This window comes from Xenopus tropicalis, chromosome 6 (assembly GCF_000004195.4).
Source record: "Xenopus tropicalis strain Nigerian chromosome 6, UCB_Xtro_10.0, whole genome shotgun sequence".
NCBI classification, from domain to species: domain Eukaryota; kingdom Metazoa; phylum Chordata; class Amphibia; order Anura; family Pipidae; genus Xenopus; species Xenopus tropicalis.
The window spans coordinates 1132518-1276696 of NC_030682.2; the positions used below are offsets into that span (position 1 = coordinate 1132518).

The following is a 144179-nucleotide window of genomic DNA, read 5'->3' on the forward strand; positions in this document are numbered from 1 at the left end:
GGGGGGCCAGGCTGGGGATTGGGGGGTAATACAGTAGAATTGGGGGGCAGGCTGAGGATTGGGGGGTAATACAGTAGAATTGGGGGGGCAGGCTGAGGATTGGGGGGTAATACAGTAGAATTGGGGGCAGGCTGGGGATTGGGGGGTAATACAGTAGAATTGGGGGCAGGCTGGGGATTGGGGGGTAATACAGTAGAATTGGGGGGGCGGCTGGGATTGGGGGGTAATACAGTAGAATGGGGGCAGGGTGAGGATTGGGGGGTAATACAGTAGAATGGGGGGCAGGCTGGGGATTGGGGGGTAATAGAGTAGAATTGGGGGCAGGCTGGGGATTGGGGGGTAATACAGTAGAATTGGGGGGCAGGCTGAGGATTGGGGGTAATACAGTAGAATTGGGGGGCAGGCTGGGGAATTGGGGGTAATACAGTAGAATTGGGGGGCTATAGTGTAGGATTGGGGGGTAATACAGTAGAAATTGGGGGCTATAGTGTAGGATTGGGGGGTAATACAGTAGAATTGGGGGGCTATAGTGTAGGATTGGGGGGTAATACAGTAGAATTGGGGGGCAGGCTGGGGACTGGGGGGTAAATAGAGTAGAATTGGGGGGCAGGCTGGGGATTGGGGGGTAATACAGTAGAATTGGGGGCAGGCTGAGGATTGGGGGGTAATACAGTAGAATTGGGGGCAGGCTGAGGAGGGGGGTAATACAGTAGAATTGGGGGGCAGGCTGAGGATTGGGGGGTAATACAGTAGAATTGGGGGGCTATAGTGTAGGATTGGGGGGTAATACAGTAGAATTGGGGGCAGGCTGGGATTGGGGGTAATACAGTAGAATTGGGGGGCTATAGTGTAGGATTGGGGGGTAATACAGTAGAATTGGCGGGGCAGGCTGGGGTTGGGGGGTAATACAGTAGAATTGGGGGGCTATAGTGTAGGATTGGGGGGTAATACAGTAGAATTGGGGGCAGGCTGGGGACTGGGGGGTAATAGAGTAGAATTGGGGGGCAGGCTGGGGATTGGGGGGTAATACAGTAGAATTGGGGGGCAGGCTGAGGATGGGGTAATACAGTAGAATTGGGGGCAGGCTGAGGATGGGGGGTAATACAGTAGAATGGGGGCAGGCTGAGGATTGGGGGGTAATACAGTAGAATTGGGGGGCTATAGTGTAGGATTGGGGGGTAATACAGTAGAAATTTGGGGGGCAGGCTGGGGATTGGGGGGTAATACAGTAGAATTGGGGGGGCAGGGGCTATACAGTAGAATTGGGGGCAGGCTGAGGATTGCGGGGGTAATACAGTAGAATTGGGGGGCAGGCTGGATTGGGGGGGTAAAAGACAGTAGAATTGGGGGCAGGGCTGGGGATGGGGGTAATACAGTAGAATTGGGGGGCCAGGCTGAGGATTGGGGGGTAATACGAGTTAGAATTGAGGGGGCAGGCGAGGATTGGGGGCGGTATACAGTAGAATTGGGGGGCAGGCTGGGACTTGGGTGGGTAATACAGTAGATGGGGGCAGCTGGGGATTGGGGTAATACAGTAGAATTGGGCAGGCTGGGATTGGGGTAATACAGTAGAATTGGGGGGCAGGGTGAGGATTGGGGTAATACAGTTTAGAATTGGGGGCAGGCTGGGGATTGGGGGGTAATAGAGTAGAATTTGGGGGCAGGCTGGGGGATTGGGGGGGTAACTACAGTAGCATTGGGGGGGCAGGCTGAGGATTGGGGGGTAATACAGATAGAATTGGGGGGCAGGCTGGGGATTGGGGGGTAAACAGTTTAGGAATTTGGGGGCGTGTTTAGGATTTGGGGAATACGCTTAGAATTGGGGGCTATAGTGTGGATTGGGGGGTAATTCAGTAGAATTGCGGGGCTATAGTGTAGGATTGGGGGGTAATACAGTAGAATTGGGGGGCAGGCTGGGGACTGGGAGGGTTCAATAGAGTAGAAATTGGGGGGCAGGCTTGGGATTGGGGGTACAGTAGAATTGGGGGGCAGCGATGAGATTGGGGGGGTAATACAGTAGGAATTGGGCGGGCAGGTGAGGATTGGGGGGTTAAACAGTAGAATTGGGGGCAGGGGGATTGGGGGGTTAATACAGCTAGATTGGGGGGCTATAGCGTGTAGGGATTGGGGTCATATACAGTTAGAATTGGGGGCAGGCTGGCGGATGGGGCGAATTACAGTAGAATTGGGGGGCTATAGTGTAGGATTGGGGGGTAACACAGTTAATTTTTGGGGCAGGCTGGGGATTGGGGGGTAATCAGTAGAATTGCTGTGGGCTATAGTGTAGGATGGGGGTAATACCGAGTAGAATTGGGGGGCAGCGGCTGCGGATGGGGGGTAATAGAGTTAGAATTGGGGCAGGCTGGGATTGGGCAGGTAGATACAGGTAGAATTGGGGGGCAGGCTGAGGATTGGGGGGTAAGTACTAGTAGAATTGGGGGGCAGGCTGAGGGATGGGGGGTAATACAGTAAATTGGGGGGCAGGGCTGAGGATTGGGGGGTAATACAGTAGAATAGGGGGCTATAGTGTAGGATTGGGGGTAATATCAGTAGAATTGAGGGGCGGCTGGGGGATTGGGGTATACAGTTAGAATTGGGGGGCTTATAGTTGTAGGATTGGGGGTAATACAGTAGAAATTGGGTGGCAGGCTGGGAATTGGGTACTACAGTAAGGAATTGGGGGGGGCTATAGTGTTAGGATTTGGGGGGTAATACAGTAGAATTGGGGGCAGGCCTGGGGATTTGGGAGGTAATACCCAGTTAGAATGGGGGTAACAGCTAGAACTGGGGGGTAAATACAGTAGAATTGGGGGCTATAGTGTTAGGACTGGGGGTAATAGAGTAGAATTGGGGAGGCTATAGTGTAGGATTTGGGGGTAATACAATAGAATTGGGGCAGGCGTGGGGATGGGTGGTGGGGTAATTTACAGTAGAATTGGGGGGTAATACCAGTAGAATTGGGGGGGGCTATAGTGTAGGACTGCGGGGGAATACAGTGAATTGCGGGGCAGGCTGGGGGAATTTCGGGGGTAATACAGATGATTGGGGCGGCAGGCTGGGGGATTGGGGGGTAATACAGTAGATTGGGGAATACAGTAGGAATTGGGGTAAATACAGTAGAATTGAGGGGCTATAGTGTAGGACTGGGGGTAATAGAGTAGAATTTGGGGGGCAGGCTGAAGGATGGGGGTAATACAGTAGGAATTGGGGGACAGGCTGGGGGATTGGGGTAATTACAGTAGATGGGGGGCAGGCTGGGATTGGGGGGAATACAGTAGAATTGGGGGGGCAGGCTTGGGGATTGGGGGGTAATTACAGTAGATTTGGGGGGCTATAGTGTTAGGATTGGGGGGTAATACAGTAGAAATTGGGGGGAGGCTGGGGATTGGGGGGTAAACAGATAGAATTTGGGGGCTATGTGTAGGATTGTGGGTAATACAGTTAGAATTGGGGGGGCAGGGCTGGGGATTGGGGGTAATACAGGTAGAATGGGGACAGGCTGGGGAGGGGGTAACAGTAGAATTGGGGGGCAGGACTGGGATTGGGGGGTAAACAGTTAGGAATTGGGAGGCAGGCTGGGGATGGGGGGGTAATACAGTAGAATTTGGGGCTATAGTGTAGGATTGGGGGGGGTAATACAGTAGAATTGCGGGGCAGGCTGGGGATGGGCCAGTAATACAGTAGAATTGCGGGGGGCTATAGCTGTAGGATTGGGGACGGTAATACAGTAGAATTGTGGGGGCAGGGTGGATTGGGGTGGTAATACAGTAGGAATTGGGGCGGCTATAGTGTAGGTTGGCGGTAATCAGGTAGATTGGGGGGCAGGCTGGGACTTGGGGGGTAATTACAGTAGGAAATTGGGACCAGGGCTTGGGGATTGGGGGATTAATACAGTAGAAGTTGGGGGCAGGCTGGGGATTGGGGGGGTAATACTAGTTTAGAATTGGGGCAGGCTGGGGATTGGGGGGTAATACAGTAGAATTGGGGGCTATAGTGTTAGGATTTGGGGGTAGTAATACAGTAGGAAGTGGGTGCAGGCTGGGGATGGGGGGTCTAATACAGTAGAATTGGGGGCAGCTGGGGATTGGGGGTAATACAGTAGAATTGGGGGGCAGCTGGGGATTGGGTGGTTTTTAATACAGTGGAGAATTGGGGCAGGCTTGGGGGATTGGGGGTATACCAGTAGAATTGGGGGCGATAGTGTTAGCATTGGGGGGTAATACAGTAGAATTGGGGGCAAGGCTGGGGATTGGCGGGGTTATAATACCAGTAGAATTGGGGGGCAGGCGGGGATCTGGGGTAATACAGTAGGAATTGGGGGGCTATAGTGTAGGATTGGGTTAATACAGTAGAATTGGGGGCTATAGTGTAGGACTGGGGGTAATACAGTAGGGAATTGGGGGCTATAGTGTTAGGACTGGGGGGTAATACAGTAGAATTGGGGGGGCTATGTGTAGACTGGGGGGTAATACAGCTAGAAATTGGGGCTATAGTGTAGGACTGGGGCGTAATACAGCTAGAATTGGGGGGCAGCTGAGGATTTGGGGGGTAATACAGTAGAATTGGGGGCATAGCTGTAGGATTGGGGTAATACATAGGATGTTGGGGGCTATAGTGTAGGAACTGGGGGGTAAATACAGTAGAATTGGGGCGGCTATAGTGTAGGGACTGGGCGGGGTAATACAAGTAGAATTGGGGGCTATAGTGTAGGACTGGGGGTCAATTACAGTAGAATTGGGGGCTATAGTGTAGACTGGGGACGGGTTAATACAGTAGAATTGGGGGCAGGCTGGAGGATTGGGGGGTAATACAGAGATTGGGGCGGCGTATAGTGTAGGAACTTGGGGGGTCAATACAGTAGAAAGTTGGGGCAGGCTGGGATTTGGGGTAATACAGTAAATTGGGGGGCTATAGTGTAGACTGGGGTAATACAGTAGAATTGGGGGGCTATAGTGTCGGCACTGGGGTAATAGAGGAGAATTGGGGGGCCGTATAGTTGTCCAGGATTGGGGGTCAATGACGTAGAATTGGGGGCTATAGCTGGGATAGGAACTGGGGGTAATACAGTAGAATTGGGGGGCAGGCTGAGGATTGGGGGGTAATACAGTAGAATTGGGGGGCGTATAGTGGAGGATTGGGGGTAATACGTAGAATTGGGGGGCAGGCTGGGGATTTGGGGTAATACAGAGAATTGGGGGCAGGCTGGGATTGGGGGGTATTACAGTAGAATGGGGGCTATAGTGCTAGGATTGGGGGGTAATAAGTAGAATTTGGGGGCTATCAGGTTGCGGACTGGGGGTATACAGTAGAATTGGGGGCATATGTGTAGGATTGGGGGTAATAACAGTAGAATGGGCTTAGTGTGGATTGGGGGGTAATACAGAGAATGGGGGGCTATAGTGTAGGATGGGGGTTAATACAGTAGAATGGGAGGCTAATAGTTTAGGACTGGGGGTAATACAGTAGAATTGGGGGCTATAGTGTAGGATTGAGGGGGTATAACAGTAGATTGGGGGGCTATAGTGTAGGACTGGGGGAAGTACAGTAGATTGGGGGGCTTATAGTTGTAGGATTGGTGGGGTAAGACAGTTAGAATTGGGGGGCTATGTGTAGGATTGGGGGTAATACAGTAGAATTGGGGGGCTAGAGTGTAGGATTGGGCGGTGAATACAGTAGAAATGGGGGGGCTTAGTGTAGACTGGTAATACAGTAGAATTGGGGGGCTAGGTGTAGTGATGGGGGTATACAGTAGAATGGGGGGGCTTATAGTGTAGGTTTGGGGGGTAATCCAGTAGAATTGGGGCTATAGTGTGGATTTGGGGGTAATACAGTAGAATTTGGGGGCCTATAAGTGTAGGATGGGGGGTTATACAGTAGAATTTGGGGGGCTTTATTGTGTAGGATTGGGGGGTAATAAGTAGGAATTTGGGGGCTTAGTGTAGGAGCTGGGGGTTAATACAGTAGAGATTGGGGGCAGCTTGGGGAGTTGGGGGGTAAATACAGTAGGATTGGGGGCCAGGGCTGGGATTGTGGCGGTAATACAGATGGCATTGGGGGGTAATACAGTAGAATTGGGCGGGCTATAGTGTAGGACTGGGGGGTAATACAGTAGAATTGGGGGGTAATACAGTAGAATTGGGGGGCGTATAGTGTAGGACTGGGGGGTAATACAGTAGAATTGGGGGGCTATAGTGTAGGGCTGGGGGGGAACAGGCTGAGGCGGTTGCAGTAAGTACATAATAGCCCCCCCTCATCCCGTTTGCCATCAGACCGGAAGTGAGTGGGCGGGGCCGGAAGTGGGGGTGTGAGTGACGCAGGTGCCTGTGAGCGCGCATGGGAATGAGTGGGAGTGCGCGCTCCCGAGTCCCGCTCCGTTATTCTCCGGCTCAGCCTGACAGGAACCGGCGGAACCAGGCCCGGACCCCCGGTGTCTCCCCCGTCACTGGCACCGATACCTACCCCCATTACTTACCCCTATTGCCCCATTACCTACCCCCCATACTTACCCCTATTGCCCCCGATACTTACCCCCATTACTTACCCCTATTGCCCCATTCTCTCACTACATCAGCTGACTGACCCCCTGTTTCTGCCCCTCAGACACTGCCTGTTTGCCCCTATTGCCCCATTCTCTCGCTACATCAGCTGACTGACCCCCTGTTTCTGCCCCTCAGGCACTGCCTGTTTGCCCCTATTGCCCCACTCTCTCGCTACATCAGCTGACTGACCCCCTGTTTCTGCCCCTCAGGCACTGCCTAGTTTGCCCCTATTGCCCCACTCTCTCGCTACATCAGCTGACTGACCCACCTGTTTCTGCCCCTCAGGCACTGCCTGTTTGCCCCTATTGCCACTCTCTCGCTACATCAGCCTGACTGACCGCCTGTTTCCTGGCCCCTCAGACACTGCCTGTTTGCCCCTATTGCCCCACTCTCTCGCTACATCAGCTGACTGACCCCCTGTTTCTGCCCCTCAGACACTGCCTTTTGCCCCTATTGCCCCACTCTCTCACTACATCAGCTGACTGACCCCCTGTTTCTGCCCCTCAGACACTGCCTGTTTGCCCCTATTGCCCCACTCTCTCGCTACATCAGCTGACTGACCCCCTGTTTCTGCCCCTCAGACACTGCCTGTTTGCCCCTATTGCCCCACTCTCTCGCTACATCAGCTGACTGACCCCCTGTTTCTGCCCCTCAGACACTGCCTGTTTGCCCCTATTGCCCCACTCTCTCGCTACATCAAGCTGACTGACCCCCCTGTGCTTCTGCCCCTCAGACACCTGCCTGGTTGTGCCCCTATTGCCCCCACCTCTCTCACTCATCAGCTGACTGACCCCCTGTTGCGTGCCCCCCCTCAGACACTGCCTGTTTGCCCCTATTGCCCCACTTCTCGCTACATCAGCTGACTGACCCCCTGTTTCTGCCCCTCAGGCACTGCCTGTTTTGCCCCTATTGCCCCCACTCTCTCGCTACAGTTCAGCTGACTGACCCCCTGTTTCTGCCCCTCAGGCACTGCCTGTTTGCCCCTATTGCCCATTCTCTCGCTACATCCAGCTGACTGCACCCCCTGTTTCTCGCTCCCTCAGACACTGCCTGTTTGCCCCTATCTGCCCACTCTCTCACTACATCAGCTGACTGACCCCCTGTTTCTGCCCTCCTTCTCTCAGACACTGCCTGTTTGCCCCTATTGCCCCATTCTCTCGCTACATCAGCTGGACGACCCCCTGTTTCTGCCCCTCAGACACTGCCTGTTTGCCCCTATTGCCCCCACTCTCTTGCTACATCAGCTGACTGACCCCCTGTTTCTGCCCCTCAGGCACTGCCTGTTTGCCCCTATTGCCCCACTCTCTCACTACATCAGCTGACTGACCCCCTGTTTCTGCCCCTCAGACACTGCCTGTTTGCCCCTATTGCCCCACTCTCTCGCTACATCAGCTGACTGCCCCTGTTTCTGCCCCCTCAGACACTGCCTGTTTGCCCCTATTGCCCACTCTCTCACTACATCAGCGGACTGACCCCTGTTTTGCCCCCTCAGACACTGCCTGTTTGCCCCTATTGCCCCATTCTCTCGCTACATCAGCTGACTGACCCCCTGTTTCTGCCCCTCAGACACTGCCTGTTTGCCCTACTTGCCCCACTCTCTTGCTACATCAGCTGACTGACCCCCTGTTTCTGCCCCTATTGCCCCAGTCTCTCACTACATCAGCTGACTGACCCCCTGTTTCTGCCCCTCAGGCACTGCCTGTTTGCCCCTATTGCCCCATTCTCTCGCTACATCAGCTGACTGACCCCCGTTTTCTGCCCCTCAGCACTGCCTGTTTGCCCCTATTGCCCAGTCTCTCACTACATCAGGGCTGACTGACCCCCTGTTTCTGCCCCTCAGACACTGCCTGTTTGCCCCTATTGCCCCATTCTCTCGCTACATCAGCTGACTGACCCCCGTTTTCTGCCCCTCAGGCACTGCCTGTTTGCCCCTATTGCCCCATTCTCTCGCTACATCAGCTGACTGACCCCCTGTTTCTGCCCCTCAGGCACTGCCTTTTTGCCCCCCTCCCATTTAATGCCCCAGTCACCTTTATTGCCCCTGTATATTTTCTCCCCTATAGACTTACCCCTTATCCCTGTATATTTGCCCCCCCAGTAACTGACTCTTATTCGCCATTATCCCCATTTTCACCCCCACTTCCCTTTGCCCCAGCCCCCCCATTTCTATGTTAATTGCCCTTTCCCCCCTGTTTAGCGGCTCTGTCCCCCTTTAATGACCCCCCGTTGTTTGGAGCCATTTCTCGTGCCCCCCCAGTCGTTACAGAGCCCCCCGACCATGAATTTCCCCCCTCCCGGGCTGTCGGGGAGCCCCCAGTCGTCCCTCACCTCCCAGGTATCGGTCTCTGGCGCCTCGGTTTCCTCTCAGTTTGGTTCCCCCTCGGGGCCGGCCCCCCCGCCCTCTGCCGCCTCCCCCTATGTCCTGTCCAACTCGGTGGCCATTCGGGCAGAAATCCAGCGCTTCGAGTCGGTGCACCCCAATATCTACGCCATCTACGATCTGATAGAGCGGGTGGATGACCTGGCGCTGCAGAACCAGATCCGAGAGCATGTCATTGCCATTGAAGGTCAGTACTGGTTCTGCCCCGGTGGCACCGCGCAAAGGGGGCTTGTGGGGTAACTTGGGAGCACAATACTTACTGGGGGTAGTGCAATTAGCATTAGTACGGTAAGGATTATGGGACTGGGAGGTTGATACGTACTAGGCCATTCCTAATAAGGGGGTTTGGAGTACAGTAAGGATTACGGGACTGTATCTTGGCACTTTAGAGGTTGAGGTGCACTTACCAATTCTTTGTTGGGGGTATTTGGGTATGGTAAGGATTATGGGACTGTGTAGCCATAGAGAGGTTGGCCACTCTTAGTAGGGCTTTTAGAGTACAGTAAGGATTATGGAACTGTATTATAGTCCTAGGAAGGCAGACATGCACTAAGCAATTCCTAGTAGGGGGTTTTGGCATACAGTAAGGATTATGGGACTGTATCTTGGCCCTTGGGAGGTTGAAAATCACCAATCAATTCCTAGTAGGGGGTTTGGAGTACAGTAAGGATTATGGGACTGTATCTCGGTAGAGATGTACTAGACATTTGTGTATGTAAGACAAGCTTAGGCCCGGAAATTCCCTCTTTCCTAAAGATTCCGCTATCTCTCCTTCTAAACTAACTGGTGATTTGGCTCCATTATATATTTGGCCCAGAATATGCGGGAAAACCCAAGGTATTATGGGACCTTACAGTGCAGCAGGTACAAATAGACTGGGTATGAGGTGTGTGTGTGTGTGAATAAGTGTGTGGGCTGTGTGGTGTCGTTGAATAACGTGTGTGTGGTGTGAATAAGTGTGTGTGTGTGTGTGTGTGTGTGTGAATAGATGTGTGTGGTGTGTGAATAGTGTGTGTGTGAGTGTGTGAATAAGTGTTGTGGTGTGTGTATAAGTGGCGATGTGTGTGGTGTGAGTGTGTGAATAAGTGTGTGTGTTGGTGTGTGTGTGTGAATAAGTGTGTGTGCCCTGTGTGAATACAGTCGTGTGTGTGTGTGTGTGTGTGTGTGAATAAGTGTGTTGTGTGCTGAATAAGTGTGTGTGTGAATAAGTGTGTGTGTGTGTGAATAAGCTGTGTGTCTTGGTGAATAAGTGTGTGTGTCATGTGTGTGTGAATAAGTGTGTGTGTGTGTGTGTGTGTGTGTGGTGGAAATTAGTGTGTGTTGGTTGTGAATTAGTGGCTGTGTGTGTGTGAATAAGTGTGTGTGTGAATATGGTGTGTTGTGTGTGTGGATGAATCGTGTCACATCCTGTGTGTGTTGCTTGAATAAGTTGTGTGTTGTGAATTAGTGGGTGTGTGTGTGAATTAGTGTGTGTGTGTGAATTAGTGTGTGTGTGAATTAGTGTGTGTGTGAATTAGTGTGTGTGTGTGTGTGTGAATAAGTGTGTGTGTGTGAATAAGTGGTGTGTGTGGTGAATAAGTGTGTGTGTGTGTGAATAAGTGTGTGTGTGTGAATAAGTGTGTGTGTGTGTGTGTGAATAAGTGTGTGTGTGAATAAGTGTGTGTGTGAATAAGTGTGTGTGTGTGTGAATAAGTGTGTGTGTGGTGTGTGAATAAGTGTGTGTGGTGTGAATAAGTGTGTGTGTGTGAATAAGTGTGTGTGTGTGAATAAGTGTGTGTGTGAATAAGTGTGGTGTGTGTATAAGTGTTGTGTGTGAATAAGTGTATGTGTGTGTGTGAATTAGTGTGTGTGTGTGTGAATTAGTGTGTGTGTGTGAATTAGTGTGTGTGTGTGAATTAGTGTGTGTGTGTGAATTAGTGTGTGTGTGTGTGTGAATTAGTGTGTGTGTGTGAATAAGTGTGTGTGTGTGTGTGAATAAGTGTGTGTGTGTGTGTGTGAATAAGTTGTGTGTGTGTGTGAATAAGTGTGTGTGTGTGTGTGTGAATTAGTGTGTGTGTGTGTGAATTAGTGTGTGTGTGTGAATTAGTGTGTGTGTGTGAATTAGTGTGTGTGTGAATTAGTGTGTGTGTGAATAAGTGTGTGTGTGTGTGTGAATAAGTGTGTGTGTGTGAATAAGTGTGTGTGTGTGTGTGTGAATAAGTGTGTGTGTGTGTGTGAATAAGTGTGTGTGTGTGAATAAGTGTGTGTGTGTGTGAATTAGTGTGTGTGTGTGAATAAGTGTGTGTGAATGAGTGTGTGTGTGTGGGGGGGGGGGGGTTCTGTGTTGTTTCCAATACATCAGTCAATACAATGTCGCCTTTACACCTCTCCCCTGTCTGCCTCTCAGCTCTGCATGAACTTACTATGTGCCACTTGGGTTCAATGTTGAGATGCAGGGGCAGTTCCTTACTAGGGGTCTTCCGGGACCGTCAGGATTGGCAGTTCCTTACTAGGGGTCTTCCGGTACCGTCAGGATTGACTTGGCAGTTCCTTACTAGGGGTCTTCCGGTACCGTCAGGATTGACTTGGCAGTTCCTTACTAGGGGTCTTCCGGTACCGTCAGGATTGACTTGGCAGTTCCTTACTAGGGGTCTTCCGGTACCGTCAGGATTGACTTGGCAGTTCCTTACTAGGGGTCTTCCGGTACCGTAAAGATTGACTTGGCATGGAATTGGCACTGTATTTATCTGCTGTGGGTTCTGGGGTATTATACATGGAATTGGCACTGTATTTATCCTGCTGTGGGTTCTGGGGTATTATACATGGAATTGGCACTGTATTTATCCCACTGTGGGTTCTGGGGTATTATACATGGAATTGGCACTGTATTTATCTGCTGTGGTCTGGTATTATACATGGAATTGGCACTGTATTTATCTGCTGTGGGTTCCGGGGTATTATACATGGGAATTGGCACTGTATTTATCTGCTGTGTGTTCTGGGGTATTATACATGGAATTGGCACTGTATTTATCTGCTGTGTGTTCTGGGGTATTATACATGGAATTGGCACTGTATTTATCTGCTGTGTGTTCTGGGGTATTATACATGGAATTGGCACTGTATTTATCTCGCTGTGTGTTCTGGGGTATTATACATGGAATTGGCACTGTATTTATCCTGCTGTGGGTTCTGGGGTATTATACACGGAATTGGCACTGTATTTATCCTGCTGTGGGTTCTGGGGTATTATACATGGAATTGGCACTGTATTTATCCCGCTGTGGGTTCTGGGGTTATTATACATGGAATTGGCACTGGTATTTATCCTGCTGTGGGTTCTGGGTATTATACATGGAATTGGCACTGTATTTATCCCGCTGTGGGTTCTGGGGTATTATACATGGAATTGGCACTGTATTTATCCCGCTGTGGGTTCTGGGGTATTATACATGGATGGCACTGTATTTATCCTGCTGTGGGTTCTGGGGTATTATACATGGAATTGGCACTGTATTTATCCTGCTGTGGGTTCTGGGGTATTATACATGGAATTGGCACTGTATTTATCTGCTGTGGGTTCTGGGGTATATACATGGAATTGGCACTGTATTTATCCTGCTGTGGGTTCTGGGGTATTATACATGGAATTGGCACTGTATTTATCTGCTGTGGGTTCTGGGGTATTATACATGGAATTGGCACTGTATTTATCCTGCTGTGGGTTCTGGGGTATTATACATGGAATTGGCGCTGTATTTATCCCGCTGTGGGTTCTGGGGTATTATACATGGAATGGCACTGTATTATCCGCTGTGGGTTCTGGGGTATTATACATGGAATTGGCACTGTATTTATCCCGCTGTGGGTTCTGGGGTATTATACATGGAATTGGCACTGTATTTATCCCACTGTGGGTTCTGGGTATTATACATGGGAATTGGCACTGTATTTATCCCGCTTTGGGTTCTGGGGTATTATACATGGAATTGGCATTGTATTTATCCTGCTGTGGGTTCTGGGGTATTATACATGGAATGGCACTGTATTTATCCTGCTGTGGGTTCTGGGGTATTATACATGAATTGACACTGTATTTATCCCGCTGTGGGTTCTGGGGTATTATACATGGAATTGGCGCTGTATTATCCCGCTGTGGGTTCTGGGGTATATATACATGGAATTGGCACTGTATTTATCTGCTGTGGGTTCTGGGTATTATACATGGAATTGGCACTTGTATTTATCCTGCTGGGGTTCTGGGGTATTATACATGGAATTGGCACTGTATTTATCCCGCTGTGGGTTCTGGGGTATTATACATGGAATTGGCATTGTATTTATCCTGCTGTGGGTTCTGGGGTATTATACATGGAATTGGCACTGTATTTATCCTGCTGTGGGTTCTGGGGTATTATACATGGAATTGGCACTGTATTTATCTGCTGTGGGTTCTGGGGTATTATACATGGAATTGGCACTGTATTTATCCTGCTGTGGGTTCTGGGGTATTATACATGGAATTGGCACTGTATTTATCTGCTGTGGGTTCGGGGGTATTATACATGGAATTGGCACTGTATTTATGCCGATGTGGGTTCATTGGGTACAGTACCCCGGGGGTCTCACACTTACTGATATCATTGGGTACAGTACCCCGGGGGTCTCACACTTACTGATATCATTGGGTACAGTGCCCCGGGGGTCTCACACTTACTGATATCATTGGGTACAGTACCCCGGGGGTCTCACACTTACTGATATCATTGGGTACAGTACCCCGGGGGTCTCACACTTACTGATATCATTGGGTACAGTACCCAGGGGGTCTCACACTTATTGATATCATTGGGTACAGTACCCGGGGGTCTCACACTTACTGATATCATTGGTACAGTACCCCGGGGGTCTCACACTTACTGATATCATTGGGTACAGTACCCCGGGGGTCTCACACTTACTGATATCATTGGGTACAGTACCCCGGGGGTCTCACACTTACTGATATCATTGGGTACAGTACCCCGGGGGTCTCACACTTACTGATATCATTGGGTACAGTACCCCGGGGGTCTCACACTTACTGATATCATTGGGTACAGTACCCCGGGGGTCTCACACTTACTGATATCATTGGGTACAGTACCCCGGGGGGCTGCAGGTACAGATATGGGGATATAGTATTAATGGGGGGCAGTACTGCCAGTAGTACCCATGAGGGGGCAGTTATTACCATTTTTGTCGCTCGTGTCTTTGCTTTCTGGCACTAAACACGTTAATCCCCACAGCCTGTCATATTGTTCCTGTTTCAGTTTCCATGGTAACGGCTCCTTTGTGCTGATTCCTGTGATGTTGTTGACACAGTTATTTGGGGTCTTACTCAGCGTTTATGTTTGGCGCTGGGGGTCGGGGGGCTCTGTGTTTGTACTGCTCTGTATTTGCCTACGTTTCCCATGTTATAGAGAGGCCTGAGGGGCCATATATATATATACAGGGGTACATACGGGATATAATGCCCCCAGTTGGGCCCATTCTTTTGCTGTCTAATCTCTGTCACTTGCGGAGATTTCTACAGTAACTGCCCCTGTATATAAATCCCATTCATTTGCTCTGTAGCACACTCACTGGGGTATTTCCTTACAGTCCTGCCCTGCTTTATGGCTGAGATTCTAGCTATCTGTATAACAGAGCATTCTGTCACAGTGGCACAGATCCTATCTGATCCCCCCATTGTAAGCAGCAGTCCTGCCCTGCTTTATGGCTGAGATTCTAGCTATCTGTATAACAGAGCATTCTGTCACAGTGGCACAGATCCTATCTGATCCCCCCCATTGTAAGCAGCAGTCCTGCCCTGCTTTATGGCTGAGATTCTAGCTATCTGTATAACAGAGCATTCTGTCACAGTGGCACAGATCCTATCTGATCCCCCCATTGTAAGCAGCAGTCCTGCCCTGCTTTATGGCTGAGATTCTAGCTATCTGTATAACAGAGCATTCTGTCACAGTGGCACAGATCCTATCTGATCCCCCCATTGTAAGCAGCAGTCCTGCCCTGCTTTATGGCTGAGATTCTAGCTATCTGTATAACAGAGCATTCTGTCACAGTGGCACAGATCCTATCTGATCCCCCCATTGTAAGCAGCAGTCCTGCCCTGCCCTGACCTCCCCTCTCCTCCACGGCCCCTACTGACCTCCCCTCTCCTCCACGGCCCCTACTGACCTCCCCTCTCCTCCACGGCCCCTACTGACCTCCCCTCTCCTCCACGGCCCCTACTGACCTCTCCTCTCCTCCACGGCCCCTACTGACCTCTCCTCTCCTCCACGGCTCCTACTGACCTCTCCTCTCCTCCACGGCCCCTACTGACCTCTCCTCTCCATCTGATACCATCCTGGTAGCCCTTTTGCTCCATCTGATACAGCAAAAGTGCTATCAGCATGGTATGTGATCCCCATGATCCCCAGTAGAATGATCTGGTTTGTGGGGTCCCCTGTAGAGGAATGAGGCCGGGGGATAGAGCCATAGGGCAGGGGTGAGAGTTGGGCGGCCAGTCAGCACTTGTGGCTGAGCCTCCCTTCTCGCTGAACCTGTTGGTGCCACACGTGTCCCAACCTGCAGCCACGCGGGGAGTCAGGGAGAGGCTGCGAGTTTGTGCAAGAGCCAGAGGTGTTCCCTGCCTGTCTGCTTTGTGCTGGGTGCCCCTGCCGTCTCGCTGCCCTGCGCTCTCGTACCGAAAGGATTTGGCCCTGCGCTCTCGTACCGAAAGGATTTGCCCCTGCTCTCTCTTACCTAAAGGATTTGGCCTTGCTCTCTCTTACCTAGAGGATTTGGCCCTGCGCTCTCTTACCGAAAGGATTTGGCCATGCGCTCTCGTACCGAAAGGATTTGCCCCTGCTCTCTCTTACCTAAAGGATTTGCCCCTGCTCTCTCTTACCTAAAGGATTTGGCCTTGCTCTCTCTTACCTAGAGGATTTGGCCTTGCTCTCTCTTACCGAAAGGATTTGCCCCTGCGCTCTCTTACTTAAAGGATTTGGCCTTGCTCTCTCTTACCGAAAGGATTTGCCCCTGCTCTCTCTTACCTAAAGGATTTGCTCCTGCTCTCTCTTACCTAAAGGATTTGGCCCTGCGCTCTCGTACCGAAAGGATTTGCCCCTGCTCTCTCTTACCGAAAGGATTTGCCCCTGCTCTCTCTTACCTAAAGGATTTGCCCCTGCTCTCTCTTACCTAAAGGATTTGGCCCTGCGCTCCCTTACCTAAAGTATTTGGCCCTGCTCTCTCTTACCTAAAGGATTTGGCCCTGCTCTCTCTAACCTAAAGGATTTGGCCCTGCGCTCCCTTACCTAAAGTATTTGGCCCTGCTCTCTCGTACCTAAAGGATTTGGCCCTGCTCTCTCTTACCTAAAGGATTTGGCCTTGCTCTCTTACCTAAAGGATTTGGCCCTGCGCTCTCTTACCTAAAGGATTTGGCCCTGCGCTCTCTTACCTAAAGGATTTGGCCCTGCGCTCTCTTACCTAAAGGATTTGGCCCTGCGCTCTCTTACCTAAAGGATTTGGCCCTGCGCTCTCTTACCTAAAGGATTTGGCCCTGCGCTCTCTTACCTAAAGGATTTGGCCCTGCGCTCTCTTACCTAAAGGATTTGGCCCTGCGCTCTCTTACCTAAAGGATTTGGCCCTGCGCTCTCTTACCTAAAGGATTTGGCCCTGCGCTCTCTTACCTAAAGGATTTGGCCCTGCACTCTCTAACCTCGGGGATTTGGCCCTGCACTCTCTAACCTCGGGGATTTGGCCCTGCACTCTCTAACCTCGGGGATTTGCCCTTGCACTCTCTTACCTGTGGGACTGCCCTGCAGAGATGAGGTGAGTGCAGGCGGGGCCACCGCTGGGTGAGGACATATAAGAGCATGGAGCTGAGAAGCTTGGACTGCAGGCTGAGCCCAGAAACACCAGCTGCTGCCCAGTCGTCCAGCCATGCCATCCAGGCTGCTATCCATGCCTCCAAACATCAGAAACGGAGGCCCAAAAGCCTCTCTTCCCTTAGCAGTGCCCTCCCAGGGCATAAAGCTGAGCTCTACCCCGGGCCCTTTGGCGGCTTGTTGGATTTTCTGAAACAGCAGTCAGGGCGGAGGTGTGATTCCTCAGGGGGTGTCCATGTCCTCGATTCCTCTCCCTGGCAGAGTCCGGATATGGCGCCACACCGTCCACTTAGTATGAGTGTCTTGGAGATCCACCATGTTGATACAGGGCAGTTGGGCAGCTCTTGTGACCATGACGTGGGCACTGTGGGAGGGATGAGCCATGGCAGTAGCTCTGGGTTCCTGCGAGGAAGCTCCCTGTGGAGCAGCCAGCGTTGGACCATGTTTGGGAGAAGATCTCAGGAGGCTTCTAGGAGGACCTTCTCCTCCCTGCGCAAGAGTTTCAGTTTCCGCGCGCGCAGAGCGGCAGAATCGCGCAAAGTGGAAGAGCGAATAGAGAAGAGGATGCGGAGCCGCAGCGAAGGGGAAACCTGCTCCTTGCACACCACCTCGTCCCGACGGGATCTTCTGAAAGCAGAGCCCCCCATTGAGAGGAGTAAGGAGGACAGGACTGGCCTATGGAGGGCCATCACTGCCCCTTTCAGAAAGAAGGAATATGGCACCATGAACCCAAGCAGGACTGGCAGAACCACTGAGCCTGTGCTTATTGGCATGATGCGGGCAGAAAGCAGGGCACGCAGGGACCTCAAGGGTAAGTCTCGGGTATCTGTACCAATTGGAGTGGGGCACAGAGGGAGAGAGACCCTCCGGGCACCCTGGTACCCTGTGCCTATACCAGCCTGGGGCACAGAGGGAGAGAGACCCTCCGGGCACCCTGGTACCCTGTGCCTATACCAGCCTGGGGCACAGAGGGAGAGAGACCCTCCGGGCACCCTGGTACCCTGTGCCTATACCAGCCTGGGGCACAGAGGGAGAGAGACCCTCCGGGCACCCTGGTACCCTGTGCCTATACCAGCCTGGGGCACAGTCTGACAGATAGTGAGGGCACGCTGGTACCCTGTGCCTATACCAGCCTGGGGCACAGTCTGACAGATAGTGAGGGCACGCTGGTACCCTGTGCCTATACCAGCCTGGCGCACAGTGGGACAGATAGTGAGGGCACGCTGGTACCCTGTGCCTATACCAGCCTGGGGCACAGTGGTACAGATAGTTAGGGCACGCTGGTACCCTGTGCCTATACCAGCCTGGGGCACAGTGGGACAGATAGTGAGGGCACGCTGGTACCCTGTGCCTATACCAGCCTGGGGCACAGTGGGACAGATAGTGAGGGCACGCTGGTACCCTGTGCCTATACCAGCCTGGGGCACAGTGGGACAGATAGTGAGGGCACGCTGGTACCCTGTGCCTATACCAGCCTGGGGCACAGTGGGACAGATAGTGAGGGCACCCTGGTACCCTGTGCCTATACCAGCCTGGGGCACAGTGGGACAGATAGTGAGGGCACCCTGGTACCCTGTGCCTATACCAGCCTGGGGCACAGTGGGACAGATAGTGAGGGCACCCTGGTACCCTGTGCCTATACCAGCCTGGGGCACAGTGGGACAGATAGTGAGGGCACCCTGGTACCCTGTGCCTATACCAGCCTGGGGCACAGTGGGACAGATAGTGAGGGCACCCTGGTACCCTGTGCCTATACCAGCCTGGGGCACAGTGGGACAGATAGGGCACGCTGGTACCCTGTGCCTATACCAGCCTGGGGCACAGTGGGACAGATAGTGAGGGCACGCTGGTACCCTGTGCCTATACCAGCCTGGGGCACAGTGGGACAGATAGTGAGGGCACGCTGGTACCCTGTGCCTATACCAGCCTGGGGCACAGTGGGACAGATAGTGAGGGCACCCTGGTACCCTGTGCCTATACCAGCCTGGGGCACAGTGGGACAGATAGTGAGGGCACGCTGGTACCCTGTGCCTATACCAGCCTGGGGCACAGTGGGACAGATAGTGAGGGCACCCTGGTACCCTGTGCCTATACCAGCCTGGGGCACAGTGGGACAGATAGGGCACGCTGGTACCCTGTGCCTATACCAGCCTGGGGCACAGTGGGACAGATAGTGAGGGCACGCTGGTACCCTGTGCCTATACCAGCCTGGGGCACAGTGGGACAGAGAGTGAGGGCACCCTGGTACCCTGTGCCTATACCAGCCTGGGGCACAGTCTGACAGATAGTGAGGGCACGCTGGTACCCTGTGCCTATACCAGCCTGGGGCACAGTGGGACAGATAGTGAGGGCACGCTGGTACCTTGTGCCTATACCAGCCTGGGGCACAATGGGACAGATAGGGCACGCTGGTACCCTGTGCCTATACCAGCCTGGGGCACAGTGGGACAGATAGGGCACGCTGGTACCCTGTGCCTATACCAGCCTGGGGCACAGTGGGACAGAGAGTGAGGGCACGCTGGTACCTTGTGCCTATACCAGCCTGGGGCACAATGGGACAGATAGGGCACGCTGGTACCCTGTGCCTATACCAGCCTGGGGCACAGTGGGACAGATAGGGCACGCTGGTACCTTGTGCCTATACCAGCCTGGGGCACAGTGGGACAGATAGGGCACGCTGGTACCCTGTGCCTATACCAGCCTGGGGCACAGTGGGACAGATAGGGCACGCTGGTACCCTGTGTAGTGGGATGGGCACATGATTCACGTGCCCCTTTATACTAAGGTGTATGACAGGGGCACAGTTGGCACACAGTGCCAGGCCTGTAGTTAGATGAGATCTCCCCCTGGGATCCGGCTGCTCTGTGTCTGATTGGGTTGGATTATGTCCAGAGATAAATGTTGATCTTATGGTTCTGATCCATTTGCCTGGTGATTGCTGTATGGACTGGGCTTGTGGTGCCACGGCACGTAGGGAGGGGGCCCCTGAATTATTCAGTGATCTTGTGCTGGAAGTGTCAGGTTCCCTGTGTGGCTGTGGCCCCTAGGAGCGTGGGATTCTGGGTTCGTGGGACCTAGACAGAGTTAAAGAGATTAACCCTTACACCAACTGAACCCTCTGGGCACACAGACAAAAGGAACATCTCTCCTGGACAGGACCGAGACCCACGGGCACATAGTCATATTGATTTATACGTACGGCGCTGCTGGTTCCGCTCCAGCGCTCTGCGGCCATCTTGGCTGCTCGGTGTCTGCCGGTTAAAGGGAAAGTATTTGCTGTATTCACTATCCAGCAAGCTGGGCAGGAGCTTGAATGGGCCCCTCTGGGGGTTTAGGGGGGCCCTCGTTACTCTGGGAACCTTCATTTCATCTGGCTGCCCATCAACCTTAGCCAATGAAAAGCCACACAGAATGCGAGCTATAAATGCTACTATAGAACGTCAGGAGGGAGGAGCTTTCTGGGCAGGGTGTGGCCAAGGGAATCCTTTTCATTGGACAGGGAGAAAGTGGGGCGTGGCAATATTCTTATAATAAGGCAGGGATCCCCAACCGTTTATACCTGTGAGCCACATGAGCCACATTCAAATGGAAAAAGTGTTGGGGAGCAACACAAGCATGGAGAAAGTTCCTGGGGTGCAAATAAGAGCTATGATTGGCTATTTGGTAGCCCCTATGGGGACTGGCAGCCTATAGGAGGCTCTGTTTGGCTTTACACTGGGTTTTATGCCACCAAAACTTGCCCCCAAGCCAGGAATTCAAGAATGAGCCCCTACTTTGAGGCCCCTGGGAGCCACATCCAAGGGGTCCCTGTAATAGGGAATAAATAGGCATATTGGAGCTGGGGGGAGTGGGCATACGTGGCAATAGGCCGATGGTTCCATGGGGCAGGGGGGCTTATTGGGTGTGACTGGGGCAGATAGATATGGCAAAAAGCCCAGCCTAACGCTCACCCTAAGGTGCCCATACATTGGCCAACTCCGTGTGGCACCCAGCTCATCTGCTCACATAGTACATGGGTGCTGGGGGACCGACGGCCCCCGTACTGACTGCTGTGTATGGCCAGCACGAGACCCCAATAGTTCAGCTAATGGGGGGCCTCTTAGGGGCTTGATCAGATAAATGACTGACACCCATGGCATTGGGCTGTGCCACGTCTGAGAGTGGCTTCTCCCCTTGATCCGTGTTCTGATCCGTGTGAGTTTGTATCGGCCCTGGGGCCACTTTGTCACTGGGTTCAACTCGGCTGTTTGTTTCTTTCAGACTCATTTGTCAATAGCCAAGAATGGACCCTGAGCCGATCGGTACCAGAACTGAAAGTGGTAAGTAACTTCTACCCAATGTATGGGATACTGTGCCCAACCAACCTGCCTGGCATCCCAGTCCCCCAGCTGGCTCTGTGCCCCCTTGTGCCCACTCCTAACTCTCTATAAAGCAACATAGCCCAACCAACCTGCCCCTGCCTGGCATCCCAGTCCCCCAGCTGGCTCTGTGCCCCCTAGTTCCCACGCCTAACTCTCTATAAAGCAACATAGCCCAACCAACCTGCCCCTGCCTGGCATCCCAGTCCCCCCGCTGGCTCTGTGCCCCCTAGTGCCCACGCCTAACTCTCTATAAAGCAACATAGCCCAACCAACCTGCCCCTGCCTGGCATCCCAGTCCCCCCGCTGGCTCTGTGCCCCCTAGTGCCCACGCCTAACTCTCTATAAAGCAACATAGTCCAACCAACCTGCCCCTGCCTGGCATCCCAGTTCCCTCGCTGGCTCTGTGCCCCCTAGTGCCCATGCCTAACTCTCTATAAAGCAACATAGCCCAACCAACCTGCCCCTGCCTGGCATCCCAGTCCCCCCGCTGGCTCTGTGCCCCTAGTGCCCATGCCTAACTCTCTATAAAGCAACATAGCCCAACCAACCTGCCCCTGCCTGGCATCCCAGTCCCCCCGCTGGCTCTGTGCCCCCTAGTTCCCATGCCTAACTCTCTATAAAGCAACATAGCCCAACCAACCTGCCCCTGCCTGGCATCCCAGTCCCCCCGCTGGCTCTGTGCCCCCTAGTTCCCATGCCTAACTCTCTATAAAGCAACATAGCCCAACCTGCCCCTGCCTGGCATCCCAGCTCCCCCCGCTGGCTCTGTGCCCCCTAGTGCCCATGCCTAACTCTCTATAAAGCAACATAGCCCAACCTGCCCCTGCCTGGCATCCCAGTCCCCCCGCTGGCTCTGTGCCCCCTAGTGCCCATGCCTAACTCTCTATAAAGCAACATAGTCAAACCAACCTGCCCCTGCCTGGCATCCCAGTCCCCCGCTGGCTCTGTGCCCCCTAGTTCCCATGCCTAACTCTCTATAAAGCAACATAGTCCAACCACCTGCCCCTGCCTGGCATCCCAGTCCCCCCGCTGGCTCTGTGCCCCCTAGTGCCCATGCCTAACTCTCTATAAAGCAACATAGCCCACAACCTGCCCCTGCCTGGCATCCCAGTCCCCCCGCTGGCTCTGTGCCCCCTAGTGCCCATTGCCTAACTCTCTATAAAGCAACATAGCCCAACCAACCTGCCCCTGCCTGGCATTCCCAGTCCCCCCGCTGGCTCTGTGCCCCCTAGTGCCCATGCCTAACTCTCTATTAAAGCAACATAGTCCAACCAACCTGCCCCTGCCTGGCATCCCAGTCCCCCCGCTGGCTCTGTGCCCCCTAGTGCCCATGCCTAACTCTCTATAAAGCAACATAGCCCAACAACCTGCCCCCTGCCTGGCATCCCAGTCCCCCGCTGGCTCTGTGCCCCCTAGTGCCCATGCCTAACTCTCTATAAAGCAACATAGCCCAACCAACCTGCCCCTGCCTGGCATCCCAGTCCCCCCGCTGGCTCTGTGCCCCTAGTGCCCACGCCTAACTCTCTATAAAGCAACATAGCCCAACCAACCTGCCCCTGCCTTGCATCCCAGTCCCCCACGGCTCTGTGCCCCCTAGTGCCCACCACCTAACTCTCTATAAAGCAACATAGGCCCAACCAACCTGCCCCTGCCTGCATCCCAGTCCCCCCGCTGGCTCTGTGCCCTAATTCCCATGCCTAACTCTCTATAAGCAACATAGTCCAACCAACCTGCCCCTGCCTGGGCATCCCAGTCCCCCCGCTGGCTCTGTGCCCCCTAGTGCCCACGCCTAACTCTCTATAAAGCAACATAGCCCAACCAACCTGCCCCTGCCTGGCATCCCAGTCCCCCGCTGGCACTGTGCCCCCCTAGTTTCCCATGCCTAACTCTCTATAAAGCAACATAGCCCAACCAACCTGCCCTGCTGCGGCATCCCAGTCCCCCCGCTGGCTCTGTGCCCCCTAGCCCCATGCCTAACTCTCTATAAAGCAACATTAGCCCAACCAACCTGCCCCTGCCTGGCATCCCAGTCCCCCGGCTGGCTCTGCTGCCCCCTAGTGCCCATGCCTCAACTCTCTATACAAGCAGCATAGCCCTAACCCACCTGCCCCTGCCTGGCAATCCCAGATCCCCCCGCTGGCTCTGTGCCCCCTAGTGCCCATGCCTAACTCTCTATAAAGGCAACCATAGGCCCAACCAACCTGCCCTCGCCGTGGCATCCCAGTCCCCCTGCGCTCTGTGCCCCCTTAGTGCCCACGCCTAACTAACTATAAAGCAACCATAGTCCACCAACCTTGCCCCTGCCTGGGGCATCACCAGTCCCCCGCTGGCTCTGTGCCCCCTTAGTGCCCACGCCTAACTCTTCTATAAAAGCAACATAGCCCAACCCACCTGCCCTGCCTGGCATCCCAGTCCCCCCCGCTGGCTCTGTGCCCCCTAAGTGCCCATCGCCTAACTCTCTATAAAGCAACATAGCCCAACCAACCTGCCCCTGCCCTGGCATCCCAGTCCCCCCGCTGGCTCTGTGTCCCCCTTAGGCCCACAGCCTACTTCTAATAAGCAGAAAACCCAACACCTGCCCGCCTGGCATCCCAGTCCCCCCCGCGGCTCTTGCCCCCTAGTGCCCATGCCTAACTCTCTATAAAGCAACATAGCCCAACCAACCTGTCCCTGCCTGGCATCCCAGTCCCCCCGCTGGCACTGTGCCCCCTAGGTGCCCATGCCTAACTCTCTATAAAGCTAACATAGCCCAACCAACCTGCCCCTGCCTGGCATCCCAGTCCCCCCGCTGGCTCTGTGCCCCCTAGTGCCCATGCCTAACTCTCTATAAAGCAACATAGCCCAACCAACCTGCCCCTGCCTGGCATCCCAGTCCCCCGCTGGCTCTGTGCCCCTAGTGCCCACGCCTAACTCTCTATAAAGCAGCATAGCCCAACCAACCTGCCCCTGCCTGGCATCCCAGTCCCCCCGCTGGCACTGTGCCCCCCTAGTTCCCACGCCTAAACTCTCTATAAAGCAACATAGCCCAACCCACCTGCCCCTGCCTGCATTCCCAGTCCCCCCTGGCTCTGTGCCCCCTAGTGCCCACGCCTACTCTCTATAAAGCAACATAGCCCAACCAACCTGCCCTGCCTGGCATCCCAGTCCCCCCGCTGGCTTTGTGCCCCCTATGCCCACGCCTAACTTTCTATAAAGCTAGAAAACCCAACCAACCTGCCCCTGCCTGGCATCCCAGTCCCCCCGCGGCTCTGTGCCCCCTAGTGCCACGCCTAACTCTCTATAAAGCAACATAGCCCAACCAACCTGCCCCTGCTGGCATCCCAGTCCCCCCGCTGGCTCTGTGCCCCCTAGTGCCCACGCTAACTCTCTATAAAGCAACATAGCCCACCAACCTGCCCCTGCCTGGCATCCCAGTCCCCCCGCTGGCTCTGTGCCCCTAGTGCCCACGCCTAACTCTCTATAAAGCAACATAGCCCAACCAACCTGCCCCTGCCTGCATCCCAGTCCCCCCGCGGCTCTGTGCCCCCTAGTGCCACGCTTAACTCTCTATAAAGCAACATAGCCCAACCAACCTGCCCCTGCCTGGCATCCCAGTCCCCCCGCTGGCTTTGTGCCCCCTAGTGCCCACGCCTAACTTTCTATAAAGCTAGAAAACCCAACCAACCTGCCCCTGCCTGGCATTCCCAGTCCCCCCGCGGCTCTGTGCCCCCTAGTGCCCACGCCTAACTCTCTATAAAGCAACATAGCCCAACCAACCTGCCCCTGCCTGGCATCCAGTCCCCCCGCTGCTTTGTGCCCCCTAGTGCCCACGCCTAACTTTCTATAAAGCTAGAAAACCCAACCAACCTGCCCCTGCCTGGCATCCCAGTCCCCCCGCGGCTCTGTGCCCCCTAGTGCCCACGCCTAACTCTCTATAAAGCAACATAGCCCAACCAAACCTGCCCCTGCCTGGCATCCCAGTCCCCCCGCTGGCTCTGTGCCCCCTAGTGCCCACGCCTAACTCTCTATAAAGCAACATAGCCCAACCAACCTGCCCCTGCCTAGCATCCCAGTCCCCCCGCTGGCTCTGTGCCCCCTAGTTCCCACGCCTAACTCTCTATAAAGCAACATAGCCCAACCAACCTGCCCCTGCCTGGCATCCCAGTCCCCCCGCGGCTCTGTGCCCCCTAGTGCCCACGCCTAACTCTCTATTAAGCAACATAGCCCAACCAACCTGCCCCTGCCTGGCATCCCAGTCCCCCCGCTGGCTTTGTGCCCCCTAGTGCCCACGCCTAACTTTCTATAAAGCTAGAAAACCCAACCAACCTGCCCCCTGCCTGGCATCCCAGTCCCCCCGCGGCTCTGTGCCCCCTAGTGCCCACGCCTAACTCTCTATAAAGCAACATAGCCCAACCAACCTGCCCCTGCCTGGCATCCCAGTCCCCCCGCTGGCTTTGTGCCCCCTAGTGCCCACGCCTAACTTTCTATAAAGCTAGAAAACCCAACCAACCTGCCCCTGCCTGGCATCCCAGTCCCCCCGCGGCTCTGTGCCCCCTAGTGCCCACGCCTAACTCTCTATAAAGCAACATAGCCCAACCAACCTGCCCCTGCCTGGCATCCCAGTCCCCCCGCTGGCTCTGTGCCCCCTAGTGCCCATGCCTAACTCTCTATAAAGCAACATAGCCCAACCAACCTGCCCCTGCCTGGCATCCCAGTCCCCCCGCTGGCTCTGTGCCCCCTAGTGCCCATGCCTAACTCTCTATAAAGCAACATAGCCCAACCAACCTGCCCCTGCCTGGCATCCCAGTCCCCCCGCTGGCTCTGTGCCCCCTAGTGCCCATGCCTAACTCTCTATAAAGCAACATAGCCCAACCAACCTGTCCCTGCCTGGCATCCCAGTCCCCCCGCTGGCTCTGTGCCCCCTAGTGCCCACGCCTAACTCTCTATAAAGCAACATAGTCCAACCAACCTGCCCCTGCCTGGCATCCCAGTCCCCCCGCTGGCTCTGTGCCCCCTAGTGCCCATGCCTAACTCTCTATAAAGCAACATAGTCCAACCAACCTGCCCCTGCCTGGCATCCCAGTCCCCCCGCTGGCTCTGTGCCCCCTAGTTCCCACGCCTAACTCTCTATAAAGCAACATAGCCCAACCAACCTGTCCCTGCCTGGCATCCCAGTCCCCCCGCTGGCTCTGTGCCCCCTAGTGCCCACGCCTAACTCTCTATAAAGCTAGAAAACCCAACCAAACTGCCCCTGGCACCCTAGGCTGCTCTCCCCCCCCCCCCCCCCATGGGCATGCTGGGTGAGGGGGGGTTAATCTTTGGCCAATAAAGAGCAGGGCAATGGGGCAACTTATCCCTAAGTCTTGTGGGCAGGAGAAGGTGCAGTTGTCCTACTGGGGGCCCCATAAGGGGTATCTGGCCTGCCTGTAGGGGTAACAGGGTGCCATTATGTTCTGCTCTTTCCCCTGCAGGGCATTGTGGGAAATCTGTCGAGTGGGAAGTCGGCGCTGGTGCATCGGTACCTGACGGGCACTTACGTACAGGAGGAGTCCCCTGAAGGTGAGGGTGCCCCCCATACCTGTGTGCTTGGCTATTATGGGATGCAGGACCCCCCCCATACCTGTGTGCTTGGCTATTATGGGATGCAGGACCCCCCCATACCTGTGTGCTTGGCTATTATGGGATGCAGGACCCCCCCATACCTGTGTGCTTGGCTATTATGGGATGCAGGACCCCCCCATACCTGTGTGCTTGGCTATTATGGGATGCAGGACCCCCCATACCTGTGTGCTTGGCTATTATGGGATGCAGGACCCCCCCATTCCTGTGTGCTTGGCTATTATGGGATGCAGGACCCCCCCATTCCTGTGTGCTTGGCTATTATGGGATGCAGGACCCCCCCATACCTGTGTGCTTGGCTATTATGGGATGCAGGACCCCCCCATTCCTGTGTGCTTGGCTATTATGGGATGCAGGACCCCCCCCCATTCCTGTGTGCTTGGCTATTATGGGATGCAGGACCCCCCCATTCCTGTGTGCTTGGCTATTATGGGATGCAGGACCCCCCCATTCCTGTGTTCTTGGCTATTATGGGATACAGGACCCCCCCATTCCTGTGTGCTTGGCTATTATGGGATGCAGGACCCCCCCATTCCTGTGTGCTTGGCTATTATGGGATACAGGACCCCCCCCCCCCATTCCTGTGTGCTTGGCTATTATGGGATACAGGACCCCCCCATTCCTGTGTGCTTGTCTATTATGGGATGCAGGACCCCCCCATACTTGTGTGCTTGGCTATTATGGGGATACAGGACCCCCCATTCCTGTGTGCTTGGCTATTATGGGATGCAGGACCCCCCATTCCTGTGTGCTTGGCTATTATGGGATACAGGATCCCCCCATTCCTGTGTGCTTGGCTATTATGGGATACAGGACCCCCCCATTCCTGTGTGCTTGGCTATTATGGGATACAGGACCCCCCCATACCTGTGTGCTTGGCTATTATGGGATACAGGACCCCCCCATTCCTGTGTGCTTGGCTATTATGGGATGCAGGACCCCCCATTCCTGTGTGCTTGGCTATTATGGGATGCAGGACCCCCCCCATTCCTGTGTGCTTGGCTATTATGGGATGCAGGACCCCCCCATTCCTGTGTGCTTGGCTATTATGGGATGCAGGACCCCCCCATACCTGTGTGCTTGGCTATTATGGGATGCAGGACCCCCCCCCATTCCTGTGTGCTTGGCTATTATGGGATACAGGACCCCCCCATTCCTGTGTGCTTGGCTATTATGGGATGCAGGACCCCCCCCATTCCTGTGTGCTTGGCTATTATGGGATACAGGACCCCCCATTCCTGTGTGCTTGGCTATTATGGGATGCAGGACCCCCCCATACCTGTGTGCTTGGCTATTATGGGATGCAGGACCCCACTATTCCTGTGTGCTTGGCTATTATGGGATGCAGGACCCCACCATTCCTGTGTGCTTGGCTATTATGGGATGCAGGACCCCCCCCCATTCCTGTGTGCTTGGCTATTATGGGATACAGGACTCCCCCATTCCTGTGTGCTTGGCTATTATGGGATGCAGGACCCCCCCATACCTGTGTGCTTGGCTATTATGGGATGCAGGACCCCCCCATACCTGTGTGCTTGGCTATTATGGGATGCAAGACCCCCCATACTTGTGTGCTTGGCTATTATGGGATGCAGGACCCCCCCATTCCTGTGTGCTTGGCTATTATGGGATGCAGGACCCCCCCATACCTGTGTGTTTGGCTATTATGGGATGCAGGACCCCCCCATACCTGTGTGCTTGGCTATTATGGGATACAGGACCCCCCATACCTGTGTGTTTGGCTATTATGGGATGCAAGACCCCAGGGGTTTGATTGGCGGAACCCCCCCCTCACGGCTGTGTCTCTCTGCGCAGGGGGCAGGTTTAAGAAAGAGATTGTGGTTGACGGACAGAGCTATCTGCTGCTGATCAGAGATGAAGGAGGGCCCCCAGAGATGCAGGTAAGCAGTCACATGGCTGGGGTCCCCCTGGTGATAGTGTAGTGTGACTGTGGTAGAGAAAAGGGGCACAGTCTGACGCCCACATATTCACCCCACGGGCTGCGGGGCACAGTCTGACGCCCACATATTCACCCCACGGGCTGCGGGGCACAGTCTGACGCCCACATATTCACCCCATGGGCTGTGGGGCACAGTCTGACGCCCACATATTCACCCCATGGGCTGTGGGGCACAGTCTGACGCCCACATATTCACCCCACGGGCTGCGGGGCACAGTCTGACGCCCACATATTCACCCCACGGGCTGCGGGGCACAGTCTGGCGCCCACATATTCACCCCACGGGCTGCGGGGCACAGTCTGACGCCCACATATTCACCCCACGGGCTGCGGGGCACAGTCTGGCGCCCACATATTCACCCCACGGGCTGCGGGGCACAGTCTGGCGCCCACATATTCACCCCACGGGCTGCGGGGCACAGTCTGGCGCCCACATATTCACCCCACGGGCTGCGGGGCACAGTCTGACGCCCACATATTCACCCCACGGGCTGCGGGGCACAGTCTGACGCCCACATATTCACCCCACGGGCTGCGGGGCACAGTCTGGCGCCCACATATTCACCCCACGGGCTGCGGGGCACAGTCTAACGCCCACATATTCACCCCACGGGCTGCGGGGCACAGTCTGGCGCCCACAAATTCACCCCACGGGCTGCGGGGCACAGTCTGGCGCCCACATATTCACCCCACGGGCTGCGGGGCACAGTCTGGCACCCACATATTCACCCATGGGCTGCGGGGCACAGTCTGGCACCCACATATTCACCCCACGGGCTGCGGGGCACAGTCTAACGCCCACATATTCACCCCACGGGCTGCGGGGCACAGTCTGGCGCCCACAAATTCACCCCACGGGCTGCGGGGCACAGTCTGGCGCCCACATATTCACCCCACGGGCTGCGGGGCACAGTCTGGCACCCACATATTCACCCATGGGCTGTGGGGCACATATTCACCCCACGGGCTGCACACGCGGGCAGATAATCTGGGGATTGCCGGTGGCAGCAGCGCCGGCAGGAGGTACAACATATCAGTCTGTGCATAGCTACCCCTCTGCCCCACGTACAGAGTAGCAGCAGTTCCATGGGGGTGTCGGTTATAGGTGCCTCTGCCCCCACGTCTCGTATGCCCCCCATGTTTGGGATGGTATAAGGCTTGTACCCGGGAGCTTCATTTCATGCCCTGGGGAAGTGTTTTCTCTGTCTCTCTGTACCTAGTTACCTCTGCCCCTCTCTCGGTGCCTACTTAGCCCTGCCCCTCTCTCGGTGCCTACTTAGCCCTGCCCCTCTCTCGGTGCCTACTTAGCCCTGCCCCTCTCTCGGTGCCTACTTACCCCTGTACCTACTTACCCCTGCTCTGCTCCAGTTTGCAGCTTGGGTAGATGCCGTGGTGTTTGTGTTCAGTCTGGAGGATGAGATCAGCTTTCAGACAGTGTTTAATTACTACGCGCGCCTGTCCAGTTACCGCAATACGGCCGACGTACCGATGGTGCTGGTAGGAACCCAAGGTGACTCCATGTTCTGCCCCCTTTGTGTATGTGCTTCCCACCTACCCCCCCCCCATCATTCCTGAATCCTACTTCCAGCATCCCTTGGGCTCTCCCAACTCCCAGCATCCCTTGGGCTCTCCCAACTCCCAGCATCCCTTGTTCATCCAACTCCCAGCATCCCTTGTTCATCCAACTCCCAGCATCCCTTGTTCATCCAACTCCCAGCATCCCTTGTTCATCCAACTCCCAGCATCCCTTGTTCTACTGCCTATTAATTCCCTTATGTTCTACCATTTCCCATCATGCCATGTCCCTCTCTCTAACCCTTTATGTTCTACCATTTCCCATCATGCCATGTCCCTCTCACTCTCTAACCCTTTATGTTCTACCATTTCCCATCATGCCATGTCCCTCTCTCTAACCCTTTATGTTCTACCATTTCCCATCATGCCATGTCCCTCTCACTCTCTAACCCTTTATGTTCTACCATTTCCCATCATGCCATGTCCCTCTCTCTAACCCTTTATGTTCTACCATTTCCCATCATGCCATGTCCCTCTCACTCTCTAACCCTTTATGTTCTACCATTTCCCATCATGCCATGTCCCTCTCTCTAACCCTTTATGTTCTACCATTTCCCATCATGCCATGTCCCTCTCACTCTCTAACCCTTTATGTTTTACCATTTCCCATCATGCCATGTCCCTCTCACTCTCTAACCCTTTATGTTCTACCATTTCCCATCATGCCATGTCCCTCTCTCTAACCCTTTATGTTCTACCATTTCCCATCATGCCATGTCCCTCTCTCTAACCCTTTATGTTCTACCATTTCCCATCATGCCATGTCCCTCTCTCTAACCCTTTATGTTCTACCATTTCCCATCATGCCATGTCCCTCTCTCTAACCCTTTATGTTCTACAAACCGGATTCCAAAAAAGTTGGGACACTAAACAAATTGTGAATAAAAACTGAATGCAATGATGTGGAGGTGCCAACTTCTAATATTTTATTCAGAATAGAACATGAATCACAGAACAAAAGTTTAAACTGAGAAAATGTACCATTTTAAGGGAAAAATATGTTGATTCAGAATTTCATGGTGTCAACAAATCCCCAAAAAGTTGGGACAAGTAGCAATAAGAGGCTGGAAAAAGTAAATTTGAGCATAACGAAGAGCTGGAAGAGCAAATAACACTAATTAGGCCAATTGGCAACATGATTGGGTATAAAAAGAGCTTCTCAGAGTGGCTGTGTCTCTCAGAAGCCAAGATGGGGAGAGGATCCCCAATTCCCACAATGTTGCGCAGAAAGATAGTGGAGCAATATCAGAAAGGTGTTACCCAGCGAAAAATTGCAAAGATTTTGCATCTATCATCATCAACTGTGCATGACATCATCCGAAGATTCAGAGAATCTGGAACAATCTCTGTGCGTAAGGGTCAAGGCCGTAAAACCATACTGGATCCCCGGGATCTCCGGGCCCCGACACTGCACCACAAACAGGAATGTACTGTAAAGGGAATCACAGAATGGGCTCAGGAATACTTCCAGAAACCATTGTCAGTGAATCCACCGTGCCATCCGCCGCTGCCAGCTGAAACTCTACAGTGCAAAGAAGAAGCCATTTCTAAGCAAGATCCACAAGCTCAGGCGTTTTCACTGGGCCAGGGATCATTTAAAATGGAGTGTGGCAAAATGGAAGACTGTTCTGTGGTCAGACGAGTCACGATTCAAAGTTCTTTTTGGAAATCTGGGACGCCATGTCATCCGGACCAAAGAGGACAAGGACAAGCCAAGTTGTTATCAACGCTCAGTTCAGAAGCCTGCATCTCTGATGGTATGGGGTTGCATGAGTGCGTGTGGCATGGGCAGCTTGCATGTCTGGAAAGGCAGCATCAATGCAGAAAAATATATTCAGGTTCTAGAACAACATATGCTCCCATCCAGGCGTCATCTCTTTCAGGGAAGAGCCTGCATTTTTCAACAAGATAATGCCAGACCACATTCTGCACCAATCCCAACATCATGGCTGCGTAGGAGAAGGATCCGGGTACTGAAATGGCCAGTCTGCAGCCCAGATCTTTCCCCTATAGAGAACATTTGGCGCATCATAAAGAGGAAGGTGCCACACAGAAGGCCCAAGACGATGGAACAGTTAGAGGCCTGTATTAGACAAGAATGGGAGAGCATTCCTATTCCTAAACTTGAGAAATTGCTCTCCTCGCTCCCCAGATGGCTGTTGAGTGTTGTAAGAAGAAGGGGAGATGCCACACAGTGAGAGTTGTAAGAAGAAGGGGAGGTGCCACACAGTGAGTGTTGTAAGAAGAAGGGGAGATGCCACACAGTGAGAGTTGTAAGAAGAAGGGGAGGTGCCACACAGTGAGTGTTGTAAGAAGAAGGGGAGATGCCACACAGTGAGTGTTGTAAGAAGAAGGGGAGGTGCCACACAGTGAGTGTTGTAAGAAGAAGGGGAGGTGCCACACAGTGAGTGTTGTAAGAAGAAGGGGAGGTGCCACACAGTGAGAGTTGTAAGAAGAAGGGGAGGTGCCACACAGTGAGAGTTGTAAGAAGAAGGGGAGATGCCACACAGTGGCAGTTGTAAGAAGAAGGGGAGATGCCACACAGTGAGTGTTGTAAGAAGAAGGGGAGGTGCCACACAGTGAGAGTTGTAAGAAGAAGGGGAGGTGCCACACAGTGAGTGTTGTAAGAAGAAGGGGAGATGCCACACAGTGAGAGTTGTAAGAAGAAGGGGAGGTGCCACACAGTGAGTGTTGTAAGAAGAAGGGGAGGTGCCACACAGTGAGAGTTGTAAGAAGAAGGGGAGGTGCCACACAGTGAGTGTTGTAAGAAGAAGGGGAGATGCCACACAGTGAGAGTTGTAAGAAGAAGGGGAGGTGCCACACAGTGAGTGTTGTAAGAAGAAGGGGAGATGCCACACAGTGAGAGTTGTAAGAAGAAGGGGAGATGCCACACAGTGAGAGTTGTAAGAAGAAGGGGAGATGCCACACAGTGAGTGTTGTAAGAAGAAGGGGAGGTGCCACACAGTGAGTGTTGTAAGAAGAAGGGGAGATGCCACACAGTGAGTGTTGTAAGAAGAAGGGGAGGTGCCACACAGTGAGTGTTGTAAGAAGAAGGGGAGGTGCCACACAGTGAGTGTTGTAAGAAGAAGGGGAGGTGCCACACAGTGAGAGTTGTAAGAAGAAGGGGAGGTGCCACACAGTGAGAGTTGTAAGAAGAAGGGGAGATGCCACACAGTGGCAGTTGTAAGAAGAAGGGGAGATGCCACACAGTGAGTGTTGTAAGAAGAAGGGGAGGTGCCACACAGTGAGAGTTGTAAGAAGAAGGGGAGGTGCCACACAGTGAGTGTTGTAAGAAGAAGGGGAGATGCCACACAGTGAGAGTTGTAAGAAGAAGGGGAGATGCCACACAGTGAGAGTTGTAAGAAGAAGGGGAGATGCCACACAGTGAGAGTTGTAAGAAGAAGGGGAGATGCCACACAGTGAGTGTTGTAAGAAGAAGGGGAGGTGCCACACAGTGAGAGTTGTAAGAAGAAGGGGAGATGCCACACAGTGAGAGTTGTAAGAAGAAGGGGAGATGCCACACAGTGAGAGTTGTAAGAAGAAGGGGAGATGCCACACAGTGAGAGTTGGGAAGAAGAAGGGGAGATGCCACACAGTGAGTGTTGTAAGAAGAAGGGGAGATGCCACACAGTGAGAGTTGTAAGAAGAAGGGGAGATGCCACACAGTGAGAGTTGTAAGAAGAAGGGGAGATGCCACACAGTGAGAGTTGTAAGAAGAAGGGGAGATGCCACACAGTGAGAGTTGTAAGAAGAAGGGGAGGTGCCACACAGTGGCAGTTGTAAGAAGAAGGGGAGATGCCACACAGTGAGTGTTGTAAGAAGAAGGGGAGGTGCCACACAGTGAGAGTTGTAAGAAGAAGGGGAGATGCCACACAGTGAGAGTTGTAAGAAGAAGGGGAGGTGCCACACAGTGAGTGTTGTAAGAAGAAGGGGAGATGCCACACAGTGAGTGTTGTAAGAAGAAGGGGAGGTGCCACACAGTGAGTGTTGTAAGAAGAAGGGGAGATGCCACACAGTGAGTGTTGTAAGAAGAAGGGGAGATGCCACACAGTGAGAGTTGTAAGAAGAAGGGGAGGTGCCACACAGTGAGTGTTGTAAGAAGAAGGGGAGATGCCACACAGTGAGAGTTGTAAGAAGAAGGGGAGGTGCCACACAGTGAGTGTTGTAAGAAGAAGGGGAGATGCCACACAGTGAGAGTTGTAAGAAGAAGGGGAGGTGCCACACAGTGAGTGTTGTAAGAAGAAGGGGAGATGCCACACAGTGAGTGTTGTAAGAAGAAGGGGAGGTGCCACACAGTGAGTGTTGTAAGAAGAAGGGGAGATGCCACACAGTGAGAGTTGTAAGAAGAAGGGGAGATGCCACACAGTGAGAGTTGTAAGAAGAAGGGGAGATGCCACACAGTGAGAGTTGTAAGAAGAAGGGGAGATGCCACACAGTGAGAGTTGTAAGAAGAAGGGGAGGTGCCACACAGTGAGAGTTGTAAGAAGAAGGGGAGATGCCACACAGTGAGTGTTGTAAGAAGAAGGGGAGGTGCCACACAGTGAGAGTTGTAAGAAGAAGGGGAGATGCCACACAGTGAGTGTTGTAAGAAGAAGGGGAGGTGCCACACAGTGAGTGTTGTAAGAAGAAGGGGAGGTGCCACACAGTGAGTGTTGTAAGAAGAAGGGGAGGTGCCACACAGTGAGTGTTGTAAGAAGAAGGGGAGGTGCCACACAGTGAGTGTTGTAAGAAGAAGGGGAGATGCCACACAGTGAGTGTTGTAAGAAGAAGGGGAGGTGCCACACAGTGAGAGTTGTAAGAAGAAGGGGAGATGCCACACAGTGAGTGTTGTAAGAAGAAGGGGAGGTGCCACACAGTGAGTGTTGTAAGAAGAAGGGGAGGTGCCACACAGTGAGTGTTGTAAGAAGAAGGGGAGATGCCACACAGTGGCAGTTGTAAGAAGAAGGGGAGATGCCACACAGTGAGAGTTGTAAGAAGAAGGGGAGATGCCACACAGTGAGTGTTGTAAGAAGAAGGGGAGGTGCCACACAGTGAGAGTTGTAAGAAGAAGGGGAGATGCCACACAGTGAGTGTTGTAAGAAGAAGGGGAGGTGCCACACAGTGAGAGTTGTAAAGAAGAAGGGGAGATGCCACACAGTGAGTGTTGTAAGAAGAAGGGGAGGTGCCACACAGTGAGAGTTGTAAGAAGAAGGGGAGATGCCACACAGTGAGAGTTGTAAGAAGAAGGGGAGATGCCCACACAGTGAGAGTTGTAAGAAGAAGGGGAGGTGCCACACAGTGGCAGTTGTAAGAAGAAGGGGAGATGCCACACAGTGAGAGTTGTAAGAAGAAGGGGAGATGCCACACAGTGAGAGTTGTAAGAAGAAGGGGAGATGCCACACAGTGAGAGTTGTAAGAAGAAGGGGAGGTGCCACACAGTGAGTGTTGTAAGAAGAAGGGGAGGTGCCACACAGTGAGAGTTGTAAGAAGAAGGGGAGATGCCACACAGTGAGAGTTGTAAGAAGAAGGGGAGATGCCACACAGTGAGAGTTGTAAGAAGAAGGGGAGATGCCACACAGTGGCAGTTGTAAGAAGAAGGGGAGATGCCACACAGTGAGAGTTGTAAGAAGAAGGGGAGATGCCACACAGTGAGAGTTGTAAGAAGAAGGGGAGATGCCACACAGTGAGAGTTGTAAGAAGAAGGGGAGATGCCACACAGTGAGAGTTGTAAGAAGAAGGGGAGATGCCACACAGTGAGAGTTGTAAGAAGAAGGGGAGATGCCACACAGTGAGTGTTGTAAGAAGAAGGGGAGATGCCACACAGTGAGAGTTGTAAGAAGAAGGGGAGGTGCCACACAGTGGCAGTTGTAAGAAGAAGGGGAGGTGCCACACAGTGAGAGTTGTAAGAAGAAGGGGAGATGCCACACAGTGAGAGTTGTAAGAAGAAGGGGAGATGCCACACAGTGAGTGTTGTAAGAAGAAGGGGAGGTGCCACACAGTGAGTGTTGTAAGAAGAAGGGGAGGTGCCACACAGTGAGAGTTGTAAGAAGAAGGGGAGGTGCCACACAGTGAGAGTTGTAAGAAGAAGGGGAGATGCCACACAGTGAGAGTTGTAAGAAGAAGGGGAGATGCCACACAGTGAGAGTTGTAAGAAGAAGGGGAGGTGCCACACAGTGAGTGTTGTAAGAAGAAGGGGAGGTGCCACACAGTGAGAGTTGTAAGAAGAAGGGGAGGTGCCACACAGTGAGAGTTGTAAGAAGAAGGGGAGATGCCACACAGTGAGAGTTGTAAGAAGAAGGGGAGATGCCACACAGTGAGAGTTGTAAGAAGAAGGGGAGATGCCACACAGTGAGAGTTGTAAGAAGAAGGGGAGATGCCACACAGTGAGAGTTGTAAGAAGAAGGGGAGGTGCCACACAGTGAGAGTTGTAAGAAGAAGGGGAGATGCCACACAGGGGTGAAAATGGCCTTGTCCCAACTTTTTGGGGATTTGTTGACACCATGAAATTCTGAATCAACATATTTTTCCCTTAAAAAGGTACATTTTCTCAGTTTAAACTTTTGTTCCGTGATTTATGTTCTATTCTGAATAAAATATTAGAAGTTGGCGCCTCCACATCATTGCGTTCAGTTTTTATTCACAATTTGTTTAGTGTCCCAACTTTTTTGGAATCCGGTTTGTACCATTTCCCATCATGCCATGTCCCTCTCACTCTCTAACCCTTTATGTTCTACCATTTCCCATCATGCCATGTCCCTCTCACTCTCTAACCCTTTATGTTCTACCATTTCCCATCATGCCATGTCCCTCTCACTCTCTAACCCTTTATGTTCTACCATTTCCCATCATGCCATGTCCCTCTCACTCTCTAACCCTTTATGTTCTACCATTTCCCATCATGCCATGTTCTCCTCCCTCTCCCCTGCCTCAATGCCTCCTATTGTTATTGCCTTTTGTTCTTAAGCCCCTCATCCCCCGGCCCCCCCTGTAGTATGAGGGGTATGATTGTGACGGGCGCACAGGCTACTGCGTATTTGCCCTACCCTTACCCAGAGCTGTGTTTCTCTTTGCCCCCCAGATGCCATTAGTGCTACGAATCCTCGGGTGATAGACGACTCGCGGGCACGGAAGCTCTCTAATGACCTGAAGCGCTGCACTTACTATGAGACGTGCGCCACCTATGGGCTGAATGTGGAACGTGTCTTTCAGGATGGTGAGAGCGGCGCAGGGGTGTGGGCAGATGGGGGAGCTGTATTGTGGTGCCTACTGCTACGGGTTCCTCACTTCTCCCCTTACTCTCTGTCCCACAGTGGCGCAGAAGGTGGTGGCTATCCGCAAAAAGCAGCAGCTTTCCATTGGTCCATGCAAGTCTCTGCCCAACTCCCCCAGCCACTCATCTGTGTCAGCCGCCTCCATACCGTCCATGCACATAAACCAGGTACGTGCCAGTCTGTCTTCTGAGTGCCACACGTGTGCCATGTTTGGCTTGGTGCTGCTTGTGCCATGCCTTCTTGTGCCGTGCCACGCCTGCTTGTGCCATGGTAGTGCCACGCCTGCTTGTGCCATGCCAGTGCCACGCCTGCTTGTGCCATGCCAGTGCCACGCCTGCTTGTGCCATGCCAGTGCCACGCCTGCTTGTGCCATGCCAGTGCCACGCCTTCTTGTGCCATGAGCAGAGGGCATGATGGGGGAGTGTAACAGTGTATGAGCAGAGTGCATGATGGGAGAGTGTAGCAGTGTATGAGCAGAGTGCATGATGGGAGAGTGTAGCAGTGTATGAGCAGAGTGCATGATGGGAGAGTGTAACAGTGTATGAGCAGAGTGCATGATGGGAGAGTGTAACAGTGTATGAGCAGAGTGCATGATGGGAGAGTGTAGCAGTGTATGAGCAGAGTGCATGATGGGAGAGTGTAGCAGTGTATGAGCAGAGTGCATGATGGGAGAGTGTAGCAGTGTATGAGCAGAGTGCATGATGGGAGAGTGTAGCAGTGTATGAGCAGAGTGCATGATGGGAGAGTGTAACAGTGTATGAGCAGAGTGCATGATGGGAGAGTGTAACAGTGTATGAGCAGAGTGCATGATGGGAGAGTGTAACAGTGTATGAGCAGAGTGCATGATGGGAGAGTGTAACAGTGTATGAGCAGAGTGCATGATGGGAGAGTGTAACAGTGTATGAGCAGAGTGCATGATGGGAGAGTGTAGCAGTGTATGAGCAGAGTGCATGATGGGAGAGTGTAGCAGTGTATGAGCAGAGTGCATGATGGGAGAGTGTAGCAGTGTATGAGCAGAGTGCATGATGGGAGAGTGTAACAGTGTATGAGCAGAGTGCATGATGGGAGAGTGTAACAGTTGGCAGGTAGTGTTTGATCAGAGTGCATGATGGGAGAGTGTAACAGTTGGCAGGCAGTGTTTGATCAGAGTGTATGATGGGAGAGTGTAACAGTGTATGAGCAGAGTGCATGATGGGAGAGTGTAACAGTGTATGAGCAGAGTGCATGATGGGAGAGAGTGTACCCAGAATGCATTGTGCCTACAGGTACAGTAACCCGTGTGTATTCCCTAGGCCACCAATGGAGGCGGGACGTTCAGTGATTACTCCTCCTCCGTCCCATCCACCCCCAGTATCAGCCAACGGGAGCTGCGCATCGAAACCATTGCAGCGGCCAGCACCCCGACCCCCATCCGCAAGCAGAGCAAGCGCCGCTCCAACATCTTCACGGTGAGTGGCACGGGGGCACGGGGGCACCTTCTGGGGGTAGATATAATAGGCTTGCACACAGCAGCCAATGACATGATGCTTAGGAGGTAGAACTGGAGCCAGTAGGGTTCTGCGGGGAGGAACACATGAGCCAATGAGAGTTACTGCTGCTCATCAGCCAATCAGATGTAGCAGTGCAGAACATAGGAATATTGGCAGCTAATAAAGAGCCTGAATTTCCCAGCATTCAGTGGGCGAGACATGCAATAGCCACTTAGGGGTGGGGTCCCTCAGTGTGAGAGCTACAACCAACACTCACCCTTTCCCTTCACTCATACAGACATGTGCACTCACACTCCCTGACTCCTCCCACCTACACGCACCTTAACCCCACCCACTTATCCACTCCGCCCATCTCCTTCCTTCTCTGTATATTTCCTTTTCAGTTATATCCCCCGCTAACCCCTAGCAACCCTTCCCTGCTAACCCCTAGCAACCCTCCCCGCTAACCCTTCCTCCCCCGCTAACCCCTAGCAACCCTTCCTCCTCCGCTAACCCCTAGCAACTCTCCCTCCCCTGCTAACCCCTAGCAACCCTTCCTCCCCTGCTAACCCCTAGCAACCCTTCCTCCCCTGCTAACCCCTAGCAACCCTTCCTCCCCTGCTAACCCCTAGCAACCCTTCCTCCCCTGTTAACCCCTAGTAACCCTCCCTTCTCCTGCTAACCTCTAGCAACCCTCCCTCCCCCGCTTACCACTAGCAACCCTCCCTTCTCCTGCTAACCCCTAGCAACCCTCCCTCCCCCGCTAACCCCTAGCAACCCTCCCTCCCCCGCTAACCCCTAGCAACCCTCCCTCCCCCGCTAACCACTAGCAACCCTCCCTTCACCTGCTAACCCCTACCAACCCTCCCTCCCCCGCTAACCCCTAGCAACCCTCCCTTCTCCTGCTAACCACTAGCAACCCTTCCTCCCCCGCTAACCCCTAGCAACCCTCCCTTCTCCTGCTAACCACTTGCAACCCTCCCTTCTCCTGCTAACCACTAGCAACCATTCCTCCCCCGCTAACCCCTAGCAACCTTTCCTCCCCCGCTAACCCCTAGCAACCCTCCCTTCTCCTGCTAACCCCAAAACCTTTCTTTACCCCCAGTAGGCTTGCAGGAATCAGATATGGAATAAGAGGTAATACTTTCCCTTTAAGCTGCACTATCCCTGCTTTTACATCACAGAGGAGGGTGGTGCCGGCAGCACAGAGAGAAGCTGCTGGAGGCAGGATCCAAACTGAACAGATTCTATAAGGACTCACCCCGTGGAAGTGTTTGGGGTAGATGTGCCCTCTGACTGGCACAGAGACAATGGAGTGTAGTGATAGAAAGCTACCAGCAGGTGGCAGGGCAGGAGCACATAAGGGAAACACTGACTCCTACTCTCAGTGCAACAAGGTGTTAGTTCAGTTTGTAAGGGCCACACACTAATACCTGTACTGAGCTCCTCCCACTCGTGCCAGGGCCACACACACTAATACCTGTACTGAGCTCCTCCCACTCGTGCCAGGGCCACACACACTAATACCTGTACTGAGCTCCTCCCACTCGTGCCAGGGCCACACACTAATACCTGTACTGAGCTCCTCCCACTCGTGCCAGGGCCACACACGCTAATACCTGTACTGAGCTCCTCCCGCTCGTGCCAGGGCCACACACACTAATACCTGTACTGAGCTCCTCCCACTCGTGCCAGGGCCACACACTAATACCTGTACTGAGCTCCTCCCACTCGTGCCAGGGCCACACACTAATACCTGTACTGAGCTCCTCCCACTCGTGCCAGGGCCACACACTAATACCTGTACTGAGCTCCTCCCACTCGTGCCAGGGCCACACACACTAATACCTGTACTGAGCTCCTCCCACTCGTGCCAGGGCCACACACTAATACCTGTACTGAGCTCCTCCCACTCGTGCCAGGGCCACACACTAATACCTGTACTGAGCTCCTCCCACTCGTGCCAGGGCCACACACTAATACCTGTACTGAGCTCCTCCCACTCGTGCCAGGGCCACACACTAATACCTGTACTGAGCTCCTCCCACTTGTGCCAGGGCCACACACTAATACCTGTACTGAGCTCCTCCCACTCGTGCCAGGGCCACACACTAATACCTGTACTGAGCTCCTCCCACTCGTGCCAGGGCCACACACTAATACCTGTACTGAGCTCCTCCCACTCGTGCCAGGGCCACACACTAATACCTGTACTGAGCTCCTCCCACTCGTGCCAGGGCCACACACTAATACCTGTACTGAGCTCCTCCCACTCGTGCCAGGGCCACACACTAATACCTGTACTGAGCTCCTCCCACTCGTGCCAGGGCCACACACTAATACCTGTACTGAGCTCCTCCCACTCATGCCAGGGCATTACTGCCGCTCTGTTTGGGAATGGGGGGAAAACCAAGGTGAATTGCCCCGCGCCCGAACTGGCAGTGGGTGAGATATGATTGGTCAGTATAGGCTGTATGTATCCAATCTGGCACACAGTCTGCTAAGTTGGCAGCTCTTTGCCGGATATGGGGCCAATCAGATCAGTTGGGAATGCTGGGAAATCTTGGGGCAAAGGGGCTGCGTAAGGTGTTGCACTTGGACCTTTCAGACCCCATGTGACCAAGCCCTTGGCCCCGCGGCGACAGATCAGGTCACATTGGGGGTGTATGCGCAGCTCTACGTTGGGGCGTCAGTGGAGGGGAATGATGTCATTGTAAGTTCCGCCCAAACTGGGTAATTATTGGTCGCTTTAAGGATCCCCTTATGAGCCTTTTACTGGATCACTTCCATGCTAACCAATCAGAAAGAAAACGTTGGACCCAATCGCTGTGTGGGCATGGGGCATCTGACCTGGGCAACTGAGAGTCAGCTCTTGGGCCGGTGTAGTTTGACTGCCTCTGACTGGGGTATTTCCCCCACCCCCTCACATTATTGCCCTGTTCATTATATTGGTACATAGACTGGAAGTCTCTATCAGCCCATTGGCCATGATGGCTCAGCCGAGCCTACTCACCTGTCTCACTCACACTCACTGGGGCCACACTCACATCCGGCCCCCTCATTCCCATTCTCTCTCTGCTTGATTGGATTGGGCTGTCTGTGTACTGATTGGAGCAGGTCGTTGCTCAGTGTGTAAATGTCAGTTGGTCTGTCCGGCCCCTCAGGGGTGTGACCGTTTTTTTGCCGAGTCCCAGCTCCCATTGGCTGTGCCCCAAAATGGGGGAGGGGTTTGTTACTTGTCTCTCTGCCCCCCCTAATTCAGCAGGAGGGGGGTGGGTGCGGCAGGCAGTTGTTGGGCTGAGGGGTCACTTACCTGCCCCCACATGATAGAAGGCAGCAGAGACATCTGGGCCTGGGGTGCAGCAGTGGGTGGGGGTGCTAGGGCCCTAGGCGCTTTCTCTGCTGTCTCCCTTAATAGCACTGCACCATTGGGTGAGTGGGGGGGGTGACGGGTCAGGGTGCCTTGGGTGCCGGAAGCCTTACAATACACTGAGTAGGATCCCATGGGGTACCGGTACCCTCAGCCTTACACTGAGTAGGATCCCATGGGGTACCGGTACCCTCAGCCTTACACTGAGTAGGATCCCATGGGCTACCTTCAGCCTTACACTGAGTAGGATCCCATGGGGTACCGGTACCTTCAGCCTTACACTGAGTAGGATCCCATGGGGTACCGGTACCCTCAGCCTTACACTGAGTAGGATCCCATGGGGTACCGGTACCCTCAGCCTTACACTGAGTAGGATCCCATGGGCTACCTTCAGCCTTACACTGAGTAGGATCCCATGGGCTACCTTCAGCCTTACACTGAGTAGGATCCCATGGGCTACCTTCAGCCTTACACTGAGTAGAATCCCATGGGGTACCGGTACCTTCAGCCTCACACTGAGTAGGATCCCATGGGGTACCGGTACCTTCAGCCTTACACTGAGTAGAATCCCATGGGGTACCGGTACCTTCAGCCTCACACTGAGTAGGATCCCATGGGGTACCGGTACCTTCAGCCTTACACTGAGTAGGATCCCATGGGGTACCGGTACCCTCAGCCTTACACTGAGTAGGATGCCATGGGGTCCCGGTACCCTCGGCCTTACACTGAGTAGGATCCCATGGGGTACCGGTACCCTCAGCCTTACACTGAGTAGGATCCCATGGGGTACCGGTACCCTCGGCCTTACACTGAGTAGGATGCCATGGGGTCCCGGTACCTTCGGCCTTACACTGAGTAGGATCCCATGGGGTCCCGGTACCTTCAGCCTTACACTGAGTAGGATCCCATGGGGTCCCGGTACCCTCGGCCCTACACTGAGTAGGATCCCATGGGGTACCGGTACCCTCGGCCTTACACTGAGTAGGATCCCATGGGGTACCGGTACCCTCAGCCTTACACTGAGTAGGATCCCATGGGGTACCGGTACCCTCAGCCTTACACTGAGTAGGATCCCATGGGGTCCCGGTACCCTTTGCCCTACACTGAGTAGGATTCCATGGGGTACCGGTACCCTCGGCCTTACACTGAGTAGGATCCCATGGGGTACCGGTACCTTCAGCCTTACACTGAGTAGGATCCCATGGGGTCCCGGTACCCCTCAGCCTTACACTGAGTAGGATGCCATGGGGGTACCGGTACCCTCGGCCTTACACTGAGTAGGATCCCATGGGGTACCGGTACCCTCAGCCTTACACTGAGTAGGATCCCATGGGGTCCCGGTACCCTTTGCCCTACACTGAGTAGGATTCCATGGGGTACCGGTACCCTCGGCCTTACACTGAGTAGGATGCCATGGGGTCCCGGTACCTTCAGCCTTACACTGAGTAGGATCCCATGGGGTCCCGGTACCCTCGGCCCTACACTGAGTAGGATCCCATGGGGTACCGGTACCCTCGGCCTTACACTGAGTAGGATCCCATGGGGTACCGGTACCCTCAGCCTTACACTGAGTAGGATCCCATGGGGTCCCGGTACCCTCGGCCCTACACTGAGTAGGATCCCATGGGGTACCGGTACCCTCGGCCTTACACTGAGTAGGATCCCATGGGGTACCGGTACCCTCAGCCTTACACTGAGTAGGATCCCATGGGGTACCGGTACCCTCAGCCTTACACTGAGTAGGATCCCATGGGGTCCCGGTACCCTTTGCCCTACACTGAGTAGGATTCCATGGGGTACCGGTACCCTCAGCCTTACACTGAGTAGGATCCCATGGGGTCCCGGTACCCTTTGCCCTACACTGAGTAGGATTCCATGGGGTACCGGTACCCTCAGCCTTACACTGAGTAGGATCCCATGGGGTCCCGGTACCTTCAGCCTTACACTGAGTAGGATCCCATGGGGTCCCGGTACCTTCAGCCTTACACTGAGTAGGATCCCATGGGGTCCCGGTACCTTCAGCCTTACACTGAGTAGGATCCCATGGGGTCCCGGTATGTTCAGCCTTACACTGAGTAGGATCCCATGGGGTCCCGGTACCCTTGGCCCTACACTGAGTAGGATCCCATGGGGGTACCGGTACCTTCAGCCTTACACTGAGTAGGATCCCACGGGGTACCGGTACCTTCAGCCTTACACTGAGTAGGATCCCATGGGGTACCGGTACCTTCAGCCTTACACTGAGTAGGATCCCATGGGGTCCCGGTACGTTCAGCCTTACACTGAGTAGGATCCCATGGGGTACCGGTACCTTCAGCCTTACACTGAGTAGGATCCCATGGGGTCCCGGTACCCTCGGCCTTACACTGAGTAGGATCCCATGGGGTACCGGTACCCTCAGCCTTACACTGAGTAGGATCCCATGGGGTCCCGGTACGTTCAGCCTTACACTGAGTAGGATCCCATGGGGTACCGGTACCTTCAGCCTTACACTGAGTAGGATCCCATGGGGTACCGGTACCCTCAGCCTTACACTGAGTAGGATCCCATGGGGTCCCGGTACCCTCAGCCTTACACTGAGTAGGATCCCATGGGGTCCCGGTACCCTTTGCCCTACACTGAGTAGGATGCCATGGGGTCCCGGTACCTTCAGCCTTACACTGAGTAGGATCCCATGGGGTCCCGGTATGTTCAGCCTTACACTGAGTAGGATCCCATGGGGTCCCGGTACCCTCAGCCTTACACTGAGTAGGATCCCATGGGGTACCGGTACCCTCGGCCCTACACTGAGTAGGATCCCATGGGGGTACCGGGACCTTCAGCCTTACACTGAGTAGGATCCCATGGGGTACCGGTACCTTCAGCCTTACACTGAGTAGGATCCCATGGGGTCCCGGTACGTTCAGCCTTACACTGAGTAGGATCCCATGGGGTACCGGTACCTTCAGCCTTACACTGAGTAGGATCCCATGGGGTCCCGGTACGTTCAGCCTTACACTGAGTAGGATCCCATGGGGTACCGGTACCCTCGGCCCTACACTGAGTAGGATCCCATGGGGTACCGGTACCCTCGGCCTTACACTGAGTAGGATCCCATGGGGTACCGGTACCCCTCAGCCTTACACTGAGTAGGATCCCATGGGGTCCCGGTACGTTCAGCCTTACACTGAGTAGGATCCCATGGGGTACCGGTACCCTCGGCCCTACACTGAGTAGGATCCCATGGGGTCCCGGTACCCTCGGCCTTACACTGAGTAGGATCCCATGGGGTACCGGTACCCTCGGCCTTACATTGAGTAGGATCCCATGGGGTCCCGGTACGTTCAGCCTTACACTGAGTAGGATCCCATGGGGTACCGGTACCCTCGGCCCTACACTGAGTAGGATCCCATGGGGTACCGGTACCCTCGGGCTTACACTGAGTAGGATCCCATGGGGTACCGGTACCCCTCAGCCTTACACTGAGTAGGATCCCATGGGGTACCGGTACCCTCGGCCTTACACTGAGTAGGATCCCATGGGGTACCGGTACCCCTCAGCCTTACACTGAGTAGGATCCCATGGGGTCCCGGTACGTTCAGCCTTACACTGAGTAGGATCCCATGGGGTACCGGTACCCTCGGCCTTACACTGAGTAGGATCCCATGGGGTACCGGTACCCCTCAGCCTTACACTGAGTAGGATCCCATGGGGTACCGGTACCCCTCAGCCTTACACTGAGTAGGATCCCATGGGGTACCGGTACCCCTCAGCCTTACACTGAGTAGGATCCCATGGGGTCCCGGTACGTTCAGCCTTACACTGAGTAGGATCCCATGGGGTACCGGTACCCTCGGCCCTACACTGAGTAGGATCCCATGGGGTACCGGTACCCTCGGGCTTACACTGAGTAGGATCCCATGGGGTACCGGTACGTTCAGCCCTACACTGAGTAGAATCCCATGGGGTACCGGTACCCTCAGCCTTACACTGAGTAGGATCCCATGGGGTCCCGGTACGTTCAGCCTTACACTGAGTAGGATCCCATGGGGTACCGGTACCCTCGGCCCTACACTGAGTAGGATCCCATGGGGTACCGGTACGTTCAGCCTTACACTGAGTAGGATCCCATGGGGTCCCGGTACCTTCAGCCCTACACTGAGTAGAATCCCATGGGGTACCGGTACCCTCAGCCTTACACTGAGTAGGATCCCATGGGGTACCGGTACCCTCGGCCTTACACTGAGTAGGATCCCATGGGGTCCCGGTACGTTCAGCCTCACACTGAGTAGGATCCCATGGGGTCCCGGTACGTTCAGCCTCACACTGAGTAGGATCCCATGGGGTACCGGTACCCTCGGCCTTACACTGAGTAGGATCCCATGGGGTACCGGTACCCTCGGCCTTACACTGAGTAGGATCCCATGGGGTACCGGTACCCTCGGCCTTACACTGAGTAGGATCCCATGGGGTCCCGGTACCCTCGGCCTTACACTGAGTAGGATCCCATGGGGTCCCGGTACTCCCTCTCTATATGGATCCACACACTGAGCCCCACTATAGAGGGACACCCCAAACTTGCCCTCATATCCCACTTATCCATCTGTGAAGTCATCAGTGATGTATAAGAAAATGATTGGCTGTAACTTGTGCATTTCCCCTGTGTTGCCGGGCGGAATTACCATTCAGTCACTATGAGTTCTCTGTTCCCCTAAGCTGATTGGTTTGTATATAAAATATTAACCCATTCCTTTCATACCACTCCTAAATAATGGGTCCGGCTCACGTCCCCGGGTCAGATTGCTACCCCACAAGGGCAGTGGGCCCCCCAATTCCCCCCCCCCCCCCCACACACACACATGGGGTTACAGTGCAGGGAAGGGGCCGGCTCTTTGGGGTCCGGGTGGATGTAAAGGAATCAGTAGTTGGTGCAATAATGGGCCGATAGCCCCCCCTGCTGTTTGGGGTAGGCCGGGGTGCAATGGCGCTGGAGTTTGCTGCTGCTGTGGGGGCGGAGCCACAAGTCCCACTCACCTGAGTGCTCGCTCACAGCTGGGTGGGCTCATTCCCTCTCCTCCCTTGTCTCAGATTTGGGGTGCCCCAGCGGGTACAATAGGGGGTGTCATTTTGCCTCTCCCCTTTTCCAGACTGGGACCTTTCAGAGACTGCCGCTGGCCCCTCTGCCGCCTCCGCAGAGCCGTGTGTCTGTCCTGCGCAAGTACCTGACCGCTCACTCCACCAACTGCCCCTGAGAGGCGGCCATTGCTCCATCTGCCCCTACTGCCAGGAGAAAAAGTGACTGAACGGAATTATACGGGAACCCCCCCCCTCCCCCCAGTGACTATGGCCGCCCGTGCCCGGGCAGGGGGCGCCGAGTACTGCGCTCGGACAGATGCTCTACTCCCTGCAGCCTGCACGGACCTGACCCCGCCCCCGGCCGGCCCCCCATCTGTCTAACAGACATGCTGCTGTCTCTTCTTCCTGTCTGAATGTAATCCTTGTGCTCTCTATATGGTTACTGAGTATCTCCATTCGCAGCGTCTCGGAAGCACTTTTTGGATCAAGCCTTTGCAGATTGTACATTGAATATTGTATTTTCCTGCGCCCCCCCCCTCTCTATAAATATGCCTGTACATACAGAGAGAGCCCACTGATTCCTTGTCTAGCAAGCTGTTTTGTACCAGAAGTCTCCGCCCCCTCCCTACATGCTCCTCCCCCAGCCCTGCAACTCTGTAACTCAATAAAGTATTGGAATGGATCCTGATTGGCTCTCTGGGTCTCTTTGTGCTCTCGCTGTTGGCAGTGTCGCTGTGTCGCCCATTTCATGCCTCTCTCCATGTCCTCTATTGGATTCCCGCTGCCGCCCCAGACAGGGCAGGATAAGGGGGTGGTTGGGACTGGCTGGGGCATTCTGAGGCTTGGTGTGTGTGTAGTACCCCCCTCCTTTATACTTTGGGGGTATCCTTATAGTAACTGTGTCTGTGTAGTGGCCCCGCCCCCATTCTCCAGTACTGTGTGTGTGTGTGCCCCTTACCCCTCTCTGTAGTGGCCCCGCCCCCATTCTCCAGTACTGTGTGTTTGCCCCTTACCCCTCTCTGTAGTGGCCCCGCCCCCATTCTCCAGTACTGTGCGTGTGTGCCCCTTACCCCTCTCTATGTAGTGGCCCCGCCCCCATTCTCCAGTACTGTGTGTTTGCCCCTTACCCCTCTCTGTGTAGTGGCCCCGCCCCCATTCTCCAGTACTGTGTTTTTGCCCCTTACCCCTCTCTGTAGTGGCCCCGCCCCCATTCTCCAGTACTGTGTGTGTGTGCCCCTTACCCCTCTCTGTGTAGTGGCCCCGCCCCCATTCTCCAGTACTGTGTGTGTGTGCCCCTTACCCCTCTCTGTGTAGTGGCCCCGCCCCCATTCTCCAGTACTGTGTGTGCCCCTTACCCCTCTCTGTGTAGTGGCCCCGCCCCCATTCTCCAGTACTGTGTGTGCCCCTTACCCCTCTCTGTGTAGTGGCCCCGCCCCCATTCTCCAGTACTGTGTGTGTGTGTGTGCCCCTTACCCCTCTCTGTAGTGGCCCCGCCCCCATTCTCCAGTACTGTGTGTGTGTGCCCCTTACCCCTCTCTGTGTAGTGGCCCCGCCCCCATTCTCCAGTACTGTGCGTGTGTGCCCCTTACCCCTCTCTGTAGTGGCCCCGCCCCCATTCTCCAGTACTGTGCGTGTGTGCCCCTTACCCCTCTCTGTGTAGTGGCCCCGCCCCCATTCTTCAGTACTGTGCGTGTGTGCCCCTTACCCCTCTCTGTGTAGTGGCCCCGCCCCCATTCTTCAGTACTGTGTGTGTGTGCCCCTTACCCCTCTCTGTGTAGTGGCCCCGCCCCCATTCTCCAGTACTGTGTGTGTGTGTGTGCCCCTTACCCCTCTCTGTGTAGTGGCCCCGCCCCCATTCTCCAGTACTGTGCGTGTGTGTGTGCCCCTTACCCCTCTCTGTGTAGTGGCCCCGCCCCCATTCTCCAGTACTGTGTGTATGTGCCCCTTACCCCTCTCTGTAGTGGCCCCGCCCCCATTCTCCAGTACTGTGCGTGTGTGTGTGTGCCCTTTACCCCTCTCTGTGTAGTGGCCCCGCCCCCATTCTCCAGTACTGTGTGTGTGTGTGTGTGTGTGTGTGTGCCGCCCCTTACCCCTCTCTGTGTAGTGGCCCCGCCCCCATTCTCCAGTACTGTGCGTGTGTGTGCCCCTTACCCCTCTCTGTGTAGTGGCCCCGCCCCCATTCTTCAGTACTGTGTGTGTGTGCCCCTTACCCCTCTCTGTGTAGTGGCCCCGCCCCCATTCTCCAGTACTGTGTGTGTGCCCCTTACCCCTCTCTGTGTAGTGGCCCCGCCCCCATTCTCCAGTACTGTGTGTTTGTCCCTTACCCCTCTCTGTAGTGGCCCCGCCCCCATTCTCCAGTACTGTGTGTGTGCCCCTTACCCCTCTCTGTAGTGGCCCCGCCCCCATTCTCCAGTACTGTGCGTGCGTGCCCCTCCTGTACCCATGTAATGTGCGCCTGTATCTTGTTCTCTTCCAGTCTCGGAGGGGCGCAGAGATGGACAGAGAGAAGAGGGTCCCGGAGTGTAAAACTGAGAATGTTGGCAGTGGAAGAGCCATTCCTATCAAACAGGTGGGGTCCCCCCCTCCCCGAGTGGCGCGTGTGTGTCACACGTGTGTGTGTGTGTTACACGTATGTGCGGGGCTAGAGAGGCAGGGAAAGCAGTTCTTCCTATGAGACAATTGTGCGGCGCCAGCCGGAATCCCTGTGTTTGTGCCACCATCACTGTGTGTGATTGTGCCGCTGCTCCTGATTGGCTGCAAGGGGCTGTCTGTGCTGGTGTGTAACACTCTCCCCAACTGCTCACACTCGTCTGTCATTCATTGTGCAATGTGCAAATCTCTCTTCTGCTATTGTGTAAAGGTGTGTGTAACACTCTCTGTCTGGGACTCTAACACTGTGTGTGTAACACTCTCTGTCTGGGACTCTAACACTGTGTGTGTGTAACACTCTCTGTCTGGGACACTAACACTGTGTGTGTGTGTAACACTCTCTGGGACTCTAACACTGTGTGTGTGTAACACTCTCTGTCTGGGACTCTAACACTGTGTGTGTAACACTCTCTGTCTGGGACACTAACACTGTGTGTGTGTGTAACACTCTCTGTCTGGGACTCTAACACTGTGTGTGTGTGTGTGTGTGTGTGTGTAACACTCTCTGTCTGGGACACTAACACTGTGTGTGTGTGTGTGTGTAACACTCTCTATCTGGGACTCTAACACTGTGTGTGTGTAATACTCTCTGTCTGGGAGTCTAACACTGTGTGTGTGTGTGTAACACTCTCTGTCTGGGACACTAACACTGTGTGTGTGTGTAACACTCTCTGTCTGGGACTCTAACACTGTGTGTGTGTGTAACACTCTCTGTCTGGGACACTAACACTGTGTGTGTGTGTGTGTGTGTGTAACACTCTCTGTCTGGGACACTAACACTGTGTGTGTGTAACACTCTCTGTCTGGGACTCTAACACTGTGTGTGTGTGTAACACTCTCTGTCTGGGACTCTAACACTGTGTGTGTGTTTAACACTCTCTGTCTGGGACTCTAACACTGTGTGTGTGTGTAACACTCTCTGTCTGGGACACTAACACTGTGTGTGTGTGTAACACTCTCTGTCTGGGACTCTAACACTGTGTGTGTGTGTAACACTCTCTGTCTGGGACACTAACACTGTGTGTGTGTAACACTCTCTGTCTGGGACTCTAACACTGTGTGTGTGTGTGTAACACTCTCTGTCTGGGACTCTAACACTGTGTGTGTGTGTGTGTGTGTGTGTAACACTCTCTGTCTGGGACACTAACACTGTGTGTGTGTGTGTGTAACACTCTCTGTCTGGGACACTAACACTGTGTGTGTGTGTAACACTCTCTGTCTGGGACTCTAACACTGTGTGTGTGTGTAACACTCTCTGTCTGGGACACTAACACTGTGTGTGTGTGTAACACTCTCTGTCTGGGACTCTAACACTGTGTGTGTGTGTAACACTCTCTGTCTGGGACACTAACACTGTGTGTGTGTAACACTCTCTGTCTGGGACTCTAACACTGTGTGTGTGTGTAACACTCTCTGTCTGGGACTCTAACACTGTGTGTGTGTGTGTGTGTGTGTGTGTGTGTGTGTGTGTGTGTAACACTCTCTGTCTGGGACTCTAACACTGTGTGTGTGTGTGTGTGTGTGTGTGTAACACTCTCTATCTGGGACTCTAACACTGTGTGTGTGTAATACTCTCTCTCTGGGACTCTAACACTGTGTGTGTGTGTGTGTATGTGTAACACTCTCTGTCTGGGACACTAACACTGTGTGTGTGTAACACTCTCTGTCTGGGACTCTAACACTGTGTGTGTGTGTGTGTGTGTGTAACACTCTCTGTCTGGGACACTAACACTGTGTGTGTGTAACACTCTCTGTCTGGGACTCTAACACTGTGTGTGTGTGTAACACTCTCTGTCTGGGACTCTAACACTGTGTGTGTGTTTAACACTCTCTGTCTGGGACTCTAACACTGTGTGTGTGTGTGTGTGTAACACTCTCTGTCTGGGACTCTTACACTGTGTGTGTGTGTGTGTGTGTAACACTCTCTATCTGGGACTCTAACACTGTGTGTGTGTAATACTCTCTCTCTGGGACTCTAACACTGTGTGTGTGTGTGTGTATGTGTAACACTCTCTGTCTGGGACACTAACACTGTGTGTGTGTAACACTCTCTGTCTGGGACTCTAACACTGTGTGTGTGTGTGTGTGTGTGTAACACTCTCTGTCTGGGACACTAACACTGTGTGTGTGTAACACTCTCTGTCTGGGACTCTAACACTGTGTGTGTGTGTCTGTGTAACACTCTCTTTCCGGGACTCTTAACACTGTGTGCGTGTGTGTGTGTGTAACACTCTCTGTCTGGGACTCTAACACTGTGTGTGTGTGTGTGTGTGTGTAACACTCTCTGTCTGGGACACTAACACTGTGTGTGTGTGTGTGTAACACTCTCTGTCTGGGACACTAACACTGTGTGTGTGTGTAACACTCTCTGTCTGGGACTCTAACACTGTGTGTGTGTGTAACACTCTCTGTCTGGGACACTAACACTGTGTGTGTGTGTAACACTCTCTGTCTGGGACTCTAACACTGTGTGTGTGTGTAACACTCTCTGTCTGGGACACTAACACTGTGTGTGTGTAACACTCTCTGTCTGGGACTCTAACACTGTGTGTGTGTAACACTCTCTGTCTGGGACTCTAACACTGTGTGTGTGTAACACTCTCTTTCCGGGACTCTTAACACTGTGTGTGTGTGTGTGTCTGTGTAAGCAAGACACAAAAGTTGTTCCCTGAGCAGGTCAGTCATTGTCAGGCTATGGCCGGGGCCCCTCCTGTGGGGCTCAAATCGTGGAATGGGGCCCCAACATGCAGGTAAGTGATATCTCTGTCACTGTCTATTATAGTGGGGTGACTGTTACCCCAATGTTTCTATATATCTGTAACCTTGTTATGGGCTAAGGGGGCCCAGCCTGAAGGCCAGTTAGGGGGGGATTTGGGGTGAGTGCTTATTTGTGCCCTGGGTATCCCTGGAACTATAGCGGGGTGACTGTTACCCCAATGTTTCTATATATCTGTAACCTTGTTATGGGCTAAGGGGGCCCAGCCTGAAGGCCAGTTAGGGGGGGATTTGGGGTGAGTGCTTATTTGTGCCCTGGGTACCCTGGAACTATAGCGGGGTGACTGTTACCCCAATGTTTCTATATATCTGTAACCTTGTTATGGGCTAAGGGGGCCCAGCCTGAAGGCCAGTTAGGGGGGGATTTGGGGTGCTTATTTGTGCCCTGGGTACCCCTGGAACTATAGCGGGGTGACTGTTACCCCAATGTTTCTATATATCTGTAACCTTGTTATGGGCTAAGGGGGCCCAGCGTGAAGGCCAGTTAGGGGGGGATTTGGGGTGAGTGCTTGTGCCCTGGGTACCCCTGGAACTATAGCGGGGTGACTGTTACCCCAATGTTTCTATATATCTGTAACCTTGTTATGGGCTAAGTGGGCCCAGCCTGAAGGCCAGTTAGGGGGGGATTTGGGGTGAGTGCTTATTTGTGCCCTGGGTACCCCTGGAACTATAGCGGGGTGACTGTTACCCCAATGTTTCTATATATCTGTAACCTTGTTATGGGCTAAGGGGGCCCAGCCTGAAGGCCAGTTAGGGGGGATTTGGGGTGCTTATTTGTGCCCTGTGTACCCCTGGAACTATAGCGGGGTGACTGTTACCCCAATGTTTCTATATATCTGTAACCCTGTTATGGGCTAAGGGGGCCCAGCCTGAAGGCCAGTTTAGGGGGGGATTTGGGGTGAGTGCTTATTTGTGCCCTGGGTACCCCTGGAACTATAGCGGGGTGACTGTTACCCCAATGTTTCTATATATCTGTAACCCTGTTATGGGCTAAGGGGGCCCAGCCTGAAGGCCAGTTAGGGGGGGATTTGGGGTGAGTGCTTGTGCCCTGGGTACCCCTGGAACTATAGCGGGGTGACTGTTACCCCAATGTTTCTATATATCTGTAACCTTGTTATGGGCTAAGGGGGCCCAGCCTGAAAGCCAGTTAGGGGGGGATTTGGGGTGAGTGCTTGTGCCCTGGGTACCCCTGGAACTATAGCGGGGTGACTGTTACCCCAATGTTTCTATATATCTGTAACCTTGTTATGGGCTAAGGGGGCCCAGCCTGAAGGCCAGTTAGGGGGGGATTTGGGGTGAGTGCTTATTTGTGCCCTGGGTACCCCTGGAACTATAGCGGGGTGACTGTTACCCCAATGTTTCTATATATCTGTAACCTTGTTATGGGCTAAGGGGGCCCAGCCTGAAGGCCAGTTAGGGGGGGATTTGGGGTGAGTGCTTATTTGTGCCCTGGGTACCCCTGGAACTATAGCAGGGTGACTGTTACCCCAATGTTTCTATATATCTGTAACCTTGTTATGGGCTAAGGGGGCCCAGCCTGAAGGCCAGTTAGGGGGGGATTTGGGGTGCTTATTTGTGCCCTGGGTACCCCTAGCAGGGTGGCGGTTACCCCAATGTTTGGGCTAGGGGTGGCACAATAGTTCCCTTGTGCCTGGGGTCAGTCTGTGCCAGTGTAACCCACATTAGTTGCTGCTGTCTCGCACTCACTCTCGCACTCACTCCCGTACATGTCTCTTCCCTGCAGGGAGTTCTGTTAAAGAGAAGTGGAAAATCTCTAAACAAGGAGTGGAAGAAGAAATACGTCACTCTCTGCGACAATGGCATCCTGAATTACCACCCCAGTCTGCACGTAGGTAGCCTCCTCCTAATACCCCTCTGTGCCCCTCCTACTACTGTTCCTTCTTAATCCCTCCCCCTCTTCTTAATAATCCCTCCCTCTCTTTTTAATAATCCCTCCCTCTACTGAACATCTTTTCATTTCTGCCTTTAACCCCTCCCACTGCTGTCACTAACCCTTCAGCCCCTTCACTGTAACCCCTCCCACTGCTGTCACTAACCCTTCAGCCCCTTCACTGTAACCCCTCCCACTGCTATCACTAACCCTTCAGCCCCTTCTCTGTAACCCCTCCCACTGCTATCACTAACCCTTCAGCCCCTTCACTGTAACCCTCCCACTGCTATCACTAACCCTTCAGCCCCTTCTCTGTAACCCCTCCCACTGCATCACTAACCCTTCAGCCCCTTCACTGTAACCCCTCCCACTGCTATCACTAACCCTTCAGCCCCTTCACTGTAACCCCTCCCACTGCTATCACTAACCCTTCAGCCCTTCTCTGTAACCCCTCCCACTTCTGTCACTAACCCTTCAGCCCCTTCTCTGTAACACCTCCCACTGCTGTCACTAACCCTTCAGCCCCTTCACTGTAACCCCTCCCACTGCTATCACTAACCCTTCAGCCCCTTCACTGTAACCCCTCCCACTGCTATCACTAACCCTTCAGCCCCTTCACTGTAACCCCTCCCACTGCTATCACTAACCCTTCAGCCCCTTCTCTGTAACCCCTCCCACTGCTGTCACTAACCCTTCAGCCCCTTCTCTGTAACCCCTCCCACTGCTATCACTAACCCTTCAGCCCCTTCACTGTAACCCCTCCCACTGCTGTCACTAACCCTTCAGCCCCTTCACTGTAACCCCTCCCCACTGCTATCACTAACCCTTCAGCCCCTTCTCTGTAACCCCTCCCACTGCTATCACTAACCCTTCAGCCCCTTCACTGTAACCCCTCCCACTGCTATCACTAACCCTTCAGCCCCTTCACTGTAACCCCTCCCCACTGCTATCACTAACCCTTCAGCCCCTTCACTGTAACCCCTCCCACTGCTATCACTAACCCTTCAGCCCCTTCACTGTAACCCCTCCCACTGCTATCACTAACCCTTCAGCCCCTTCACTGTAACCCCTCCCACTGCTATCACTAACCCTTCAGCCCCTTCACTGTAACCCCTCCCACTGCTGTCACTAACCCTTCAGCCCTTCACTGTAACCCCTCCCACTGCTATCACTAACCCTTCAGCCCCTTCTCTGTAACCCCTCCCACTGCTGTCATTAACCCTTCAGCCCTTCACTGTAACCCCTCCCACTGCTATCACTAACCCTTCAGCCCTTCACTGTAACCCCTCCCACTGCTATCACTAACCCTTCAGCCCCTTCACTGTAACCCCTCCCACTGCTATCACTAACCCTTCAGCCCCTTCTCTGTAACCCCTCCCACTGCTATCACTAACCCTTCAGCCCCTTCTCTGTAACCCCTCCCACTGCTGTCACTAACCCTTCAGCCCCTTCTCTGTAACCCCTCCCACTGCTGTCACTAACCCTTCAGCCCCTTCTCTGTAACCCCTCCCACTGCTATCCCTAACCCTTCAGCCCCTTCTCTGTAACCCCTCCCACTGCTATCACTAACCCTTCAGCCCCTTCACTGTAACCCCTCCCACTGCTATCACTAACCCTTCAGCCCCTTCTCTGTAACCCCTCCCACTGCTATCACTAACCCTTCAGCCCCTTCACTGTAACCCCTCCCACTGCTATCACTAACCCTTCAGCCCCTTCTCTGTAACCCCTCCCACTGCTATCCCTAACCCTTCAGCCCCTTCTCTGTAACCCTCCACTGCTGTCACTAACCCTTCAGCCCTCACTGTAACCCTCCACTGCTATCCCTAACCCTTCAGCCCTTCTCTGTAACCCCCCCTGCTCCACCTCACCCTGCTTACCCTCCCACTCCTAACCCTTCAGCCCCTTCTCTGTAACCCCTCCCACTGCTATCACTAACCCTTCAGCCCCTTCTCTGTAACCCCTCCCACTGCTATCACTAACCCTTCAGCCCCTTCTCTGTAACCCCTCCCACTGCTGTCACTAACCCTTCAGCCCCTTCTCTGTAACCCCTCCCACTGCTATCCCTAACCCTTCAGCCCCTTCACTGTAACCCCTCCCAGTGCTATCACTAACCCTTCAGCCCCTTCACTGTAACCCCTCCCACTGCTGTCATTAACCCTTCAGCCCCTTCTCTGTAACCCCACCCACTGTCATTAACCGCTCCCTCTTTTCTCAATCATACACACTCTTCCTTGTGAGTGGGGATTTAGTACTTGGCCGGAGTGAGTGGGGATTTAGTACTTGGCCGGAGTGAGTGGGGATTTAGTACTTGGCCGGAGTGAGTGGGGATTTAGTACTTGGCCGGAGTGAGTGGGGATTTAGTACTTGGCCGGAGTGAGTGGGGATTTAGTACTTGGCCGGAGTGAGTGGGGATTTAGTACTTGGCCGGAGTGAGTGGGGATTTAGTACTTGGCCGGAGTGAGTGGGGATTTAGTACTTGGCCGGAGTGAGTGGGGATTTAGTACTTGGCCGGAGTGAGTGGGGATTGATCATTCATCCCAAATTATTATGTATTTATCACATGCAGAATTTTGGGAATTTATTACTCAGCCCAGTAATACTCTAACCCCTCCCCATACTAACTCTAACCCCTCCCCATACTAACTCTAACCCCTCCCCATACTAACTCTGACCCCTCCCCATACTCACTCTAACCCCTCCCCATACTCACTCTAACCCCTCCCCATACTCACTCTAACCCCTCCCCATACTCACTATAACCCCTCCCCATACTCACTCTAACCCCTCCCCATACTCACTCCAACCCCTCCCCATACTCACTCCAACCCCTCCCCATACTCACTCCAACCCCTCCCCATACTCACTCCAACCCCTCCCCATACTCACACTAACTCCAACCCCTCTCCATACTCACACTAACTCCAACCCCTCTCCATACTCACACTAACTCTAACCCCTCCCCATACTAACTCTAACCCCTCCCCATACTAACTCCAACCCCTCCCCATACTCACTCTAACCCCACCCCATACTCACTCTAACCCCTCCCCATACTCACTCTAACCCCTCCCCATACTCACTCTAACCCCTCCCCATACTCACTCTAACCCCTCCCCATACTCACTCTAACCCCTCCCCATACTCACTCTAACCCCTCCCCAAACTAACTCTAACCCCTCCCCATAGTAACTCTAACCCCTCCCCATAGTAACTCTAACCCCTCCCCATACTCACTCTAACCCCTCCCCATACTCACTCTAACCCCTTCCCATACTCACTCTAACCCTCCCCATACTCACTCTAACCCCTCCCCATACTCACTCTAACCCCTCCCCATACTCACTCTAACCCCTCCCCATACTCACTCTAACCCCTCCCCATACTCACTCCAACCCCTCCCCAACCCTCCCCCATACTCACTCCAACCCCTCCCCATACTCACTCTAACCCCTCCCCATACTCACATCTAACCCCTCCCAAACTAACTCTAACCCCTCCCCATAGTAACTCTACCCTCCCCATACTCACTCTAACCCCTCCCCATACTCACTCTAACCCCTCCCATACTCACTCTAACCCCTCCCCATACTCACTCCAACCCCTCCCCATACTCACTCCAACCCCTCCCCATACTCACTCCAACCCCTCTCCATACTCACACTAACTCTAACCCTCCCCATACTAACTCTAACCCCTCCCATACTAACTCTAACCCCTCCCATACTAACTCTAACCCTCCCCATACTAACTCTAACCCCTCCCCATACTAACTCTAACCCCTCCCCATACTAACTCTAACCCCTCCCCATACTAACTCTAACCCTCCCCATACTAACTCTGCCCTCCCCATACTAACTCCAGCCCCTCCCCATACTAACTCCAACCCCTCCCCATACTCACTCTAACCCCTCCCCATACTCACTCTAACCCCTCCCCATACTAACTCTAACCCCTCCCCATACTAACTCTAACCCCTCCCCATACTAACTCTAACCCTCCCCATACTAACTCTAACCCTCCCCATACTCACTCTAACCCCTCCCCATACTATCTCTAACCCCTCCCCATACTAACTCTAACCCCTCCCCATACTAACTCTAACCCCTCCCATACTCACTCTAACCCTCCCCATACTAACTCCAGCCCCTCCCCATACTCACTCCAACCCCTCCCCATACTAACTCTAACCCTCCCCATACTAACTCTAACCCTCCCCATACTAACTCCAGCCCCTCCCCATACTAACTCTAACCCCTCCCCATACTAACTCTAACCCCTCCCCATACTAACTCTAACCCCTCCCCATACTATCTCTAACCCCTCCCCATACTAACTCTAACCCCTCCCCATACTAACTCTAACCCCTCCCCATACTCACTCTAACCCTCCCCATACTAACTCCAGCCCCTCCCCATACTAACTCTAACCCCTCCCCATACTAACTCTAACCCCTCCCCATACTAACTCTAACCCTCCCCATACTAACTCTAACCCTCCCCATACTAACTCCAGCCCCTCCCCATACTAACTCTAACCCCTCCCCATACTAACTCTAACCCCTCCCCATACTAACTCTAACCCCTCCCCATACTAACTCTAACCCTCCCCATACTAACTCCAGCCCCTCCCCATACTAACCCTTTTTCTGGAGGATATACTATCCTTACTCAGCGCTACGATGCTGCAGAACCCAAATAACCAACATGGCTCTGTCCCCTGCGCAGGATTATATGCAGAACATTCATGGCAAACAAATTGATCTTCTCCGCACCACCGTTAAAATTCCTGGAAAGAGACCCCCAAGGGCCACAAGTGGGACCCCTGCAGTAGGAAGCCAGTCATCTGCACCAACAGGTACTGCCCCACCCCCTTGTATCTGCTTACTGTCTCCTACCTATGGGAGGGGCAATTAGGGGAAGATGGGGTTTATTTGTGCCCTGGTACCCCTGGAACTATAGCGGGGTGACTGTTACCCCAATGTTTCTATATATCTGTAACCTTGTTATGGGCTAAGGGGGCCCAGCCTGAAGGCCAGTTGGGGGGGATTTGGGGTGAGTGCTTATTTGTGCCCTGGGTACCCCTGGAACTATAGCGGGGTGACTGTTACCCCAATGTTTCTATATATCTGTAACCTTGTTATGGGCTAAGGGGGCCCAGCGTGAAGGCCAGTTAGGGGGGGATTTGGGGTGAGTGGGTATTAATGCCCTGGGTACCCCTGGAACGATAGCAGATAGAATGCTGGGTAAGTGCGCTCTCTCTAGTACTTTCCCCCAGTGTGTTGCCCCCCTGTCTCTTGCTGTTGCTGATGGGATCCTGACGGGAGGATGTCGCAGCTCGTTATGGATGTTTCAGTAATTACATTACCCGCTGCTTTATGCAGAATTATTCTCCTAGGACTAATTGATGGCACATGTTTAATTCATTAATCATTAGCATCAAATTCGACAATTACACAGGCACTGATTGTACAATCTCAGAGATAATGAGGCCTATTACCTGCCATCTCCCCCCACAGCGAGTGTCTAATGTCGAGTGATCTCTGCTCCTTGTACTCTCCCCTTCCCCCTGCCAAGCAGTCTCTCTGTATAACTGCGCTCTCTCTGTGTAACCCCCCGTATAACTGTCTGTACCGCTGTGTAACCCCCCGTATAACTGTCTGTACCGCTGTGTAACCCCCCGTATAACTGTACCGCTATGTAACCCCCCCCCGTATAACTGTCCTGTACCGCTGTGTAACCCCCCGTATAACTGTCTGTACCGCTGTGTAACCCCCCGTATAACTGTCTGTACCGCTGTGTAACCCCCCGTATAACTGTCTGTACCGCTGTGTAACCCCCCGTATAACTGTCTGTACTGCCATGTAACCCCCCGTATAACTGTACCGCTATGTACCCCGTAAACTTCCCTTACCCCCGTAATAACTGTACCCTGTTACCCCCGCTGTGTAACCCCCGTATAACTGTACCGCTGTGTAACCCCCCGTATAACTGTCTGTACCGCTGTGTAACCCCCCTTATAACTGTAACCCCCCGTATAACTGTCTGTACCGCTGTGTAACCCCCCGTATAACTGTCTGTACCGCTGTGTAACCCCCCCGTATAACTGTCTGTACCGCTGTGTAACCCCCCGTATAACTGTACCGCTGTGTAACCCCCCGTATAACTGTCTGTACCGCTGTGTAACCCCCCGTATAACTGCCTGTACCGCTGTGTAACCCCCGTATAACTGTACCGCTATGTAACCCCCCGTATAACTGTCTGTACCGCTGTGTAACCCCCTGTATAACTGTACCGCTGTGTAACCCCCGTATAACTGTCTGTACCGCTGTGTAACCCCCCGTATAACTGTCTGTGTAACCCCCGTATAACTGTCTGTACCGCTGTGTAACCCGTATAACTGTCTGTACCGCTGTGTAACCCCCCGTATAACTGCCTGTACCGCTGTGTACCCCCGTATAACTGTACCGCTGTGTAACCCCTGTATAACTGTCTGTGCTGTGTAACCCCCCATATAACTGTCTGTACCGCTATGTAACCCGTCCGTATAACTGCCTGTACCGTGTGTAACCCCCCGTATAACTGTCTGTACCGCTGTGTAACCCGCGTATAACTGTACCGCTATGTAACCCCCGTATAACTGTCTGTACCGCTGTGTAACCCCCCGTATAACTGTCTGTACCGCTGTGTAACCCCGTATAACTGTCTGTAACGCTGTGTAACCCCGTATAACTGTCTGTACCGCTGTGTAACCCCCCGTATAAACTGTACCGCTGTGTAACCCCCGTATAACTGTCTGTACTGCTGTGTAACCCCCGTATAACTGTCTGTACTGCTGTGTAACCCCCCGTATAACTGTCTGTACTGCCATGAACCCCCGTATAACTGTCTGTACTGCTGTGTAACTCCCCGTATAACTGTCTGTACGCGCTGTGTAACCCCCCGTATAACTGTCTGTACTGCCATGTAACCCCCGTATAACTGTCTGTACTGCCATGTAACCCCCCGTATAACTGTCTGTACCGCTGTATAACCCCCCGTATAACTGTCTGTACCGCTGTATAACCCCCGTATAACTGTACCGCTATGTAACCCCCCGTATAACTGTACCGCTATGTAACGCCCCGTATAACTGTCTGTACCGCTGTGTAACCCCCCGTACTATGTAACCCCCCGTATAACTGCCTGTACCGCTGTGTAACCCCCCGTATAACTGTACCGCTATGTAACCCCCCGTATAACTGCCTGTACCGCTGTGTAACCCCCGTATAACTGTACCGCTATGTAACCCCCCGTATAACTGTCTGTACCGCTGTGTAACCCCCGTATAACTGTACCGCTATGTAACCCCCCGTATAACTGTCTGTACCGCTGTGTAACCCCGTTGTAACTGTCTGTACGCTGTGTAACCCCCGTATAACTGTACCGCTGTGTAACCCCCCGTATAACTGTCTGTACTGCCATGTAACCCGTATAACTGTCTGTACTGCCATGTAACCCCGTGTAACTGTCTGTACCGCTGTATAACCCCCCGTATAACTGTCTGTACCGCTGTGTAACCCCCCGGTATAACTGTCTGTACCGCTGTGTAACCCCCCGTATAACTGTCTGTACCGCTGTGTAACCCCCCGTATAACTGTCTGTACCGCTGTGTACCCCCCCGTATAACTGTCTGTACTGCCATGTAACCCCCGTATAACTGTCTGTACTGCCATGTAACCCCCCGTATAACTGTCTGTACCGCTGTATAACCCCCCGTATAACTGTACCGCTATGTAACCCCGTATAACTGTACCGCTGTGTAACCCCCCGTATAACTGTACCGCTATGTAACCCCCCGTATAACTGCCTGTACCGCTGTGTAACCCCCCGTATAACTGTACCGCTATGTAACCCCCGTGTAACTGTCTGTACCGCTGTATAACCCCCCGTATAACTGTCTGTACCGCTGTGTAACCCCCTGGGTATAACTGTCTGTACCGCTGTGTAACCCCCGTATAACTGTCTGTACCGCTGTGTAACCCCCGTATAACTGTCTGTACCGCTGTGTAACCCCCCGTATAACTGTCTGTACTGCCATGTAACCCCCCGTATAACTGTCTGTACTGCCATGTAACCCCCCGTATAACTGTCTGTACCGCTGTATAACCCCCCGTATAACTGTACCGCTATGTAACCCCCCGTATAACTGTACCGCTATGTAACCCCCCGTATAACTGCCTGTACCGCTGTGTAACCCCCCGTATAACTGTACCGCTATGTAACCCCGTATAACTGCCTGTACCGCTGTGTAACCCCCGTATAACTGTCTGTACCGCTGTATAACCCCCGTATAACTGTACCGCTATGTAACCACCCGTATAACTGTACCGCTATGTAACCCCCCGTATAACTGTCTGTACCGCTGTGTACCCCCGTATAACTGTACCGCTATGTAACCCCCCGTATAACTGCCTGTACCGCTGTTAAACCCCCGTATAACTGTACCGCTATGTAACCCCCCGTATAACTGCCTGTACCGCTGTGTAACCCCCGTATAACTGTACCGCTATGTAACCCCCGTATAACTGTCTGTACCGCTGTGTACCCCGTGTAACTGTCTGTACCGCTGTGTAACCCCCCGTATAACTGTCTGTACCGCTGTGTAACCCCGTGTAACTGTCTGTACCGCTGTGTAACCCCCCGTATAACTGTACGGCTGTGTAACCCCCCGTATAACTGTCTGTACTGCCATGTACCCCGTATAACTGTCTGTACTGCCATGTAACCCCCCGTGTAACTGTCTGTACCGCTGTATAACCCCCGTATAACTGTCTGTACCGCTGTGTAACCCGTATAACTGTCTGTACCGCTGTGTAACCCCCCGTATAACTGTCTGTACCGCTGTGTAACCCCCCGTATAACTGTCTGTACCGCTGTGTAACCCCACCGTATAACTGTCTGTACCGCTGTGTAACCCCCGTATAACTGTCTGTACCGCTGTGTAACCCCCCGTATAACTGTACCGCTATGTAACCCCGTATAACTGTCTGTACCGCTGTGTACCCGTATAACTGTCTGTACCGCTGTGTAACCCCCCGTATAACTGTCTGTACCGCTATGTAACCCCCGTATAACTGTACCGCTGTGTAACCCCCCATATAACTGTCTGTACCGCTGTGTAACCCCCCGTATAACTGTCTGTACCGCTGTGTAACCCCCCTATAACTGTCTGTACCGCTATGTAACTCCTATAACTGTCTGTACCGCTGTGTAACCCCCCGTATAACTGTCTGTACCGCTGTGTAAACCCCGTATAACTGTCCGTACCGCTGTGTAACCCCCCGTATAACTGTCTGTACCGCTGTGTAACCCCCCGTATAACTGTCTGTACCGCTGTGTAACCCCCCGTATAACTGTCTGTACCGCTGTGTAACCCCCCGTATAACTGTGTAACCCCCAATGCCCTACTGGGGCAGTTTCTCTCATTGTATAAAGCTCTCTGTTTCATTGTGTGCAGGTTCTGCTCTTCCCTCGGAGCGCTCTCTCAGCGGGCTTAGCCTATCGGCATTCAGCGGGAAAGGAGATGGGGGAGTCCTGACGCAGCGCTCCTTCTCTGTGTGCAGTGGGGAGCAGTGGGGAGACGGCGCTACCAGTAAGTGTCTCTACTCACCGCCCAATTGGTTGAATTAGTGGGAGTCCCTGTAAGGGAGATTTTAGCCTAAAAGAGACATGAGACAGAGTTGATAGACGTCTCTACTCCTGTCCCCAAGGCTGTGCAACATCCCAGGCACTTTATATGGACATAGAACTCCTCGTGACTTATATCCTTATATTTTACAATAGGGGGTATATATACTGTGTATATATATATATATATTTTCATGCCGCAGCTCCAGTCCATTTCGCTTCTCATATTTGGAGCAAATAACACCTAGTAAGGATATTTAGTAGGGTGGAACCCAAAATACCTGTCTCCCCCTCTAGTGCCTGTCCCTAAGCTTGTCTGTAGCCGCGCTGTTACCCCAGTAACATTACTTTAATATCATGAGCTGTTTACGTTAGTACCTCCATGATCCACGTGTACCTTCAGGAGCCATGTTAGTACCTCCATGATCCACGTGTACCTTCAGGAGCCATGTTAGTACCTCCATGATCCACGTGTACCTTCAGGAGTCATGTTAGTACCTCCATGATCCACGTGTACCTTCAGGAGTCATGTTAGTACCTCCATGATCCACGTGTACCTTCAGGAGCCATGTTAGTACCTCCATGATCCACGTGTACCTTCAGGAGCCATGTTAGTACCTCCATGATCCACGTGTACCTTCAGGAGTCATGTTAGTACCTCCATGATCCACGTGTACCTTCAGGAGCCATGTTAGTACCTCCATGATCCACCTGTACCTTCAGGAGCCATGTTAGTACCTCCATGATCCACGTGTACCTTCAGGAGCCATGTTAGTACCTCCATGATCCACCTGTACCTTCAGGAGCCATGTTAGTACCTCCATGATCCACCTGTACCTTCAGGAGCCATGTTAGTACCTCCATGATCCACGTGTACCTTCAGGAGTCATGTTAGTACCTCCATGATCCACCTGTACCTTCAGGAGCCATGTTAGTACCTCCATGATCCACGTGTACCTTCAGGAGCCATGTTAGTACCTCCATGATCCACGTGTACCTTCAGGAGTCATGTTAGTACCTCCATGATCCACGTGTACCTTCAGGAGTCATGTTAGTACCTCCATGATCCACGTGTACCTTCAGGAGTCATGTTAGTACCTCCATGATCCACGTATACTTCCAGGAGCCATGTTAGTACCTCCATGATCCACGTATACCTTCAGGAGCCATGTTAGTACCTCCATGATCCACGTGTACCTTCAGGAGTCATGTTAGTACCTCCATGATCCACGTATACCTTTAGGAGCCATGTTAGTACCTCCATGATCCACGTATACCTTCAGGAGCCATGTTAGTACCTCCATGATCCACGTATACCTTCAGGAGCCATGATAGTACCTCCACTAGCCAAATAAGTACCTTTAAGAGCCATGTTAGTACCTTCAGGAGCAATGTTTGTACCTTCATGACCCACTTGTACCTTCAGGAGTCATGTTAGTACCTTCATGATCCACTTGTACCTTCAGGAGCCATGTTAGTACCTCCACTAGCCATATAAGTACCATTAGGAGCCATATAAGTACCATTAGGAGCCATGTTAGTACCTCCACTAGCCATGTTAGTACCTTCAGGAGCCATGTCAGTACCTCCACTAGCCATATAAGTACCTTTAGGAGCCATGTTAGTACCTTCAGGAGCCATGTTAGTACCTTTAGGAGCCATGTTAGTACCTTTAGGAGCCATGTTAGTACCTTTAGGAGCCATGTTAGTACCTTTAGGAGCCATGTTAGTACCTTTAGGAGCCATGTTAGTACCTTTAGGAGCCATGTTAGTACCTTTAGGAGCCATGTTAGTAGGAACTATGTGAGTGCCCAAGAGAATTGCTGCTTTGGTCCAAGCCAATTACAAAGAGCATTAGATTGCAGTATTTTACCTTCTGTATGAGTCGATATGTAACTATGTATTGTACCCGCTGTACAGCGCTGCAGAATATGTTGGTGCTTTATAAATGCATATTAGTCAGAAATAGTGACATTTATGGGCATTAAAATTGATAAATGGATACATGCTTTATAATAGGGACTGTTATGATGTTAAAATGCCAAAGGCATCTTCCCCTGTTCCTCAGGTTCCACCAGCACCTTCCCCTGTCCCACAGGTTCCACCAGCATCTTCTCCTGTTCCTCAGGTTCCACCAACACCTTCCCCTGTCCCTCAGGTTCCACCAACACCTTCCCCTGTCCCTCAGGTTCCACCAACACCTTCCCCTGTCCCTCAGGTTCCACCAACACCTTCCCCTGTCTTACAGGTTCCACCAGCATCATCCCTTGTCTGTCAAGTTCCCACAACATCTTCCCCTGTCCCTCAGGTTCCACCAACACCTTCCCCTGTCCTACAGGTTCCACCAGCATCATCCCTTGTCCATCAAGTTCCCACAACATCTTCCCCTGTCCCACAGGTTCCACCAGCATCTTCTCCTGTTCCTCAGGTTCCACCAACACCTTCCCCTGTCCCTCAGGTTCCCCCAACACCTTCCCCTGTCCCTCAGGTTCCACCAGCATCTTCCCCTGTCCCACAGGTTCCACCAACACCTTCCCCTGTCCCACAGGTTCCACCAACACCTTCCCCTGTCCCACAGGTTCCACCAGCATCTTCCCCTGTTCCTCAGGTTCCACCAACATTGTCCCCTGTCCCTCAGGTTCCACCAACACCTTCCCCTGTCCCTCAGGTTCCCCCAACACCTTCCCCTGTCCCTCAGGTTCCCAACACCTTCCCCTGTCCCTCAGGTTCCACCAACACCTTCCCCTGTCCCACAGGTTCCACCAACACCTTCCCCTGTCCCACAGGTTCCACCAACACCTTCCCCTGTCCCACAGGTTCCACCAGCATCTTCCCCTGTCCCTCAGGTTCCACCAACACCTTCCCCTGTCCCACAGGTTCCACCAGCATCATCCCTTGTCCGTCAAGTTCCCACAACATCTTCCCCTGTCCCTCAGGTTCCACCAGCATCTTCTTCTGTTCCTCAGGTTCCCCCACATCATCCCCTGTCCCTCAGGTTCCACCAACATTGTCCCCTATCCCTCAGGTTCCCCCAACACCTTCCCCTGTTCCTCAGGTTCCCCCAACACCTTCCCCTGTTCCTCAGGTTCCACCAACACCTTCCCCTGTTCCTCAGGTTCCACCAACACCTTCCCCTGTCCCACAGGTTCCACCAACACCTTCCCCTGTCCCACAGGTTCCACCAGCATCTTCACCTGTTCCTCAGGTTCCACCAGCATCTTCTTCTGTTCCTCAGGTTCCACCAACATCACCCCCTGTCCCACAGGTTCCACCAGCATCTTCCCCTGTTCCTCAGGTTCCACCAACATTGTCCCCTGTCCCTCAGGTTCCACCAACACCTTCCCCTGTCCCACAGGTTCCACCAGCATCTTCCCCTGTTCCTCAGGTTCCACCAACATTGTCCCCTGTCCCTCAGGTTCCACCAACACCTTCCCCTGTCCCACAGGTTCCACCAACATCTTCACCTGTTCCTCAGGTTCCACCAGCATCTTCTTCTGTTCCTCAGGTTCCACCAACATCACCCCCTGTCCCACAGGTTCCACCAGCATCTTCCCCTGTTCCTCAGGTTCCACCAACATTGTCCCCTGTCCCTCAGGTTCCACCAACACCTTCCCCTGTCCCACAGGTTCCACCAACACCTTCCCCTGTCCCTCAGGTTCCACCAACACCTTCCCGTCCCTCATGTTTCATCAACACCTTCCCCTGTCCCTCAGGTTCCACCAACACCTTCCCCTGTCCCTCAGGTTCCACCAACACCTTCCCCTGTCCCTCAGGTTCCACCAACACCTTCCCCTGTCCCTCAGGTTTCACCAACACCTTCCCCTGTCCCTCAGGTTTCATCAACACCTTCCCCTGTCCCTCAGGTTCCACCAACACATTCCCCTGTCCCTCAGGTTCTACCACGAATGTCCCCTGTGAATTTACTGTGGGGCCCTTCTCACATTTAGTTACACCACTGTGTGTCTCCTCCCATTTAGGTGTCTCTCCCAATGACTCTGTCAGTCTGGCTCCCAACCTGGGAGGAACCACCAGTCCTAGACTGGATCCACCACCGTCCCCTCATGCCAATCGAAAGAAGCACCGCAGGAAAAAGAGCAGTGTCCCCCCCCGCTCAGAAGGCAACCCTGGCCCAGGAGATGGTACGACCTGGCTAATCCCACATCTACTCATACCTGTACTGTGGGAATGGCAGGGATCTACTCATACCTGTACTGTGGGAATGGCAGGGATCTACTCATACCTGTACTGTGGGAATGGCAGGGATCTACTCATACCTGTACTGTGGGAATGGCAGGGATCTACTCATACCTGTACTGTGGGAAAGGCAGGGATCTACTCATACCTGTACTGTGGGAATGGCGGGGATCTACTCATACCTGTACTGTGGGAATGGCGGGGATCTACTCATACCTGTACTGTGGGAATGGCGGGGATCTACTCATACCTGTACTGTGGGAATGGCGGGGATCTACTCATACCTGTACTGTGGGAATGGCGGGACTTACTCATACCTGTACTGTGGGAATGGCGGGGATCTACTCATACCTGTACTGTGGGAATGGCGGGGATCTACTCATACCTGTACTGTGGAATGGCGGGGATCTACTCATACCTGTACTGTGGGAAATGGCGGGGATCTACTCATACCTGTACTGTGGGAATGGCGGGGATCTACTCATACCTGTACTGTTGGGAATGGCGGGGATCTACTCATACCTGTACTGTGGGAAATGGCGGGGAAATCTACTCATACCTGTACTGTGGGAATGGGGGGGATCTACTCATACCTGTACTGTGGGAATGGGGGGGATCTACTCATACCTGTACTGTGGGAATGGGGGGGATTACTCATACCTGTACTGTGGGAATGGCGGGGATCTACTCATACCTGTACTGTGGGAAATGGCGGGGATCTACTCATACCTGTACTGTGGGAATGGCGGGGATCTACTCATACCTGTACTGTGGGAATGGCGGGGATCTACTCATACCTGTACTGTGGGAATGGCGGGGATCTACTCATACCTGTACTGTGGGAATGGCGGGGATCTACTCATACCTGTACTGTGGGAATGGCGGGGATCTACTCATACCTGTACTGTGGGAATGGCGGGGATCTACTCATACCTGTACTGTGGGAATGGCGGGGATCTACTCATACCTGTACTGTGGGAATGGCGGGGATCTACTCATACCTGTACTGTGGGAATGGCGGGGATCTACTCATACCTGTACTGTGGGAATGGCGGGGATCTACTCATACCTGTACTGTGGGAATGGCGGGGATCTACTCATACCTGTACTGTGGGAATGGCGGGGATCTACTCATACCTGTACTGTGGGAATGGCGGGGATCTACTCATACCTGTACTGTGGGAATGGCGGGGATCTACTCATACCTGTACTGTGGGAATGGCGGGGATCTACTCATACCTGTACTGTGGGAATGGGGGGATCTACTCATACCTGTACTGTGGGAATGGCGGGGATCTACTCATACCTGTACTGTGGGAATGGCGGGGATCTACTCATACCTGTACTGTGGGAATGGCGGGGATCTACTCATACCTGTACTGTGGGAATGGCGGGGATCTACTCATACCTGTACTGTGGGAATGTGGGGGATCTACTCATACCTGTACTGTGGGAATGGCGGGGATCTACTCATACCTGTACTGTGGGAATGGCGGGGATCTACTCATACTGTACTGTGGGATGGCGGGGATCTACTCATACCTGTACTGTGGGAATGGCGGGGATCTACTCATACCTGTACTGTGGAATGGCGGGGATCTACTCATACCTGTACTGTGGGAATGGCGGGGATCTACTCATACCTGTACTGTGGGAATGGGGGGGATCTACTCATACCTGTACTGTGGGAATGGCGGGGATCTACTCATACCTGTACTGTGGGATGGCGGGGATCTACTCATACCTGTACTGTGGGAATGGCGGGGATCTACTCATACCTGTATGTTGGAATGGCGGGGATCTACTCATACCTGTACTGTGGGAATGGCGGGGATCTACTCATCGCTGTACTGTGGGAATGGCGGGGGATTACTCATACCTGTACTGTGGGAATGGCGGGGATCTACTCATACCTGTACTGTGGGAATGGCGGGGATCTACTCATACCTGTACTGTGGGAATGGCGGGGATCTACTCATACCTGTACTGTGGGAATGGCGGGGATCTACTCATACCTGTACTGTGGGAATGGCGGGGATCTACTCATACCTGTACTGTGGGAATGGCGGGGATCTACTCATACCTGTACTGTGGGAATGGCGGGGATCTACTCATACCTGTACTGTGGGAATGGCGGGATCTACTCATACCTGTACTGTGGGAATGGGCGGGGATCTACTCTACCTGTACTGTGGGAATGGCGGGGATCTACTCATACCTGTACTGTGGGAATGGCGGGGATCTACTCATACCTGTACTGTGGGAATGGCGGGGATCTACTCATACCTGTACTGAGGGAAATGGCAGGGATCTGCTTGTGTCCGTGCCCTGGGAACTGAAAGGATCAGTGAATTGCCATGTTTCTGAGTTACAGAATGTGGGATCTGTTCCCTGACTGGGGATCTTGTCGGGCTGCTCCCATAGACACAAGTGCCTGTTGTACCGAGTATGAGGCAGTTTGTAGGGAATCCCGTGTAGCAGTCAGAATGTCCTGCACTTAGTAAATTATTCATGAGGGGCGGGCCCTATCCCAGCCGCTAACAAGAGGTCAGGATGGTAACCTCCCTTACTGCAAGCCCAGTGCCAGAACGTGCACCAACCACAGCTGTAACCCGTCAGATCCAGAGCAATGCACAGACTTGCCCCTGAGTTCAGGGTAAATGAGCCCTGAGGGGTGTGACTTATCTATAGGGCTTTGGCTTTTGGTAGTTGCCCCTATTTAGCTGAAGGGGGCAGTTGGCATTGGCCAACGTACATGAATCCATAATGGCCGGGGGTCCCGCTCCTGATGTTTGATTTGCTTTCAGAGCCGGAGGAGTCCTATGGCTTCGTCATTGTCTCTCTAACTGGCAAGAGCTGGCACTTTGAGGCGTCTTTGTATGAGGACCGGGAGCTGTGGGTTCAGGCCATCGAGAGTCAGATCCTGGCCAGCCTGCAGGGATGCGAAAGCACCAAGAATAAGGTATGTGCCTCGCCCGCGAGGGGTTAACAGCAGTAAGTGTGGTGTTGTGGGGGGGGGGGGTTATTGGCTCTTATGATCCCCCCCCCCTAATTGCTTGTCTCTTACTGTAGGCACGCCTCGGCAGCCAGAGCGACGCGGTCGCCATTCAGTCCATTCGGAGCGTCCGAGGGAACAGCCTGTGTGTGGACTGTGATACTCCCAGTGTGTGCCAGATGCCCTCCTATTGCCCTCACTTGCCCCCCAGTCACCCTGTGTGCATGCCATTTCCTCTGGGGGTGTCACCCGCTGCGCTTACATCTACATTCACTTTGGACTCCTCCCTCTACTTGTCTCTTGTGCCCCTCCCCCTGCTCTCCTCTTGTGCCCCTCCCCCTACTCTCCTCTTGTGCCCCTCCTCTCCTCTTGTGCCCCTCCTTCTACTCTCCTCTTGTGCTTCTCCCCCTACTCTCCTCTTGTGCCCCTCCCCTACTCTCTCTTGTGCTTCTCCCTACTCTCCTCTTGTGCTTCTCCTGCTCTCCTCTTGTGCCCCTCCCCCAACGTACTCTTGTGCCCCTCCCCCTACTCTCCTCTTGTGCCCCTCCCGCTACTCTCCTCTTGTGCTTCTCCCCCTGCTCTCCTCTTGTGCCCCTCCCCCAACTGTACTCTTGTGCCCCTCCCCCTGCTCTCCTCTTGTGCCCCTCCCCTACTCTCCTCTTGTGCCCCTCCCCCTACTCTCCTCTTGTGCCCTCCCCTACTCTCCTCTTGTGCTTCTCCCCCTACTCTCCTCCTTGTGCCCTCCCCCTGCTCTCCTCTTGTGCCCCTCCCTACTCTCCTCTTGTGCCCCTCCCCCTACTCTCCTCTTGTGCCCCTCCCCCAACTGTACTCTTGTGCCCCTCCCCCTGCTCTCCTCTTGTGCCCCTCCCCCTACTCTCCTCTTGTGCCCCTCCCCCTGCTCTCCTCTTGTGCCCCTCCCCCAAACTGTACTCTTGTGCTCCTCCCCCTGCTCTCCTCTTGTGCTCCTCCCCTACTCTCCTCTTGTGCTCCACCCCCTGCTCTCCTCTTGTGCCCCTCCCCCAACTGTACTCTTGTGCTCCTCCCTCTGCTCTCTTCTCTTGTGCCCTCCCCCTACTCTCCTTTGTGCCCCTCCCCCTACTCTCCTCTTGTGCCCCTCCCCCTACTCTCCTCTTGTGCTTCTCCCCATGCTCTCCTCTTGTGCTCCTCCCCCAACTGTACTCTTGTGCTCCTCCCCTTGCTCTCCTCTTGTGCTCCCCCTACTCTCCTCTTGTGTTCCCCCGCCTGCTCTCCTTTCTGCCCCTCCCACTGTACTCTTGTGTTCCCGCCCTGCTCTCCCTTGTGCCCCTCCCAACTGTACTCTTGTGCTCCACCCCCTGCTCTCCTCTTGTGCCCCTCCCCCAACTGTACTCTTGTGCTCCTCCCTCTGCTCTCCTCTTGTGCCCTCCCCTGCTCTCCTCTTGTCCTCCCTCTGCTTTCCTCTTGTGCCCCTCCCCCTGCTCTCCTCTTGTGCCCCTCCCCCACTGTACTCTTGTGCTCCTCCCTCTGCTCTCCTCTTGTGCCCTCCCCCTACTCTCCTCTGTGCCCTCCCCTACTCTCCTCTTGTGCCCCTCCCCCTACTCTCCTCTTGTGCTTCTCCCCTGCTCTCGCTCTTGTGCTTCTCCCCGCCTCTCCTCTTGTGCCCCTCCCCACGTACTCTTGTCTGCCACCCCCCTGCTCTCGCTCTTGTTGCTACCCCCTAATCTCCTCTTTTTGTTTTTCCATCCCCGCTGCTGCTCTCTCTTGAGCCCCTCCCCCAACTGTACTCTGTGCTCGCACCACCCCTGTTCTCTCTTGTCCCTCCCTCCACCTGTACTCTTGTCTCACTCCCATTGCTCTAGCTCTGGCCCCTCCCAACGTACTCTTGTGCTCCACCCCCTGCCCTCCTCTTGTGCCCCTCCCACTGTACTCTGGTGCTCTCCCCTGCTCGTTCTCTTGCCTCCGTCTGCCTCTCTCTTGTGCCCCTTCCCCTTGCTTCGCTCGTTGCGCTTGCCAACTGTACTCTTGTGCCCCTCCCCATATTCCTTTCTTGGCCCCTCCGCATACCTTTCCTTGTGCCCCCCTGTGCCTTTCTGTGCCCTGCCCATACACTTTTCCTTGTGCCCCTCCGATAATCTTTTCCTGTGCCCTTTGCCTTGTGCCTCCTCCGTGCCTTTCCTTGTGCCCCTCGCCGTGCCCTTCCTTGGCGCCTTCCATATTCCCATTTCTGTGCCCTTTCCTTGTTGCCCTTCCGTGCCGTTGTCTTGTGCCCCTCCCTACACCCTTTTCCTTGTGCTCCATACACCTTTCCCTTGTGCCCCTTCCCCTAATTCTGTCTTGTGCACTCCCCATAAGCGCCCTTTTTTCCCTTTTTTTTGGTTGGGCCCCCCCTCCACCGTGCCGCTTATCCTTGTGCCCTCCTCATACCTTCTTGTGCCCTTCCCAATCTTTCCTTGTTCCCTCCCATATGCCTTTCCGTTGTGCCCCTTCCCATTTCTTTCCTTGTGCCGCTCCTGTGCCTTTCCTTGTGCCTCTCCCCGTGCCTTCTTGTGCCCCTCCCAATAGCCCTTCCATTGTGCCCCTCCATATTCCTTTTCCATTGTGCACCTCCTCCATACCTTGCCCCTGGCTCCCCGTACACCTTTCCTTGTGCCCCTGCCCCGTACTTCTTTCCTGTGCCCCTCCCCGTGCGTTTCCTTGTGCCCCTCCCCGTGCTCCTTTCCGTTGTCCCTCCCCCGTGCCCTTTCCTTGGTGCCCTCCCTACCCTCTCCCTTGGCCCCTATCCCATGGTCTTATCCTTGTTCCCCTCCCCCATACCCTTTCCCTGTGCCCCTCCCCGTACCCTTTCCTTGTGCCCCTCCCCGTACCTTTCCTTGTGCCCTCCCGTAGCCCTTTCTGTGCCCCTCCCCGTACTCTTTCTTGTGCTCCCTCCACCGTTACCCTTTCCCTTGCCTCCCTGTTACAACCTTTCCCTGTGCCCCTCCCCGTACGCCTTTTTCCCTTGCCCTCCCGTCCCTTTCCCTTGTCCCTCCCCGTACTCTGGTCCTGTGCCCCTCTCCCGTCTCTTGTTTCTTCTTTCCCCTCCCCGTGACTTCCCTGTGCCCCTCCCGGTACTTTCCCTGTGTCCCCCGTACCCTGTCTGGCCTCCGCGTACCGCCTTCCCGTTTGACCTTTCCTGTGCGCTCGCCCTTTCCTGTGCCCCTCCCGTACCGCTTTCCCTGTGCCCGCTCCCCTTTCCTGTGCCGTCCCCTACCCTTTCTTGTGCCCCCTCTTACTCTTTCCTGTGCCCTCCCGTACCCTTTCCTGTGCCATACCACTTTATCCCTGTGCCCCTCCCCGTAACCGTTTCCCTGTGCCCTCCCTTGTCTGTGCCGCCCCCGTATCTTGTCCCTGTTGCCGCCTCCCATAGCCTTTCCCTGTGCGCCTCCCGTATCCTTTCCCTGTGCCTCCCGTGACCTTTCCTGTGCCCTCCATTACCTGTTCCCTTGCCACGTCTAATTAGTGCCTGGCGTATCGGATTCGATTTAACCGGTATATATACGTTTTTATTAAAAAACGATTGAAAATTTTAAACATACCCCAATACCGGTGTGCGCGCCTCCTGCAGTTTTTTCCCGCGTATATCCGGGTTGCGCCCCGTGCGTATGTGAGGTCAGCGAGAATGTTGTGGGCACCCTAAGGCCTTCCTGCTGTGTGTGGCTATATCTAATCCTGTTCTATAGCTTCGGGTATATACTCCAGGGAATGTCTTTCCGTTTGGTAAAACTGCCATAGCTGGAAACGTGCTCCAAGATTCGAGTGGATGAGCCCCCCCCCGCAGCACTGCCCCTTATAGCACCCTGGTCATGGCAGAATAGTGCAACGGGATTGGTGGGATCTAGGGTAGCCATCTGTTCAGTTTTGACCCATTTTGGGGGGGGGGGGGTTGGGGGGGCCACCAATATTTATTATTTATTTATATACCGTCAAATACCGTGATACCGATATAATTTTGAAAAATACCGTGATATAAATAAAAAAATCCATGCCTTTTTTCTCTCGTACAATTGGCCGGAGCTTTCCCTACACGCCCCCCCTGGCTCCGCCTTCTCGCTTGCTTCCCTCCATTGATCTTCCCCTCTCTCTCATGCCCTGGACTCTTTGCTCTGTTGCCCCCCTCTTGCTGCTTTTATTCACCCCCTTTCCTGCCCATAGTCTCACTGTGTTGCTCTAATCACTAATCTTCCTGCCCAATCACAGATCCGGACTGGGCCAGCCTGAACCTGGGCACCATTATGTGTATCGAGTGTTCGGGCATTCACCGGAACCTTGGCACCCACCTGTCCCGCGTGCGGTCCCTCGACCTGGATGATTGGCCGGTGGAACTGACTATGGTTATGATGGCGATTGGGAACAGCCTGGCCAATATGGTGTGGGAGCACTCAACTGAGGGGTACAGCAAGCCGGGCCCCGAGAGCTCCAGGTAATGAGTGATCAGCAACATGGCCGCCTCCATTCCTGGGGGCTGAACAGGGCCAGAAAGGGCTGATATTGTCTGTGTCTCCTACCCCCCCCCCCCCCCCAGTGATCATTGGTGCCACGGGGAGGGTCAGTCAGAGAGTGATGCCAGTGAGAGTGCTTCTATAGGGCACCTGTGCCAGTGAGAGTGCTTCTATGGGGCATCTGTGCCAGTGAGAGTGCTTCTATGGGGCATCTGTGCCAGTGAGAGTGCTTCTATAGGGCACCTGTGCCAGTGAGAGTGCTTCTGTGGGGCATCTGTGAATGCAATAGGGTGCTTTAGTTGCAAGCTCACTGGAGCAGGGGCTGATGGGAATGATGTGTGGGCAGTCGTACTGTTTAGGGTGGGGAGGAGCAGGAGGAAGGGGGCCAGTGGAAACCCCTTACTTACCCCCCCCCCTGACACTGAATGCATGCTCTTCTGTGTGACTGAGAGATGAGACGGGGGGCTGGGGGGTCCCAGGGGGGCTGCTGTCAGTCACTGCCGCACTATGGAATGAGCCCCCAGTGTGGGCCCTGTCCTGCCAGAGGGTCACGCGGAAAGGGCCACAAGCCCACAATGCACCTTCAGTTGGCGGAACAGATAAGTGATGAAGCGATTGGGGGCCATTGTTCCTCTGCTGGGGGGGCGGGGGACATGTCATTCTGGGCTGCACAGTAGGATTCTGGGATACGATGGGAGATACAGAGATCTGGATTTTCTGTAGAAGAATAGAGACGAGTGTCAGTTCTGATAACCCTCCCCAGTGCCCCCTCCCCCGGCCTCGTGGGACCCCCTGTCAGTCTGTGTGTGTCAGATCTCCCAGATATCCCTTTCCCACAATGCATCCTGCCCTGTGACCCCACACATGGTCGTGTATAAGCGCTCAGCGACACTGCTGTGCTACTTATTACCCATAAGTCTCAGCGCACCTCCCCAATATGCAGGGTTTGTGTGAGGGGAAATAATGGTACTGAAGTGCTGTTTCTGTGTCAGCTGTTCTGCCCCGGTGGGGTCCCACCCTGCCCTATGTGCACTACCTGTAAGCCTTCCCCTTTAACCTGCATGCAGTATAAATGTCATGCCTACTGTCTCCCATGATGCTCAGTAAGTGCCCACTACCCACAATCCCTGTTCTGCCCCGGTGGGGTCCCACCCTGCCCTATGTGCACTACCTGTAAGCCTTCCCCTTTAACCTGCATGCAGTATAAATGTCATGCCTACTGTCTCCCATGATGCTCAGTAAGTGCCCACTACCCACAATCCCTGTTCCGCCCCGGTGGGGTCCCACCCTGCCCTATGTGCTCTACCTGTAAGCCTTCCCCTTTAACCATGCCTACTGTCTCCCATGATGCTCAGTAAGTGCCCACTACCCACAATCCCTGTGCCGCCCCGGTGGGGTCCCACCCTGCCCTATGTGCTCTACCTGTAAGCCTTCCCCTTTAACCATGCCTACTGTCTCCCATGATGCTCAGTAAGTGCCCACTACCCACAATCCCTGTGCCACTCACGGTAGCCATTGGCTTGTGCCCTGCAGGGAGGAGAAAGAGCGTTGGATTCGGGCTAAATATGAGCAGAAGCTGTTTCTGTGCCCTCTGCCAGCCTCGGATGTGCCCCTTGGGCAGCAGCTGCTCCGGGCGGTGGTGGAGGACGACTTACGCCTGGTGGTGACTCTTCTGGCGCATGGATCCAAGGAGGAGGTGAACGAGACGTACGGAGACGGCGATGGGCGCTCGGCGCTGCACCTCGCTGCCGCCATGGCCAATGTGGTGTGCACCCAACTCCTCATCTGGGTGAGGAACGAGCAGCGGGAGGGACTGGGGGCTCCTCATCTGGGTGAGGAATGGGCAGCGGGAGGGACTGGGGGCTCCTCATCTGGGTGAGGAACAGGCAGCGGGAGGGACTGGGGGCTCCTCATCTGGGTGAGGAATGGGCAGCGGAGGGACTGGGGGCTCCTCATCTGGGTGAGGAACAGGCAGCGGGAGGGACTGCGGCGCTTCCCATCGGTGAGAATGGGCAGCGGAGGGACTGGGGGCTCCTCATCTGGAAGTGAGGAACGGGCAGCGGGAGGACTGGGGGCTCCTCATCTGGGTGAGGAAAGGGCAGCGGAGACTGGGGCTCCTCATCTGGGTGAGAATGGGCAGCGGAGGACTGCGGCTCCTCATCTGAGTGCAGGAATGGCAGCGGACGGGACTGGGCGCTCCTCATCTGGGGAGAAGCGGGCATGCCGAGACTGGGGGCCCTCCTATCTATGCGTGAGATTATGCGCAGTGAAGCACTGGCTCCTCATCTGGTGAGATATGGCAGCGGAGGACTGGGGCTCCTCATCTGTGCTGAGAACGGCAGCGAGGACTGGGGCTCTCATCTGGCTGAGAACCAGGGGGGACTGCGGGCTCCTCATCTGGGGAGAACGCGCAGCGGAGGCGACTGGCGCTCCTCATCTGAGTGAGGAATTGGCAGCGGAGGACTGGGCCTCCTCATCTGGGGGAGGAACGGGCAGCGGGAGGGACTGGGGGCTCCTCATCTGGGTGAGGAATGGGCAGCGGGAGACTGGGCAGGAACGGCGGCAGCGGGATATAGGACTGCGAGGAAACGGGCAGCGAGGGACTGGGAAGGAACGGGCAGCGGAGGACTGGGGAGGAATGGGCAGCGGGAGACTGGGGAGGAATGCGGCAGCAGAGCGACTGGGAGGGAACGGGCAGCGGGAGGGACTGGGGGAGGAACGGGCAGCGGGAGGGACTGGGGGAGGAACGGGCAGACCAGGACCTAGACCTAGAAGTCTCCCCGTTTCACCCAATGCCATTGGTCTCTCCCCACAGTACGGCGTGGATGTGAAGTCTTGTGATGCCCACGGTCTCACCCCAATGGCCTACGCCCGCAGGGCAGGAAGCTCCGAGTGCTCCGATATCCTCCTTCAGTACGGCTGCCCAAATGATGGATGTAGCCCAACCCCTGCCCTCAGTGCCCTGTGACCGTTGGACTTGTCGTATGGTGGTCTCTTGCCCTTAGAACTCTGCCCTTTGGGGGTCAGTGCTGTTTGACCCCTGAACTCACCCCCTGATACAGTGGAACCTCCATTCCCTGGGATGCACATCATGGTCTCCTGTTTGCCCCTTTGTGTACATGGCGGCCATTTCCCAGGATATAATGAAACTCTAATGTCTCCCGTTAGCCTGGAAATTGCACAAGCGCCACCGACGGGGGCATTTCATTCACTCTGGGCAGAATCAATATGGAGACGAGAGCGTTGCACCATTACCTGCCGTGTAACACTAATCTGGAGATGAGAGCGTTGCACCATTACCTGCCGTGTAACACTAATCTGGAGATGAGAGTGTTGCACCATTACCTGCCGTGTAACACTAATCTGGAGATGAGAGCGTTGCACCATTCCCTGCCGTGTAACACTAATCTGGAGATGAGAGCGTTGCACCATTCCCTGCCGTGTAACACTAATCTGGAGATGAGAGGTTGCACCATTTACCTGCCGTGTAACACTAATCTGGAGATGAGAGCGTTGCACCATTCCCTGCCGTGTAACACTAATCTGGAGATGAGAGCGTTGCACCATTCCCTGCCGTGTAACACTAATCTGGAGATGAGAGCGTTGCACCATTCCCTGCCGTGTAACACTAATCTGGAGATGAGAGCGTTGCACCATTACCTGCCGTGTAACACTAATCTGGAGATGAGAGCGTTGCACCATTCCCTGCCGTGTAACACTAATCTGGAGATGAGAGCGTTGCACCATTCCCTGCCGTGTAACACTAATCTGGAGATGAGAGTGTTTGCACCATTCCCTTGCCGTGTAACACTAATCTGGAGATGAGAGCGTTGCACCATTACCTGCCGTGTAACACTAATCTGGATGTATGATGAGAGTGTTGCACCATTCCCTTGCCGTGTAACACTAATCTGGAGATTGAGAGCGTTGCACCATACCTGCCGTGTAACACTAATCTGGAGATGAGAGCGTTGCACATACCTGCCGTGTAACACTAAATCGGAGATGAGAGCGTTGCACCATTACCTGCCGTGTAACACTAATCGGAGATGAGAGCGTTGCACCATTCCCTGCCGTGTAATACACTAATCTGCAGATGAGAGTGTTGCACCATTCCCTGCCGTGTAACACTAATCTGGAGATGAGAGCGTTGCACCATTACCTGCCGTGTAACACTAATCTGGAGATGAGAGCGTTGCACCATTACCTGCCGTGTAACACTAATCTGGAGATGAGAGCGTTGCACCATTACCTGCCGTGTAACACTAATCTGGAGATGAGAGCGTTGCACCATTACCTGCCGTGTAACACTAATCTGGAGATGAGAGCGTTGCACCATTACCTCCGTTTTACACTAATCTGGAGATGAGAGCGTTGCACCATTACCTGCCTGTTACACTAAATCTGGAGATGAGAGCGTTGCACCATTACCTGCGTGTTACACTAATCTGGAGATGAGAGCGTTGCACCATTACCTGCCGTGTAACACTAATCTGGAGGATGAGAGCGTTGCACCATAACATGCCGTGTAACACTAATCTGGAGATGAGAGCGTTGCACCATTCCCTGCCGTGTAACACTAATCTGGAATGAGAGCGTTGCACCATACCTGCCGTGTTACACTAATCTGGAGATGCAGAGCGTTGCACCATTACCTGCCGTGTAACACTAATCTGGAGATGAGAGCGTTGCACCATTACCTGCCGTGTAACACTAATCTGGAGATGAGAGCGTTGCACCATTACCTGCCGTGTAACACTAATCTGGAGATGAGAGCGTTGCACCATTACCTGCCGTGTAACACTAATCTGGAGATGAGAGCGTTGCACCATTACCTGCCGTGTTACACTAATCTGGAGATGAGAGCGTTGCACCATTACCTGCCGTGTTACACTAATCTGGAGATGAGAGCGTTGCACCATTACCTGCCGTGTTACACTAATCTGGAGATGAGAGCGTTGCACCATTACCTGCCGTGTAACACTAATCTGGAGATGAGAGCGTTGCACCATTACCTGCCGTGTAACACTAATCTGGAGATGAGAGCGTTGCACCATTACATGCCGTGTAACACTAATCTGGAGATGAGAGCGTTGCACCATTACCTGCCGTGTTACACTAATCTGGAGATGAGAGCGTTGCACCATTACCTGCCGTGTAACACTAATCTGGAGATGAGAGCGTTGCACCATTACATGCCGTGTAACACTAATCTGGAGATGAGAGCGTTGCACCATTACCTGCCGTGTAACACTAATCTGGAGATGAGAGCGTTGCACCATTACATGCCGTGTAACACTAATCTGGAGATGAGAGCGTTGCACCATTACCTGCCGTGTAACACTAATCTGGAGATGAGAGCGTTGCACCATTACATGCCGTGTAACACTAATCTGGAGATGAGAGCGTTGCACCATTACCTCTCGTGTAACACTAATTTACTTTCCTGGATAAATGCTGGTCATTGTGGGCTTTGGGATTCCCATGTGGATATTATGGTACACATATATTATATATATAGCCACGGTTGTGAGTAACACTCACTCTCACACACACTCACTGTCACACACTCACACACACACTCACACACAGTATTATACTTGGTACCAATATACAAACAACTGTAGATATGGATATAAATATATATATAATCTCACACACAGGGGACTATAAATGTGCTGGATATAAAGCTGGATCTTTCCTCCTGTGGGTGCATCTCCTGGTACCGAGCAGAACTGAACCCATTTGTGTATATATTTCTGTATTTATCTTGCACTGAGCTGCATTACAGGCCAACTGATACACTGTGCTATGTAACATACCCCTCCCTGACTGACGGGCAGGCAGCACAGCGCTGAGCAACATATCCCTCCCTGACTGACGGGCAGGCAGCACAGCGCTGAGCAACATATCCCTCCCTGATTGACGGGCAGGCAGCACAGCGCTGAGCAACATACCCCTCCCTGACTGACGGGCAGGCAGCACAGCACTGAGCAACATATCCCTCCCTGATTGACGGGCAGGCAGCACAGCGCTGAGCAACGTATCCCTCCCAACTGACAGGCAGGCAGCACAGCGCTGAGCAACGTATCCCTCCCTGATTGACGGGCAGGCAGCACAGCGCTGAGCAACGTATCACTCCCAACTGACGGGCAGGCAGCACATCGCTGAGCAACGTATCACTCCCAACTGACGGGCAGGCAGCACAGCGCTGAGCAACGTACAGCACAGCGCTGAGCAACGTACCCCTCCCAACTGACAGGCAGGCAGCACAGTGCTGAGCAAAGTATCCCTCCCTGATTGACGGGCAGGCAGCACAGTGCAGAGCAACGTATCCCTCCCAACTGACGGGCAGGCAGCACAGCGCTGAGCACCGTATCACTCCCAACTGACGGGCAGGCAGCACAGCGCTGAGCAACGTATCACTCCCAACTGACGGGCAGGCAGCACAGCCCTGAGCAAAGTATCCCTCCCAACTTGACAGGCAGGCAGCACAGCGCTGAGCAACGTACCCCTCCCAATTGACGGGCAGGCACCATAATTTGCTGTGTAACTTATCCCTCCCTTAGTGATGGGCAGGCAGCACACTTTGCTGTGTAACGTATCCCTCCCTTAGTGACGGCAGGCCAGCACATTTGCTGGTAATGTTATCCCTCCCTGGACTACGGCAGCCCAGCACATGCACTAGGCAATGATCCCTTCCCTGACTGACTAGGCAGGGCAGTACAGTTTTGGCTAGAAAAAACAAAAAAACCCGTTTACCCTCCCTGACTGACTGACGGGCAGGCAGCACAGCACTGTGTAACTTATCCCTCCCTGACTGACAGGCAGGCAGCACAGTGCTAGACAACGTATCCCTCCCTGACTGACCGGCAGGCAGCACAGCGCTAGACAATGTATCCCTCCCTGACTGACGGGCAGGCAGCACAGCGCTGAGCAACGTATCCCTCCCAATTGACGGGCAGGCAGCGTAATTTCCTGTGTAACTTATCCCTCCCTTAGTGACGGGCAGGCAGCACACTTTGCTGTGTAACATACCCCTCCCAATTGACGGGTAGGCAGCATAAGCGCTAGGCAACATATTCCTCCCTGACTGATGGGCAGGCAGCACAGCGCTTAGCAACGTACCCCTCCCCATTGACAGGCAGGCCAGCCTAACTCTGCTGTTCTAAAAGATATAATACCCCTCCCTTAAGTGAGCAGGCAGCACACTTGGCTGTGTAATGGTAGCCCTGCCTTATGTGACCGGCAGGCAGCACATCTTTGCTTGAAGTAATCCCTGCCTTATGACGGCAGCAGCACACTTTGCTGCTGTAAGCTATCCCTGTGCCTTCATCTGACGGCAGCAGCACACTTTGCGTGTAACGCTATTCCTCCCTTAGTGACCGGCAGGCAGCCACCACTTTGCATGTGTAACGAATCCTCCCTTAGGGACGGGCAGGCAGCACACTTTGCTGTGTAAGGTATCCCTGCCTTAGTGACGGGCAGGCAGCACACTTTGCTGTGTAAGGTATCCCTCCCTTAGTGACGGGCAGGCAGCACACTTTGCTGTGTAACGTATCCCTCCCTTAGTGACGGGCAGGCAGCACACTTTGCTGTGTAACGTATCCCTCCCTTAGTGACGGGCAGGCAGCACACTTTGCTGTGTAACTTATCCCTCCCTTAGTGACGGGCAGGCAGCACACGTGTAGGGAAGAACAAGATTACGGCCAAAGTTTAGGCAGAGACAGGACTGGAATTGTATCTGAGAAGAAGACCTGGGGGCCCATGAGGAGCAGAGGGTGGTGAGTACAACCCCAGAGCCTAACGTTTTGCCCCAGGAAGGACAAATATGGCTGGGGCTGCGGTACAAGTGTATAATATGTACAGTGTGTCTTAATTTATAATTTTTGGCTTGTTTTTTTGGTTTAATTATGGCTTTTTGTGGCCTTGCTGTTGTGTCGTTAATAAAGATAACTCACAGCCCGGGCCCGTCTGCCCGCTTTACTCCATGTTCCAACTTTATGTACCCCAGAGGTAAAAGATACTCACACCCGGTGCCCCCCCCCTCGTCTGCCCACTTTACTCCATGTTCCCTTTATGTACCCAGAGGTAAAATATACTTCACAGCCCGGGGCCACCGTCTGCCCCTTTTACTCCTGTTCCCACTTTATTTACCCCAGCAGGTACAAGATACTCACAGCCCGGGCCCCGTCTGCCCCTTTACTCCATGTTCCACTTTATGTACCCCAGAGGTAAAGATACTCACAGCCCGGGCCCCCGTCTGCCCCTTTACTCCATGTTCCACTTTATGTACCCCAGAGGTAAAGATACTCACAGCCCGGGCCCCGTCTGCCCTTTACTCCATTCCCCACTTTATGTACCCCCAGAGGGTAAAGATACACACCAGCCCGGCCCCCGTCTTGCCCTTTACTTCCATGTCCACTTTATTGCTACCCAGAGTAAAAAGATACTCACATCCGGCCCCCGTCTGCCCCTTTACTCCATGTCCACTTATTACCCAGAGGTAAAATATACTCACAGCCCGGCCCCCGTCTGCCCCTTTACTCCATGTTCCACTTTATGTACCCCAAACTAAAAATACTCACAGCCCGGCCCCCCGTCTGCCCTTTACTCCATGTTCCACTTTATGTACCCCCAGAGCGTTAAAGATACTCCACAGCCCGGCCCCCGTCTGCCCCTTACTCCATTTCCACTTTATTGTTACCCCAGAGGTAAGAATACAATCACAGCCCGCGCCCCCTGTCTGCCCCTTTACTCCATGTTCCACTTTATTTACCCCAGAGGGTAAAATACTGCACAGCCCGGGCCCCCCGTTCTGCCCCTTTTACTCCATGTTCCAACTTTATGTACCCCAGAGTAAAAGATACTCACAGCCCGGCCCCCCCGTCTGTCCCCTACTCCATGTCCCACCCCTAGGTTCCCACTTTATTACCCCAGAGTAAAAAATTACTCACAGCCCGGCCCCCCGTCTTGCCCCTTTACTCCATGTCCCACCCCTTAGTTCCCCACTTTATGTACCCCAGATGTATAAATACTCACAGCCCGGCCCCGCCGTTCTGCCCTTCTACTCCCATGTTCCCACCCCTAGGTCCCACTTTATGTACCCCAGAGGTAAAGATACTCACAGCCGGCCCCCCCGTCTGCCCCTTTACTCCATGTCCCACCCCAAGTTCCACTTTATGTACCCCAGAGGTAAAGATACTCACAGCCCGGCCCCCCGTCTGCCCCTTTACTCCATGTCCCACCCCTAGGTTCCCACTTTATGTACCCCAGAGTAAAGATACCACAGCCCGTGCCCCCCGTCTCCCCTTTTACTCCAGTCCCCACCCCTAGCTTCCACTTTATTGCTTACCCCAGAGGTAAAATTCACCTGCACAGCCCGGCCCCCCCGTCTGCCCCTGTTCTCCATGCTCCCACCCCAATCCCACTTTATGTACCCCAGAGTAAAAAGATACTCACCAGCCCGCGCCCCCGTTCTGCCCCTTTTACTCCATGTTCCACTTTATGTACCCCAGAGTTGTTAAAGATAACTCACAGACCCTTCCAGGCCCGTCTCCCCTTTACTCCATGTCCCACCCCTTATTTCCACCTTTACCGCAAACTGGCCGACGAACCCTGCATATACCTTCAGTTGTAATATAAAGCAGAAGGAAACACTGCCTGACCTGCCCAATATAAATATAAAAACATATATTTACCCCACAAATAGCATTATATTGATGATCATGGAGTATTTATCACTTGGTGCAAGCATAGTTATAGAAGCTCTTGAATGGCAGTGAGATGAGAAGAATATCTCATATGAAGGTTACTAGATAACCCTTAGGCCTAGGATACGAACCCCCCACACACACATTACGTTAGATCATAACTGCCCCCCCCCCACCCCCGTCATATGGAGAAAGTCCCTGGTGCGCAGTATAATCACCCTTGCTCGGGATGCCTATTACAAGAATTCATTAGCACTTAACCTGACAAATCCATCCCACCCCTCTTCCCTGCACCTTCCTGCCCCCACACACCCTCCCCATTCCTTGTGCCATCCCCCACCCCCTCGTTCCCTGCACCTCCACTCCCCCCACATCATCCTCCCCCACTTCCCTTGTGCCATCCCCACCCCCTCTCCCCTTCACCTCCACTTGCCCCCCAACACATCCTCCCCACTTCCCTTTGCCATCCCACCCCCTCGTTCCCTCATTGCAACCTCCACTGCCCCCACACATCTCCCCAAGTCCCCTGTCCCAATCCCCCACCCCCTCTTCCCTGGCCACCTCCACTTCCCACAGCACCCTCCCCACCGTCCCTTGCCATCCCACCCCCTCTCCCCTGCATTGCACCCTCCACTCCCCACAGCATCCTCCCAACTTCCCCTCCCGCCATTCCCCCACCCCCCTTCTCCCTCGCACCTCCACTCCCCACAGCATCTCCCCACTCCCCTTTGCCACCCCACCCCCTCTTCCCTTCACCTCCACGCCCCCCACAGCATCCCCCCACTTCCCTTTGCCATCCCCACCCCCCCTTCGCCTGCACCTCCACTGCCCCCACAGCCATCCTCCCCACTTCCCTGTTTGCCATCCCCACCCCCTCGTTCCCTGCCACCTCCACTGCCCCCACACATCCTCCCCACTCCCTTGTGCCTCCCCACCCCCTCCTTCCCTGCAACCTCCACTGCCCCCCACAGCATCCTCCCCATCTTCCTTGTTGTGCCCATCCCCACCCCTCTTCCCTCACTCACCTCCACGCCCCCCACAGGCATCCCTCCCACTTCCTTGTCCATCCACCCCCTCGTCCGCACCTCCACGCCCCACAGATCCTCCCACTTCCCGTTTCCATCCCCACCCCCTTCGTCCCTGCACCTCCAATGCCCCCCACAGCCATCTCCCCACTCCCTTTCCATTCCCCACCCCCTCGTTCCCGCACCCCAGCCGCCCCACAGCATCCTCCCCACTTCCCCTTGTCCATTCCCCACCCCCCGTTTCCCTGCACTGCACCTCACTGCCCCCCACAGCATCCTCCCCACTTCCCTTGTGCCATCCCCACCCCCTCCTCCCTGCACCTCCACTGGCCCCCACAGCATCCTCCCCAACTTCCCGTTGCCACCCCACCCCTCTTCCCTGGGCACCTCCACTGCGCCCCACAGCATCCTCCCCACTTCCCTTCTGCATCCGCACCCCCCTCGTTTCCCCGGCATGCACCTCCACTCCCCCCACAGGCATCCTCCCCACTTCCTTGTGTCCATCCCAAACCCCCCTTCCTTCCCTTGGACACTGCACCTCCCGCGCCCCCACCAAGCATCCTCCCACCTTCCCTGTGGCCATCCCCCCCCCTCTTCCCCTGACACCTCCACTGCCCCCACAGGCATCCTCCCCACTTCCCTGTTCCATCCCCACCCCCCTCGTTTCCCCGCATGCACCTCCACTGCCCCCCACAGCATTCCTCCCCACTTCCCTGTTGTGCCATCCCCAACCCCCTCTTTCCCTGGGCACTGCACTCACTGCCCCCCACAGATCCTCCCCCACTTCCCCCCTTGCCATCCCCACCCCGCTCCTTCCCGACCTCCACTGCGCCACAAGCATTCCTCCCACTTCCCTTGTTTCATCCCCACCCCCTCGTTCCCCTGCACCTCCACTGCCCCCCACAGCATCCTCCCCACTTCCCTTGTGCCATCCCCACCCCCTCTTCACTGCACCTCACTGCCCCACACATCCTCCCCACTTCCCTTGTGCCATCCCCACCCCCTCTTCCCGCACTGCACTCCACTCCCCCACACATCCTCGCCCACTTCCCTGTGCCATCCCCACCCCTCTCACTGCATCCTCCCCACTGCCCCCCACCCCTCTCCTGGCACCTCCCCACCCCCTTCGTTCCCGGCCACCTCCACTGCCCCCCACAGCATCCTCCCCACTTCCCTGTGTTCCCCACTCCTCCACTGCCCCACAGCATCCTCCCCACTTTCCCTGCCATCCCCACATGGCCCCCACTGCGCCCCACAGCATCCTCCCCACTTTCCCTTGTGCCATCCCCACCCCCTTCCCCCTGCACCTCCACTGCATCCTCCCCACTTCCCTTGTGCCATCCCCACCCCCCTTCGCACCCCACTTCCCCGCCATCCCCATTGCCACCCCCCCGCACCTGCCCTCCCCACACATCCTCACCACACTTCCCCTTTTGTGCCATCCCCACCCCCTCCCCGCTTCCCTGGCCATCCCCATGGCACCTCCCACTGCCCCCCACACTGCCTCCCCACCTCTCCCCTTGCGCCACTCCCCCACCCCCCCTTCCCTTGCACCTCCACTGCCCCCACAGCCACCCCCTCCCCACTTTCCCCACTTCCCTGCCATCCCCACCCCCCTCTTGCGCCCCCCCTGCACCCCCTGCGCCCCACCACTGCCCCCCACAGCACTCACTCCCCACTCCTCCCCTTGGTTTCCTGCCAGTTTCATCTTGTTCTCTATTACTGGAAACCAGAGAACGGTGCACCTGGGGTCCTGCTGCAGGGCTAGCACAGCGAGACAAGGAAGGAAATGCCTTTGGATATTATTCACATCAGTGCATTTATTGGTTTGTAAAATTCCTGGGATTGACAAATTGGGTTTGTCCGTAATGTCCTGTGATTGTCAGCTCTGTGGCCCATATAATCCATATATATTGAAATGATGTACAGCTGGGCCAACCCCAGTTGGCTAAAGTCTCCCAAAGCATCGAGCCTTAGTTCAAGGGTGCCCCCCATCCATTTGTTGTGTCCTGACAGCAAAGCGGTTGACATGCACTGGGATGGGCACCACGATCTTGGGGTTCCGGATGGGCTCCCCGGCCCGACTGCTGACGTTTCCAGCTTTGATACGTTTCCACTTGGCCCTGCGGTTCTGGAACCAGATCTTGACTTGCACCTCGCTGAGCTTGAGAGTGTGGGCGATCTGGGACCTCTCGGTGAGGGACAGGTACTTCTTGCAGTGGAACTCCTTCTCCAGTTCCAGGAGCTGCTCGCTGGTGAACGCCGTCCTCCTCCTTCGACTCTTCCCTGGGGTTCCAGCTGCTTCCACCGCTGAAGCTTGGCCGGCGCTCTTCCCCTTGTTCCTGGGCCGGGGGGGGCTCCCTACCCCATCAGGAATGCTCTCGTCAGCGCTCTCCCCCAGGCTCTCCTCCTCGCGCTCACTGCAGCCGGCCTCCGACGTTTTGCCCTCCGCCTTGTCCTCATCAGAGCTCTCCAGCTTCTCATCTCCTGAGGGCAGAAAACCAGATGGTGAGGTGGCACAGAAGGGGCAAAGCTTTATAATCACCATAGCGAGGGCCTTCAAGGTCTTATAGAAGGGTAACTATGGCCAGATCATTTCACATTAATACAGAACCGCAGGTCCATAGAACCCTCTCCCTACCCTCCCTGAGCCTCTATAAGTGATTCGAGCACATTGTGTTGATTTGAGACTGGGCAAAGTCTACTTTGGCCTCCCTATTGGATCTGGGTTTCGGATGCCATGCTTTGCCTCGGTTATGGTGGTACTTGGCCATGGTGGGGGTTCCGTAACCAGAACATGTGGTGGAAAGAGGTGGAAGTGGTAATGCAGCCCCCTGTATAACTCTGCTGAACTATCTGTCTTTCCAACACCACCAAGAACATGGCAGGACTATGGCTTTTTCCAACAGAGGTGACTCACGTGGCTTAAATCTACCACGGTGACTCCATTGGTCGATTTCATACTTTCCTTCCTTGTACCTATCTAATGTATCTGCCAGTACCACTGATTCAGGGGGGGGGATCCCACAACTTCCCAGCCCCCCCTGTAACTCCCCTTCCTTGTACCTATCTAATGTATCTGCCAGTACCCTGATCAGGGGGGGGTCCCACAAACTTCCCAGCCCCCCCTGTAAACTCCCCCCTTCCTTGTACCTATCTAATGTAATCTTGCCAGTACCACTGATTCCGGGGGGGATCCCACAACTTCCCAGCCCCCCTGTAAACTCCCCTTCCTTGTACCTATCCTAATGTATTGCCAGTACCATGATTCAGGGGGGGGTCCCACAAACTTCCCAGCCCCCCCTCTTAACTCCCTTCCTTGTACCTATCTAATGTATCTGCAGTACCACTGATTCAGGGGGGGGGATCCACAAACTTCCAGCCCCCCTGTAACTCCCCTTCCTTGTACCTATCTAATGTATCTGCCAGTACCACTGATTCAGGGGGGGGGATCCCACAACTTCCCAGCCCTCCCTGTAACTCCCCTTTCCTTGTACCTATCTAATGTATCTGCCAGTACACTGATTCAGGGGGGGGGGATCCCACAACTTCCCAGCCCCCCTGTAACTCCCCTTCCTTGTAACCTATCTAATGTATCTGCCAGTACCACTGATTCAGGGGGGGGATCCACAACTTTCCAGCCCCCCTGTAACTCCCTTCCTTTGTACCTATCTAATGTATTCTGCCAGGTACCACTGATTCAGGGGGGGGGGGATCCCACAACTTCCCCAGCCCCCCCTGTAACTCCCCTTCCTTGTACCTAAATCTAATGTATCTGCCAGTACCACTGATTCAGGGGGGGGGTATCCCACACTTCCCAGCCCCCCCTGTAACTCCCCTTCCTTGTAACTATCTAATGTATCTGCCAGTACCACTGATTCAGGGGGGGGGGTCCCACAACTTCCCAGCCCCCCTGTAACTCCCCTTCCTTGTACCTATCTAAATGTATCTGCCAGTACCACTGATTCAGGGGGGGGGGGATCCCACAACTTCCCAGCCCCCCTGTAACTCCCTTCCTTGTACCTATCTAATGTATCTGCAGTACACTGATTCAGGGGGGGATCCCCACAACTTTCCCGCCCCCTGTAACTCCCCTTCCTTGTACCTATCTAATGTTATCTGCCAGTACCACTGATTCAGGGGGGGATCCCACAACTTCCCAGCCCCCCCTGTAACTCCCCTTCCTTGTAACCTATCTAATGTATCTGCCCAGTAACCACTGATTCAGGGGGGGGATCCCACAACTTCCCAGCCCCCCCTGTAAACTCCCCTTCCTTGTACCTATCTAATGTATCTGCCAGTACCACTGATTCAGGGGGGGGATCCCACAACTTCCCAGCCCCCCCTGTAACTCCCCTTCCTTGTACCTATCTAAATGTATCTGCCAGTACCACTGATTCAGGGGGGGGGGGTCCCACAACTTCCCAGCCCCCCTGTACCCCCCTTCCTTGTACCTATCTAATGTATCTGCCAGTACCACTGATTTCAGGGGGGGTCCACAACTTCCCAGCCCCCCCTGTTAACCCCCTTCCTTGTACCTATCTAATGTATCTGCCATACCACTTGATTCAGGGAGGGGGATCCCACAACTTCCCAGCCCCCCTGTAACTCCCCTTCCTTTACCTATCTAATGTATCTGCCAAGTACCACTGATTCAGGGGGGGGGGGGGATCCCACAACTTCCCAGCCCCCCTGTAAACCCCCTTCCTTGTACCTATCTACTGTATTGCCAGTACCCACTGATTCAGGGGGGGTCCCACAACTTCCAGCCCCCCCCCTGTAACCCCCCTTCCTTGTACCTATCTAATGTATGCTGCCATACCACTGATTCAGGGGGGAATCCCACAACTTCCCCAGCCCCCTGTAACTCCCCTTCCTTGTACCTATCTGAATGTATCTGCAGTACCACTGATTCAGGGGGGGGTCCCACAACTTCCCAGCCCCCCTGTAACTCCCCTTCCTTTGTACCTAATCTAATGTTATCTGCCAGTCCACTATTCAGGGGGGGTCCCACAACTTCCCAGCCCCCCTGTAACTCCCTTCCTTGTACCTATCTAATGTATCTGCCAGTACCACTGATTCAGGGGACTTCCAGCCCCCTGTAAACTACATACCCACTGATTCAGGGGGGGATCCCACTTCCCAGCCCCCCTGTAACTCCCCTTCCTTGTACCTATCTAATGTATCTGCCATACCACTGATTCAGGGGGGGATCCCACAACTTCCCACCCCCCTGTAACTCCACTTTCCCTCCTTAACATGGAACCTCATTTCCTCTTATCTGATTGGTTCCCTCCTGGGAGTGGCTACTGCTGCGCCCACAGCATCCGCCCACTTCCCTCTGTGCCATCCCCACCCCCTCGTTCCCCGGGGGGACTTGGCACTCCACTGCCCCACAGCGCTCCCCCACTTCCCTTGTTGTTGCCATCCCACCCCCGTTCCTCTGGCTGACTCCACTGCCCCCCACAGCATCTCCATTCCCTTGGTGCCTCCCACCCCCTCGTTTCCCTGGCCCTCCACTGCGCCCCACAGCATCCTCCCCACTTCCCGCTGTGCCATCCCCACCCCCTTTTCCCCCGGACTGGCGACCTCCTGCCCCCCACAGCATTCTCCCCACTTCCCTGTTGTGCATTCCCCAGCCCCCCTCGTTCCCCGGCCACGGCAACCCACTGCGCCCCACGCATTCCTCCCACTTCCCTGTGCCATCCCACCCCTCAGTTCCCCGGCACTGGCAAACCCCACTGCGCCCCACAGCACCTCCCCGCTTCCCTTGTGCCATCCCACACCCCCTCGTTCCCTGGCACCTCCACTGCGCCCACAGCACCCTCCCCACTTCCCTCTGTGCCCATCCCCCACCCTCGTTCCTCATGCAACCCACTGCGCCCCACAGCACCCTCCCCCTTCCTGGTAGCATCCCACCCCTCGCTCCTGGCACATCCACTGCGCCCCACCAGACTCCCCACTTCCCTGGTGGCCATCCCCACCCCTCGTTTCCCGGCACTGCAACCCCACTGCGCCCCACAGCACCCTCCCACTTCCTTTGTGCCATCCCACCCCTCGCTTCCCTGGCACCTCCACTCACCCACAGCATCCTCCCCCACATTCCCTCTGTGCCATCCCCACCCCCCTTGTTCCCAGGCCCACTGCACCTCCACTGCCCCCCACAGCATTCTCCCACTTCCCTTGTTGTGCCCATCCCCACCCCCCTCGTTCCCGCACTGCAACCCCATGCGCCCACAGCATTCTCCCCACTTCCCTTGTGCCATCCCCAACCCCCCTCGTCCTGGCACTGCAACCCCACTGCGCCCACGCACCCTCCCGCCTTCCTTGCTTGCCATCCCCACCCCCTCGTTCCCTGCACCTCACTGCGCCCCACAGCCGCCTCCCCACTTCCCTTGGTTTCCTGCCAGTTCATCTTGTTCTCTTTACCTGGAAACCAGAGACGTGCACCTGGGGCCTCTGCGAGGGCCTAGCCACATGCGGACAGCGAAGGAAATGCCTTTGGCATATATTCCACATCAGTGCATTTATTGTTTGTTAAAAATTCCCTGGGACTGACAATTGGGTTTGTCCCGTAATGTCCTGGATTGTCAGCTCGGGCCCACTTTAATCCAATATAGTGAAATGATGTACAGCTGGGCCAACCCGAGTTGCAAGTCTCCCAAAGCATCGCCCAGCCTTAGTTCTAGCGCGTGCCCCCCATCCCATTGTTGTGTCACTGACAGCAAAGCGTTACATTAGCAACTGGGATGGGACCCACGATCTTGGGGTTCCGGATGGGCCTCCCCGCCCGACTGCTGACGTTTCCAGACTTTGCACTCACCGTTTCCACTGGCCCCCTCGCGGTTCTGAACCAGATCTTGAACTTGGCACCTCGCTGAAGCTTGAGAGTGTTGGGCGATCTGGGACCTCTCCTGAGGCGAAGGTACTTTCTGGCAGTGAACTCCTTCTCCAGTTCCAGGAGCTGCTCGCTGGTGAACGCCGCCTTCCTCCTTCGACCTCTTCCTGGTGGTCCAGCTGCTCTCCACCGCTGAAGCATTGGCCGGCGCTCTTCCCTTGTTTCCTGGCCGGGGGGGGCGCCTCCCTCATCAGGAATGCTCCGTCAGCCGCTCTCCCCCAGGCTCTCTCCTCGCGCTCACTGCAGCCGGCCTCCGACGTTTTGCCCTCCGCCTTGTCCTGATCAGAGCTCTCGCTTTCTATTTGAGGCAGAACAGATGTGAGGTGGCACAGAAGGGGCAAGCTGAATAGAGCCCATAGCGAGGGCTTCAGGCTGTAGAGAAGGCGTAACTATGGCCAGATCATCTTCACATTAATTACAGAACGCAGGTCATAGAACCCTCTCCCTACCCTCCCTAAGCCTCGTATAAGTGATTCGAGCCATTGTGCTTGATTTGAGACTGGCAGTCTTCTTGCCTCCCTATTGGATCTGGGTTGGATGCCTGCTTGCTCGGTTCACTATGTGGACTTGGCCATGGTGGGTGTTCACGTACCAGAATGTGTGCGAAAAGACGGTCGGAAGTAGTTAAGTAATATAAAGGGCAGAAGGAAACCACTGCCGACCTTGCAATATAAATATAAACAGTATTATGTTACCCCACAAAGTGCATGTATTATTGATGACATGGAGGGTATTTATCACTTGGTGCCAAGCATAGTTATAGAAGCTCTTCGAAGTGGCAGTGAGATGAGGAAAATTATTCTCATATGAAGGGTTATAGATAACCCTTAGGGCCTGGAGACGAGGACCCCCCCACACACAGCATATACGTTAGATCAGTAATGCCCCCCCCCCACCCCCGTCATATGAGAGAAGTCCCTGGGTGGCTCATAATCACCCTGCCGCGGATGCCTATTACAGTAATTCATTAGCCTACCTGACAGTCCACACTCTCCTACCGCCCCACATCAATCTTTGCCATCCCACCCCTCTTCCCTGCACCTCACTGCCCCCACAGCATCCTCCCATTCCCCTTGTGCCATCCCCCACCCCCTCGTTCCCTGCACCTCCACTGCCCCCCACAGCATCTCCCCCACTTCCCTGTGCCATCCCCACCCCCTCTTCCGCTTCACCTCCACTTGCCCCCAAGCAGCATCCTCCCCATTCCCTTGTGCCATCCCACCCCCTCGTCCCTATGATCCACTGCAACGCCTGCACCACCCTCCCTGCCACCTCACCCCACAGCACCCTCCCCACGTTCCCTTGTCCATCCCCCACCCCCCTCGTCCCTGCATTGGCTACCTCCACTTCCCCCACAGCATCCTCCCACTTCCTGGCCATTCCCCACCCCCCTTCTTCCCTGCGCACTCCACTGCCCCACGCATCCTCCCCCACTCTCCTTGTGCCATCCCCACCCCCTCTTCCTGGCACCTCCATGCCCCCCACAGCATCCTCCCCATCCCTTGTGCCAGTCCCCACCCCCCTTCGTCCTGCACCTCCACCCCCCACAGCCATCCTCCCCACTTCCCTGTTTTGCCATCCCACCCCCTCGTTCCCTGCCACCTCCACTGCCCCCACAGCATCCTCCCCACTTCCCCTTGTGCCCCCCACCCCCTCCTTCCCTGCAACCTCCACTGCCCCCACAGCATCCTCCCCACTTCCTTGTTGTGCCATCCCCACCCCTCTTCTCCTCCACTGCACCTCCACGCCCCCCACAGCATCCTCCCACTTCCCTTGTCCATCCACACCCCTCGTCCTGCACCTCCACGTCCCCACAGATCCTCCCACTTCCGGTTTGCCATCCCCACCCCCTTCGTCCCCTGCACCTCCACTGCCCCCCACAGCATCTCCCACTTCCCTTGTCCATCCCCACCCCCTCGTTCCCGACCTCCAGCCTGCCCACAGCATCCTCCCCACTTCCCATTGTCCATTCCCCACCCCCCGTGTTCCCTGCACTGGCACCTCCACTGCCCCCCACACATCCTCCCCACTTCCCTTGTGCCATCCCCACCCCCTCCTCCTGGCACCTCCACTGGCCCCCACAGCATCCTCCCCACTCCCATTGTGCCACCCCACCCCTCTTCCTGGGCACCTCACTGCGCCCCACAGCATCGCTCCCACTTCCCTTGTGCCATCCGCACACCCCCTCGTTCCCCGGCATTGCACCTCCACTCCGCCCCACAGGCATCCTCCCCACTTCCCTTGTTTGCCATCCCACCACCCCTCCTCCCTCTGGCACTGGCACCTCGCTGCCCCCACCAAGCATCCTCCCCACTTCCCTGTGTGCCATCCCCACCCCCTCGGTTCCCTGCACTCCACTGCGCCCACAGGCATCCTCCCACTTCCCTGTTCCACCCCACCCCCCTCGTTCCCCGGCATGCACCTCACTGCCCCCCACAGCATCCTCCCACTGTCCCTTGTTGTGCCATCCCCACCCCTCTTCCCTGGCACTGCGACTCCAACTCCCCCACAGCATCTCCCCCACTTCCCCCCTGTGCCATCCCCACCCCCTCCGTTCCCTGGACCTCCACTGCGCCCAAGCATTCCTCCCACTTCCTTGTTTCCATCCCCACCCCCTCGTTCCCTGCACCTCCACTGCCCCCCAAGCATCCTGCCCCACTTCCTTGTGCCATCCCCACCCCCTCGTTCCTGGCACCTCACTGCGCCCCACACATCCTCCCCCTTCCCTTGTGCAGTCCCACCCCCTCTTCTCCTGGCACTGGCACCCACCTGCCCCCACACATCCTCCCCCACTCCCTGTGCCATCCCCACCCCTCTCCTGGCACCTCCACTGCCCCCACAGCATCCTCCCCCACTTCCTTGTGCCATCCCCACCCCCTCTCCCTCACCTCCACTCCCAGCGCACACGCTCCCCACTTCCCTTCTGTCCATCCCCCACCCCCTTCGCTTCCCCGGATTGGCACCTCCACTGCCCCCCACAGCATCCTCCCCACTTCCATTTTTAGCCATCCCCACCCCCTCGTTCCCTGGCATGGCACCTCCACTGCCCCCACACATCCTCCCCACTCCCTTGTGCCATCCCCACCGCCCTCGTTCCCTGCACCTCCACGCCCCCACAGCATCCCCCACTTCCTCTGTGCCATCCCCACCCCCTCGTTCCCCGGCGACTTGCACTCCCACTGCCCCCACAGCACGCTCCCCACTTCTCTTGTTGTTGCCATCCCCACCCCCCTTCCCTGGCATGACTCCACTCCCCCCACAGCATCCTCCACTTCCCTTGTGCCTCCCCACCCCCTCGTTTCCCTGGCACCTCCACTGCGCCCCACAGCATCCTCCCCACTTCCCTTGCCATCCCCACCCCTTTTCCCGCCGACTGGCACCTCCTGCCCCCCACAGCATTCTCCCCACTTCCTTGTTGGCATCCCCACCCCCCTCGTTCCCCGCCACGCAACCCACTCGCCCCACCGCATCCTCCCACTTCCTGTGCCATCCCCACCCCCCCTCGTTCCCCGCACTTGGCAACCCCATGCGCCCCACAGCACCTCCCCGCTTCCTTGTGCCATCCCCACCCCCTCGTTCCCGTGCACCTCCACTCGCCCACAGCACCCTCCCCACTTCCCTCTGTGCCCATCCCCCCACCCTCGTTCCTGCACTGCAACCCCACTGCGCCCCACAGCACCCTCCCCTTCCTGGTAGCCATCCCACCCCCTCCCCTGCACATCCACTGCGCCCACAGCACTCCCCACTTCCCTTTGGTGCCATCCCCACCCCCTCGTTTCCCCGGCACTGCACCCACTGCCCCCACACACCCTCCCCACTCCCTTTGTGCCATCCCCACCCCCTGCTTCCCTGGCACCTCCACCACCCACAACATCCTCCCCACTTCCCTCTGTGCCATCCCCACCCCCCTTGTTCCAGGCCCACTGCACCTCCACTGCCCCCACAGCATTCTCCCCACTTCCCTTGTTGTGCTCCATCCCCACCCCCCTCGTTCCCGCACTGCCACCCCATGCGCCCACAGCATTCTCCCCACTTCCCTTGTCCATTCCCCAACCCCCTTCTGTCCCTGCACTGCAACCCCACTGCGCCCCACGCACTCCTCCCCCGCCTTCCTTGCTTGCCATCCCCACCCCCTCGTTCCCTGCACTCACTCGCCACCAAGCGCCTCCCACTTCCCGTTTCCTGCCAGTTCATCTTGTTCTCTATTACCTGAAACCAGAGACTCACCTGGCGCTCTGCAGGCCTAGCCACAGCGGACAAGCGAAGGAAATGCCTTTGCATATATGTCACATCAGGCATTATTGTTTGAAAAATCCTGGATTGACAATTGGGTTTGTCCCGTAATTCCTTATTGTCAGCTCGGGGCCCATTATAATCCATATATATTGAAATGATGGTACACTGCGGCCAACCCGAGTTCAAAGTCTCCAAAGCATCGCAGCCTTAGTTCAGCCCCCCCCATCCATTGTGTGTCCTGACACAGCAAACGTTACATTAGCACTGGGATGCGGACCACGATCTTGGGTTCCGGATGGGCTCCCCGCCCGACTGCTGACGTTTCCACTTTCATCACTTTCCACTTGCCCCCTCGCGTTCTGAACCAGATCTGAATTGCACCTCGCTGAAGCTTGAGCAGTGTTGCGATCTGGACCTCTCTGAGCGAAGTACTTTCTGGCAGGAACTCCTTCTCCAGTTCCAGAGCTGCTCGCTGCGTGAACGCCGTCCTCCTCCTTCGACCTCTTCCTGTGGTCAGCTGCTCTCCACCGCTGAAGCATTGGCCGCGCTCTTCCCTTGTTTCCTGGCCGGGGCGCCTACCCTCATCAGGGAATGCCTCTCGTCAGCCGCTCTCCCCCAGCTCTCCCTCCTCCCCACTGCAGCCGGCCTCCACGTTTTGCCCTCCGCCTTGTCCTCGATCAGAGCTCTCAGCTTCTCTTTGCAGGGCAAACAGATTTGAGGTGACACAAAGGAGCAAGCTTTGAATAGATGCCCATAGCGAGGCTTCAGCTTATAGAAGGCGTAACTGCCAGATCATTTCACATTAATACAGACCGCAGCGTCATAGAACCCTCTCCCTACCCTCCCTGAGCCTCGATAATATTCGACGCACATTGTGCTTTATTGCCAGACTGGGCAAGTCTCTCTTGCCTCCCTATTGGATCTGGGTCGGATGCCTGCTTGCCTCGTTCATTGTGGACTTGGCCATGGTGGGTGTTCCGTAACCAAGACATGTGGTGGAAAAGAGGTGGAAGTAGTTAATGCAGCCCCCTGTATAAACTCTGCTGAACTATCTGTCTTTCCACACCACCAAGACATGGCAGGACTATGCGTCTTTTTCCAACAGAGGTGACTCACGTGGCTTAATCTACCACTGGACTACCCAATGTGTCGATTCATACTTTCCTTTCCTTGGTACCTATCTTAATGTATCTGCCAGTACCACTGATTCAGGGGGCGGGTCCCACAACTTCCCAGCCCCCCTGTAACTCCCCTTCCCTTGTACCTATCTAATGTATCTGCCAGTACCACTGTTCAGGGGGGGTCCACAACTTCCCAGCCCCCCCTGTAACTCCCCTTCCTTGTACCTATCTAATGTATCTGCCAGTACCACTGATTCAGGGGGGGATCCCACAACTTCCCAGCCCCCCTGTAAACTCCCCTTCCTTGTACCTATCTAATGTATCTGCCAGTACCATGATTCAGGGGGGGGTCCACAAAACTTCCCAGCCCCCCTGTAACTCCCCTTCCTTGTACCTATCTAATGTATCTGCCAGTACCACTGATTCAGGGGGGGGGATCCCACAACTTCCCAGCCCCCCTGTAATCCCCTTCCTTGTACCTATCTAATGTATCTGCCAGTACCACTGATTCAGGGGGGGGGATCCCACAACTTCCCAGCCCCCCTGTAACTCCCCTTCCTTTGTACCTATCTAATGTATCTGCCAGTACCACTGATTCAGGGGGGGGGATCCCACAACTTCCCAGCCCCCCTGTAACTCCCCTTCCCTTTTACCTATCTAATGTATCTGCCAGTACCACTGATTCAGGGGGGATCCCACAACTTCCCAGCCCCCCTGTACTCCCCTTCCTTGTACCTATCTAATGTATCTGCCAGTACCACTGATTCAGGGGGGTATCCCACAACTTCCAGCCCCCCCTGTAACTCCCCTTCCTTTGTACCTATCTAATGTATCTGCCAGTACCACTGATTCAGGGGGGGGGTATTCCACAACTTCCCAGCCCCCCCTGTAACTCCCCTTCCTTGTACCTATCTAATGTATCTGCCAGTACACTGATTCAGGGGGGGGTCCCACAACTTCCCACCCCCCCTGTAACTCCCCTTCCTTGTACCTATCTAATGTATCTGCCCAGTACCACTGATTCAGGGGGGGGGGGATCCCACAACTTCCCAGCCCCCCTGTAACTCCCCTTCCTTGTACCTATCTAATGTATCTGCCAGTACCACTGATTCAGGGGGGGATCCCCACAACTTCCCAGCCCCCCCTGTTAACTCCCCTTCCTTGTACCTATCTAATTATCTGCCAGTACCACTGATTCGGGGGGATCCCACAACTTCCCAGCCCCCCCTGTAACTCCCTTCCTTGTACCTATCTAATGTATCTGCCCAGTACCACTTGATTCGGGGGGGGATCCCACACTACTTCCCAGCCCCCCTGTAACTCCCCTTCCTTGTACCTATCTAATGTATCTGCCAGTACACTGATTCAGGGGGGGATCCCACAACTTCCCAGCCCCCCCTGTAACTCCCCTTCCTTGTACCTATCTAATGTATCTGCCAGTACCACTGATTCAGGGGGGGGGGGTCCCACAACTTCCCAGCCCCCCTGTAACCCCCTTCCTTGTACCTATCTAATGTATCTGCCAGTACCACTGATTCAGGGGGGGTCCCACAACTTCCCAGCCCCCCCTGTAACCCCCCTTCCTTGTACCTAAATATCTAATTATCTGCCAGTACCACTGATTCAGGGGGGGATCCCACAACTTCCCAGCCCCCTGTTAACTCCCTTCCTTTACCTATCTAATGTTCTGCCCAGTTACCACTGATAGGGGGGGGGGGGGATCCCACACTTCCCAGCCCCCCCTTTAACCCCCCTTCCTTGTACCTATCTAATGTATCTGCCAGTACCACTGATTCAGGGGGGGCCCACAACTTCCCAGCCCCCCCCTGTAAACCCCCCTTCCTTGTACCTATCTATGTAATCTGCCCAGTACCACTGATTCAGGGGGGGGGATCCCAACCAACTTGATTCCCCAGCCCCCCTGTAACTCCCCTCTCCTTGTACCTACTCTAATGTATCTGCCCAAGTACCATTGATTCAGGGGGGGTCCCACAACTTCCCAGCCCCTGTAACTCCCCTTCCCGTGTACCTATCTAATGTATCTGCCAGTACCCACTATTCAGGGGGGGGTTCCCAACAACTTCCCAGCCCCCCTGTAACTCCCCTTCCTTTGTACCTATCTAATGTATCTGCCAGTACCCCACTGGATTCAGGGGGGACCCACAACTTCCCAGCCCCCCTGTAACTCCCCTTCCTTGTACCTATCTAATGTATCTTGCCAGTAACCACTGATTCCAGGGGGATCCCACAACTTCCCAGGCCCCCCTTGTAACTCCCCCTTCCTTGTACCTATCTAATGTATCTGCCAGTACCACTGATTCAGGGGGGGATCCCACAACTTCCCAGCCCCCCTGTAACTCCACTTTCCCTCCTTAACATGGAACCTCATTTCCTCTTATCTGATTGGTTCCCTCCTGGGAGTGGCTACTGGTGAATAAAGCATTAGAGAGATTATTGAAAGGTTCCCTTATATATTTATATATAGTGACCCCCCCTTAACTGCCCCCCCCCCCAGTGTAACCAATCCCAACTGGGCCAGCCTTTCCCCATAACTGAGCCCATTCCCTTTATCAGCTTAGTCGCTCTTCCCTGTACTTTCTCTATTTCATTACTGCCCCCCCTTATATATTTATATATAGTGACCCCCCCTTAACTGCCCCCCCCCCCCCAGTGGTAACCAATCCCAACTGGGCCAGCCTTTCCCATAACTGAGCCCATTCCCTTTATCAGCTTAGTCGCTCTTCCCTGTACTTTCTCTATTTCATTACTGCCCCCCCCTTATATATTTATATATAGTGACCCCCCCCTTAACTGCCCCCCCCCCCCCCCCAGTGTAACCAATCCCAACTGGGCCAAGCCTTTCCCCATAACTGAGCCCATTCCCTTTATCAGCTTAGTCGCTCTTCCCTGTACTTTCTCTATTTCATTACTGCCCCCCCCTTATATATTTATATATAGTGACCCCCCCCTTAACTGCCCCCCCCCCAGTGTAACCAATCCCAACTGGGCCAGCCTTTCCCCATAACTGAGCCCATACCCTTTACCAGCTTAGTTGCCCTTCTCTGGACCCTCTCTAACTCAGTAATATCCCGTTTGAGCACTGGAGACCAAAACTGAACAGCATATTCTAGATGGGGCCTTACCAGTGCTCTGTAAAGGGGAAGAATAACCCCCTCCTCCCGTGAATCTATACCCCATTTAATACAGCTCAATACCCTGTTTGCCCCTGCTGCCTGGCATTGCTTGCTACAGCCAAGTTTATTATCTAAAAGTCCCCCAGGCTCCTCCCCCATTATGGCTTTGCCCAGTGCAGTCCCATTAAGGGTATAAGTGGGGGCAGATAGTTACCCCCCAGGTGCATGACCTTAAATTTATCCACATTAAATCCCATCTGCCACTTAGCCGCCCAGATTGCCAGTTGCCCAGACCCTGCTGCAAGGTGCCCCACCCTGGGTAGAACTGACTGGGCTGCAGAGTTCTGTGCCATCTGCAAACACTGATACATTACTTACAGTGCCCCCCCATAAGTCATTTATGAACAAGCTAAACAAAAGTGGCCCCAGTACAGAACCCTGAGGGACCCCACTAAGCACCTGACTCCCAGTAGAGAATGTGCCCCCCCTCTGTGCCCGACCCTGTGCCCGTTTCCTGCCCACGTGCAAACAACCTGCAGCTTTTCATTACTATAAATGTGCTTTTGGGCTCAGCTTTAGCCTGTGCTGCAATCAGCTCCTCACTTTCTATCTTTGCCTTCCGGGTGGCAGTTTTACCCCCTTGTTACAGTGTTTCTATTCATTAAACGCAGCTTCTGCCCCCTCTGACTTTCCTTTGTCCCTATTAACCTCTTCAGCTTCAAACCAAAGCCCACAGGGGGATTCTTACGCTTCTACATTTACTTCTTAAGGGAATCAATGAAGAACATTAATTATTTCATATCATTGTAAACAACGACCACTTCTGCCCTGGGCTTTTAGCAGAAACCCTAATGCCCCAATCTATTGCCCTTAAAGAGCTAAAATTTGCGCTTCTGAAATTCAGGGTCTTTGTTGCCCCAGTGTTTTTTTGCTTTTTGCCCTAAACATTAAATAAAATAACATTATGGTCACTGTTACCCAGGGGTTCTGGTACCGACACATTGGCTATACGTTCTGGGTCGATATCACTAGATCCAGTACAGCAGGTTCCTGATTGGCTCCTCAATAACCTGAGCCATAAAGTTGTCATGTAATTACTTTCTATGTTCCTTTGACTAGCCACATGATTAGCCACCTGCCTTGCTATGCTAGCCATCTTACTGTGGGAATGACACTTACCCTGCTAGCCATTACTCTAACAAGTCCGTAAGACTAACCATTGCCACATTTTGCCCAGTAGCCATAAAGCAATACTCTAGCCATTATAGTGTAAGACTGGCTATTGCCACATTTTGCCCAGTAGCCATAAAGCAATACTCTAGCCATTATAGTGTAAGACTGGCTATTGCCACATTTTGCCCAGTAGCCATAAAGCAATACTCTAGCCATTATAGTGTAAGACTGGCTATTGCCACATTTTGCCCAGTAGCCATAAAGCAATACTCTAGCCATTATAGTGTAAGGCTGGCTATTGCCACATTTTGCCCAGTAGCCATAAAGCAATACTCTAGCCATTATAGTGTAAGACTGGCTATTGCCACATTTTGCCCAGTAGCCATAAAGCAATACTCTAGCCATTATAGTGTAAGACTGGCTATTGCCACATTTTGCCCAGTAGCCATAAAGCAATACTCTAGCCATTATAGTGTAAGGCTGGCTATTCAGATACTCTCCCTACTGGCGATTTTGCCCACATAAGTAGCCACTCCATTAGTCTGTATACTTGCCTATCTCCATATTCTGCTAGTCATTTCTCTGTCTGACTAGCCCATCCCCATAATCTGCTTTACAGCCACCGCTGTGTATCTGTAGCCACACTAGCCATCTTTCTGTATCACTAGCCCCTTAAGACGATGCTGATCACTGTCTGTTAGTGGCCGTTGCCAAGGTTACAGAGCCATGTCTCACTAACATAGAATGGTCCCACAGATCCAGTTGAGTTTATTCAGGTCCTACACCCTTTTGTTCTCCCTCTATGAGCCCCTGTTTTTACCCCCCCCCCCCATGGTAGTCACTGGGCTTTGCCCTTACCTGGGAGGCAGGTGTAAGGTTCCATGTAATTCGGAGGCTCTGAGCTGGGTTCTTGGGTTCCATGCAGGGCATTTTCTCTGCCTCGTTTCTCCAGGTCCGGGGAACCCCCCCCGGGGGCCGCCAACTCCTGGGACTGCGAGTGGAAACTCTCTGGGGTGTCGGTGAAGTTGGGGAGGGAAGTAGTCAGTGCCACCATGGAGGGAAGTCCTTGGCCAAGGCTGGCACAGAAAGTGTTGTTTAGGCGGCCAGTAAAGGAGGCCAGGGGTCCAAGAGAGGGCAGTGGGGAGGGGGGCAAAGTCTGTGGAAGCACAAGGGGCCGGTAGGGCATGAACATTGGGTACCCGGTGTAGAGCACATGTCCCTGCCGGACAGGGGGGCTGCCAATCAGAGAGTCTATGGTGAAGGTGCTGACCAACCCACTGGGTCTTTGCATGCTCCACTTGTAGTCACCGGGCAGCGGAAGTGCAGGGGCGAGGGCTGTGGTGCCAGGGGTGCCAGTAGTGCCAGGGGTGCCAGTAGTGCTAGGGGTGCCAGTAGTGCCAGGGGTGCCAGTAGTGCCAGGGGTGCCAGTAGTGCTAGGGGTGCCAGTAGTGCCAGTAGTGCCAGTAGTGCCAGGGGTGCCAGTAGTGCCAGGGGTGCCAGTAGTGCCAGGGGTGCCAGGGGTGCCAGTAGTGCCAGAGGTGCCAGGGGTGCCAGGCTGCGCAGGGATGTGTTGGGGTTGGCACCCAGGAGCTCTCTGGCTCTGAGAGGGACTGTGCGAGCTGCTCTCACTCTCGGCAATGGGAGGGGGCGGGGGGGGCAGAGGGGGGGGGGACTCATCCATCTTCGCTCCTTCCGCACCATTTCTTTATTCTCCTCATTATCTCTCCCTGCAGTTTGGCCAAGAGAGTGGGAATTGGGGGGGAGAGGGGGTGCAATTGCCCAGGGAATAATAAACCCTACGGCCACTAAGGCTCGGAGCTCATTGGTTGCACGTGGGACACAAGTAACGGGGACCCCCACTGGCCCCGCCCCTCTGTGTATAACCTTATTCCTATTGTATTGGGACTGGACCCAACGCTCCCATTCGCTAGAATAATGTGGCGCTGCTTGGGGTTCTGCCAGTGGAACTGACCCCTCTCATACCCTAAACCAGTGCGGTCCAACTGGCGGCCCCTGCCCCCCCCCCTCTGTGTGGCCCCCACCTGTCTGGCTGCTTTGAAGACTTTTGAAGACACTTGTGTAAGCATTAAATGGTATCAGTACTGAGATTAACTGCCCCCCTGCATGGTTCTCACCTCAGATTCAGGCTGTAACCCCCCTGTATTGTTTAAACATGTAATCCCCTGTGTTGTTCCACCTTTTAATCTCTGTATTGTTCCCCCCTGCAGTGTTCCCACCTCAGGCTCAGGCTGTAATCACCCCCATTGTTCACTTATTCACACCTCAGACATTGTATGTACTGTATGGCACACACAGGCAGGGTAGGGCAGGCAGAGTATGGCACACACAGGCAGGGTAGGGCAGGCAGAGTATGGCACACACAGGCAGGGTAGGGCAGGCAGAGTATGGCACACACAGGCAGGGTAGGGCAGGCAGAGTATGGCACGCACAGGCAGGGTAGGGCAGGCAGAGTATGGCACGCACAGGCAGGGTAGGGAAGGCAGAGTATGGCACGCACAGTCAGGGTAGGGCAGGCAGAGTATGGCACGCACAGGCAGGGTAGGGCAGGCAGAGTATGGCACACACAGGCAGCGTAGGGCAGGCAGAGTATGGCACACACAGGCAGGGTAGGGAAGGCAGAGTATGGCACACACAGGCAGGGTAGGGCAGGCAGAGTATGGCACACACAGGCAGGGTAGGGCAGGCAGAGTATGGCACACACAGGCAGGGTAGGGCAGGCAGAGTATGGCACACACAGGCAGGGTAGGGCAGGCAGAGTATGGCACGCACAGGCAGGGTAGGGCAGGCAGAGTATGGCACGCACAGGCAGGGTAGGGAAGGCAGAGTATGGCACGCACAGTCAGGGTAGGGCAGGCAGAGTATGGCACGCACAGGCAGGGTAGGGCAGGCAGAGTATGGCACACACAGGCAGCGTAGGGCAGGCAGAGTATGGCACACACAGGCAGGGTAGGGAAGGCAGAGTATGGCACACACAGGCAGGGTAGGGCAGGCAGAGTATGGCACACACACAGGCAGGGTAGGGAAGGCAGAGTATGGCACACACAGGCAGGGTAGGGAAGGCAGAGTATGGCCACACAGGCAGGGTAGGGCAGGCAGAGTATGGGCACACACACAGGCAGGGTAGGGAAGGCAGAGTATGGCACACACAGGCAGGGTAGGGAAGGCAGAGTATGGCACACACAGGCAGGGTAGGGCAGGCAGAGTAATGGCACACACACAGGCAGGGTAGGGAAGGCAGAGTATGGCACACACAGGCAGGGTAGGGAAAGGCAGAGTATGGCACACACAGGCAGGGTAGGGCAGGCAGAGTATGGCACATACAGGCAGGGTAGGGAAGGCAGAGTATGGCACACACAGGCACGCGTAGGGCAGGCAGAGTATGGCAACGCACAGGCAGGGTAGAGCAGGCAGAGTATGGCACATACAGGCAGGGTAGGGAAGGCAGAGTATGGCACGCACAGTCAGGGTAGGGCAGGCAGAGTATGGCACGCACAGGCAGGGTAGGGAAGGCAGAGTATGGCACGCACAGGCAGGGTAGGGAAGGCAGAGTATGGCACATACAGGCAGGGTAGGGCAGGCAGAGTATGGCACATACAGGCAGCATAGGGCAGGCAGAGTATGGCACACACACACAGGCAGGGTAGGGCAGGCAGAGTATGGCACACACAGGCAGGGTAGGGAAGGCAGAGTATGGCACGCACAGGCAGGGTAGGGCAGGCAGAGTATGGCACACACAGGCAGGGTAGGGAAGGCAGAGTATGGCACGCACAGGCAGGGTAGGGCAGGCAGAGTATGGCACACACAGGCAGGGTAGGGCAGGCAGAGTATGGCACATACAGGCAGCATAGGGCAGGCAGAGTATGGCACACACACACAGGCAGGGTAGGGCAGGCAGAGTATGGCACACACCAGGCAGGGTAGGGAAGCAGAGTATGGCACACACAGGCAGGGTAGGGCAGGCAGAGTATGGCACAACACAGGCAGGGTAGGGAAGGCAGAGTATGGCACACACAGGCAGCGTAGGGAAGGCAGAGTATGGCACATACAGGCAGGGTAGGGCAGGCAGAGTATGGCACATACAGGCAGCATAGGGCAGGCAGAGTATGGCACACACACACAGGCAGGGTAGGGCAGGCAGAGTATGGCACACACAGGCAGGGTAGGGAAGGCAGAGTATGGCACGCACAGGCAGGGTAGGGCAGGCAGAGTATGGCACACACAGGCAGGGTAGGGAAGGCAGAGTATGGCACGCACAGGCAGGGTAGGGCAGGCAGAGTATGGCACACACAGACAGGGTAGGGCAGGCAGAGTATGGCACGCACAGGCAGGGTAGGGCAGGCAGAGTATGGCACATACAGGCAGCATAGGGCAGGCAGAGTATGGCACACACACACAGGCAGGGTAGGGCAGGCAGAGTATGGCACACACAGGCAGGGTAGGGCAGGCAGAGTAGGGACTTGGTTTATATAAGACTGGTCTATATAAGTAGGCCCTTATTTGTTTAACTCCTCATTGATATTATACCAAGTTTGCTCCCCTGGTTATTTAACGCCTTTCACCCATAACTGGATTCTTTTTCCCTTTGTCTCCACTTCCTTCTTGTCCTCTTGCTTTTCCTCCTTTTTCCCTTCTCTCCTGTATTTCTTCTTTTTTCTCTCGCCTATTTTTCTCCACTCACGGTGCCGATCAACTGTCCCACCACTATGAACCATCTTTCCTACAGCGATACGACAGATCCACATACCTTATTTATTTCTACACACGGTGTAATAGCGTGCTAAGTACTGCTTACAGGACCCATTACATATGGGGTCTCTTTGTGCGTATGGGTGCACCATCCGTGACAAACTGAGTAAGAATTACATATGACACTGTTTTTTATAAACACTTTATTGTTGATGCCCTATACAACACACACGGTGCAATAGTGTGCGTAATACTGTCCAATGGACCTTAACAATAGAGGTTCCTCGTGACGTATGATCGCACCATCCGTGCGTTACAACCTGGGCTTGATTCTGCCATAATGTTTATCTTTTTTGAGAAATTTTCCCTCCTTTGGTACCTGCGTCCAAGATACGTTGAGAATGACACGATACCTTTTATTCTCCCTACTCTGACATACCAGTAACCCCGCTGCCTGTTACACCATTGCTCTGTCTCCCATAGTATTGAGCCCTTCGCCACCTGACAGCACCTGCAAAGGAGAGTCGCATCTATAATGTTATTGGTGATGGCCGAGTACTACTGACCGGCTTTCCACGCTAACAAACGCACTAATTGGTGCCGTTGCTTTTGCCATCGCACCGCCATCTTCCCTTTCTCATTACCTCACTCTGTCCTCTCTACTCTGTCTCTCCTCAGTTACTATTTTCCATCTTTCTCTTTGACTACTTTTCTTCCCATCTGCCTCTTCTATTCCCCTTATCCTAGCTTTACTACAAAGAAGCGGACCGATTCCCCATAAGGCACACCATATAATGCATTATTTGAAAGTCATGTCAGGCAATACATGCTGCACAGAACAGCCATGTTAGTTACTCATTTTCAGCAACTCCTTGATGTATATTTGCCCTACTGTCCCTCATTATTTCTTATTCCTTGGGCCAGTTTGATTTTGTACATTTATAAACTTATAACTTGGGGATATCTTTGCGACATATGTGAGTTGCAGTTCAGCACTAGATACATAAGCGGGCTTTTTTAATACACACCCACTTTTCCTTTCCCCTGACAGTCCTTTTGTTTGTGTTCTATGCCTAATCCATATTATCTTAACAGTTTTTGTTGATTCAATGTGTTTTGAGAGCGTTTTTTTCACACTGTATGCTAATGTAATCACACCTATGACGTCATTGTTTGGCGCCAAATTCGGTTTTTTCAGTGCGCCAGTGTTTGTTTCACATTGTCTCTGAGAAAGGCTGTGGATGCAGCCGAAACGTTAGATGTTGATTTGAATAAAACTTCTATATTTTCTTAAGACCTGTGAGTGCGGACTCTCTCTACAGCTATTCCCTTATATATTTATATATAGTGATCCCACCCCCCCTTATATATTTATATATAGTGATCCCACCCCTTATATATTTATATATAGTGACCCCCCCCCTTATATATTTATATATAGTGATCCTACCCCCCCTTATATATTTATATATAGTGATCCTACCCCCCTTATATATTTATATATAGTGATCCTACCCCCTTATATATTTATATACAGTGATCCTACCCCCCTTATATATTTATATATAGTGACCCCCCCCTTATATATTTATATATAGTGATCCTACCCCCCTTATATATTTATATATAGTGATCCTACCCCCCCTTATATATTTATATACAGTGATCCTACCCCCCTTATATATTTATATATAGTGATCCTACCCCCCTTATATATTTATATATAGTGACCCCCCCTTATATATTTATATATAGTGATCCTACCCCCCTTATATATTTATATACAGTGATCCTACCCCCCCTTATATATTTATATATAGTGATCCTACCCCCCTTATATATTTATATATAGTGATCCTATCCCCCCTTATATATTTATATATAGTGATCCCCCCCCTTATATATTTATATATAGTGATCCTACCCCCCCTTATATATTTATATATAGTGATCCTACCCCCCCTTATATATAGTGACCCCCCCTTAACTGCCCCCCCCCCAGTGTAACCAATCCCAACTGGGCCAGCCTTTCCCATAACTGAGCCCATTCCCTTTATCAGCTTAGTCGCTCTTCCCTGTACTTTCTCTATTTCATTACTGCCCCCCTTATATATTTATATATAGTGACCCCCCTTAACTGCCCCCCCCCCCCCCCAGTGTAACCAATCCCAACTGGGCCAGCCTTTCCCCATAACTGAGCCCATTCCCTTTATCAGCTTAGTCCGCTCTTCCCTGTACTTTCTCTATTTCATTACTGCCCCCCCTTATATATTTATATATAGTGACCCCCCTTAACTGCCCCCCCCCCAGTGTAACCAATCCCAACTGGGCCAGCCTTTCCCCATAACTGAGCCCATTCCCTTTATCAGCTTAGTCGCTCTTCCTGTACTTTCTCTATTTCATTACTGCCCCCCCTTATATATTTATATATAGTGACCCCCCCTTAACTGCCCCTTCCCCAGTGTAACCAATCCCAACTGGGCCAGCCTTTCCCCATAACTGAGCCCATTCCCTTTATCAGCTTAGTCGCTCTTCCCTGTACTTTCTCTATTTCATTACTGCCCCCCCCTTATATATTTATATATAGTGACCCCCCCTTAACTGCCCCTTCCCCAGTGTAACCAATCCCAACTGGGCCAGCCTTTCCCCATAACTGAGCCCATTCCCTGTATCAGCTTAGTCGCTGGAGGAGGGGACTCAGTTGCACCCATGGGTGCCGGCACTTACAGTCACTGAGTACAATGGTATCACCCGTTGGGGGGGTGGATTTTGAGTGCAGTAATTCATGTTGGGGGCAGTAGTGGCACTTTCTGCCCCAGCAGGGGGCGCACACATGAACCCTACAGTTGCACCCGGGGCAGGAGTCTCTGGCTGGCAGACGGGTATTTCTGGGCAATGAGACCCCTCACCTCTCCGGGTTCCTCAGGCGGTGCCAGCGCGCGGGGCGGGCGATACACGTGTAATTAGCAGATGAAGTTGTGATTAGTGAGGACTAATTAGCAGAAGCTGATTATGCAAATGATATAGATGGGAGGGAACTTCTTAGGATGAATCTCAACACAAAGTCACATTCTGGGGCAAATACAAAGTGTTTGTTGGTGTTTATGCCCTTGTTACATACCCTGGGGGCAGTGAGAGACCATGAATGCCAGTTGGTGGGTGCCGGGGGGGCACATTGGCCTGTGTGGGGTTAATCCTACATAACGTGCCGCGCCACTCAGTAGGGGGCAGCAAAACCCAAGCCCTAACTCCAACCCAAACCCTAGCTCTAACCCTAACCCTCATACACTCAGTAGGGGGCAGCCTAACCCTAACCCTATCCCTAACCCTTACCCTATCCCTATCCCTATCCCTATCCCTATCCCTATCCCTAACCCTAACCCTATCCCTAACCCTTACCCTATCCCTATCCCTATCCCTAACCCTATCCCTAACCCTATCCCTATCCCTAACCCTAACCCTAACCCTAACCCTATCCCTAACCCTATCCCTAACCCTATCCCTAACCCTAACCCTATCCCTATCCCTAACCCTAACCCTAACCCTATCCCTATCCCTATCCCTAACCCTATCCCTAACCCTAACCCTATCCCTATCCCTAACCCTATCCCTATCCCTAACCCTATCCCTAACCCTATCCCTATCCCTAACCCTATCCCTAACCCTATCCCTAACCCTATCCCTATCCCTAACCCTATCCCTATCCCTAACCCTATCCCTATCCCTAACCCTATCCCTAACCCTATCCCTATCCCTAACCCTATCCCTATCCCTAACCCTATCCCTAACCCTATCCCTATCCCTATCCCTAACCCTATCCCTATCCCTAACCCTAACCCTATCCCTATCCCTATCCCTAACCTTAACCCTATCCCTAACCCTATCCCTATCCCTAACCTTAACCCTATCCCTACCCTATCCCTAACCTTAACCCTATCCCTAACCCTATCCCTATCCCTAACCCTAACCCTATCCCTATCCCTAACCCTAACCCTAACCCTATCCCTATCCCTAACCCTATCCCTAACCCTAACCCTATCCCTATCCCTATCCCTAACCCTAACCCTATCCCTATCCCTAACCCTATCCCTAACCCTAACCCTATCCCTATCCCTATCCCTAACCTTAACCCTATCCCTAACCCTATCCCTATCCCTAACCCTAACCCTATCCCTATCCCTAACCCTAACCCTAACCCTATCCCTAACCCTATCCCTATCCCTAACCCTAACCCTATCCCTATCCCTATCCCTAACCCTATCCCTAACCCTATCCCTATCCCTATCCCTATCCCTAACCCTATCCCTAACCCTATCCCTATCCCTATCCCTAACCCTAACCTTAACCCTATCCCTAACCCTAACCCTATCCCTATCCCTAACCCTAACCCTAACCCTATCCCTATCCCTAACCCTAACCCTATCCCTAACCCTAACCCTATCCCTAACCCTAACCCTATCCCTAACCCTATCCCTAACCCTAACCCTATCCCTAACCCTATCCCTAACCCTAACCCTATCCCTAACCCTAACCCTATCCCTATCCCTAACCCTAACCCTAACCCTATCCCTATCCCTAACCCTAACCCTATCCCTAACCCTAACCCTATCCCTAACCCTAACCCTATCCCTAACCCTAACCCTAACCCTAACCCTATCCCTAACCCTATCCCTAACCCTATCCCTAACCCTATCCCTAACCCTATCCCTAACCCTAACCCTAACCCTAACCCTATCCCTATCCCTATCCTAACCCTATCCCTACCCTAACCCTATCCTAACCCTAACCCTATCCCTAACCCTATCCCTATCCCTAACCCTATCCCTAATCCCTACCCTATCCCTAACCCTATCCTATCCTATCCCTAACCCTATCCCTATCCCTAACCCTATCCCTATCCCTAACCCTATCCCTAACCCTATCCCTATCCCTAACCCTATCCCTAACCCTAACCCTAACCCTATCCCTAACCCTATCCCTAACCCTATCCCTATCCCTAACCCTATCCCTAACCCTATCCCTATCCCTAACCCTAACCCTATCCCTAACCCTAACCCTATCCCTAACCCTATCCCTATCCCTAACCCTAACCCTTACCCTATCCCTATCCCTAACCCTATCCCTAACCCTAACCCTATTGTCACAACCTCAGGGCCGTGAGTTCCCAGACATAGGGCAGGACCCAAAGAGCAAACAGTTGGTATCACAGGATGAGGCGTTTATTGGAGAAATGGCAAGTAGCCATCAGCAGGTTCCCATAAGCCAGTAGGTGGTAGCCAGCCTGCACTCTTGTTCCTTAGGGAATAGGGAAATACACACAGTTGGGGGGAATCTTCTTGCCCCAGCTAAGGTAGATTCCAGGGGAACACAGGGGAGGGGGTCCTGCCGTAGCTAAGGTTACACCCCAGACAAAAGGCTCCTTGGAACTCTTGGCAGCCACCTTTGTAGCCAGAAAGGGAGCAGCCCCTGTCGTAAAACCAAAACAGGATTTGGCTCCTTCTGCCAACCCAAAGGCAGCTTCCAGAGGGGCCAATCATAGCTAATCCCACTGGGCCTATGGGAAGCCACCTAGGGAGCATGCCCAGTTCAGTCTTTTGCATTTACTAGACAGAGCATTGCTGTCACAAGGGGTAACTATGTGTATTGTGTCACTATGGGGTCTGGCTCTGTGTGCCCTCACAATAGGGGCAATTACATGGGGAGGGCCAGACAGAGCCGGCTGGCTACACACAATACACACCTAGATGAGATTAACCTACACAATGCATTTGCTACAACAGGTAGGGGGGGGCAGGGGGTACATTTCAACATAAACAGAAATATCTAATAGTTTCATCCAACTTATACAGTTTGTTATGTCACATTTCTCCCCCTTCCCAAATAGTGAGCCTGCTGGGGGCCTACACAGGTTCCCAGCAGCCTCACTAGCCAATTCCCATAAAGCAAAAGTCTTTAGTTCCTTGGGGGGGGGGGCAGATTGGCAAAACAGGAATAAAAAGATGGGGTGTAAACAGAACCCACAGGATCTAAGAGGGATATTTCAGGGCGGCCATCATTAACCCTCTCTCCTCCATATGGGCGACCCTGTAATGTCACAGTTCTGGCCTCCAGGACAATAAAGGGGCCTTCCAGGGAGAAGGGAACAATCCCAGGTGGTACAGTCTGTATTCCCCCCCCAAGCAGTCAGGCCAAGGTGACTCATCTTCAAGTGACCCCAATGACCAGTGGACCCCAAAGAGTATTAGACAAATGTTTACCCCCCTGTCTTTCCTTTAATTCTAAGTTCCACCCAACCTCTCTCAAGGCCCCGGTCCCTGTAACATTACACAATGGGGGACCCCTCCATCTGGGAGATATTGTAGGGACAGCACGGGGACTCACCAGTGTTTTATTTCTCTGTGGGGTAATTCTCTGGCCTTGTTGTCTGCCAGAGGGGGTTTCCGGAACAACTGCCCTGGTTACACGTTGTGCTTTTGGGGTGCCCCTTACTCCATTCCCAGAACTGACTGCTCTGATAGACATTGGGGAATCCTGAGCAATGCTTTCCTCTTGGTCCTGTTCCTCTCCAGCCAGCAACAACTCAGGTAGTGGGGAATCCTCATCTCTTCCCTCCTTGGAGCTTTTTTCAAACTGAGCAGCTCCAGGCTCCACACAATTAGGGATTTCACTTGGGGAGGCCTCAGCCTCTGCCAAGCCTTTAAAGTGGCAGCACCCACTCTCTGGTTCTGCCAGCCCAGGGGTAACACAACCACTGGACTCCGTACAAACAGGGATTTCACTTGGGGAGGCCTCAGCCTCTGCCAAGCCTTTAAAGTGGCAGCACCCACTCTCTGGTTCTGCCAGCCCAGGGGTAACACAACCACTGAACTCTAAACAAACAGGGATTTCACTTGGGGAGGCCTCAGCCTCTGCCAAGCCTTTAAAGTGGCAGCACCCACTCTCCGGTTCTGCCAGCTCAGGGGTAACACAACCACTGAACTCCTCACAAACAGGGATTTCCCTTGGGGACCATAATAAAGTTGTTTGGGAAGCTTCTTGTTCCTCCCCCACCCCGGCACTGACTGTACTGGGGGGTAAGTGAAAGTCTTTTGGACCTACAGTACCAAGACATGGCTGTGCCTGCTGAAAACCCCAAAAAGATGGTGCACATACCCTCAGTGCTTCCTTGCGTTGGTTTTCCAATTCCTGGATACTCCCATACTCTTTTATCAATTCCAGTTCCTGATACACCAGGTCAGCAAGCCAGTCCCTCCGTTCCTCTGTATCATTCATTCCTATATAAAAGAAGCGCTGTGCATAGAGGGTATGGAATTCCCCCTCTGGGTTACCCACAAAGGTGCTATAGTCACAGAAATTCAGCCTCTCCCATTGGCCGTGCCATTCCGCCAAGCTACAGGGAAGCGGGAGCACTGTATAGGGACTGTGCCAATATCTCCCACCTGGTTGGTGCATGGTGCGCTGCAGAACATAGTACCCATCCTCCAGGTCTGCCTCTCCTGCCACTAACTGCCCTACTCCATATGCCAGACCCTCATCCCCAGATAGTCCCAGTGACTCACATCTCAGCCAGAACAGGGTCCTCTCTCTGGGATCAGTAGGGATCTCTGGAGTCCAGGAGTAATCCATGCGAGCGAAGAGATCCAATGGGTCAGCGTAGAATCCAGGTGGGGTGCTCATGGTGCCTTTTGGGTCCTGGGATCCTATGCCACTGCTTGCCACCAAATTATGTCACAACCTCAGGGCCGTGAGTTCCCAGACATAGGGCAGGACCCAAAGAGCAAACAGTTGGTATCACAGGATGAGGCGTTTATTGGAGAAATGGCAAGTAGCCATCAGCAGGTTCCCATAAGCCAGTAGGTGGTAGCCAGCCTGCACTCTTGTTCCTTAGGGAGTAGGGAAATACACACAGTTGGGGGGAATCTTCTTGCCGCAGCTAAGGTAGATTCCAGGGAACACAGGGGAGGGGGTCCTGCCGTAGCTAAGGTTACACCCCAGACAAAAGGCTCCTTGGAACTCTTGGCAGCCACCTTTGTAGCCAGAAAGGGAACAGCCCCTGTCGTAAAACCAAAACAGGATTTGGCTCCTTCTGCCAACCCAAAGGCAGCTTCCAGAGGGGCCAATCATAGCTAATCCCACTGGGCCTATGGGAAGCCACCTAGGGAGCATGCCCAGTTCAGTCTTTTGCATTTACTAGACAGAGCACTGCTCTCACAAGGGGTAACTATGTGTATTGTGTCACTATGGGGTCTGGCTCTGTGTGCCCTCACAATAGGGGCAATTACATGGGGAGGGCCAGACAGAGCCGGCTGGATACACACAATACACACCTAGATGAGATTAACCTACACAATGCATTTGCTACAACAGGTAGGGGGGGGGGCAGGGGGTACATTTCAACATAAACAGAAATATCTAATAGTTTCATCCAACTTATACAGTTTGTTATGTCACACCTATGCCTAACCCTAACCCTATCCCTAACCCTATCCCTATCCCTAACCCTATCCCTATCCCTATCCCTATCCCTATCCCTAACCCTATCCCTATCCCTAACCCTATCCCTAACCCTATCCCTATCCCTATCCCTATCCCTAACCCTAACCCTAACCCTATCCCTATCCCTAACCCTATCCCTATCCCTATCCCTATCCCTAACCCTAACCCTAACCCTATCCCTAACCCTATCCCTATCCCTAACCCTAACCCTATCCCTAACCCTAACCCTATCCCTAACCCTATCCCTAACCCTAACCCTATCCCTAACCCTATCCCTATCCCTAACCCTATCCCTAACCCTATCCCTAACCCTAACCCTATCCCTAACCCTATCCCTAACCCTATCCCTAACCCTAACCCTAACCCTATCCCTATCCCTAACCCTAACCCTAACCCTAACCCTATCCCTATCCCTAACCCTATCCCTATCCCTATCCCTAACCCTAACCCTATCCCTATCCCTAACCCTATCCGTATCCCTATCCCTAACCCTATCCCTATCCCTATCCCTAACCCTAACCCTATCCCTATCCCTATCCCTAACCCTAACCCTATCCCTATCCCTAACCCTAACCCTAACCCTAACCCTATCCCTATCCCTATCCCTAACCCTATCCCTAACCCTAACCCTATCCCTAACCCTAACCCTAACCCTAACCCTAACCCTATCCCTAACCCTAACCCTAACCCTAACCCTATCCCTATCCCTATCCCTAACCCTATCCCTAACCCTAACCCTAACCCTAACCCTATCCCTAACCCTAACCCTAACCCTAACCCTATCCCTATCCCTATCCCTAACCCTATCCCTAACCCTAACCCTAACCCTAACCCTATCCCTAACCCTAACCCTAACCCTAACCCTATCCCTATCCCTAACCCTAACCCTAACCCTAACCCTATCCCTATCCCTAACCCTATCCCTAACCCTAACCCTAACCCTAACCCTATCCCTAACCCTAACCCTAACCCTAACCCTATCCCTATCCCTAACCCTATCCCTAACCCTAACCCTAACCCTAACCCTATCCCTAACCCTAACCCTAACCCTAACCCTAACCCTAACCCTAACCCTATCCCTAACCCTAACCCTAACCCTAACCCTAACCCTATCCCTATCCCTATCCCTAACCCTATCCCTAACCCTAACCCTAACCCTAACCCTATCCCTAACCCTAACCCTAACCCTAACCCTAACCCTATCCCTATCCCTAACCCTAACCCTAACCCTAACCCTATCCCTATCCCTATCCCTAACCCTATCCCTAACCCTAACCCTATCCCTAACCCTAACCCTATCCCTATCCCTATCCCTATCCCTAACCCTAACCCTATCCCTAACCCTAACCCTATCCCTAACCCTATCCCTATCCCTAACCCTATCCCTATCCCTATCCCTAACCCTAACCCTATCCCTAACCCTAACCCTAACCCTATCCCTAACCCTATCCCTATCCCTAACCCTAACCCTATCCCTAACCCTAACCCTATCCCTAACCCTATCCCTAACCCTAACCCTATCCCTAACCCTATCCCTATCCCTAACCCTATCCCTAACCCTATCCCTAACCCTAACCCTATCCCTAACCCTATCCCTAACCCTAACCCTATCCCTAACCCTATCCCTATCCCTAACCCTATCCCTAACCCTATCCCTAACCCTAACCCTATCCCTAACCCTATCCCTAACCCTATCCCTAACCCTAACCCTAACCCTATCCCTATCCCTAACCCTAACCCTATCCCTAACCCTATCCCTATCCCTATCCCTAACCCTAACCCTATCCCTATCCCTATCCCTAACCCTAACCCTATCCCTATCCCTATCCCTAACCCTAACCCTATCCCTATCCCTAACCCTAACCCTAACCCTATCCCTATCCCTATCCCTAACCCTATCCCTAACCCTAACCCTATCCCTAACCCTAACCCTAACCCTATCCCTATCCCTATCCCTATCCCTAACCCTAACCCTATCCCTAACCCTAACCCTAACCCTATCCCTATCCCTAACCCTAACCCTAACCCTATCCCTAACCCTAACCCTAACCCTATCCCTAACCCTAACCCTAACCCTATCCCTATCCCTAACCCTATCCCTAACCCTAACCCTATCCCTAACCCTATCCCTAACCCTATCCCTATCCCTATCCCTAACCCTAACCCTATCCCTATCCCTAACCCTAACCCTATCCCTAACCCTATCCCTATCCCTATCCCTAACCCTAACCCTATCCCTAACCCTATCCCTAACCCTATCCCTATCCCTAACCCTATCCCTAACCCTATCCCTAACCCTATCCCTAACCCTATCCCTAACCCTATCCCTATCCCTATCCCTAACCCTAACCCTATCCCTAACCCTATCCCTATCCCTAACCCTAACCCTATCCCTAACCCTATCCCTATCCCTAACCCTAACCCTAACCCTATCCCTATCCCTATCCCTAACCCTATCCCTAACCCTATCCCTAACCCTATCCCTAACCCTAACCCTATCCCTAACCCTATCCCTAACCCTATCCCTATCCCTATCCCTAACCCTAACCCTATCCCTAACCCTATCCCTATCCCTAACCCTATCCCTATCCCTAACCCTATCCCTAACCCTATCCCTATCCCTAACCCTAACCCTATCCCTATCCCTAACCCTATCCCTATCCCTAACCCTATCCCTAACCCTATCCCTATCCCTAACCCTATCCCTAACCCTATCCCTATCCCTAACCCTATCCCTAACCCTATCCCTATCCCTAACCCTAACCCTATCCCTATCCCTAACCCTATCCCTATCCCTATCCCTAACCCTATCCCTAACCCTAACCCTAACCCTATCCCTAACCCTATCCCTAACCCTAACCCTATCCTAACCCTATCCCTAACCCCTATCCCTAACCCTATCCCTAACCCTAACCCTAACCCTATCCCTAACCCTATCCCTATCCCTAACCCTATCCCTATCCCTATCCCTAACCCTATCCCTAACCCTATCCCTATCCCTAACCCTAACCCTATCCCTATCCCTAACCCTATCCCTATCCCTAACCCTATCCCTAACCCTAACCCTAACCCTATCCCTATCCCTAACCCTATCCCTATCCCTAACCCTATCCCTATCCCTATCCCTAACCCTATCCCTAACCCTATCCCTATCCCTATCCCTAACCCTATCCCTAACCCTAACCCTAACCCTATCCCTATCCCTAACCCTATCCCTATCCCTAACCCTAACCCTATCCCTATCCCTAACCCTATCCCTATCCCTAACCCTATCCCTATCCCTAACCCTATCCCTATCCCTACCCTAACCCTATCCCTACCCTATCCCTATCCCTAACCCTATCCCTATCCCTATCCCTAACCCTATCCCTAACCCTCCTATCCCTAACCCTACCCTAACCCTAACCCTATCCCTATCCCTAACCCTATCCCTATCCCTAACCCTATCCCTAACCCTAACCCTAACCCTATCCCTATCCCTAACCCTATCCCTATCCCTATCCCTAACCCTATCCCTAACCCTAACCCTATCCCTAACCCTATCCCTAACCCTAACCCTATCCCTATCCCTAACCCTATCCCTAACCCTAACCCTATCCCTAACCCTATCCCTAACCCTAACCCTATCCCTAACCCTAACCCTATCCCTAACCCTATCCCTAACCCTAACCCTATCCCTAACCCTATCCCTAACCCTAACCCTATCCCTAACCCTATCCCTAACCCTAACCCTATCCCTAACCCTATCCCTAACCCTAACCCTAACCCTAACCCTAACCCTATCCCTAACCCTATCCCTAACCCTATCCCTAACCCTAACCCTAACCCTAACCCTATCCCTAACCCTAACCCTATCCCTAACCCTATCCCTAACCCTAACCCTAACCCTAACCCTATCCCTAACCCTAACCCTATCCCTAACCCTAACCCTATCCCTACCCCTATCCCTAACCCTAACCCTAACCCTAACCCTATCCCTAACCCTAACCCTATCCCTAACCCTAACCCTATCCCTAACCCTAACCCTAACCCTAACCCTATCCCTAACCCTAACCCTATCCCTAACCCTATCCCTATCCCTACCCCTATCCCTAACCCTAACCCTAACCCTAACCCTATCCCTAACCCTAACCCTATCCCTAACCCTAACCCTATCCCTACCCTATCCCTAACCCTAACCCTAACCCTAACCCTATCCCTAACCCTAACCCTATCCCTAACCCTAACCCTATCCCTAACCCTAACCCTATCCCTAACCCTATCCCTAACCCTAACCCTAACCCTAACCCTATCCCTAACCCTAACCCTATCCCTAACCCTAACCCTATCCCTACCCCTATCCCTAACCCTAACCCTAACCCTAACCCTATCCCTAACCCTAACCCTATCCCTAACCCTAACCCTATCCCTAACCCTAACCCTAACCCTAACCCTATCCCTAACCCTAACCCTATCCCTAACCCTATCCCTATCCCTACCCCTATCCCTAACCCTAACCCTAACCCTAACCCTAACCCTATCCCTAACCCTAACCCTATCCCTAACCCTAACCCTATCCCTACCCCTATCCCTAACCCTAACCCTAACCCTAACCCTACCCCTAACCCTAACCCTAACCCTATCCCTAACCCTATCCCTAACCCTAACCCTAACCCTAACCCTAACCCTAACCCTATCCCTAACCCTATCCCTAACCCTATCCCTAACCCTAACCCTATCCCTAACCCTATCCCTAACCCTATCCCTAACCCTAACCCTATCCCTAACCCTAACCCTATCCCTAACCCTAACCCTATCCCTAACCCTATCCCTAACCCTAACCCTAACCCTAACCCTATCCCTAACCCTATCCCTACCCCTATCCCTAACCCTAACCCTAACCCTAACCCTATCCCTAACCCTAACCCTATCCCTAACCCTATCCCTAACCCTAACCCTAACCCTAACCCTATCCCTAACCCTAACCCTATCCCTAACCCTAACCCTATCCCTACCCCTATCCCTAACCCTAACCCTATCCCTACCCTATCCCTAACCCTAACCCTAACCCTAACCCTATCCCTATCCCTAACCCTAACCCTATCCCTAACCCTATCCCTAACCCTATCCCTATCCCTAACCCTATCCCTAACCCTATCCCTATCCCTAACCCTATCCCTAACCCTATCCCTATCCCTAACCCTAACCCTATCCCTATCCCTAACCCTATCCCTATCCCTATCCTAACCCTATCCCTAACCCTAACCCTAACCCTATCCCTAACCCTATCCTAACCCTAACCCTATCCCTAACCCTATCCCTAACCCTATCCCTATCCCTAACCCTAACCCTAACCCTATCCCTACCCTATCCCTATCCCTAACCCTATCCCTATCCCTATCCCTAACCCTATCCCTAACCCTATCCCTATCCCTAACCCTAACCCTATCCCTATCCCTAACCCTATCCCTATCCCTAACCCTATCCCTAACCCTAACCCTAACCCTATCCCTATCCCTAACCCTATCCCTATCCCTATCCCTAACCCTATCCCTAACCCTATCCCTAACCCTAACCCTATCCCTAACCCTATCCCTAACCCTAACCCTAACCCTATCCCTAACCCTATCCCTAACCCTAACCCTATCCCTAACCCTAACCCTATCCCTAACCCTATCCCTATCCCTACCCCTATCCCTAACCCTAACCCTAACCCTAACCCTATCCCTAACCCTAACCCTATCCCTAACCCTAACCCTATCCCTACCCCTATCCCTAACCCTAACCCTAACCCTAACCCTATCCCTAACCCTAACCCTATCCCTAACCCTAACCCTATCCCTAACCCTATCCCTAACCCTAACCCTAACCCTAACCCTATCCCTAACCCTATCCCTATCCCTATCCCTAACCCTAACCCTCGGGGGGGGGGGTCTCTTTGTGCTGATTCTGTATACGTGTGTATGTACTTACTGATCCTGTAACACTCACTACTCAGTAGAAGCCACACGTTCTAGGCTTGGGTTCCCCTATAGTCTCACTATTGCCCTCCTGTTTTTGCCTCTTTCTCCCACTCTCACCCCCCCTTCTCTTTACTCAGCCCCCAACCCCCAGTCATTTCTCTCACAGGAGTGTAACCAGGTTGTCTGACCCCTCAGCCCTTCCCTTACCCCACACTCAGGGTTCCCCTCCATCTTACTTGGGGGCACACAAATAACTAATATCAATAATTACAGAGAGTTTGATTGGGCAGGGCGGTACCATGTGACTTGTTGGAGAGAATTTGCCCCACTTGGGCCTCAGTCAGTTTGTGTGGGTGAATCTCTGCTGTAAGGGAGCTGCCCGGGGGCAGGTAAGTGTGTGGGCATTTGCCCAGGGCACTAACTGGCCAACCTACAGGCTCTATAGGATCCATGGCCCCTCCTACAATAACAAACGAGGGCTTCCCCCTGCGGCTCCATAATTAATATGATACTGATATGTTTTACCCACAATGCTCTGCTCCATCCTGTGTGTACTGTAGATTGGGTGTGAGTTATAGTTGCACCTGGAGGCCCCTGTATCTCCTGCTGATGGATAATAATGTATATAGGGACATGTTCCTTAGATCCTGCTGGCTTCCCATTGGCTGTTGCCTCCCCGGGGGATGCACCTCACTTTATTGTTCCATCTGCGTGTGGGGGGGTTCTGTGGTTATTGCGGCCGTTTTTGGTGCCAGATTTCCATGGTAAGTTATTTATTATGGGTGTTGGGATTCAGTTTGCTAGTTTGTCCCTGAGGAAGAGCAACACCCTGTGGCCCAAACGTTGGACTTTCTTCAATTAACACTTTTTTTCTTTTTGCATTAAAGGGAAACTAAAACCTAAACAAGACTATGGGTAGAAATGTTTAGCTGTGAGTTCTGAGCCCCTGTACCAGCCCAAAGCCCCCAAAGCTCTATAGAAATAAAGCCCCATGCCCCTGAAGATGCCCCCAGTAGCTCTCCATCTTTTGCCCAACTACTGCACATGCTCAGTCTGCTCTTGGCTGATGTCACTGAGCTTAGGGAGCGACTCCCAATATTCTTCTTTCCCCTGCCTGCTTGCTCTAGTCTCTGCCTGTTCCCTACATGCATACAGGCCAACCAATCACAGTCCTGTCTGGCACTTTGAGCTTGGGGAGAGACTTTAGCTGAATCCTTATTGGGTGACTTTCCCCCTTGTAATGATCCCAAATACTGAGCTGTGTAACAAATATAAGTTACAAAGGTTGGAAACAGAGGCAGAAGCTGAGACAAAAGTTCCAGTCACTTTGCTGTTACAAACAGCCCCTCTGGGAATAAACTGCCCCAGGGTAAAGGCTTCTCTGTATGTAACACAGTGACTGTATCTGCCCCTTACACCCCCCCCCCCCAGGGCTAAGGTACAGAATATTATTCACTTTAGTGCCCATCAGCCCAATAACTTCTCTGTATGTAACACAGTGACTGTATCTGCCCCTTACACTCCCCCCCCAGGGCTAAGGTACAGAATATTACTCACTTTAGTGCCCATCAGCCCAATAACTTCTCTGTATGTAACACAGTGACTGTATCTGCCCCTTACACTCCCCCCCCCCAGGGCTAAGGTACAGAATATTATTCACTTTAGTGCCCATCAGCCCAATAACTTCTCTGTATGTAACACAGTGAGTGTATCTGCCCCTTACACTCCCCCCCAGGGCTAAGGTACAGAACATTATTCACTTTAGTGCCCATCAGCCCAATAACTTCTCTGTATGTAACACAGTGACTGTATCTGCCCCTTACACCCCCCCCCCCCCAGGGCTAAGGTACAGAATATTATTCACTTTAGTGCCCATCAGCCCAATAACTTCTCTGTATGTAACACAGTGACTGTATCTGCCCCTTACACTCCCCCCCCCCAGGGCTAAGGTACAGAATATTATTCACTTTAGTGCCCATCAGCCCAATAACTTCTCTGTATGTAACACAGTGACTGTATCTGCCCCTTACACTCCCCCCTCCCAGGGCTAAGGTACAGAATATTACTCACTTTAGTGCCCATCAGCCCAATAACTTCTCTGTATGTAACACAGTGACTGTATCTGCCCCTTACACCCCCCCCAGGGCTAAGGTACAGAATATTACTCACTTTAGTGCCCATCAGCCCAATAACTTCTCTGTATGTAACACAGTGACTGTATCTGCCCCTTACACCCCCCCCCCCAGGGCTAAGGTACAGAATATTATTCACTTTAGTGCCCATCAGCCCAATAACTTCTCTGTATGTAACACAGTGACTGTATCTGCCCCTTACACCCCCCCCTCCCAGGGCTAAGGTACAGAATATTATTCACTTTAGTGCCCATCAGCCCAATAACTTCTCTGTATGTAACACAGTGAGTGTATCTGCCCCTTACACCCCCCCCCAGGGCTAAGGTACAGAATATTATTCACTTTAGTGCCCATCAGCCCAATAACTTCTCTGTATGTAACACAGTGACTGTATCTGCCCCTTACACTCCCCCCTCCCAGGGCTAAGGTACAGAATATTATTCACTTTAGTGCCCATCAGCCCAATAACTTCTCTGTATGTAACACAGTGACTGTATCTGCCCCTTACACTCCCCCCCCCCCCCAGGGCTAAGGTACAGAATATTATTCACTTTAGTGCCCATCAGCCCAATAACTTCTCTGTATGTAACACAGTGAGTGTATCTGCCCCTTACACTCCCCCCCCCCAGGGCTAAGGTACAGAATATTATTCACTTTAGTGCCCATCAGCCCAATAACTTCTCTGTATGTAACACAGTGACTGTATCTGCCCCTTACACCCCCCCCCCCAGGGCTAAGGTACAGAATATTATTCACTTTAGTGCCCATCAGCCCAATAACTTCTCTGTATGTAACACAGTGACTGTATCTGCCCCTTACACTCCCCCCTCCCAGGGCTAAGGTACAGAATATTATTCACTTTAGTGCCCATCAGCCCAATAACTTCTCTGTATGTAACACAGTGACTGTATCTGCCCCTTACACTCCCCCCTCCCAGGGCTAAGGTACAGAATATTATTCACTTTAGTGCCCATCAGCCCAATAACTTCTCTGTATGTAACACAGTGAGTGTATCTGCCCCTTACACTCCCCCCCCCCAGGGCTAAGGTACAGAATATTATTCACTTTAGTGCCCATCAGCCCAATAACTTCTCTGTATGTAACACAGTGAGTGTATCTGCCCCTTACACTCCCCCCCCCCAGGGCTAAGGTACAGAATATTATTCACTTTAGTGCCCATCAGCCCAATAACTTCTCTGTATGTAACACAGTGACTGTATCTGCCCCTTACACTCCCCCCCCCCCAGGGCTAAGGTACAGAATATTACTCACTTTAGTGCCCATCAGCCCAATAACTTCTCTGTATGTAACACAGTGAGTGTATCTGCCCCTTACACCCCCCCCCCCCCAGGGCTAAGGTACAGAATATTATTCACTTTAGTGCCCATCAGCCCAATAACTTCTCTGTATGTAACACAGTGACTGTATCTGCCCCTTACACTCCCCCCCCCAGGGCTAAGGTACAGAATATTATTCACTTTAGTGCCCATCAGCCCAATAACTTCTCTGTATGTAACACAGTGACTGTATCTGCCCCTTACCCCCCCCCCAGGGCTAAGGTACAGAATATTATTCACTTTAGTGCCCATCAGCCCAATAACTTCTCTGTATGTAACACAGTGAGTGTATCTGCCCCTTACACTCCCCCCCCCAGGGCTAAGGTACAGAATATTATTCACTTTAGTGCCCATCAGCCCAATAACTTCTCTGTATGTAACACAGTGAGTGTATCTGCCCCCTTACACTCCCCCCCCCAGGGCTAAGGTACAGAATATTATTCACTTTAGTGCCCATCAGCCCAATAACTTCTCTGTATGTAACACAGTGAGTGTATCTGCCCCTTACACTCCCCCCCCCAGGGCTAAGGTACAGAATATTATTCACTTTAGTGCCCATCAGCCCAATAACTTCTCTGTATGTAACACAGTGAGTGTATCTGCCCCTTACACTCCCCCCCCCCAGGGCTAAGGTACAGAATATTATTCACTTTAGTGCCCATCAGCCCAATAACTTCTCTGTATGTAACACAGTGAGTGTATCTGCCCCTTACACCCCCCCCCCCAGGGCTAAGGTACAGAATATTATTCACTTTAGTGCCCATCAGCCCAATAACTTCTCTGTATGTAACACAGTGAGTGTATCTGCCCCTTACACTCCCCCCCCCCAGGGCTAAGGTACAGAATATTATTCACTTTAGTGCCCATCAGCCCAATAACTTCTCTGTATGTAACACAGTGACTGTATCTGCCCCTTACACTCCCCCCCCCCAGGGCTAAGGTACAGAATATTATTCACTTTAGTGCCCATCAGCCCAATAACTTCTCTGTATGTAACACAGTGAGTGTATCTGCCCCTTACACCCCCCCCCCCCCAGGGCTAAGGTACAGAATATTATTCACTTTAGTGCCCATCAGCCCAATAACTTCTCTGTATGTAACACAGTGACTGTATCTGCCCCTTACACTCCCCCCCCCCCCCCCAGGGCTAAGGTACAGAATATTATTCACTTTAGTGCCCATCAGCCCAATAACTTCTCTGTATGTAACACAGTGACTGTATCTGCCCCTTACACCCCCCCCCCAGGGCTAAGGTACAGAATATTATTCACTTTAGTGCCCATCAGCCCAATAACTTCTCTGTATGTAACACAGTGAGTGTATCTGCCCCTTACACTCCCCCCCCCAGGGCTAAGGTACAGAATATTATTCACTTTAGTGCCCATCAGCCCAATAACTTCTCTGTATGTAACACAGTGAGTGTATCTGCCCCTTACACCCCCCCCCAGGGCTAAGGTACAGAATATTATTCACTTTAGTGCCCATCAGCCCAATAACTTCTCTGTATGTAACACAGTGACTGTATCTGCCCCTTACACTCCCCCCCCCCCCCCCAGGGCTAAGGTACAGAATATTATTCACTTTAGTGCCCATCAGCCCAATAACTTCTCTGTATGTAACACAGTGAGTGTATCTGCCCCTTACACCCCCCCCCCCCAGGGCTAAGGTACAGAATATTACTCACTTTAGTGCCCATCAGCCCAATAACTTCTCTGTATGTAACACAGTGACTGTATCTGCCCCTTACACTCCCCCCCCCCCCCAGGGCTAAGGTACAGAATATTATTCACTTTAGTGCCCATCAGCCCAATAACTTCTCTGTATGTAACACAGTGAGTGTATCTGCCCCTTACACTCCCCCCCCCCCCCAGGGCTAAGGTACAGAATATTATTCACTTTAGTGCCCATCAGCCCAATAACTTCTCTGTATGTAACACAGTGAGTGTATCTGCCCCTTACACTCCCCCCCCCCCAGGGCTAAGGTACAGAATATTACTCACTTTAGTGCCCATCAGCCCAATAACTTCTCTGTATGTAACACAGTGACTGTATCTGCCCCTTACACTCCCCCCCCCAGGGCTAAGGTACAGAATATTACTCACTTTAGTGCCCATCAGCCCAATAACTTCTCTGTATGTAACACAGTGAGTGTATCTGCCCCTTACACTCCCCCCCCCCCAGGGCTAAGGTACAGAATATTATTCACTTTAGTGCCCATCAGCCCAATAACTTCTCTGTATGTAACACAGTGAGTGTATCTGCCCCTTACAGAATAGTTCATTATTTCTTCTTCTTCTGGACAGAGTGATGGGTTCTAGATCCTGCAGCTGCATGGCATTATGGGTACTGATGGCATAGGCACATGGAGAGGACTTTTATTGGGCAGAATCTGGGCAGATAGTGGTGCAATTTTCTTCTCATACGGAGCATATCTGGGCGATTTATTTATATAAATAATAATAATAACTGAGGGATAAACTGGCTGGATCTGTAGGAGGTTCTTCTGCCTCTGGGGTAAGTGCAGTTATTCCCCTCAGTTTATATAAAATAGAGAGCCATTAAACTGCCCCTTATTAAACGGAACCCCAACATAGCGCCCCCCAGCTTTATATGAAGCCTTATTCCTTGTACTACACCCTGCCCCTTATGGAACCAATACCCCAGCAACTCTACATTTATTTCTTCTTTTCTTTAGGGTGTTCCCTGACTCCCAGGCCAAAAGGCACTAAAGGGAAAGGGTCATTGGGCTCACCTTCACCTGAAGGGTAGGGAGACCCCCCTTTATCCCCGACCCCCAGGCCAAAAGGCACTAAAGGGAAAGGGCCATTGGGCTCACCTTCACCTGAAGGGTAGGGAGACCCCCCTTTATCCCCGACCCCCAGGCCAAAAGGCACTAAGGGAAAGGGCCATTGGGCTCACCTTCACCTGAAGGGTAGGGAGACCCCCCTTTATCCCCGACCCCCCTTTATCCCCGACCCCCAGGCCAAAAGGCACTAAGGGAAAGGGCCATTGGGCTCACCTTCACCTAAATGGTAGGGAGACCCCCCTTTATCCCCGACCCCCAGGCCAAAAGGCACTAAAGGGAAAGGGTCATTGGGCCCACCTTCACCTGAAGGGTAGGGAGACCCCCCTTTATCCCCAACCCCCAGGCCAAAAGGCACTAAAGGGAAAGGGCCATTGGGCTCACCTTCACCTAAAGATTAGGGAGACCCCCCTTTATCCCTGACCCCCAGGCCAAAAGGCACTAAAGGGAAAGGGCCATTGGGCTCACCTTCACCTAAAGATTAGGGAGACCCCCCTTTATCCCCAACCCCCAGGCCAAAAGGCACTAAAGGGAAAGGGTCATTGGGCTCACCTTCACCTGAAGGGTAGGGAGACCCCCCTTTATCCCAACCCCCAGGCCAAAAGGCACTAAAGGGAAAGGGCCATTGGGCTCACCTTCACCTGAAGGGTAGGGAGACCCCCCCTTTATCCCCAACCCCCCAGGCCAAAAGGCACTAAAGGGAAAGGGCCATTGGGCTCACCTTCACCTAAAGATTAGGGAGACCCCCCTTTATCCCTGACCCCCAGGCCAAAAGGCACTAAAGGGAAAGGGCCATTGGGCTCACCTTCACCTAAAGATTAGGGAGACCCCCCTTTATCCCCAACCCCCAGGCCAAAAGGCACTAAAGGGAAAGGGTCATTGGGCTCACCTTCACCTGAAGGGTAGGGAGACCCCCCTTTATCCCCAACCCCCAGGCCAAAAGGCACTAAAGGGAAAGGGTCATTGGGCTCACCTTCACCTGAAGGGTAGGGAGACCCCCCCTTTATCCCCAACCCCCAGGCCAAAAGGCACTAAAGGGAAAGGGTCATTGGGCTCACCTTCACCTAAAGATTAGGGAGACCCCCCTTTATCCCCGACCCCCAGGCCAAAAGGCACTAAAGGGAAAGGGTCATTGGGCTCACCTTCACCTGAAGGGTAGGGAGACCCCCCTTTATCCCTGACCCCCAGGCCAAAAGGCACTAAAGGGAAAGGGTCATTGGGCTCACCTTCACCTAAAGATTAGGGAGACCCCCCTTTATCCCCGACCCCCAGGCCAAAAGGCACTAAAGGGAAAGGGTCATTGGGCTCACCTTCACCTAAAGATTAGGGAGACCCCCCTTTATCCCCGACCCCCAGGCCAAAAGGCACTAAAGGGAAAGGGTCATTGGGCTCACCTTCACCTAAAGATTAGGGAGACCCCCCTTTATCCCCGACCCCCAGGCCAAAAGGCACTAAAGGGAAAGAGTCATTGGGCTCACCTTCACCTAAATGGTAGGGAGACCCCCCTTTATCCCCGACCCCCAGGCCAAAAGGCACTAAAGGGAAAGGGTCATTGGGCTCACCTTCACCTAAAGATTAGGGAGACCCCCCTTTATCCCCGACCCCCAGGCCAAAAGGCACTAAAGGGAAAGGGTCATTGGGCTCACCTTCACCTAAATGGTAGGGAGACCCCCCTTTATCCCTGACCCCCAGGCCAAAAGGCACTAAAGGGAAAGGGTCATTGGGCTCACCTTCACCTAAAGATTAGGGAGACCCCCCTTTATCCCCGACCCCCAGGCCAAAAGGCACTAAAGGGAAAGGGCCATTGGGCTCACCTTCACCTAAAGGGTAGGGAGACCCCCCTTTATCCCCGACCCCCAGGCCAAAAGGCACTAAAGGGAAAGGGTCATTGGGCTCACCTTCACCTGAAGGCTACACGGAGACCCCCCTTTATCCCCGACCCCCAGACCATGAGAGACCAGGGTCATTGGACTCTTATTTGCCCAAAGGCTACACTTGCTCATACAGTTATAAAACATCCCTTAGTACAGCGCCCCCGGCATGTAGATTTGTGCCAGTGCACTCACCATGGGAAAAGCCAAACTGTGCCAGAAGGTGTATAGGCAAAGCCACATGGCAGATATTACCTGATGTGTTATTTTGATAATTTACTATGTTCCCTAAGCTCCGCCTCCCAACAGCAGCCCAGAGCCCACTGAGCATGTGCAGGAGCCAGATCTTACAAAAGTTGGTCTAACAAAGTAACAAGATGGCGGCCCCCTACTGGACAACTTTGAAAGCATAAATCATTACTGTAATTGGGCTTCTCAATCCCTGGGCTTGTGCAGTAAGTTCAGAATGTTTATATTTATGTTCAGTATCAAACTACAGCATTTCTACTGATTTTCTATTTTAGACTTTAGTTCTCCTTTAAGCCCCTATGTATGTGGTACTGGTTTTATATATATATATATATATATATATATACACACACACACGCTCTGATTGGATAGCAGGTTCCCTACTGTTATGGGGATCAGAAGGGTGAGGCTGCCACCTAGTGGGGCAAGAGGAGAGCAACTGGATCCGTATAGTGCTGCCGTATACACAGCTCTGTACATCAGCACAATACAGTATCAGTACAAATGGGGGTGGAGCAATACAGAAATAAGGATAATGACATATTAACTGGCCCAAGGATGGGGGCTCTTCCCTGCAGAGCTTACAGTCTAAATGGAATGAAGTTTCCAGTTTCCTCCCATTTTTCAACAAAACGACATTTAATGGATTATGTGCTAAAACCTGTGCTGTCTCTGTCATGGGGGGGGGGGGGGTCCAAGCCACACCTCCCTGTTACATTAACAAAAAAAATACAAAACAAATGTCCTAGAAAATTTTTCAAAAACACGAGTTCCACATGGGATGTTCGGATCAGCGGTCGGCGCTAAAGTCTCCTTTGAGTATTGGGGTGCAAGGTCCCCGGGGCCCCCGTGGGCTCCGTCCAGTCAGCATGTGTAGGGTTAACTGAATAAAGGGTTAATCTCAGCTGCCGGGGTCAGCATGTGTAGGGTTAACTGAACAAAGGGTTAATCTCAGCTACCGGGGTCGGCGCGTGTAGGGTTAACTGAATAAAGGGTTAATCTCAGCTACCGGGGTCGGCGTGTGTAGGGTTAACTGAATGAAGGGTTAATCTCAGCTGCCGGGGTCGGCGCGTGTAGGGTTAACTGAATGAAGGGTCAATCTCAGCTACTGGGGTCGGTGTGTGTAGGGTTAACTGAATGAAGGGTTAATCTCAGCTGCCGGGGTCGGCGCGTGTAGGGTTAACTGAATGAAGGGTTAATCTCAGCTGCCGGGGTCAGCATGTGTAGGGTTAATTTAATGAAGGGTTAATCTCAGCTACCGGGTCGGCGTGTGTAGGGTTAACTGAATGAAGGGTCAATCTCAGCTACCGGGGTCGGCGCGTGTAGGGTTAACTGAATAAAGGGTTAATCTCAGCTACCGGGGTCGGCGTGTGTAGGGTTAACTGAATGAAGGGTTAATCTCAGCTGCCGGGGTTGGCGCGTGTAGGGTTAACTGAACAAAGGGTTAATCTCAGCTGCCGGGGTCGGCGCGTGTAGGGTTAACTGAACAAAGGGTTAATCTCAGCTGCCGGGGTCAGCATGTGTAGGGTTAACTGAATGAGGGGTCAATCTCAGCTACCGGGGTCGGCGCGTGTAGGGTTAACTGAATGAAGGGTTAATCTCAGCTACCGGGGTCGGTGCGTGTAGGGTTAACTGAACAAAGGGTTAATCTCAGCTGCCGGGGTCAGCATGTGTAGGGTTAACTGAATGAAGGGTCAATCTCAGCTACCGGGGTCGGCGCGTGTAGGGTTAACTGAATGAAGGGTCAATCTCAGCTACCGGGGTCAGCATGTGTAGGGTTAACTGAATGAAGGGTCAATCTCAGCTACCGGGGTCGGTGCGTGTAGGGTTAACTGAATGAAGGGTTAATCTCATGTCGAGAGCAACAAAACAGAAATGTCCCCCCGCGCCGGGCGCCATATTGGATATGACAGGGGTGCTGGGTGGAGACATTGGCCCCTAGTCCCGCCCTGAGGTGCATTGTGGGATGCTGCCCCTCTGTGCATTGGAGAGGGCCGGGGGGGGGCATATCACTAGCCAATAGCCCCCCCTGCATCAGCAGAGCCACAATTACAAAAATGATAGTTTCCCCAGTAGTGGCCCCGGGGCCCCCAGCAGGGATTGGTTCTGGGCCAGTGGGGCCCACCATGATGTTTCCCAGCATCCCGCTGGCCCAGTCTCACCGTCTCCAGGTCCTCCCTGTGGGTGTGGCTCCAAACCCTTGTCTCTCAGCCAATCAGATTGCTCCCCTTCTTGCACCCGGGCTGGACCATGTCGGCCCCCCGAGCAGCGCAGCCAGCAATATCTGTTTGCAACCACTAGGGGGCACTATATCACCTCAATGTTAGGGCCCATTACACTAAAGGGAAACTAACGCCTAAAAAAGACTATGGGTAGAAATGTTTAGCTGTGAGTTCTGAGCCCCTGTACCAGCCCAAAGCCCCCAAAGCTCTATAGAAATAAAGCCCCATGCCCCTGAAGATGCCCCCAGTAGCTCTCCATCTTTTGCCCAACTACTGCACATGCTCAGTCTGCCCTTGGCTGATGTCACTGAGCTTAATGAGATCCATTGGATCAAATGAATTATAAAGGATTTTCCATTATTTCACAATAACGCCATTATTCTCCAGCTCCTGCGCCACACAGCGCCCCCTGGTGTCCCATTGCTGTAACAATTCCTACATACAATATGAGAAACAGGCGTCAAAAATAATAATAAAATATCCCTGAAGGTGTCGCTGTAATTATTGTCAGGGGGGGGGGTAAAACCACTGATTAAACTACTGTACATTTAGCTAAAGTCACATTCCCCTGGGGAGGAGACTAGAGGGAATGGACCAACCAGCATTCCCTGTACAGAACTTATTGTAACCTGTCCCCTCCTTCCTTAGGAGGTCCCACCAATGATCTGCAACTGTAATAATATTAATTCCCTTCTCTATACAGTGCTGCTGGTTGGCCCATTCTCTAACAGTAATGGCTGCTGGTTGGTCCATTCTCTAACAGTAATGGCTGCTGGTTGGCCCATTCTCTAACAGTAATGGCTGCTGGTTGGCCTATTCTCTAACATGTAATGGCTGCTGGTTGGCCCATTCTCTAACAGTAATGGCTGCTGGTTGGTCCATTCTCTAACAGTAATGGCTGCTGGTTGGTCCATTCTCTAACAGTAATGGCTGCTGGTTGGCCTATTCTCTAACATGTAATGGCTGCTGGTTGGCCCATTCTCTAACAGTAATGGCTGCTGGTTGGTCCATTCTCTAACAGTAATGGCTGCTGGTTGGTCCATTCTCTAACAGTAATGGCTGCTGGTTGGTCCATTCTCTAACATGTAATGGCTGCTGGTTGGCCCATTCTCTAACAGTAATGGCTGCTGGTTGGTCCATTCTCTAACATGTAATGGCTGCTGGTTGGCCCATTCTCTAACAGTAATGGCTGCTGGTTGGTCCATTCTCTAACAGTAATGGCTGCTGGTTGGTCCATTCTCTAACAGTAATGGCTGCTGGTTGGCCCATTCTCTAACAGTAATGGCTGCTGGTTGGCCTATTCTCTAACATGTAATGGCTGCTGGTTGGCCCATTCTCTAACAGTAATGGCTGCTGGTTGGTCCATTCTCTAACAGTAATGGCTGCTGGTTGGTCCATTCTCTAACAGTAATGGCTGCTGGTTGGCCCATTCTCTAACAGTAATGGCTGCTGGTTGGTCCATTCTCTAACAGTAATGGCTGCTGGTTGGCCCATTCTCTAACAGTAATGGCTGCTGGTTGGTCCATTCTCTAACAGTAATGGCTGCTGGTTGGCCCATTCTCTAACAGTAATGGCTGCTGGTTGGCCCATTCTCTAACAGTAATGGCTGCTGGTTGGCCCATTCTCTAACAGTAATGGCTACTGGTTGGCCCATTCTGTAACACTAATGGCTGCTGGTTGGCCCATTCTCTAACAATAATGGCTGCTGGTTGGCCCATTCTCTAACAATAATGGCTGCTGGTTGGCCTATTCTCTAACAGTAATGGCTGCTGGTTGGCCCATTCTCTAACCAGTAATGGCTGCTGGTTGGCCTATTCTCTAACAGTAATGGCTGCTGGTTGGTCCATTCTCTAACAGTAATGGCTGCTGGTTGGCCCATTCTCTAACAGTAATGGCTGCTGGTTGGCCCATTCTCTAACAATAATGGCTGCTGGTTGGCCTATTCTCTAACAGTAATGGCTGCTGGTTGGCCATTCTCTAACAGTAATGGCTGCTGGTTGGCCCATTCTCTAACACTAATGGCTGCTGGTTGGTCCATTCTCTAACAGTAATGGCTGCTGGTTGGTCCATTCTCTAACAGTAATGGCTGCTGGTTGGCCCATTCTCTAACAGTAATGGCTGCTGGTTGGTCCATTCTCTAACAGTAATGGCTGCTGGTTGGCCCATTCTCTAACAGTAATGGCTGCTGGTTGGTCCATTCTCTAACAGTAATGGCTGCTGGTTGGCCCATTCTCTAACAGTAATGGCTGCTGGTTGGCCCATTCTCTAACAGTAATGGCTGCTGGTTGGCCCATTCTCTAACAGTAATGGCTACTGGTTGGCCCATTCTGTAACACTAATGGCTGCTGGTTGGCCCATTCTCTAACAATAATGGCTGCTGGTTGGCCCATTCTCTAACAATAATGGCTGCTGGTTGGCCCATTCTCTAACACTAATGGCTGCTGGTTGGCCCATTCTCTAACAGTAATGGCTGCTGGTTGGCCCATTCTCTAACAGTAATGGCTACTGGTTGGCCCATTCTCTAACAGTAATGGCTGCTGGTTGGCCCATTCTCTAACACTAATGGCTGCTGGTTGGTCCATTCTCTAACAGCAATGGCTGCTGGTTGGTCCATTCTCTAAGAGTAATGGCTACTGGTTGGTCTATTGTCTAACATGTAATGGCTGCTGGTTGGCCCATTCTCTAACAGTAATGGCTGCTGGTTGGTCCATTCTCTAACAGTAATGGCTGCTGGATGGTCCATTCTCTACCAGCAATGGCTGCTGGTTGGCCCATTCTCTAACAGTAATGGCTACTGGTTGGTCTATTGTCTAACATGTAATGGCTGCTGGTTGGCCCATTTTCTAACAGTAATGGCTGCTGGTTGGCCCATTGTCTAACATGTAATGGCTGCTGGTTGGCCCATTCTCTAACAGTAATGGCTGCTGGTTGGCCCATTTTCTAACAGTAATGGCTGCTTGTTGGCCCATTCTCTAACAGTAATGGCTGCTGGTTGGTCTATTGTCTAACAGTAATGACTGCTGGTTGGCCCATTCTCTAACATTAATGGCTACTGATTGGCCCATTCTCTAACAGTAATGGCTGCTGGTTGGCCCATTCTCTAACAGTAATGGCTGCTGGTTGGCCCATTCTCTAACAGTAATGGCTGCTGGTTGGTCCATTCTCTAACAGTAATGGCTGCTGGTTGGCCAATTCACTAACAGTAATGGCTGCTGGTTCGTCCATTCTCTAACAGTAATGGCTGCTGGTTGGCCCATTTTCTAACAGTAATGGCTGCTGGTTGGCCCATTCTCTAACAGGAAAGGCTGCTGGTTGGCCCATTTTCTAACAGTAATGGCTGCTGGTTGGCCTATTCTCTAACATGTAATGGCTGCTGGTTGGCCCATTCTCCAACATGTAATGGCTGCTGGTTGGCCCATTCTCTAACAGGAAAGGCTGCTGGTTGGCCCATTTTCTAACAGTAATGGCTGCTGGTTGGCCCATTCTCCAACATGTAATGGCTGCTGGTTGGCCCATTCTCTAACAGGAAAGGCTGCTGGTTGGCCCATTTTCTAACAGTAATGGCTGCTGGTTGGCCTATTCTCTAACATGTAATGGCTGCTGGTTGGCCCATTCTCTAACAGTAATGGCTGCTGGTTGGCCCATTCTCTAACAGTAATGGATGCTGGTTGGCTCATTCTCTAACAGTAATGGCTGCTGGTTGGTCCATTCTCTAACAGTAATGGCTGCTGGTTGGCCCATTCTCTAACAGTAATGGCTGCTGGTTGGTCCATTCTCTAACAGTAATGGCTGCTGGTTGGCCCATTCTCTAACACTAATGGCTGCTGGTTGGCCCATTCTCTAACAGTAATGGCTGCTGGTTGGTCCATTCTCTAACAGTAATGGCTGCTGGTTGGCCCATTCTCTAACAGTAATGGCTACTGGTTGGCCCATTCTGTAACACTAATGGCTGCTGGTTGGCCCATTCTCTAACAGTAATGGCTACTGGTTGGCCCCATTCTGTAACACTAATGGCTGCTGGTTGGCCCATTCTCTAACAATAATGGCTGCTGGTTGGCCCATTCTCTAACACTAATGGCTGCTGGTTGGCCCATTCTCTAACAGTAATGGCTGCTGGTTGGCCCATTCTCTAACAGTAATGGCTACTGGTTGGCCCATTCTCTAACAGTAATGGCTGCTGGTTGGCCCATTCTCTAACAGTAATGGCTGCTGGTTGGCCCATTCTCTAACAGTAATGGCTGCTGGTTGGTCCATTCTCTAACAGTAATGGCTGCTGGGTTGGCCCATTCTCTAACAGTAATGGCTGCTGGTTGGCCCATTCTCTAACAGTAATGGCTGCTGGTTGGCCCATTCTCTAACAGTAATGGCTGCTGGTTGGCCCATTCTCTAACAGTAATGGCTGCTGGTTGGTCCATTCTCTAACAGTAATGGCTGCTGGTTGGCCAATTCACTAACAGTAATGGCTGCTGGTTGGTCCATTCTCTAACAGTAATGGCTGCTGGTTGGCCCATTTTCTAACAGTAATGGCTGCTGGTTGGCCCATTCTCTAACAGGAAAGGCTGCTGGTTGGCCCATTTTCTAACAGTAATGGCTGCTGGTTGGCCCATTCTCTAACAGGAAAGGCTGCTGGTTGGCCCATTTTCTAACAGTAATGGCTGCTGGTTGGCCTATTCTCTAACATGTAATGGCTGCTGGTTGGCCCATTCTCTAACAGGAAAGGCTGCTGGTTGGCCCATTTTCTAACATGTAATGGCTGCTGGTTGGCCCATTCTCTAACAGGAAAGGCTGCTGGTTGGCCCATTTTCTAACAGTAATGGCTGCTGGTTGGCCCATTCTCTAAAAGGAAAGGCTGCTGGTTGGCCCATTTTCTAACAGTAATGGCTGCTGGTTGGCCCATTCTCTAACATGTAATGGCTGCTGGTTGGCCCATTCTCTAACAGTAATGGCTGCTGGTTGGTCCATTCTCTAACAGAAATGGCTGCTGGTTGGTCCATTCTCTAACAGTAATGGCTGCTGGTTGGCCCATTCTCTAACAGTAATGGCTGCTGGTTGGCCCATTCTCTAACAGTAATGGCTGCTGGTTGGCCCATTCTCTAACACTAATGGCTGCTGGTTGGTCCATTCTCTAACAGTAATGGCTGCTGGTTGGCCCATTCTCTAACATTAATGGCTACTGGTTGGCCCATTCTGTAACACTAATGGCTGCTGGTTGGCCCATTCTCTAACAATAATGGCTGCTGGTTGGCCCATTCTCTAACACTAATGGCTGCTGGTTGGCCCATTCTCTAACAGTAATGGCTGCTGGTTGGCCCATTCTCTAACAGTAATGGCTGCCTGGTTGGCCCATTCTCTAACAGTAATGACTGCTGGTTGGTCCATTCTCTAACAGTAATGGCTGCTGGTTGGTCCATTCTCTACCAGCAATGGCTGCTGGTTGGCCCATTCTCTAACAGTAATGGCTACTGGTTGGTCTATTGTCTAACATGTAATGGCTGCTGGTTGGCCCATTTTCTAACAGTAATGGCTGCTGGTTGGCCCATTTTCTAACAGTAATGGCTGCTGGTTGGCCCATTCTCTAACAATAATGGCTGCTGATTGGCCCATTCTCTAACACTAATGGCTGCTGGTTGGCCCATTCTCTAACAGTAATGGCTGCTGGTTGGCCCATTCTCTAACAGTAATGGCTACTGGTTGGCCCATTCTCTAACAGTAATGGCTGCTGGTTGGCCCATTCTCTAACAGTAATGGCTACTGGTTGGCCCATTCTCTAACAGTAATGGCTGCTGGTTGGCCCATTCTCTAACAGTAATGGCTGCTGGTTGGCCCATTCTCTAACATGTAATGGCTGCTGGTTGGTCCATTCTCTAACAGTAATGGCTACTGGTTGGTCTATTGTCTAACATGTAATGGCTGCTGGTTGGTCCATTCTCTAACAGTAATGGCTGCTGGTTGGTCCATTCTCTACCAGCAATGGCTGCTGGTTGGCCCATTCTCTAACAGTAATGGCTACTGGTTGGTCTATTGTCTAACATGTAATGGCTGCTGGTTGGTCCATTCTCTAACAGTAATGGCTGCTGGTTGGTCCATTCTCTACCAGCAATGGCTGCTGGTTGGCCCATTCTCTAACAGTAATGGCTACTGTTTGGTCTATTGTCTAACATGTAATGGCTGCTGGTTGGCCCATTTTCTAACAGTAATGGCTGCTGGTTGGCCCATTCTCTAACAGTATGCTGCGGTAGGCCCATTCTCTACCAGCAATGGCTGCGGTTGGCCCATTCTCTAATCCCTTCCTAACAGTAATGGCTGCTGGTTGGTCCATTCTCTACCAGCAATGGCTGCTGGTTGGCCCATTCTCTAACAGTAATGGCTACTGGTTGGTCTATTGTCTAACATGTAATGGCTGCTGGTTGGCCCATTTTCTAACAGTAATGGCTGCTGGTTGGCCCATTCTCTAACAGTAATGGCTGCTGGTTGGCCCATTCTCTAACAGTAATGGCTGCTGGTTGGCCCATTTTCTAACAGTAATGGCTGCTGGTTGGCCCATTCTCTTACATGTAATGGCTGCTGGTTGGTCCATTCTCTAACAGTCATGGCTGCTGGTTGGTCCATTCTCTAACAGTAATGGCTACTGGTTGGTCCATTCTCTAACAGTAATGGCTGCTGGTTGGCCCATTCTCTAACAGTAATGGCTGCTGGTTGGCTCATTCTCTAACAAGAATGGCTGCTGGTTGGCCCATTCTCTTACAGTAATGGCTGCTGGTTGGCCCATACTCTTACAGTAATGGCTACTGGTTGGCCCATTTTCTAACAGTAATGGCTGCTGGTTGGCCCATTCTCTAACAGGAAAGGCTGCTGGTTGGCCCATTCTCTAACAGTAATGGCTGCTGGTTGGCCCATTCTCTTACAGTAATGGCTGCTGGTTGGCCCATTCTCTAACAGGAAAGGCTGCTGGTTGGCCCATTCTCTAACAGTAATGGCTGCTGGTTGGCCCATTCTCTTACAGTAATGGCTACTGGTTGGCCCATTTTCTAACAGTAATGGCTACTGGTTGGCCCATTTTCTAACAGTAATGGCTGCTGGTTGGCCCATTCTCTAACAGTAATGGCTGCTGGTTGGCCCATTCTCTTACAGTAATGGCTGCTGGTTGGCCCATTCTCTAACAGTAATGGCTGCTGGTTGGCCCATTCTCTAACATGTAATGGCTGCTGGTTGGCCCCATTCTCTAACAGTAATGGCTGCTGGTTGGTCCATTCTCTAACAGTAATGGCTGCTGGTTGGTCCATTCTCTAACAGTAATGGCTGCTGGTTGGTCCATTCTCTAACAGTAATGGCTGCTGGTTGGCCCATTCTCTAACAGTAATGGCTGCTGGTTGGTCCATTCTCTAACAGTAATGGCTGCTGGTTGGCCCATTCTCTAACAGTAATGGCTGCTGGTTGGCCCATTCTCTAACAGTAATGGCTGCTGGTTGGCCCATTCTCTAACAGTAATGGCTGCTGGTTGGTCCATTCTCTAACAGTAATGGCTGCTGGTTGGCCCATTCTCTAACAGTAATGGCTGCTGGTTGGCCCATTCTCTAACAGTAATGGCTGCTGGTTGGCCCATTCTCTAACAGTAATGGCTGCTGGTTGGCCCATTCTCTAACAGTAATGGCTGCTGGTTGGCCCATTCTCTAACAGTAATGGCTGCTGGTTGGCCCATTCTCTAACAGTAATGGCTGCTGGTTGGCCCATTCTCTAACAGTAATGGCTGCTGGTTGGTCCATTCTCTAACAGTAATGGCTTGCTGGTTGGTCCATTCTCTAACAGTAATGGCTGCTGGTTGGCCCATTCTCTAACAGTAATGGCTGCTGGTTGGTCCATTCTCTAACAGCAATGGCTGCTGGTTGGTCCATTCTCTAACAGTAATGGCTACTGGTTGGTCTATTGTCTAACATGTAATGGCTGCTGGTTGGTCCATTCTCTAACAGTAATGGCTGCTGGTTGGTCCATTGTCTAACATGTAATGGCTGCTGGTTGGCCCATTTCTCTAACAGTAATGGCTGCTGGTTGGCCCATTCTCTAACAGTAATGGCTGCTGGTTGGCCCATTCTCTAACAGTAATGGCTGCTGGTTGGCCCATTCTCTAACATGTAATGGCTGCTGGTTGGCCCATTCTCTAACAGTAATGGCTGCTGGTTGGCCCATTCTCTAACAGTAATGGCTGCTGGTTGGCCCATTCTCTAACAGTAATGGCTGCTGGTTGGCCCATTCTCTAACAGTAATGGCTGCTGGTTGGCCCATTCTCTAACAGTAATGGCTGCTGGTTGGCCCATTCTCTAACAGTAATGGCTGCTGGTTGGTCCATTCTCTAACATGTAATGGCTGCTGGTTGGCCCATTCTCTAACAGTAATGGCTGCTGGTTGGCCCATTCTCTAACAGTAAATGGCTGCTGGTTGGCCCATTCTCTAACAGTAATGGCTGCTGGTTTGGCCCATTCTCTAACATTAATGGCTGCTGGTTGGCCCATTCTCTAACAGTAATGGCTGCTGGTTGGCCCATTCTCTAACAGTAATGGCTGCTGGTTGGCCCATTCTCTAACAGTAATGGCTTTACTGGTTGGCCCATTCTCTAAACAGTAATGGCTGCTGGTTGGCCCATTCTCTAACAGTAATGGCTGCTGGTTGGCCCATTCTCTAACAGTAATGGCTGCCTGGTTGGCCAATTCTCTAACAGTAATGGCTGCTGGTTGGCCCATTCTCTACAGTAATGGCTTGCTGGTTGGCCCATTCTCTAACAGTAATGGCTGCTGGTTGGCCAATTCTCTAACAGTAATGGCTGCTGGTTGGCCCATTCTCTAACAGTAATGGCTGCTGGTTGGCCCATTCTCTAACAGTAATGGCTGCTGGTTGGCCCATTCTCTAACAGTAATGGCTGCTGGTTTGGCCCATTTTCTAACAGTAATGGCTGCTGGTTGGTCCATTCTCTAACAGTAATGGCTGCTGGTTGGCCCATTCTCTAACAGTAATGGCTGCTGGTTGGCCCATTCTCTAACAGTAATGGCTGCTGGTTGGCCCATTCTCTAACAGTAATGGCTGCTGGTTGGCCCATTCTCTAACAGTAATGGCTGCTGGTTGGCCCATTCTCTAACAGTAATGGCTGCTGGTTGGCCCATTCTCTAACAGTAATGGCTGCTGGTTGGCCCATTCTCTAACAGTAATGGCTGCTGGTTGGCCCATTCTCTAACAGTAATGGCTGCTGGTTGGCCCATTCTCTAACAGTAATGGCTGCTGGTTGGCCCATTCTCTAACAGTAATGGCTGCTGGTTGGCCCATTCTCTAACAGTAATGGCTGCTGGTTGGCCCATTCTCTAACAGTAATGGCTGCTGGTTGGCCCATTCTCTAACAGTAATGGCTGCTGGTTGGCCCATTCTCTAACAGTAATGGCTGCTGGTTGGCCCATTCTCTAACAGTAATGGCTGCTGGTTGGCCCATTCTCTAACAGTAATGGCTGCTGGTTGGCCCATTCTCTAACAGTAATGGCTGCTGGTTGGCCCATTCTCTAACAGTAATGGCTGCTGGTTGGCCCATTCTCTAACAGTAATGGCTGCTGGTTGGCCCATTCTCTAACAGTAATGGCTGCTGGTTGGCCCATTCTCTAACAGTAATGGCTGCTGGTTGGCCCATTCTCTAACAGTAATGGCTGCTGGTTGGCCCATTCTCTAACAGTAATGGCTGCTGGTTGGCCCATTCTCTAACAGTAATGGCTGCTGGTTGGCCCATTCTCTAACAGTAATGGCTGCTGGTTGGCCCATTCTCTAACAGTAATGGCTGCTGGTTGGCCCATTCTCTAACAGTAATGGCTGCTGGTTGGCCCATTCTCTAACAGTAATGGCTGCTGGTTGGCCCATTCTCTAACAGTAATGGCTGCTGGTTGGCCCATTCTCTAACAGTAATGGCTGCTGGTTGCCCATTCTCTAACAGTAATGGCTGCTGGTTGGCCCATTTCTCTAACAGTAATGGCTGCTGGTTGGTCCATTCTCAAAGTATGGTGCTGTTGGCCCATTTCTAACAGTAATGGCTGCTGGTTGGCCATTCTCTAACAGTAATGGCTGCTGGTTGGCCATTCTCTTACAGTAATGGCTGCTGGTTGGCCCCATTTTCTAAACAGTAATGGCTGCTGGTTGGCCCATTCTCCTAACAGGTAATGGCTGCTGGTTGGCCCATTTTCTAACAGTAATGGCTGCTGGTTGGCCCATTCTCTAACAGTAATGGCTGCTGGTTGCCCATTCTCTAACAGTAAATGGCTGCTGGTTGGCCATTCTCCTAACAGTAATGGCTGCTGGTTGGTCCATTTCTCTAACAGTAATGGCTGCTGGTTGGTCCATTCTCTAAACAGTAATGGCTGCTGGTTGGCCCATTCTCTAACAGTAATGGCTGCTGTTGGCCCATTCTCTAACAGTAATGGCTGACTGGTTGGCCCATTCTTCTAACAGTAATGGCTGCTGGTTGGCCCATTCTCTAACAGTAATGGCTGCTGGTTGGCCCATTCTCTAACAGTAATGGCTGCTGGTTGGCCCATTCTCTAACAGTAATGGCTGCTGGTTGGCCCATTCTCTAACAGTAATGGCTGCTGGTTGGCCCATTCTCTAACAGTAATGGCTGCTGGTTGGCCCATTCTCTAACAGTAATGGCTGCTGGTTGGCCCATTCTCTAACAGTAATGGCTGCTGGTTGGCCCATTCTCTAACAGTAATGGCTGCTGGTTGGCCCATTCTCTAACAGTAATGGCTGCTGGTTGGCCCATTCTCTAACAGTAATGGCTGCTGGTTGGCCCATTCTCTAACAGTAATGGCTGCTGGTTGGCCCATTCTCTAACAGTAATGGCTGCTGGTTGGCCCATTCTCTAACAGTAATGGCTGCTGGTTGGCCCATTCTCTAACAGTAATGGCTGCTGGTTGGCCCATTCTCTAACAGTAATGGCTGCTGGTTGGCCCATTCTCTAACAGTAATGGCTGCTGGTTGGCCATTCTCTAACAGTAATGGCTGCTTGGTTGGCCCATTCTCTAACA

The 144179-nt window shown here is 53.2% G+C and overlaps 3 protein-coding genes across 6 annotated transcripts; 1 reads left to right on the plus strand and 2 right to left on the minus strand.

The window, feature by feature from the left end:
- Positions 1 to 8355: 8355 nt before the first annotated feature.
- Positions 8356 to 79119, plus strand: agap3 (ArfGAP with GTPase domain, ankyrin repeat and PH domain 3). 4 transcript variants are annotated; one of them, XM_031903622.1, is made up of 18 exons: positions 8356 to 9106; positions 21069 to 21127; positions 26620 to 26707; positions 28583 to 28668; positions 30096 to 30237; positions 37360 to 37494; positions 37592 to 37719; positions 38845 to 39000; positions 49923 to 50015; positions 54615 to 54719; positions 59486 to 59615; positions 64257 to 64391; positions 68404 to 68565; positions 71428 to 71582; positions 71693 to 71783; positions 75831 to 76053; positions 77606 to 77861; positions 78888 to 79119. In XM_031903622.1, exons 1-18 carry the CDS (start codon positions 8755 to 8757, stop codon positions 79038 to 79040), a joined length of 2649 nt encoding a protein of 882 aa, XP_031759482.1. In that variant the 5' UTR covers positions 8356 to 8754; the 3' UTR covers positions 79041 to 79119. The 4 variants fall into 4 exon arrangements, with proteins under 4 accessions (XP_031759482.1, XP_031759480.1, XP_031759484.1 ...); XM_031903620.1 differs by lacking the exon at positions 8356 to 9106 and adding an exon at positions 15566 to 17619; XM_031903621.1 differs by lacking the exons at positions 8356 to 9106; positions 68404 to 68565 and adding an exon at positions 15569 to 17619.
- Positions 79120 to 88612: 9493 nt separating this feature from the next.
- On the minus strand, positions 88613 to 104733 carry LOC116411524. The gene is made up of 7 exons (XM_031903939.1): positions 104231 to 104733; positions 98581 to 98639; positions 98202 to 98506; positions 97860 to 97951; positions 93634 to 94006; positions 93240 to 93279; positions 88613 to 89391 (listed from the first exon to the last, which is right to left on the minus strand). The coding sequence occupies exons 1-7, from the start codon at positions 104661 to 104663 to the stop codon at positions 88789 to 88791; spliced, it is 1905 nt and encodes a 634-aa protein (XP_031759799.1). The 5' UTR covers positions 104664 to 104733; the 3' UTR covers positions 88613 to 88788.
- Positions 104734 to 114151: 9418 nt separating this feature from the next.
- On the minus strand, positions 114152 to 116057 carry LOC116406497. Its single transcript, XM_031903634.1, has one exon. It carries the CDS (start codon positions 115754 to 115756, stop codon positions 114284 to 114286), a length of 1473 nt encoding a protein of 490 aa, XP_031759494.1. The 5' UTR covers positions 115757 to 116057; the 3' UTR covers positions 114152 to 114283.
- Between the last annotated feature and the right edge of the window lie 28122 nt (positions 116058 to 144179).

What these genes read in the sequence shown, in the direction of transcription:
- agap3 (XM_031903620.1), top strand. Translation starts at nt 16,797, where the DNA reads ATGGAGCTGAGAAGCTTGGACTGCAGGCTGAGCCCAGAAACACCAGCT. An exon ending in GGCACGCAGGGACCTCAAGG is followed by an intron (nt 17,620 to 21,068) that starts GTAAGTCTCGGG and finishes TGTTTCTTTCAG; the next exon opens with ACTCATTTGTCAATAGCCAA. An exon ending in GGTGCTGGTAGGAACCCAAG is followed by an intron (nt 30,238 to 37,359) that starts GTGACTCCATGT and finishes TTTGCCCCCCAG; the next exon opens with ATGCCATTAGTGCTACGAAT.
- LOC116411524 (XM_031903939.1), bottom strand. Translation starts at nt 104,663, where the DNA reads ATGCAAAGACCCAGTGGGTTGGTCAGCACCTTCACCATAGACTCTCTG. An exon ending in ACCTTACACCTGCCTCCCAG is followed by an intron (nt 98,640 to 104,230) that starts GTAAGGGCAAAG and finishes TGCCCTGCAAAG; the next exon opens with AGAAGCTGAGAGCTCTGATC. An exon ending in CGAGGGGGCCAGTGGAAACG is followed by an intron (nt 93,280 to 93,633) that starts GTGAGTGCAAAG and finishes GCATGTGGCTAG; the next exon opens with GCCCTCGCAGAGGCCCCAGG.
- LOC116406497 (XM_031903634.1), bottom strand. Translation starts at nt 115,756, where the DNA reads ATGAGCACCCCACCTGGATTCTACGCTGACCCATTGGATCTCTTCGCT.